Genomic DNA, 144,179 nt, shown 5'->3' with positions numbered 1-144,179 from the left:
CAACGCCTCTACATCAATCAGCCATGTTTCCCCCATCCATGTGTGAGTAATTCCCCCGCTGTAGGCCGAAGGGGATGGTAGGGATTGGATGAGATTGGTCATGTAATAGCATAAGATTGTTAGGGCATAGTGCCTAGTGTCTGTAATTGGTACTTTGATGATATTGTTGCAACTTGTTATGCTTAATGCTTGTCACTAGGGCCCGAGTGCCATGATCTCAGATCTGAACATGTTATTGTTTCATCATGATATTCATTGTTTATTGATCTTACCTGCAAGTTGTATACACATGTCGCTGTCCGGAACCGATGGCCCCGAAGTGACAGAAATCGGGACAACCGGAGGGAATGGTAGCGATGTGAGGATCACATGTGTTCACGGAGTGTTAATGCTTTGCTCCGGTACTCTATTAAAAGGAGTACCTTAATATCCAGTAGTTTCCCTTGAGGCCCGGCTGCCACCGGCTGGTAGGACAAAAGATGTTGTGCAAGTTTCTCATTGCGAGCACGCACGACTATATATGGAACACATGCCTATTGATTGCTTTGTACTTGGACACCATTTTATTATTATCTGCAAATGCCCTGCTATGATTGTTACATGAGTTTCTCTCATCCATGCAACGCCCGTTCATCCGTCCCCGTGCCTACAGTATTTTAATCCTGCTATTTACTATAATCACTACTGCAGTCTGTGTTACTCTGCTGCTGTTATTTCACTACTGCTACTGCTATAAAACTGTTACTACTGATAAACTCTTGCGAGCAAGTCTGTTTCCAGGTGCAGCTGAATTGACAACTCCGCTGTTAAGGCTTCCAAGTGTTCTTTGTCTCCCCTTGTGTCGAATCAATAAATTGGGTTTTACTTCCCTCGAAGACTGTTGCGATCCCCTATACTTGTGGGTCATCAAGGAGGCTGCACGAAAGGAGGCTTCATATACACCTAATGCTAGGTTGAATTTCCTGACCCTAACATGATGCCTTGATTCTCAAGTGTGGTTGACACAACACGCAAGGAGGCTGAACTAAAGGAGGAGGGCAGGTACTGGAATGTATTGTTTGGTCCTTCCTTTGCACATTTAGTATGAGTTCTGTTCTATTTATCCCTTTAACTGACCCAATATTTATAAGGGCTTGTTGGGTACTAGAGTTTTAGTGGTGATTACTAGGGATAATCTGCTCCAAACTTCAAATCCCCACTTATCCCCAATACATGTTTTGGTGCTAGAGTATGAGCGAGTTTAATCCCCACTTTTCCCCAAATTTTAGTGTAATTTTTTCAATCCCCAATACTCTACCCCTACCTAGTGGATTGGGGATGGGGTTTTATGGGGATTGGGTGACAACAGGGATTCACAAATTTGTTAACTTTAGCTTATTTTGTGTTACATGTACATATAGACTGAATTTGTTTACTTTAGCTTATTTTGTGTTACATGTACACATAGACTATACTTCGGTGACATCGCCCGAAAGGCTCAACGCTACAAAAGCCTAAGCTCGAGGGATCCCTTTGCCTAGGATTAATCCTTGGAAGCGGGAAAATAAGCATTTAGAGCTAAATTGGTCTACAAGGCAGCAGCAGTGGAGCTGACCGGGGTGATGGCTCGCCCAGGTCAGCCCGAAACAGTGAAGCAGTAGAGCTAAATTGGACTGTGAAAGTTGGAAAATAGAGTTTATCTTACTGCTGCAGGCAAGTTCCTCTCTCGCTCTTCTCGTTTCTGAATCATCTTAAACTGCAAATCTTTTAAGTTTTTGGTGCTCATGTCATGCTTGCGTCCTTTGTTTAACTTGTCAAATCGAGTTTCTTTCACCATAAATGTTTAGACGATACCTCCTTATTCTTATGTTGTTCGGAACTCAGGTTGTCTGTTGTGATCGTGGTGAACATACAAGTGCCATGGGTAGGCTTGAGTTGGGGTCGGATTTACACCAGAGGATCCCGGGAGGGAAGGATGACACCGCACGGAAGGAGGCTTCACGAAAGGATGACACATAAGAAGGTACTTGCAAATATTGCAGAATGTATTGTTTTTTCTTCCTTTGAGCATTTACTATGAGGTCTAGACTATTTATATAAATTTTATAATATTGATGAATTTCGTTTTACTGTTTTCTGCAGTTGATAGATTGTAGCAGTTTCTGGCACCGAAGCAACTGCCTAGGTGTTGGAAAAATTACCTTGATTCTCCACTCTGGGCCGAAATGGTATGCCTTCGCCTGACCCAATATTTATATGGTTGTGGTGCTTTATGGTTATCTGAAACTGGATTTGTTAACTTTCGCTTATTTTATGTTTACATGTACAAAGAGACTATACTTCGGTGACACCGCATGAAAGGATGCTCTCATACCATGTTGTGAATGAGAAACTAGTATTCACTGTGGGCCAAAGGCCAGTACATGTACAGGTGATACAATATGCAGGGAAGCCCTCATACACTAGAAATATACAGTAAAGGGGTCTATACATCACTAACAGATGACACATAGGCAGGTACTGGCAAATATATCATAATGTATTGTTTTATCCATCTTTGCACATTTACTATGAGTTCTAGAGTATTATATAAATGTTATAATATTGATGAATGTTTTTTCACTGTTTTCTGCAGTTGATAGATTGCAGAAGGTGTTTCTCGCACAGCTTCAACTTCCTAGGTGTTTCTCGCACTGAAGCAATTTCCTTGGTGTTGGAAAAATTCCCTCGATTCTCCACTCTGGGCTGAAATGGTATCCCTTTGCCTGACCCAATATTTATAAGGGTTGTGGGGCTTTGTGGTTATCTGAAACTGGATTTGTTAACTTTAGCTTATTTTGTGTTTACATGTACAAAGAGACTATACTTCGGTGACACCGCACGAAAGGAGGCTGCGCGAGTGGATGACACATAGGCAGGTACTGGCAAATATTGTAGAATGTATTGTTTTTTCTTCCTTTTGTGCATTTACTATGAGTTCTGCAGTATTTATATAAATGTTATAATATTGATGAATGTTTTTTTACTGTTCTGCAGTTGATAGATTGCAGAAGGTGTTTCTGACACCACAGAAATTTCCTAGGTATTGGAAAAATTCCAGCAGTGGGAGGAATGATTTCATTACCATCCATGGTGGCTCCTTCTTCAAGTGAATTCCAGCATGAATTGCAGCTGCTGCTTTTGCTGTATGAGTGTGTTTCAGGACTATACTTCGGTGACACCATACGAAAGACATTCCTTATTTGTGAAGTGGATCTTGTGTTGGACAGTAATGCAGGTCGTATGCTGTCCAACACTCGCCCTCAAGATGGGTGATAGATATCTATCATCCCCATCTTGTCACAAGCTCGATCACAAGCCAACAGCTACTATATTCTATCCAACATCTTGAGATATCTCCGGGGCACTACATATATGACGATTTGTTTTGGTGGTAAAGAGTCAGAGCTGATTTCAGATTCAGATTTGGCAGGAGATATTGATGGCAGAAAGTCCACTTCGGGATATTTGGTTACCCATTCAGGGGGAGCAGTGGCTTGGCAAAGCAGGTTGCAAAACACTGTACCCAGGTTGCTCATAGTGAAGGTTGCATCCACACCTGTTGTTATGCCCTCAAGTTGAGGTGGTTTTCCATGTAAATCCTTTTGTCACTTGAGTAGTATGCTTGTGTTTGTTTTTCCGCTGTATCTATTGGTTGATTCTATCCTCGGAAGTTTATCGTGTATTTCACACAGGCATAGTAGGAGGTGGTTTTGACTCAAATGATGAATTTCCACAATCCCGTTGTGTTGGCGATGCCAATATATGAATTCCTTTTCGCGGCCAGACAAACACTAGAATGATGTACTCAGATTTTACATGAATGCCAGGATGAATAGTTCACAACTGAAATACATGAAAGTTGGCATTTAGTTATATTTGTACTTACTGTATTTATTCAGAGATTTGGTTCCTTTTCATCTTACGCATTGATATCGGATATTAGAGCGATCAAGTTTTCTGGATTCTAGACCTTGCACAACTTGCTCGATGTTATTATGGCACGGACCAGAAAACAAGCTGTACAAGGCCTTAGGAGTACTAGGATCTGATCCACAACATATGTTGCCTAGCTGCGCGTAAATCCTGAATGCATGATAGCGATGTAGAATAACCCGGGCCTGGTATGGGTCGGCCCAGTTAGACAATGTAGCTGTTTCGGTTTCTGTTTCTGTTTCATTTCCTATTTTTTGCTGTTTCTGTTATATTGTTTCTTATTTTGTTTCTGTACGGAATATACTTGAACCCATACGTCTAGTTCGTCTCCTGTAGACCTGCTTGAGAGTCTTTGGGAAGGGCACACAAGGGCAACATAATTGTTCTACCCAACAGATTTCCAAACTTCTGTTTGTAAATCTGTTACCCCGAGATCCACCCGGGGGCAGGCGGCCATCAATCTACATTGTAGGTCACTCGTCGGCCAAACAGTAAGCCAGCAAGGTAATTTCCTCTTTGGGCGCACGATAGTTACCATGTAGTGGCCGTGGCTTCCAGGCCGCTGAGGATAGCCAACTAGAGGACCAGCGCTGTGTGCATGCTAGACAGGGTAGCATACGCCCACAATAATTTCACGAATAAATGACAGTCGCACGTTAGACGGGCCACCATAGGCCGATTAATTTCCTCTGCATGTCTTGTTTCGACCTGAATAAATTGGGCTAGTGCCTTTAGTCAGCAAATCTGGCCCAACGACACCACGACGCGTAGCTGACAGGTGGGACACATAGTGAATCCAGTAGGTCCCACGGCTGCATGTGGGCCCGACGGGGTTGGGAGAAGGGACCCACCAGGCTCTAACAAATGGGCCCCACAAGTTCTGACATGTTGGTTCCTCTCTCTGGAATGTTGGGCCCACCAAGCCGGGCATCCTGGGGCCCACCAGGCTGTGACAAGCGGACCCCACAGATCTCTAGCATGCCAGACTCACAAAAACTATTAAACGTGGGTCCCACCAGGCTCTGACATGCGGCCCCCACACATTTCTGTCATGGCGGTCCCACCAAAACTCTCAAAGATGGGTCCCAGCAGGCTCTGACATGCGCCCCCCACAGATTTCTGTCATGCCGGACCCACCAAAACTCTCAGAGAAGGGTCCCAGCAGGCTCTGACATGCGGCCCCCACAAATCTCTATCGTGCCGGACCCACCAAAATTCTCAGAGAAGGTTCCCAGTAGGCTCTGACATGCGGCCCCCACATGTCTCTGGCATGCCGGACCCACCAAAACTCTCAAAGAAGGGTCCCAGCAGGCTTTGACCTACGGGGCCATGCGTCCAGAATTGACGGCAGGTAGACACTTGTGCTGGCACGTGCGGAATTTTTTTTGGCATGGAAACTGACATGTGGAACCCATGTTGGTGGTACTGATAGTTCTGGTCCACTTCGCATGCTGGGAGGCTGTCGGAACGGGCAGCCCCACGCAGGTGGGTTGTGTCGGCACCTGACATGCGGGCCCGAGTGGTGCAGGCCAGGTACATGTGTGCAGAAAGTGGTTATCTCCCCTTACAAATATGGGTCCTAGTGCTGCAGGCCTTGGACTGTTGTGCGCGCAGACACAAATGTACGTGAACAGGAGCGTGCAGAGTGTGGTTCAGGTGTGTCCACCAGCCCGAAGCCCAGTTGTTGTGACGCCCGCCCACTGCTGACTCAGCAATTCGGGCGGCCAACCAGCCGCGACGCTCATTTCTGCACGATCACTGACGTTTAGACCTCGCCCGTCACTAGTTTTTCGGGCCGAGCGGCCCAAGTTGCCATCCGTGACGCGAAAACGCCCTATCGTCATAGAAAAAGACAATCGCTGACGGATTTCCAAACCGTCAGTATCATACCGTCATTGAAGACCCATATGTTACTAGTGCCCCAGTAGCTAGAAATGTGCAAGTAGGGCGTGGACGAGACAGATTGCACGTACCTAATGCGCTGGTGCAAGATGTGAAACTCATGCGGGGGCGTGCATGAGATCCAGGCCATCAGTTTCTTCATGGCCGGCTGCCGGCCCAACACCATGTTGTGGCACAAGCTGCGCCGCAGCGAGCCCAAAACCATGGCCTCCCTCATGGCCATCGCGGACAAGTACGCATTGGCCGAGGAAGCCGGCAAGGCGCCGGCTGACGCTTCACTGGATGCGCCCAAGCGCGACCACCACAAGCCGACCGAGAGCATGCCGGCTGAAGGGCCCCCCATGGCAGCTGACATGACGGATACCGCGGCAAGAGGCACAGTGACCAGCCGGAACGCCGTTACGGCTCCGCCCATGTGGCAGCCGTGTCGGATCACGCAGCGGCTGGAGGAAGCCGGTGCCAGAAGCAAGACCTGCCCTGGAAGCCAAAGTACACATTTGAGCAGATGCTCGACTCGCCGTGAAAGTACCACAACGGCAAGAACCCATCCAACCACACCACCCGCGACAGCCACTTCACCAAGCGGCTGAACAGCGGTGAGCCGCTACCGCCTCCACCTCCGCCTCTGCCAGCCGGCGGGCCGGGTGCCCCAAGCCGGCGCAGAGAACGCCAACCCCGAGCACCACGAGGCGAACCAGGTCCACCACGGCCAGTACCTGGTGGAGGACGTTGATACGTCTCCGACGTATCGATAATTTCTTATGTTCCATGCAACATTATTGATGATATCTACATGTTTTATGTATACTTTATGTCATATTTATGCATTTTCCGGCACTAACCTATTAACAAGATGCCGAAGAGCCAGTTGCTGTTTTCTGCTGTTTTTGGTTTCAGAAATCCTACAAAGGAAATATTCTCGGAATTGGACGAAATCAACGCCCAGGGGCCTATTTTTACATGAAGCTTCCAGAAGACCGGAGGGGAGACGAAGTGGGGCCACGGGGCGCCGCCACACTAGGGCGGCGCGGCCAGCATAGGGCCCGCGCGGCCCTGTTGTGTGGGGCCCCCGTGACGCCCTTTGACCTGCCCTTCCGCCTACTTAAATCCTCCGTCGCGAAACCCCCAGTACCGAGAGCCACGATACGGAAAACCTTACTGAGGCGCCGCCGCCGCCAATCCCATCTCGGGGGATTCAGGAGATCGCCTCCGGCACCCTGCCGGTGAGGGGAATCATCTCCCGGAGGACTCTTCACCGCCATGGTCGCCTCCGGAGTGATGAGTGAGTAGTTCACCCCTGGACTATGGGTCCATAGCAGTAGCTAGATGGTCGTCTTCTCCTTATGTGCTTCATTGTCGGATCTTGTGAGCTGCCTAACATGATCAAGATCATCTATCTGTAATGCTATATGTTGTGTTTGTCGGGATCCGATGGATAGAGAATACTATGTTATGTTGATTATCAATCTATTACCTATGTGTTGTTTATGATCTTGCATGCTCTCCATTATTAGTAGAGGCTCTGGCCAAGTTTTTTCTCTTAACTCCAAGAGGGAGTATTTATGCTCGATAGTGGGTTCATGCCTCCATTAAATCTGGGACAGTGACAGAAAGTTCTAAGGTTGTGGATGTGCTGTTGCCACTAGGGATAAAACATTGATGCTATGTCCGAGGATGTAGTTATTGATTACATTACGCACCATACTTAATGCAATTGTCTGTTGTTTGCAACTTAATACTGGAAGGGGTTTGGATGATAACCTGAAGGTGGACTTTTTAGGCATAGATGCATGCTGGATAGCGGTCTATGTACTTTGTCGTAATGCCCAATTGAATTTCACTATACTTATCATATCATGTATGTGCATTGTCATGCCCTCTCTATTTGTCAATTGCCCGACTGTAATTTGTTCACCCAACATGCTATTGTTGCCTGCCAAAACCCACCGGCGAGCAGTGGTTAAGCAACACGAAGAGCCGGGAGACTCCCAAGACTGCTAAGTGGGCCCTGGTGCCTCGCGTCATCCCGCAAAGTCCTAGCACACGTCCTGGCGGTTGCAAGGGCGTGCCACCTGACCTATACCTGATCAGGAAGGTGTTGGATTGCTTCAACTAGTCTCCTGCATGGTAGACACGTAAACATTAAATACGAGCCCGATCGGCTCTCAGGTTGCCCTGTGGATCGGCTCAATGAGCCGATCGCCCCATGGTTCACGTTGGATTTACGATGACATGGGGATCCTGCTTGATCAAAACAAAGGTAAACCAATCTACGACAGTTTAGGGTTTTCACCGCATAATCGGAACATCCTACGCGTAGTTGGGCCTAGCAGATACGAAAGATGATGGAAACTATTCCTAAAAGAGGCCTAAAAACCAACATTAAGTCAATTCCCGGAACATCCCTTATAGGAACGGTGAAACAACACCTCACGCACTACCGGATCGTCCAACCCCAGCATAAGGCCTAATCATGCAGATATTAAACTAATCCTTGAAACAAGGAGCAACTATAACAGATCGGATCTACTAAGTAACGAATAAGCAAGGTGCTGCCCTTACACCTGAATAGGTGTAAGGACAGCTAGATATCGAGGGACGGCATAGCTAAGCAAATATGCATAAGAAAAGCATCAATGCAAGCCCCAAAACATCTACGATAAATAGTGCTACTCGCCATCAACAACGCTTCAGCACGAGTAACACAAGGTAACGAATAAACGTATACTGCCTAGATCGCAAGATGCGATCTAGGCAGCATGATGCTTACCCGGAAGAAACCCTCGAAATATGGGGTGGTGATGCGCCTGGTTTGTGTTTGTTGTGAACGTGATTGTCCTCCTTTCTCAATAACCCTAGATACATATTTATAGTTCGTAGACTTTCTAATTCGGGAATAAACCTAACCGTGTACGGGCTAAACTCTATCTCTTTGATTCTAACTAAATCTACCATAATATACAGATACACGGGCCATCTAGCCCAAATTCTCGTACAAGGCCGCTTCAGAGACTCTCCACATGTATATCCTCCAAGCCCATCTCAATTACGGCCCATCTCTTGATTTGGCCAAAATCTGGTGATAACACATGCCCCCCTGGTTTTGGAAATGATAATTCCAAAATCACTCTGCTTTTTCTTCGTCGGGTCATGTCGTGGCAGAGCAAAACCGTCGCAGTATCCTTCATCATGACGCCTTGCCTTCTCAACTTCTCTGCACGATTTGACAGTTCTTTGGCACCACTTCCTCGGAAACTGCTGCAACATTAACTCCCCAATATCCCATTATTTAACCGCGTCGAACAGTTCGCCTCTTCATCCTCTTACTCCGTACTAGCCATCGGCACCAAGAAACCCCAATCTCAGAGCAATGTCTTCCTCCTCTTCCTCCACCACCTCGTCGGATCTCTCCTCACAGTCCTTCTCCTCCTCCTCCTCCTCCTCCCGCGCACCCACGCCAGAGTGGGATCCGATGGCGGCTTAGATGGTGGCGCACAACGAGCGTGCCCAGAGGAGTGGGACCAGGAGGACCACGCCTCCTCCGTCTGGTCCGAGGACGACAAGTCCTTGACCAGCGGAGATGAAGACCTCTAGTTCCTCGCTGATGGGGAACTGGAATCGGAGAGCGAGGACGACTCGTTCTCCTGGGACGATTACACCACCTCCGAGGAAGAGGGGGAGGAAGACGACGACGACGACTCCCTCGAGGATTACCCACCGGCAAAGCGCTTCCGCGCCGGGTCCGACGATGACGACGACGACGATGATGAAGATGAGGAGGCCCCCAATGAGGGCCACTGGAGCAGCGATGAGCAGCCCGCCGGCAGCAGCGCCGACGAGAGCTCCGAGGACAACGACGAGGGCAGCGACGGCCCGTAGACTAGGATCTACTAGTACAGGCCTAGTAGTAGTAGTAGCAGATAGGTTAATAGACCTTTCTTTTGTTCTTCCTCCTTTGAGCAATCGGCTCTTTCTCTGTAAGAATCCTATTATTAATGAAGAAAATATTCCCCTAGTAATTTTGCTTTCTCGTCAATTTTGCCGATTGTCAAACGAAGTCGCTACACAAAGAGCCGATGGCAAGGCATCGGCCTGCACTATAAATACGATTTGAGGTCAAACAGTTGCTTATTCATACGGTTAAACAGATCCAGTCCATGTCCAAACCATCCTCCAACCTCAAACGCGTAGATTCAACTCCTCAGCAAATCCACTGGGAGATTCGTCTCAGATTTCATGATCTCTGGCCTGAAACCGATCTGTTAACCTGCTCAATTGAGCTTGTTCCTCTAGAGTCGATGGCAATGCATCGACTTTGTTTGTTCTCAAGTCGATGTCCGTGCATCGGCTGTTTTATTCTTAAGTCGATGTCCGTGCATCGGCTGTGACTTGTAAATTTTTTTTTTTACTGGCCGATTTCATGAATCGGCCCCCACATTTCACTGTTCGTCATCCCACATGCTTGGGAAATATTTCTTGAGATGTTGACCATTGACAGCTACTGGGAACTTCACGCCATCCAACTGCTCAAGCATGTATGCATTACCCTTCAAAACTTGGTCAACTTTGTACGGGCCATGCCAATTTGGAGACCATTTACCATACACTTTGTCCTTCGTCTCCAATGGCAATACAGCTTCCCATACCAGATCACCAACTTGGAACTCCTTTGGCTTCACCTTTTTATTATATGCGCGAGCCACCTTGGCTTTATTCTCCATGATTTTCTCAAGCGACCATAGTCTAAGTTCCGTTACATCCTCAATACTATCACTCATCAGGGCTGCATATTCTTCAGTAGTCAAATCATTCTGAAACGTAATCCGTCTCGACCCAGCCTTGATTTCCCAAGGTAACACAGCTTCTTGTCCATAGACCAGCTGATATGGCGAGGTTTTTATTGCTCCGTGACACGACATGCGATAAGCCCACAGTGCTTCTGACAATACCTCGTGCCAACGTCTAGGATGCTCGTCGATTTTCCTCTTAATCAGCTTGATCAGACTTTTGTTGGATGCTTCAGCCTGCCCATTTGCTTGCGCATAGTATGGAGACGATCGGATCAGCTTGATTCCCATATCCTCGCAGAATTTTCTAAACTCCTTGGAAACGAAGACCGAACCTCCATCGGTCGTGATAGTCTGGGGAATCCCGAATCTATGAATGACATGTTCCAACACGAAACTGATAACATCTTTCGATGCTACTGACTTCATAGGGACGGCCTCCACCCATTTAGTGAAGTAATCTGTAATGGCCAGAACCCATTCATGGCCTTTGCTCGATGCAGGATGAATTTTGCTGATCATATCCATGCCCCAACCTCGGAATGGCCAAGGTTTGATGATAGGATTCATTGCTGATGCGGGTACCATCTGAATGCTCCCAAACTTCTGACATGCTTGACACCCTTTATAATACTGGAAACAATCTTCAAGCATGGTGGGCCAATAAAATCCCGATCGCCTGATCAGCCACTTCATCTTATGAGCCGATTGGTGAGTTCCACAGGCACCTTCATGCACCTCATGCAAGAGCCGATTGGACTCGGCTGGTCCCAAACATTTGAGAAGTAATCCTTCCAATGTCCTATAGAACATGTCATCGCCAATCAGTACGTACTTCGTGGCCCTATATCTTATCCGTTTAGGTGCCCCCCGAGCCGAATCTTTCAAGTAATTGAAGATATCGGCTCTCCAATCATCTGGTTCCATGAACTGCACCTGAAAATCGGCTCCATCGGCTACGTCCTTGTATCCTGACGCCGTTTGTGCGAGATCGTTCGCCTCGGTATTTTGCGACCTTGGGATCCAATGGAAGTTTATATATCTGAACCGTGTCATCAGCTCACGGCATTGTATCCATAATGGAAAGAGCGACTCGCTCTCACACTTGTACTCTTCCGTGAGTTGAGAAATCACCAATTTGGAGTCTCCAAAGATCTCAACCGCTTCCGCCCCAGCATCCAATAGCAACTCCATTCCCTTGCACATCGCTTCATACTCAGCAACATTGTTGGTGCAAGGGGTAGATATCCTGATGGAGAAGGAAAATGTTGCCCCCCGAAGCGACACGAGTAGCACGCCGATGCTGCAACCATCCTCCCAGACCGATCCATCGAAGAACATGGCAGATGCACGCACAGATAGTGCTGCCATGTCCGTGTTTATTCGTTCAGCAATAAGATCGGCCAATGCTTGTCCCTTAACTGCTTTCGCAGGTTGATACCGGATATCAAATTCCGATAACGCAAACATCCATTTGCCGAGTCGGCCTTTCAGTACAGGAGCCGACAGCATGTGCTTGATGACATCCGATTTGCATATGACGATGATTTCTGCTGACAGCAAGATGTGCTGGATCTTGGTGCAGGTGAAAAATAGACAGAGGCACAACTTCTCAATTTCAGGGTACCTTGTTTCTGCATCCAACATCCTTCTGCTGAGGTAGAAAACCACTTTTTCCAGACCATCATAAACCTGCACCACCACTGATGCGATGGAGGTGTCAGCCACTGATAAGTAAATGTAGAACGGCCTGTCTTGCTGCGGCGGAACTAACACAGGTGGCTTCGTTAGGTACTCCTTAATATCGTCAAATGCCTGTTGTTGCTCTGCCCCCCAGCGAAACTCCTCATCAGACTTGATTTTAACCAATCCCATGAACGGCTCGATTCGTCCTGACAAGTTGGAGATAAACCTTCTGACGAAATTAATTTTGCCGATGAGACATTGGAGCTCCTTCTTCGTGGTGGGTGGCTTCATCGTTCGCACTGCCTCTTGAATTTTCAGGCCGATCTCAATTCCACGTTCATGAACCAAGAAACCCAGGAACTGACCGGCCGTCACATTAAAGGCACAATTCTTTGGATTCATTCTTAGTCCGAACTTCCTAGTTCGGTCCAGGACGTGTCGCAAATCCTCCAAGTGTCCATCCGTCGAAACAGACTTGACCACCACGTCATCGATGTAAATTTCCACCAATTTGCCGATTAAATCATGAAAGATGTAATTCATGGCTCTTTGGTATGTTGCGCCAGCATTCTTCAGTCCGAAAGTCATGACTACATATTCAAACAAGCCCACCGAACCTGGCACTCTGAATGCAGTCTTGTGTATATCTTCTGGAGCCATAAAAATTTGGTTGTAGCCGGCATTGCCATCCATGAAACTTAAAATTTTATGACCAGCAGCTGCATTGATCAATGTCTCCGCTACTGGCATTGGATATTCATCCTTTGGAGTGGCACTGTTGAGGTTCCGAAAATCTATGGCGACGCGCCATCGGCCATCCTTTTTCTCCACAGGTACGACATTGGAAATCCATTCAGCGTACCTGCATGTCCTGATGAACCCGGCGTCCAACATCTTCTGGATCTCCTTCTTGACTTCCACCAAGATTTCGGCCTTCATCTGTCGTGCTCGCTGCTGGAACGGCCGAAATCCTTTTTTCAGGGGGAGCCGATGCTCAATGATGCTCCTGTCTAACCCAGGCATCTCCGTATAATCCCATGCAAAACAATCTGGGTACTCTTTTAACAAGGCTATCATCAGGCCCCTGAGATGTGGATCTAACTTTTTGCTGATAAATGTTGGTTGTGGCTTATCCCCAGGACCAATGTCAATCTCTTCCAGCTCATCAGCTGATGTAAACCCATACCCTAGCTTTCCATCGCCTGCTAGATCAATGCTAAACACAGACAAAGTGCATGTTGAGGATAATTTTGGCCGGTCGCTAGAATCGGCCTCCTTTTTCATTGCAATGCTCAATGAGGGTTTACAACTTCTTGGTGCTTCACTATGGCTACGTGACGCGCTTGAGGTGAGATTACTACTTTTCATTTTTTGGGGCCGATCGCGGGGATCGGCCTTGCCACGTACGTCTACTGATTTGGATCTTGCTACTCTGTCAGGCCGGTGGATAAGACCAGCCTCACCCCGTTTTTTGAAGCTTCGATGCGCTCACAGCCGTCCAAACTGATTCCAGAGAGCGGCTCTTGGTCGTCTGCATCCCAAATATTCATGGCAGCTAGTGAGATCGTGATTGAGTCATCTGCCTGAACAACCTCCACTTCATCTCCATCCCACTGTATGATGCATTGGTGCATTGTGGATGGGATGCAACAGTTGGCGTGAATCCAATCCCTTCCTAGCAGGACAGCGTAATTGCTTTTGCTGTCGACGATGAAGAACGAGGTAGGTATGGTTTTTCGGCCTACGGTCAGATCTACATTCAGAACACCTTTTGCTTCTGATGCTTGGCCGTTGAAATCGCTTAATGTGACGTTGGTCTTGATCAGATCGTCATTGGAGTGTCCTAGACGTCGTAGCATGGAATACGGCATTATGTTGACTGCCGCTCCCGTGTCAACCAACATCTTGCTGACAGGCTGCCCATTGATATAACCTCTCAGGTATAGGGCTTTCAAATGCCTGTAGCTCCTCTCTCGTGGCTTCTCAAAGATCACTGGCCGTGGACCGCAGTCGAATTGAGCCACCGATACTTCCTCGTCGTTTGGGGCACAAAACTCTGACGGGAGTATGAACACCATGTTTGTATCAGCCGATGCCTCTGCATCGGCTTTTGTCTGTTTAGGGCGCCACACTTTCTTTGGCGGGCGCATCTCTGTCTCCAACGTTTGCTGAATTTTCACGGCCAGATCGGGCCGTGCCTTCCTCAACGTGTACAGGTACTGTGCTTCGGCTTCCTCCAGGTTTCGTAGCCGCTGCACCCTACGCTTCTGAGAATGGCTGAGTCCATCAGGGCACCACCTTGGCCGGTGGTACCTATCTTCTTCTTCATCTGACTCCTCAAAGTCTTCATCTTGGGATGACTCAGTTCGTTTGCTCTGAGGTGGGAGAGGCCCTAGACGCTTGAACACTGAAACTTCATTTGTTCCCTTCCTCTGCTGGCTACATTCTGGGCAGTTCTCGATTGTAGGCAATCGGCTCATTCCTGAGTCCCAGCAGTGTTTAAAGAAAGGACAGTTCCAATGCCTATCCATCTCTTCTTGCTCTCTTGACTTCCCTCTAGCGTGACGCTCGTACCCTTCATCGTCTCTATCATATCGACGACACCTCCTGTCATCTGCATCAGACCGACGATATCTTTCGTCATCCACGTCGTAGCGCCGACATCGGTCATACTGCTGCTCATATTTGTTAAGGAGATGCGCGGAGAGTGGTCGTTGATACCGCACGCTTCTCACTTCTTCTTCTGTCAGGTACCGTCTGTTATCATATTGGGGCCGGTCGCGTGGATCGGCCTCCTCTTTCTCCTTGCCACGGGAGTGACTGCTTTCTGCTTTATCCTCGCCATGGCGGTTACCAAACCCTGCCATGTTGACATCAAAAGAGAAACCTGGCTCACATCTTATGGAGTGACCGAGATCCACCATGTTGACGCCAGGAAACGGATGTGTGTCTACTTTCATGGCAAATTGTCCGAAGATTAATCGGCCTGACTCTATCGCCATTTGAATCTGTGCACGCAACACTTTGTAGTCGTTGGTGGCGTGGGTGAACGTGTGATGCCATTTGCAATATGGCCTACCGTTCATCTCTTGTGACGTAGGAATTTTGTGGCCTTCGGGTAACTTCAGCTGTTTCTCCTTCAGCAGCAAATCAAAAATCTGCTCAGTTTTGCTTAAATCAAAGTCAAACCCTTTTGGAGGCCCTGGTTGTTTCACCCATTTGCAGGACACGGGAACTGCCGTCCGAGTCCATTCAGCCACGGCGACTTCCTGATCTTCCGCAGGGTCTTCATCCTCTTCAGCGTCGATCAGGCCTATCGTGCGCTTGAACTTGTCTTGTGTGATGACCCAGCGTACCACTGCATGGTGTAGTACACAAGTCGTTGACATAACACAAGTGAAACACCGTTCCACTCATATTACATCTCTCAGAGTGGTACAACAGAAACATATGCGAGTCCAAGGTATGTCTATAGAAGTACACACGAACTGTTTACATAAGATCCACACAGCCTCCTACTTTACAGTGAGGTAAAACTTCAAATAAAGCTCCAGAAGAACGACTCATAGTCTATCTTATTGCTAACTCAAGTTTAAGAGCTACTTGGCTTGCTATAGAATTCTAGCTACTTAGGTGCTAGGATTAGGGAAAGGTTCCCTTCTATTACTAGTCTAGGTTTCCATTATAGCTGAGGTAGAAGTTGACTCCATTGTCTTCTTTGATTGGATTCTTCATCTTGTTGCAGTTGACTCCTTTGTCTTCGAGTTCCACAGTAGTTTCTCCTTCGGTGCATTGCTCTAAGAAGGGGGTTCAAACGAGATAGAATGAGTACGAGCGTACTCAGCAAGTTCATATTAGGAAATATGTGTATCATGCACTAGCTACAGCCATAGACCAGAAAGTCATAGGCCAATGCAAGTTTTCATAAACATTTCTTCAAAAGGTTTATTTTATTCTGAAAACTATGCCCGTCAGTCTTCACAGGTTGACCAGAACTTCGTGGAGTTCCTTTCCTGCCGCGTTCGCAGTTCCCTTCCCGGAACAGGGAGTGACAGTCACAATTCAGTATCCTCTGCAGAGGTGCGTTACTTTTCCCATAAGAGACCTTATCCTTGATACCTATCCGAGATGCATGCTCGTCCACACTTCCTTGGTGTGGGGCCAGGTGTAAGATCCAAGCCAATCACTGCCTTCTCCGCGACTGCAAACCCACCCTTTTGTCCACCCGCACACCTCCAGTAGACTTCCCCCGATAATACGGCTTTACTCATCGTGTACTTTGGACAATCCTTCATAGATCGTAGAGCCATCATCACTAATGGATGGGGATTTAAAAGGCTATCCCAACCTACGGCGATTGCCTCCAACACCCCGCCGGCTCTACCAACTCCGTTGGCGTGCGAAGGGAAAAGATACAGTGACTTCCCCAGAGCCATTATAGATCTTATGGTCAACGCGATATGTACGGCGCTAGAATCACTGGACGGCATTGGTAATTAATCCTAGGGTGATATAACCCATGCAATGGAACCTCCACCATATCAACACATACCATGGTTCCATTGCCCACCACATAGTCATATTCATAATTGTAAAATAATACTTTGCTTTTCAATGCATGAGTGATAAGTATAGTACTTTGCATATAATTTGATAAAAATATTCAAATGACATGAGCAAGCGATGAACTTGCCTTTCTTGACTGCAAGATTATGCAGGCAAAAGCTTCGATACGTGAGAACTCCAAATGCTGAAATACCATCATCGTCCGGTAAGGACAATGTTTAAAGAACTGGCAAAGATGCTATAATGCATAGTATGAGATGCAATCGTCCCACGCGTAACCTAACCTCGATGATTTAGATTTGATAAGTTGTAAATATTTCTTCAGGGTGTGTTGCACTTTTAGGATGGTTCTCAAACAAGGTTCTTATTAAGGTTGGTGATATTAGCATCATAATCAAGTGATATAAGACATTATAACAATCATACACATAAAGAATAGTGATGGAACAATATGTAAAGAACAGTGGTCAATTTTAAGTTCTACAGGACATGGTTGATGATTATTTATATTATACTTCAAAAGAATAACTTTTGAAGAACATGTTAATTAAGAACTAGCAAGTATTTCAAATAAGAACTATGGCTTCTATGGTTTGATTAACATTTGTACTTCAAAAGAATAACTTTTGAAGAACAGATTAAATAAGAAGATGAACTACTATACATAGGAGCTATGGTTTTCTAGGGTTTACTATTGGATTCATTTAGTTCACTAATAGGAACTAGTTGGGTTCTTTAAGTAGAATGGGTTTATATGTAGCAAGTATTGATAGGGTTATTACCATGGTTTCCCATATACACCATATTAAAGGATGGTTATTAAGATAGTTCTATAGGTTTGCTATTAGTTTTACTATGGCTTCACATTTGCTTTACTAAATAATCTCTAATGGTTTCTAAGCTAAGTGGCTTATCATTTCCTAAGTAGGGTTTAGTGTAATAGGAGCATGTGATGTGAATTGATACACAAGGTTGGTACTAGGGTTTATCTTATGGTTTTACTAGGATTGGATGATTGAGGTTGAACTTAATGGTATGGTAAATAGGAATGGTGATCAATGATGTTAACATGTGGTCTCAAGCTAGGGTTTATATCTAGGTGGCACTAGTGGATCATATAGGTGTTAACCAAGAATAAAGACATGGAATGATGGTCTCATGTGAATTGTACCTAGTTTTATTTTAGTGGATCATGAGTATGCACTTATTGGTTGTTTATTAAGGTCTTACATGTAAAAGTGAAGTGGCTATGATCACATAGGCTAAACCCCTAGGGTTTTAGGATTGGAACTATTTTAGGAATATCACATAAAATGATGGGACCAAAGTTCTTACTTATATTAGAACTAGGTTTCTAATTTGTGTTACAATTCTTAAAAATAAGAATTGGTAATAGATTTGAAATCATTAATAACTTTGGAATAGAAACAGTAATGAGTTTAATATTATTTTACTTTTAAAAGACTTAATAAAATATGATAAATACTATTAGAGTTTAGGATTTTAATTAATAGTTGAAGTATTTATCAATTAGGATTTTCATATGATTAAACATGATCATCAAGAAGTATTTGTTGTTTTATAGAGCATCTTAAGGTGAAGTAATATTTAATATTTTCTTCATGTGAATAATTGAAACAAGAATTTATCTACTTAGTTTTTAGGTTTTAATAGTTTAAGATTTAAAATTTGATCTTCTAAAATTTTAGAGGAAATTCATATTGTTGTTCTTTTAAACTTTAAGTATTTGCTTCTATTTTATTTATAGAAGTCATTTTATGATACTCAATCCTACTTATTGTTTTCTTTTTATTTTCTTAAATGTTTAAAAGATTTCCCTAAAAAAATAACCAACAAAAAATAAGGTTAAAAATAGACCAAGTGGTCTGTTGGGCTGGCCCAATTGATTTGGCCCAAACCTGGCCCGGGTCGGTTGGGCCTAACCCAACCCGACCCCCACTCTCTACCTCACCCCCTCTCTCACTCACGCACACGGTCACGGCCCTCCCTCTCTTCTCTCTCGCGACCACCACGCCCCCGCGGCGGCGCCGCTCGCCCCCGGCTGCTCAGGGCCACCCCCGGCACGGGCGTGATGGGGCTTTTGCTCTCCTCGATGAACGCTACCACCTCCCCTTGGTTGATTTGGCCGCTGTGGTCTCTCGTGGTCGGCCCGACTCCGAAACCCTAGCCGGACCTCAATGGCTAGTCTGGTCGCCACCGGCCCCCTTCAGGCTCCGGCGAGCTGATGCTGCCCTAGCGCCACCTTGTGGTCCTTCTTTTCCAACCCCATCGCCTCCTTGCTGCCTCCCCGTCGCTGGCCTCGATGGACGGCGCCATAGACGCAACCTCGGCGTCGGTGTACTGGTGGTGCTATCGCTGTCCTTATGGCATCCTCGACCTCGACGCCGGCAGGACGGCGTCGCCGACGCAACCCCGGCGTCAACCGCTACGACTACTCCTCTATCACACTGTGAGCTATCCTTCTTCCCTTCTCTATATATGCCCAATTGTTGGTGTGCTCCAATTCTATGATTTGATCATGTGCTGGATATGCTTATGGTCTAGCTGCTAGTGGTTTATGTGCATATTGAATTGGTGAGGTGTGGACTTAAGCTAGTGATGTTCTGGTTCAATGATCATTGCTATATGTTCTGTGTAGTGCCCTTGTTTGGATGGTTTTATTCAACCACACATATTTGCTTTACTGTGATAAATTGGTGCCCCATTTAACTCATGGTTGAATTCAAGCAATGAACTAGAATTACTGTGGCTTGATACTTTATTTGATGGCTTCCTTGTGATAAATGGCTTGGTTCTGTAAATGCAATTTATAATTGCCCAATAATTAGTGGGGTGCCTCTATTTGGATGATCATCTCATCCATGGCTTGCTGATGTCTTAAACTGATGAAACTGAATAGATTGCTGCTTTGCTGGGTAGCTTTCCTAAGGCTGGTCACTGTTGTAGAGTTTAAAAAAAATTACTTGATTGTCCTGGGGTGATTTCCTGGACCTTAAGTGGATTCTTACAGTATGTTTATTAATAACTGGCTGTTCTGTAAGTTGCTACATATTGGTGATGCCCCTGATTCACTTTTGGTTAAATTTAAACAGTGACATAGAAGTACTATTGCTGGATGATTTATTTGTTATATTCTAGTGAGCTTATGGTGTGCTTATTAAGCTCTGATTAGTGGAGATGCTTACTGGATATTTGAGATGATCCATTAATTTTCTGTGATTCATTATGTGTGGAGCAAGGTTAATTATGTAGTCAACCCATGATGGTTAACTACTGCTGCTACTTGGGATTCTACTTGGTTGGCCTGGAACTTGTTTTCTGGACCCCAAGTAATTCCTGGAGATTGTGGATTCGTTAATGAAAGATGTGCTGTGTAAAAATTTATAAGAATAGATGCTGTTGCTTGATTCTTTGGCCCTGCCTGTGATGCAAAGGCTGAGGCTTTAATTAATACTAAGAACAGATACTGCTTGTGCCTTTTTATTTCTCAGTGATGATACTGGCATAGCACTTCTATGCCAGATCTGAGAGAAAAATCCTTCTAATCCTCCTAGATGAAAATTTAGTGGAAGGGTAGATGGATCTGCTTTCTTTGCATATTACCCTTTTATCTTCCCCGAGATGCAAAGGCTAAGAACACATGCTTTTATTAAGTTGATGGATCAACCTGCTGTTTGTGTAGATCTTGACCTTCTGGACTGTGGATTGATCTTCTTCTTGTGGCATGCTTGTTCCTCAGAATCTGATTGAACCTACTTGTTGTAGCCTCCTCCTCCTAGCTTCTTGATCTGCTACATGTTGCTATAGTGGCTGGTGGTGTTCTTGTGGATCAACTGTTTTCTTGATGAGATCTGATGGCTACTCGTTGAGATATGCAGCTGGTGTGTGAGAAATACCACCAGTGCAGCTACTGGTGTTTGGCCTTTATACTGCTATTGAATGGTTGACAGCACATCCTATGCATGTGTGGTGTAAGCTGCTTGGGTGAGTGCTCCTGCCACCTAGTGCATGCTACAAAGTTGATCTTCTCTTCTTCCCTGTGCAAGCAATGTCAGGTTGTCCTTATCCTGTACTGGCCATTTGTTTTTGTTACACCCCAGTGTATAATTCATGTGGGCTTCCCCTGATGGTTTCTAAATAGCTTGGCTTGGTTCATATTGACCATTTCATGTCAATATAGAATCCAAATTTAAATGGAAAAGGTTGTGGCTTAATTTTCTGTAAGGAGCTAGTGCTAATTTGACATTAGTCACTTGATAAATTGTTGCCTTTTGGTCTGCTTAGCTGCCTATCAATTATTTGTCATTGCTGCCTAAAGATATGATGATTAGCTGCCTGAAATGATGATGCCTCGTTGATGCCTTCGATGGAATGGGAATAAATGTTCTCTGATTGTATCCTGTTGCCTTCTAAAGTGTTGCCTACTTACTTAACTTGATGATTCCAGTGAAATTAGGAAATCTGGACTAGTTCCCAGGTTTCCTAAGTACTAGCTCCAACATTAAATTTGCATCTCCTCAGGAGATGCATACATTCTAACCAATCAACAACCCTCTTTTGTTTTTGTCTACTTTTGCAGGAAAAGAAGATGTTGGGGAATTGGAGAAGAGCAAGATTAGTTTAGGGTTTTATTTTTATTATCTTCTTTTAGTTCCATTTTGTATTCTCAAATTTCTTGTGTAACTTGTAATATTTTAATAAGTGTTGTAATAATACTTATGTGAATTGTTATTTGTAATATTTGATTCTCATTTATATTTATATTTACCTTGTATTATATAATTGTTTAGAATTCAAATTCCAATTCAAAATCTTATTTGAATTCTATCATTCATATTTGAATTTGAATTCAATCTATTTCCCTCGAAAACGTAATAAATCAACAAAGGTCATGTCGAAACTTATCTCACTTGTGTTGATGACATACCTCAATTCCATCGACACAAGAGAAACCTCGATCACTTTGTGTTTTAGATGAATGCGCGAAAATCCCCCGGATTTTCTATGCATGAATGCAATGCACACTCTCGTGTTCTCTTTTTTTATTGCCTCTAAACCTGGGATATTACAGCCTCTCCCCCTTAAACTGAACTTCGTCCCGAAGTTCGAACGCTCTCCTGTTTCGGAATCTTGAAATGTCTTGAACAGATCACCATCCATCAACTCCATGGTGATCACATTAGATATAATTGAATATATCCCTAGTCCAGATTCTTCCTGGAGTCTTTTGATGTCTGGCATTGATACTTACTTAAATTCTATGATTTCTTCCCATATTCTAAGCTTATAGGCTTACTCTCCAAAGATTCTTGGATTAGGACATCTTCTTATGCTAATGGACTTAACTAATGGTTGTGGTGACATCTTCTTATTTGGGTACTCAAAGCTTGGTTTTACCAGCTGCGGTAATCTAGCTGCGATGTAATATGGCACTATGGTGTACCAGCTGCGATGCCCAAACCTTAAATCTAAAAGATTCATTTAAGGTAGGGTATTGTTTTCCCTTACTACCATAACGAAAGTAATGGTACTTGGTAAGGTATTTAAAATAGGCATGGTCCTAGTAGTTTAGTCCTACGAATGGATTAGACTCATTTAGTCCATCCAATCATGGCTACTAGTTTGTACTAGTTATCTTCCTTTTGATTTCTTTAGGTTCCATGAAAGGAATCTTTCTAATAGGCTTATGTCTTGGGTATGGTCAAACTCCTTTGGTCTTAAGCCTTCTTAAGCTTTGCATGTCCTTCGACATTTTCTTCATCCAACTTCATTATTTTAGACTTACTTGAGCTCTTTTTTACTTCTGAGTAATTATGAATTACCCACTCAAGTTAGAATCTACTCTTACTTCCTCGAGATATGAACCTCGGCTTCTGGTCTGACAACCTCCTGAAAGTACTTTTATATGGGTAGTTCCCAACAACCTTATAAAAATAAGATCGGATTTCCTCTCAGTTCAGACCTTTTTCTCCGTCTATCATACTCCAAATCATATTTTAATACTTCTCCTTCAGCCTTCCTCTCCCCCTTGGAGTTTACTAATGATCTTCAAACTTCCTTTCTTCTAATCATTGAACTCCAAGGTTAGGTAGTTGGTTTAAGTCTGGTTTAGGTTTATACTTTTCTAGAGTCTCATGAAGAATTCTTTGTGGTATATCCACACAGTTGTGGGTATCCGATGTGAATCCTTCAACTAAATATTTACCAACTACGAGATACCAGCTGTGAAATACTAACTGCGGAATCCCCCTTTCTTTTCGGATAAAGAAATGTTCAGGCTGTGGGCTATCTGGTACCAGCTGCAAACTACCTAGTACCAGATGTGGCTTATTGGATACCAGCTGTGACTATGTTAAGGTTTTAGGTAATATCTACCTACCAGTTGTGGCTACTTTTATAGTTTTAGTTAAGATATACCTCATTTCACATTCTTTCTCTTCATGGTTATCCTATATCAGCTGCGGTCATATGATGCTAGCTGCGACTTCACTTGTCTATTTTCCTCCTTCTAGGGTTTGTTTTGCAAGAAAACCACTTGTTGACACTATGAAAATAGTATTATAAGTGACTTCACTTGTATTCCCTTCTTCCAGAATGTATACAGCTCTACTTCTTCTGCTCCATATTCACTATTTTTCTCACTTCCATGATACTTCCATATTGAAGTACTCCTTGATTAAGGATAGAAGTAAGTTTTATTGGTCCTTCTTGTAGAGTATTGTGGTTGCTTCCCACAACTTTACTTCCTTCATTAAGTGACCCTTCATCTTATCTTCAAAATCTTCAGAATTCGTCACTTCCTCACACGAATACCTTTACCATCTAGACCTATTACATCAAGTAAGAGCTTGATATTGCAACATGCATTTGCATATCAAAGTCAAACTTCATGTATGGATCTAGTCAATCAATGAAAATCCAATAAAATCCAACAAGATTCAGCTTTGTGTTCATAATACACATCCTTATATGCCTGAATATAATAGTTGGGTAAGACATCCCTAAACATCAGGCTCAGATGTGTAGTATATAGCACTACATAAGATAGGTTTAGGTTGTGATACTTAGCACAATACGTGAATTTCTACTATTTGTCTCAACATTTATCTTAATTGCACATTTGCAATAAGACAACTTGAAACAAAATGGCCTGGGATAGTTGAAGTCAACCTAGTTTTCTTTGGAAGTACTAACAAAATAGTATAACATATATATGTGCTATTGAGGACTACTTCCTATAATACAATTAGTTCTAACATGTCTACTCTAAACACATGATTGTTTAGAATATACCACATATAACTCTAGGATTTCTCTATGTGATATGCTCTAAATAAGCCTTCTTTAAATTAAGAACTATGGTTCTAACATTCTTGACACAGTTTCTAGGATTTTAAGGCCTAAGCTTTCGAACTATTCCCTAAATCCTACTCCTTATCATCCTTTTGTTATCGTACTTATGATGTTCTACTCCATCATACCATGATTCTCAAGTGAATCATATATGAGTACCTAGTTTATTATTGAAAGTAGACTCATGTAACTCCTATCACTCTTCCTTACCTCCTATGATTGACTCATCATAGACATATACTACCTTATATAACTTATCTCCCTTACTTAACATCAGTCATTTGACATTTTTAATGACTCTTACTTAACTATAACTTGCATTGGTATACTTCTTCCAATAGGATATCTTCCTTATGGTTGTATCCTCTCTTTGGACTACCATGTATTGTATACCAACTGTGGTCTACTACCACCCATTATCTTAAGTTTCAATGGTTTTCTAGTTATTTGGAAGGGAGCAAGATAACTAACTAACTTTACTTAAGAAAATAGATAAGAAAGATTGACTCAAGTGTGTCAGGATTATTCTCAAGTGAATACCCATCTCAAGTCAAAAGAATATTTGGTTTGGCTAAGACAACTTCCTATAGACACTACCAAACCTATAGGTCTCCTTTAAAGGGTTTTAATCCTAGGGTCAAAGCATTTGCTCTGATACCAGCTGTGATGACCCAGCGTACCACTGCATGGTGTAGTACACAAGTCGTTGACATAACACAAGTGAAACACCGTTCCACTCATATTACATCTCTCAGAGTGGTACAACAGAAACATATGCGAGTCCAAGGTATGTCTATAGAAGTACACACGAACTGTTTACATAAGATCCACACAGCCTCCTACTTTACAGTGAGGTAAAACTTCAAATAAAGCTCCAGAAGAACGACTCGTAGTCTATCTTATTGCTAACTCAAGTTTAAGAGCTACTTGGCTTGCTATAGAATTCTAGCTACTTAGGTGCTAGGATTAGGGAAAGGTTCCCTTCTATTACTAGTCTAGGTTTCCATTATAGCTGAGGTAGAAGTTGACTCCATTGTCTTCTTTGATTGGATTCTTCATCTTGTTGCAGTTGACTCCTTTGTCTTCGAGTTCCACAGTAGTTTCTCCTTCGGTGCATTGCTCTAAGAAGGGGGTTCAAACGAGATAGAATGAGTACGAGCGTACTCAGCAAGTTCATATTAGGAAATATGTGTATCATGCACTAGCTACAGCCATAGACCAGAAAGTCATAGGCCAATGCAAGTTTTCATAAACATTTCTTCAAAAGGTTTATTTTATTCTGAAAACTATGCCCGTCAGTCTTCACAGGTTGACCAGAACTTCGTGGAGTTCCTTTCCTACCGCGTTCGCGATTCCTTCCCGAACGAGGAGTGACGATACAATTCAGTATCCTCTGCAGAGGTGCGTTACTTTTCCCATAAGAGACCTTATCCTTGATACCTATCCGAGATGCATGCTCGTCCACACTTCCTTGGTGTGGGGCCAGGTGTAAGATCCAAGCCAATCACTGCCTTCTCCGCGACTGCAAACCCACCCTTTTGTCCACCCGCACACCTCCAGTAGACTTCCCCCGATAATACGGCTTTACTCATGGTGTACTTTGGACAATCCTTCATAGATCGTAGAGCCATCATCACTAATGGATGGGGATTTAAAAGGCTATCCCAACCTACGGCAGTGCCTCCAACACCCCGCCGGCTCTACCAATCCGTTGGCGTGCAGAAGGGAAAAGATACAGCTGACTTCCCCAGAGCCATTATAGATCTTATGGTCAACGCGATATGTACGGCGCTAGAATCACTGGACGGCATTGGTAATTAATCCTAGGGTGATATAACCCATGCAATGGAACCTCCACCATATCAACACATACCATGGTTCCATTGCCCACCACATAGTCATATTCATAATTGTAAAATAATACTTTGCTTTTCAATGCATGAGTGATAAGTATAGTACTTTGCATATAATTTGATAAAAATATTCAAATGACATGAGCAAGCGATGAACTTGCCTTTCTTGACTGCAAGATTATGCAGGCAAAAGCTTCGATACGTGAGAACTCCAAATGCTGAAATACCATCATCGTCCGGTAAGGACAATGTTTAAAGAACTGGCAAAGATGCTATAATGCATAGTATGAGATGCAATCGTCCCACGCGTAACCTAACCTCGATGATTTAGATTTGATAAGTTGTAAATATTTCTTCAGGGTGTGTTGCACTTTTAGGATGGTTCTCAAACAAGGTTCTTATTAAGGTTGGTGATATTAGCATCATAATCAAGTGATATAAGACATTATAACAATCATACACATAAAGAATAGTGATGGAACAATATGTAAAGAACAGTGGTCAATTTTAAGTTCTACAGGACATGGTTGATGATTATTTATATTATACTTCAAAAGAATAACTTTTGAAGAACATGTTAATTAAGAACTAGCAAGTATTTCAAATAAGAACTATGGCTTCTATGGTTTGATTAACATTTGTACTTCAAAAGAATAACTTTTGAAGAACAGATTAAATAAGAAGATGAACTACTATACATAGGAGCTATGGTTTTCTAGGGTTTACTATTGGATTCATTTAGTTCACTAATAGGAACTAGTTGGGTTCTTTAAGTAGAATGGGTTTATATGTAGCAAGTATTGATAGGGTTATTACCATGGTTTCCCATATACACCATATTAAAGGATGGTTATTAAGATAGTTCTATAGGTTTGCTATTAGTTTTACTATGGCTTCACATTTGCTTTACTAAATAATCTCTAATGGTTTCTAAGCTAAGTGGCTTATCATTTCCTAAGTAGGGTTTAGTGTAATAGGAGCATGTGATGTGAATTGATACACAAGGTTGGTACTAGGGTTTATCTTATGGTTTTACTAGGATTGGATGATTGAGGTTGAACTTAATGGTATGGTAAATAGGAATGGTGATCAATGATGTTAACATGTGGTCTCAAGCTAGGGTTTATATCTAGGTGGCACTAGTGGATCATATAGGTGTTAACCAAGAATAAAGACATGGAATGATGGTCTCATGTGAATTGTACCTAGTTTTATTTTAGTGGATCATGAGTATGCACTTATTGGTTGTTTATTAAGGTCTTACATGTAAAAGTGAAGTGGCTATGATCACATAGGCTAAACCCCTAGGGTTTTAGGATTGGAACTATTTTAGGAATATCACATAAAATGATGGGACCAAAGTTCTTACTTATATTAGAACTAGGTTTCTAATTTGTGTTACAATTCTTAAAAATAAGAATTGGTAATAGATTTGAAATCATTAATAACTTTGGAATAGAAACAGTAATGAGTTTAACATTATTTTACTTTTAAAAGACTTAATAAAATATGATAAATACTATTAGAGTTTAGGATTTTAATTAATAGTTGAAGTATTTATCAATTAGGATTTTCATATGATTAAACATGATCATCAAGAAGTATTTGTTGTTTTATAGAGCATCTTAAGGTGAAGTAATATTTAATATTTTCTTCATGTGAATAATTGAAACAAGAATTTATCTACTTAGTTTTTAGGTTTTAATAGTTCAAGATTTAAAATTTGATCTTCTAAAATTTTAGAGGAAATTCATATTGTTGTTCTTTTAAACTTTAAGTATTTGCTTCTATTTTATTTATAGAAGTCATTTTATGATACTCAATCCTACTTATTGTTTTCTTTTTATTTTCTTAAATGTTTAAAAGATTTCCCTAAAAAAATAACCAACAAAAAATAAGGTTAAAAATAGACCAAGTGGTCTGTTGGGCTGGCCCAATTGATTTGGCCCAAACCTGGCCCGGGTCGGTTGGGTCTAACCCAACCCGACCCCCACTCTCTACCTCACCCCCTCTCTCACTCATGCACACGGTCACGACCCTCCCTCTCTTCTCTCTCGCGACCACCACGCCCCCGCGGCGGCGCCGCTCGCCCCCGGCTGCTCCTGGCCAACCCAGGCACCGGCGTGATGGGGCTTTTGCTCTCCTCGATGAACGCTACCACCTCCCCTTGGTTGATTTGGCCGCTGTGGTCTCTCGTGGTCGGCCCGACTCCGAAACCCTAGCCGAACCTCAATGGCTAGTCTGGTCGCCACCGGCCCCCTTCAGGCTCCGGCGAGCTGATGCTGCCCTAGCGCCACCTTGTGGTCCTTCTTTTCCAACCCCATCGCCTCCTTGCTGCCTCCCCGTCGCTGGCCTCGATGGACGGCGCCATAGACGCAACCTCGGCATCGGTGTACTGGTGGTGCTATCGCTGTCCTTATGGCATCCTCGACCTCGACGCCGGCAGGACGGCGTCGCCGACGCAACCCCGGCGTCAACCGCTACGACTACTCCTCTATCACACTGTGAGCTATCCTTCTTCCCTTCTCTGCATATGCCCAATTGTTGGTGTGCTCCAATTCTATGATTTGATCATGTGCTGGATATGCTTATGGTCTAGCTGCTAGTGGTTTATGTGCATATTGAATTGGTGAGGTGTGGACTTAAGCTAGTGATGTTCTGGTTCAATGATCATTGCTATATGTTCTGTGTAGTGCCCTTGTTTGGATGGTTTTATTCAACCACACATATTTGCTTTACTGTGATAAATTGGTGCCCCATTTAACTCATGGTTGAATTCAAGCAATGAACTAGAATTACTGTGGCTTGATACTTTATTTGATGGCTTCCTTGTGATAAATGGCTTGGTTCTGTAAATGCAATTTATAATTGCCCAATAATTAGTGGGGTGCCTCTATTTGGATGATCATCTCATCCATGGCTTGCTGATGTCTTAAACTGATGAAACTGAATAGATTGCTGCTTTGCTGGGTAGCTTTCCTAAGGCTGGTCACTGTTGTAGAGTTTTAAAAAAATTACTTGATTGGCCTGGGGTGATTTCCTGGACCTTAAGTGGATTCTTACAGTATGTTTATTAATAACTGGCTGTTCTATAAGTTGCTACATATTGGTGATGCCCCTGATTCACTTTTGGTTAAATTTAAACAGTGACATAGAAGTACTATTGCTGGATGATTTATTTGTTATATTCTAGTGAGCTTATGGTGTGCTTATTAAGCTCTGATTAGTGGAGATGCTTACTGGATATTTGAGATGATCCATTAATTTTCTGTGATTCATTATGTGTGGAGCAAGGTTAATTATGTAGTCAACCCATGATGGTTAACTACTGCTGCTACTTGGGATTCTACTTGGTTGGCCTGGAACTTGTTTTCTGGACCCCAAGTAATTCCTGGAGATTGTGGATTCGTTAATGAAAGCTGTGCTGTGTAAAAATTTATAAGAACAGATGCTGTTGCTTGATTCTTTGGCCCTGCCTGTGATGCAAAGGCTGAGGCTTTAATTAATACTAAGAACAGATACTGCTTGTGCCTTTTTATTTCTCAGTGATGATACTGGCATAGCACTTCTATGCCAGATCTGAGAGAAAAATCCTTCTAATCCTCCTAGATGAAAATTTAGTGGAAGGGTAGATGGATCTGCTTTCTTTGCATATTACCCTTTTATCTTCCCCGAGATGCAAAGGCTAAGAACACATGCTTTTATTAAGTTGATGGATCAACCTGCTGTTTGTGTAGATCTTGACCTTCTAGACTGTGGATTGATCTTCTTCTTGTGGCATGCTTGTTCCTCAGAATCTGATTGAACCTACTTGTTGTAGCCTCCTCCTCCTAGCTTCTTGATCTGCTACATGTTGCTATAGTGGCTGGTGGTGTTCTTGTGGATCAACTGTTTTCTTGATGAGATCTGATGGCTACTCGTTGAGATATGCAGCTGGTGTGTGAGAAATACCACCAAAGGTCAGCACGGTGTTTGGCCTTTATACTGCTATTGAATGGTTGACAGCACATCCTATGCATGTGTGGTGTAAGCTGCTTGGGTGAGTGCTCCTGCCACCTAGTGCATGCTACAAAGTTGATCTTCTCTTCTTCCCTGTGCAAGCAATGTCAGGTTGTCCTTATCCTGTACTGGCCATTTGTTTTTGTTACACCCCAGTGTATAATTCATGTGGGCTTCCCCTGATGGTTTCTAAATAGCTTGGCTTGGTTCATATTGACCATTTCATGTCAATATAGAATCCAAATTTAAATGGAAAAGGTTGTGGCTTAATTTTCTGTAAGGAGCTAGTGCTAATTTGACATTAGTCACTTGATAAATTGTTGCCTTTTGGTCTGCTTAGCTGCCTATCAATTATTTGTCATTGCTGCCTAAAGATATGATGATTAGCTGCCTGAAATGATGATGCCTCGTTGATGCCTTCGATGGAATGGGAATAAATGTTCTCTGATTGTATCCTGTTGCCTTCTAAAGTGTTGCCTACTTACTTAACTTGATGATTCCAGTGAAATTAGGAAATCTGGACTAGTTCCCAGGTTTCCTAAGTACTAGCTCCAACATTAAATTTGCATCTCCTCAGGAGATGCATACATTCTAACCAATCAACAACCCTCTTTTGTTTTTGTCTACTTTTGCAGGAAAAGAAGATGTTGGGGAATTGGAGAAGAGCAAGATTAGTTTAGGGTTTTATTTTTATTATCTTCTTTTAGTTCCATTTTGTATTCTCAAATTTCTTGTGTAACTTGTAATATTTTAATAAGTGTTGTAATAATACTTATGTGAATTGTTATTTGTAATATTTGATTCTCATTTATATTTATATTTACCTTGTATTATATAATTGTTTAGAATTCAAATTCCAATTCAAAATCTTATTTGAATTCTATCATTCATATTTGAATTTGAATTCAATCTATTTCCCTCGAAAACGTAATAAATCAACAAAGGTCATGTCGAAACTTATCGCACTTGTGTTGATGACATACCTCAATTCCATCGACACAAGAGAAACCTCGATCACTTTGTGTTTTAGATGAATGCGCGAAAATCCCCCGGATTTTCTATGCATGAATGCAATGCACACTCTCGTGTTCTCTTTTTTTATTGCCTCTAAACCTGGGATATTACATCTTGGTACAATTCTGGGTGGCGCTGCTCATACAATGTCAGTTTCTGTACCATGTGCGCCAACGAATTGTACTCCACTTGGAACGTCAGATCCTTGAGTGGCGCTGCGAGGCCTGCCACGACCAGCTCGACTGCTTCTTTCTCAGATAAATGAACCGAATAACATCGGTTCTTGACAGTTCTGAAACGTTGAATGTACTCAGACACCGTCTCTCCTCGCCTTTGCCGAACCTGCGTCAGATCGGCAATGCCAGCTTCGATAGCTTCTGAATGATATTGTATGTGAAACTGCTCTTCCAGCTGCTTCCATGTCCGAACTGAATCTGGGGGTAACGAGGTGTACCACCCAAAGGCTGGACCCGTGAGAGATTGGGCAAAGAACCTCACACGTAGCGGTTCTGATGCTGAAACCATGCCCAGCTGTGCCAGGTATCGGCTCACGTGCTCGATGGAGCTGGACCCTTCTGATCCATTGAATTTTGTGAAGTCAGGGAGCCGATATTTAGGCGGCAATGGGATCAGGTCATACTCGTTGGGGTACGGCTTGGAATAGTCGATTGTTCTCTTCTTCGGCAGGATGCCGAACTGATCTCTCAAGATTGCGCTGATCTGATCCACTGTAAGAGCTGTAGGGGTTGAGCTTTCATGACTCGTTGCAGTGGCATATTTAGTTAGCCACGCTTGTTTCTCAGCATCTGCTCCAGAACTCCCCGCTGCTCCAGCAATCCCTCCTGCCGTAACAATCGCTCCTGCTCCGGCAATTCCTCCTACGGAAGTTTGGATCACGTGCGTCCAGTTGTTGCAGTCCGGCACGTATGTGCACACGTATCCATGTGGGATCTCCTTGGGCGGCTCATACAAGAATTGGTAGTCGCCAGGATCACCTCCAACCTTGTAGACAACGTATGCCGGTGAACCTTGTTGCTGTGGAGCTGCCATCGCGAATGGCAGTGGTGGCCTGGTGTGGAATGGTATCTCTCCCTGGTGAGTCCCTAAAGCAGGTCCTGACGGAGAATACTGATGTTTCATGATTTCTTGCACCACACGAAGCGCAACTCGCTCAAGCGTATTCACCAGGCTCTCAGAATGCCGATGTAGAGAATGAGCCACAGCATAGTTAATTTTTTGGCGCAGGGCTCTGGTACGTTCCTCCGAAGGGAGAGACAGATCTAATCCCTCGAACGCGCCTTCGGGTGCGAATCCTTTGAACCTGATGCCATGCGAACGGGTCTTCTCAAAAGAGCCGATGAGATCGGCTTCAAAGATGGCCTTCAGCTCATCCTATTTCTTCTTATGCTCTGCAGGTAGATCCTCGTACTTGATCAGTTCGTCCGACATCTTGGCTGCCGATGTTGACGTGGTTGTTGTAGAAAGAGTCCCACCGGGCGTGCCAGAATGTGTTGCCTGCCAAAACCCACCGGCGAGCAGTGGTTAAGCAACACGAAGAGCCGGGAGACTCCCAAGACTGCTAAGTGGGCCCTGGTGCCTTGCGTCGTCCCGCAAAGTCCCAGCACACGTCCTGGCGGTTGCAAGGGCGTGCCACCTGACCTATACCTGATCAGGAAGGTGTTGGATTGCTTCAACTAGTCTCCTGCATGGTAGACACGTAAATATTAAATACGAGCCCGATCGGCTCTCAGGTTGCCCTGTGGATCGGCTCAAGGAGCCGATCGCCCCATGGTTCACGTTGGATTTACGATGACATGGGGATCCTGCTTGATCAAAACAAAGCTAAACCAATCTACGATAGTTTAGGGTTTTCACCGCATAATCGGAACATCCTACGCGTAGTTGGGCCTAGCAGATACGAAAGATGATGGAAACTATTCCTAAAAGAGGCCTAAAAACCAACATTAAGTCAATTCCCGGAACATCCCTTATAGGAACGGTGAAACAACACCTCACGCACTACCGGATCGTCCAACCCCAGCATAAGGCCTAATCATGCAGATATTAAACTAATCCTTGAAACAAGGAGCAACTATAACAGATCGGATCTACTAAGTAACGAACAAGCAAGGTGCTGCCCTTACACCTGAATAGGTGTAAGCACAGCTAGATATCGAGGGACGGCATTGCTAAGCAAATATGCATAAGAAAAGCATCAATGCAAGCCCCAAAACATCTACGATAAATAGTGCTACTCGCCATCAACAATGCTTCAGCACGAGTAACACAAGGTAACGAATAAACGTATACTGCCTAGATCGCAAGATGCGATCTAGGCAGCATGATGCTTACCCGGAAGAAACCCTCGAAATAAGGGGTGGCGATGCGCCTGGTTTGTGTTTGTTGTGAACGTGATTGTCCTCCTTTCTCAATAACCCTAGATACATATTTATAGTCCGTAGACTTTCTAATTCGGGAATAAACCTAACCGTGTACGGGCTAAACTCTATCTCTTTGATTCTAACTAAATCTACCATAATATACAGATACACGGGCCATCTAGCCCAAATTCTCGTACAAGGCTGCTTCAGAGACTCTCCACGTGTATATCCTCCAAGCCCATCTCAATTATGGCCCATCTCTTGATTTGGCCAAAATCTGGTGATAACAGCTATTTATCTTATGGGAGAGACACCTCTAGTGAACTGTGGACCCCGGTCCATTCTTTTACATTAAATACAATCTACTGCAATACTTGTTCTACTGTTTTCTGCAAACAATCATCATCCACTCTATACATCTAATCCTTTGTTACAGCAAGCCGGTGAGATTGACAACCTCACTGTTTCGTTGGGGCAAAGTACTTTGGTTGTGTTGTGCATGTTCCACGTTGGCGCCGGAATCCCTGGTGTTGCGCCGCACTACATCCCGCCGCCATCAACCTTCGACGTGCTTCTTGACTCCTACTAGTTCGATAAACCTTGGTTTCTTACTGAGGGAAACTTGCTGCTGTACGCATCACACCTTCCACTTGGGGTTCCCAACGAGCGTGTGCTTTACGCGTCATCAAGCTAAATTTCTGGCGCCGTTGCCGGGGAACAAAGAAAAGTTACACCACAAAGATTTCTAACTCCCACGTCAACTACACGCCAGCAAGTAAATTTCTGGCGCCGTTGCCGGGGAGATCAAGACACGCTGCAAGGGGAGTCTCCACAATCCAATCTCTTTACTTTGTTTTTGTCTTGCTTTATTTACTACATTGTTTGCTGTACTTAAACAAAACACAAAAAAATTAGTTGCTAGCTTTACTTTATTTACTATCTTGTCTTGTTCTCCATATCAAAAACACAAAAAAATTAGTTACTTGCATTTACTTTATCTAGTTTGCTTTATTTACAACTGTTAAAATGAGTACTCCTGAAAATACTAAGTCGTGTGACTTTACTAGCACAAATAATAATGATTTCTTATGCACACCTATTGCTCCACCTGCTACTACAGCAGAATTCTTTAAAATTAAACCTGCTTTACTGAATCTTGTTATGAGAGAGCAATTTTCTGGTGTTAGTTCTGATGATGCTGCTGCCCATCTTAATAATTTTATTGAATTATGTGAAATGCAAAAGTATAAGGATGTAGATGGTGACGTTATAAAATTAAAATTGTTTCCTTTCTCATTAAGAGTAAGAGCTAAAGATTGGTTGCTATCTTTGCTTAAGAATAGTATTGATTCATGGACTAAATGTAAGGATGCTTTTATTGGTAGATATTATCCTCCCGCTAAAATTATATCTTTGAGAAGTAGCATAATGAATTTTAAACAATTAGATAATGAACATGTTGCTCAAGCATGGGAGAGAATGAAATCTTTGGTAAAGAATTGCCCAACCCATGGACTGACTACTTGGATGATCATCCAAACCTTTTATGCAGGACTGAATTTTTCTTCGCGGAACCTATTGGATTCAGCTGCTGGAGGTACCTTTATGTCCATCACTCTTGGTGAAGCAACAAAGCTTCTTGATAATATGATGATTAATTACTCTGAATGGCACACGGAAAGAGCTCCACAAGGTAAGAAGGTAAATTCTGTCGAAGAAACCTCTTCCTTGAGTGATAAGATTGATGCTATTATGTCTATGCTTGTGAATGATAGGACTAATGCTGATCCTAATAATGTTCCATTAGCTTCATTGGTTGCTCAAGAAGAACATGTTGATGTAAACTTCATTAAAAATAATAATTTCAACAACAATGCTTATCGGAACAATTCTAGTAATAACTATAGGCCATATCCTTATAATAATGGTAACGGTTATGGTAATTCTTATGGGAATTCTTACAACAATAATAGGAACACACCCCCTGGACTTGAAGCTATGCTTAAAGAATTTATTAGTACACAAACTGCTTTTAACAAATCTGTTGAGGAAAAGCTCAATAAAATTGATATTCTTGCTTCTAAGGTTGATAGTCTTGCCTCTGATGTTGATCTTTTAAAATTGAAAGTTATGCCTAATAAGGATATTGAAAATAAAATTGTTACTACAGAAAATGCCATCCAAGTTAGAATTAATGAGAATATAAGATTAATGGCTGAATTGCATGCTAGGTGGGAAAGAGAAGAAAATGAAAAACTTGCTAAAGAGAATAATGTAGCTAAAGTTTGGACTATTAGCACCACTAGTAATGTTAATGCTCCACATGTTGCTGCACCTCCTACTAATAATGGTGAAAGAATTGGTGTTGGCAATGTTTCTACTTCTAATGCAAAGCCTGCAAAACTGCCTTTACTAAAAGCTATGAAATTGCCTGTGATAAAACTGCTGAAATTTTTTCCAACATTGGGGATGATGATCCCATTGCTTTAGATTATAATGGTTTGGATTTTGATGATTGCCACATCTCTGAAGTTATAAAGTTCTTACAAAAACTTGCTAAGAGTCCCAACGCTAGTGCTATAAATTTGGCCTTTACAAAACATATTACAAATGCTCTCATCAAAGCTAGAGAGGAGAAACTAAAACTCGAAACCTCTATTCCTAGAAAGTTAGAAGATGGTTGGGAGGCCATCATTAATATGAAGGTCAATGACTTTGATTGTAATGCTTTATGTGATCTTGGTGCAAGTATTCTGTTATGCCTAAGAAAATTTATGATATGCTTGACTTGCCACCATTGAAAAATTGTTATTTGGATGTTAATCTCACTGATAATGCTAAAAAGAAACCTTTGGGGAGAGTTGATAATGTTCGCATTACCGTTAACAATAACCTTGTCCCCGTTGATTTTGTTGTCTTGGATATTGAATGCAATGCATCTTGTCGCATTATATTGGGAAGACCTTTTCTTCGAACTGTTGGAGCTATCATTGATATGAAGGAAGGTAATTTTAAATATCAATTTCCTCTCAAGAAAGGTATGGAACACTTCCCTAGAAAGAGAATGAAGTTACCTTATGATTCTATTATTAGAACAAATTATGATGTTGATGCTTCAACTCTCGATAACACTTGATACACACTTTTTGCGCCTAGCTGAAAGGCGTTAAAGAAAAGCGCTTATGGGAGACAACCCATGTTTTTACTACAGTACCTTTATTTTATATTTGAGTCTTGGAAGTTGTTTACTACTGTAGCAACCTCTCTTTATCTTAGTTTTGTGCATTGTTGTGCCAAGTAAAGTCATTGATAGTAAGGTTCATACTAGATTTGGATTACTGCGCAGAAACAGATTTCTTTGCTGTCACGAATCTGGGCCTAATTCTCTGTAGGTAACTCAGAAAATTATTTCAATTTACGTGAGTGATCCTCAGATACGTACGCAACTTTCATTCAATTTGGGCATTTCCATTTGAGCAAGTCTGGTGCCACTTTAAAATTCGTCTTTACGAACTGTTCTGTTTTGACAGATTCTGCCTTTTATTTCGCATTGCCTCTTTTGCTATGTTGGATGAATTTCTTTGATCTATTAATGTCCAGTAGCTTTATGCAATGTCCAGAAGTGTTAAGAATGATTATGTCACCTCTGAACATGTAAATTTTTATTGTGCACTAACCCTCTAATGAGTTGTTTTGAGTTTGGTGTGGAGGAAGTTTTCAAGGATCAAGAGAGGGAAATGATGCAATATGATCAAGGAGAGTGAAAGCTCTAAGCTTGGGGATGCCCCGGTGGTTCACCCCTGCATATTTTAAGAAGACTCAAGCGTCTAAGCTTGGGGATGCCCAAGGCATCCCCTTCTTCATCGACAACATTATCAGGTTCCTCCCCTGAAACTATATTTATATTCCGTCACATCTTATGTGCTTTGCTTGGAGCGTCGGTTTGTTCTTGTTTTTGTTTTTGTTTGAATAAAATGGATCCTAGCATTCATTGTGTGGGAGAGAGACACGCTCCGCTGTTGCATATGGACAAATATGTCCTTAGGCTTTACTCATAGTATTCATAGCGAAGGTTGAATCTTCTTCGTTAAATTGTTATATGGTTGGAATCGGGAAATGCTACATGTAGTAATTCTAAAATATCTTGAATAATTTGATACTTGGCAATTGTTGTGCTCATGTTTAAGCTCTTGCATCATGTACTTTGCACCCATTAATGAAGAAATACATAGAGCTTGCTAAAATTTGGTTTGCGTATTCGGTCTCTCTAAAGTCTAGATAATTTCTAGTATTGAGTTTTGAACAACAAGGAAGACGGTGTAGAGTCTTATAATGTTTACAATATGTCTTTTATGTGAGTTTTGCTGCACCGGTTCATCCATGTGTTTGTTTCAAATAACCTTGCTAGCCTAAACCTTGTATCGAGAGGGAATACTTCTCATGCATCCAAAATCCTTGAGCCAACCACTATGCCATTTGTGTCCACCATACCTACCTACTACATGGTATTTCTCCGCCATTCCAAAGTAAATTGCTTGAGTGCTACCTTTAAATTTCCATCATTCGCCTTTGCAATATATAGCTCATGGGACAAAATAGCCTTAAAAACTATTGTGGTATTGAATATGTACTTATGCACTTTATCTCTTAGTAAGTTGCTTGTTGTGCGATAACCATGTTCCTGGGGACGCCATCAACTCTTTGTTGAATATCATGTGAGTTGCTATGCATGTTTGTCTTGTCTGAAGTAAGGGCGGTTTTCACAATCAAATGGTTTGAGTATGCATACTGTTAGAGAAGAACATTGGGCCGCTAACTAAAGCCATGAATCATGGTGGAAGTTTCAGTTTGGACATAAAACCTCAATCTCTTATGAGAATATTAAATGTTGAATGCTTAAGCATTAAAAGAGGAGTCCATTATCTGTTGTCTATGTTGTCCCGGTATGGGTGTCTAAGTTGAAGAATGATCAAAAGCGAGAAATCCAAATGCGAACTTTCTCCTTAGACCCTTGTACAGGCGGCATAGAGGTACCCCTTTGTGACACTTGGTTGAAACATATGTTATGCAATGATAATCCGTGTTAATCCAAGCTAATTAGGACAAGGTGCGGGCACTACTAGTATACTATGCACGAGGCTTGCAACTTGTAAGATATAATTTACATGATACATATGCTTTATTACTACCGTTGACAAAATTGTTCCATGTTTTCAAAATAAAAGCTCTAGCACAAATATAGCAATCGATGCTTTCCTCTTTGAAGGACCTTTCTTTTACTTTTATGTTGAGTCAGTTCACCTATTTCTCTCCATCTCAAGAAGCAAACACTTGTGTGAACTGTGCATTGATTCCTACATACTTGCATATTGCACTTGTTATATTACTTTACATTGACACTATCCATGAGATATACATGTTATAAGTTGAAAGCAACCGCTGAAACTTAATCTTCCTTTGTGTTGCTTCAATACCTTTACTTTAATTTATTGCTTTATGAGTTAACTCTTAAGCAAGACTTATTGATGCTTGTCTTGAAGTACTATTCATGAAAAGTCTTTGCTTTATGATTCAGTTGTTTACTCATGTCATTACCATTGTTTTGATCGCTGCATTCATTACATATGCTTACAATAGTATGATCAAGGTTATGATGGCATGTCACTCCAGAAATTATCTTTGTTATCGTTTACCTGCTCGGGACGAGCAGGAACTAAGCTTGGGGATGCTGATACGTCTCCGACGTATCGATAATTTCTTATGTTCCATGCCACATTATTGATGATATCTACATGTTTTATACACATTATATGTCGTATTTATGCATTTTCCGGCACTAACCTATTAACGAGATGCCGAAGAGCCGATTCTTTGTTTCTGCTGTTTTTGGTTTCAGAAATCCTAGTAAGGAAATATTCTCGGAATTGGACAAAATCAACGCCCAGGGGCCTATTTTTAGACGAAGCTTCCAGAAGACCGAGGGGGAAAGGAAGTGGGGCCACGAGGCGCCGACACAATAGGGCGGCGCGGCCCAAGCCCTGGCCGCGCCGGCCTAGCGTGTGGGGCCCTCGTGTGGCCCCCCGCGTTGCCCTTCCGCCTACTTAAAGCCTCCGTCGCGAAACCCCCAGTACCGAGAGCCACGATACGGAAAACCTTCCAGAGATGCCGCCGCCGCCAATCCCATCTCGGGGGATTCAGGAGATCGCCTCCGGCACCCTGCCGGAGAGGGGAATCATCTCCCGGAGGACTCTTCACCGCCATGGTCGCCTCCGGAGTGATGAGTGAGTAGTTCACCCCTGGACTATGGGTCCATAGCAGTAGCTAGATGGTCGTCTTCTCCTTATGTGCTTCATTGTCGGATCTTGTGAGCTGCCTAACATGATCAAGATCATCTATCTGTAATTCTATATGTTGTGTTTGTCGGGATCCGATGGATAGAGAATACTATGTTATGGTGATTATCAATCTATTACCTATGTGTTGTTTATGATCTTGCATGCTCTCCGTTATTAGTAGAGGCTCTGGCCAAGTTTTTGCTCTTAACTCCAAGAGGGAGTATTTATGCTCGATAGTGGGTTCATGCCTCCATTAAATGCAGGACGATGTGAGAAAGTTCTAAGGTTGTGGATGTGCTGTTGCCACTAGGGATAAAACATTGATGCTATGTCCAAGGATGTAGTTATTGATTACATTACGCACCATACTTAATGCAATTGTCTGTTGTTTGCAACTTAATACTGGAAGGGGTTCGGATGATAACCTGAAGGTGGACTTTTTAGGCATAGATGCATGCTGGATAGCGGTCTTTGTACTTTGTCTTAATGCCCAATTAAATCTCACTATATTTATCATATCATGTATGTGCATTGTCATTCCCTCTCTATTTGTCAATTGCCCGACTGTAATTTGTTCACCCAACATGCTATTTATCTTATGGGAGAGACACCTCTAGTGAACTGTGGACCCCGGTCCTATTCTTTACATCGAATACAATCTACTGCAATTGTTCTTTACTGTTTTCTGCAAACAATCATCTTCCACACAATACGGTTAATCCTTTGTTATGTCAAGCCGGTGAGATTGACAACCTCACTGTTTCGTTGGGGCAAAGTACTTTGGTTGTGTTGTGCAGGTTCCACGTTGGCGCCGGAATCCCTGGTGTTGCGCCGCACTACATCCCGCCGCCATCAACCTTCAACGTGCTTCTTGGCTCCTCCTGGTTCGATAAACCTTGGTTTCTTTCTGAGGGAAAACTTGCTACTGTACGCATCATACCTTCCTCTTGGGATTCCCAACGGACGTGTGCTGTACACGCCATCAAGCATTTTTTCTGGCGCCGTTGCCGGGGAGATCAAGACACGCTGCAAGGGGAGTCTCCACAATCCAATCTCTTTACTTTGTTTTTGTCTTGCTTTATTTTATTTACTACTTTGTTTGCTGCACTTAAACAAAACACACAAAAAATTAATTGCTAGCTTTACTTTATTTACTGTCTTGTTCTCTATATCAAGAACACAAAAAAATTAGTTACTTGCATTTACTTTATCTAGTTTGCTTTATTTACTACTGCTAAAATGAATACTCCTGAAAACACTAAGTTGTGTGACTTCACAACCACAAATAATAATGATTTCCTATGCACACCTATTGCTCCACCTGCTACTACAGCAGAATTCTTTGAAATTAAACCTACTTTACTGAATCTTGTTATGAGAGAGCAATTTTCTGGTGTTAGTTCTGATGATGCTGCTTCCCATCTTAATAATTTTGTTGAACTATGTGAAATGCAAAAGTATAAGGATGTAGATGGTGATATTATGAAATTGAAATTGTTTCCTTTCTCATTAAGAGGAAGAGCTAAAGATTGGTTGCTATCTTTGCCTAAGAATAGTATTGATTCATGGACTAAATGTAAGGATGCTTTTATTAGTAGCTATTATCCTCCTGCTAAAATTATATCTTTGAGAAGTAGCATAATGAATTTTAAACAATTAGATAATGAACATGTTGCTCAAGCATGGGAGAGAATGAAATCTTTGGTAAAGAATTGCCCAACCCATGGACTGACTACTTGGATGATCATCCAAACCTTTTATGCAGGACTGAATTTTTCTTCCCGGAACCTATTGGATTCAGCTGCTGGAGGTACCTTTATGTCCATAACTCTTGGTGAAGCAACAAAGCTTCTTGATAATATGATGATTAATTACTCTGAATGGCACACGGAAAGAGCTCCGCAAGGTAAGAAGGTAAATTCTGTCGAAGAGACCTCCTCCTTGAGTGATAAGATTGATGCTATTATGTCTATGCTTGTGAATGGTAGGACAAATGTTGATCCTAATAATGTTCCGTTAGCTTCATTGGTTGCTCAAAAAGAACATGTTGATGTGAATTTCATTAAAAATAACAATTACAATAATTCTAGGCCATATCCTGCTAACGGTAACTCTTATGGTAGATATGTTTCACTTAATGAGGAAAAGATGTTAGAAATTGAAAGATCCACCAAGAGCTTTATGCAATCACAATATGAGCAAAATAAATTGTTTACTAAAACTATGAATGAATAATCTACCTTGTTGAAGAATATAGGAAATCAACTTGAAAATCTGAATATGGAGATTTCTGGGTTGCAAACTAAACTTGCAAATGCTGAAAACCGAATCTCATACATGTCTGCGTCACAATCTTCTTTAATTAATAAAATGGCTGCTAAACCTGAGGATATTGATAATAAGATTACTACTACAGCAAATGCCATCCAAGTTAGAATTAATGAGAATATAAGATTAATGGCTGAATTGCGTGCTAGGTGGGATAGAGAAGAAAATGAAAAACTAGCTAAAGAGAATAATGTAGCTAAAGTTTGGACTATTACCACCACTAGTAATGTTAATGATTCACATGTTGCTACACCTCCTACTATCAATGGTAAAATAATTGGTGTTGGCAATGTTTCTACTCCTAGTACAAAGCGCGAAAAACTGCCTGAAACTGCTAAAACTGCTGAAATTGCCTGTGATAAAACTGCTGAAATTTTTTCCAACATTGGGGATGATGATCCCATTGCTGTAGCTCATAATGATTTAGATTTTGATGATTGTCACATCTCTGAAGTTATAAAGTTCTTACAAAAACTTGCTAAAAGTCCCAATGCTAGTGCTATAAATTTGGCCTTTACAAAACATATTACAAATGCTCTCATCAAAGCTAGAGAAGAGAAACTAAAACTTGAAACCTCTATTCCTAGGAAGTTAGAAGATGGTTGGGAGCCTATCATTAAGATGAGGGTCAATGATTTTGATTGTAATGCTCTATGTGATCTTGGTGCAAGTATTTCTGTTATGCCTAAGAAAATCTATGATATGATTGACTTGCCACCATTGAAAAATTGTTATTTGGATGTTAATCTTGCTGATAATGCTAAAAAGAAACCTTTGGGGAGAGTTGATAATGTTCGTATTATGGTTAACAATAACCTTGTCCCCGTTGATTTTGTTGTCTTGGATATTGAATGCAATGCATCTTGTCCCATTATATTGGGAAGACCTTTTCTTCGAGCCGTTGGTGCTACTATTGATATGAAGGAAGGTAATATTAAATATCAATTTCCTCTCAAGAAAGGTATGGAACACTTTCCTAGAAAGAGAATGAAGTTACCTTTTGATTCTATTATTAGAACAAATTATGATGTCGATGCTTCATCTCTTGATAACACTTGATATACACTTTCTGCGCCTAGCTGAAAGGCGTTAAAGAAAAGCGCTTATGGGAGACAACCCATGTTTTTACTACAGTACTTTGTTTTATATTTGAGTCTTGGAAGTTGTTTACTACTGTAGCAACCTCTCCTTATCATGTTTTTGTGCCAATTAAAGTCTCTATGGTAAAGTTGAAGCTAGATTTGGATTGCTGCACAGAAACAACATTGCTGTCTGTCACGAATTTGCACAGAAGTCTTTGTAAAAAAATCAAAAAAATCTGCAAATTTACGTGCGTGATCCTCAGATATGTACGCAACTTTCATTAGTTTTGAGTTTTTCCGTTTGAGCAAGTTAAGTGCCCCTTCCAGGTTCGTCTTTACGGACTGTTCTGTTTCTGACAGATTCTGCCTTTTATTTCGCATTGCCTCTTTTGCTATGTTGGATGAATTTCTTTGATCCATTAATGTCCAGTAGCTTTGTGCAATGTCCAGAAGTGTTAAGAATGATTGTGTCACCTCTGAACATGTGAATTTTTGATTGTACACTAACCCTCTAATGAGTTTGCTTGAAGTTTGGTGTGAAGGAAGTTTTCAAGGGTCAAGAGAGGAGTATGATATACTATGATCAAGAGGAGTGAAAGCTCTAAGCTTGGGGATGCCCCGGTGGTTCACCCCTGCATATTTTAAGAAGACTCAAGCGTCTAAGCTTGGGGATGCCCAAGGCATCCCCTTCTTCATCGACAACATCATCAGGTTCCTCCCCTGAAACTATATTTTTATTCAGTCACATCTTATGTGCTTTGCTTGGAGCGTCAGTTTTTTTTGTTTTTGTTTGAATAAAATGGATCCTAGCATTCATTGTGTGGGAGAGAGACACGCTCCGCTGTTGCATATGGACAAATATGTCCTTAGGTTTTACTCATAGTATTCACGGCGAAGGCTGAATCTTCTTCGTTAAATTGTTATATGGTTGGAATCGGGAAATGCTACATGTAGTAGCTCTAAAATGTCTTGAATAATTTGATACTTGGCAATTGTTGTGCTCATGTTTAAGCTCTTGCATCATATACTTTGCACCCATTAATGAAGAAATACATAGAGCTTGCTAAAATTTGGTTTGCATATTTGGTCTCTCTAAAGTCTAGATAATTTCTAGTATTGAGTTTTGAACAACAAGGAAGACGGTGTAGAGTCTTATAATGTTTACAATATGTCTTTTATGTGAGTTTTGCTGCACCGGTTCATCCTTGTGTTTGTTTCAAATAAACCTTGCTAGCCTAAACCTTGCATCGAGAGGGAATACTTCTCATGCATCCAAAATCCTTGAGCCAACCACTATGCCATTTGTGTCCACCATATCTACCTACTACATGGTATTTCTCCGCCATTCCAAAGTAAATTGCTTGAGTGCTACCTTTAAATTTCCATCATTCGCCTTTGCAATATATAGCTCATGGGACAAAATAGCCTTAAAAACTATTGTGGTATTGAATATGTACTTATGCACTTTATCTCTTATTAAGTTGCTTGTTGTGCGATAACCATGTTTTCTGGGGACACCATCAACTCTTTGTTGAATATCATGTGAGTTGCTATGCATGTTCGTCTTGTCTGAAGTAAGGGCGGTTTTCACAATCAAATGGTTTGAGTATGCATACTGTTAGAGAAGAACATTGGGCCGCTAACTAAAGCCATGAATCATGGTGGAAGTTTCAGTTTGGACATAAAACCTCAATCTCTTATGAGAATATTAACTGTTGTTGAATGCTTAAGCATTAAAAGAGGAGTCCATTATCTGTTGTCTATGTTGTCCCGGTATGGGTGTCTAAGTTGAAGAATGATCAAAAGCGAGAAATCCAATGCGAACTTTCTCCTTAGACCCTTGTACAGGCGGCATAGAGGTACCCCTTTGTGACACTTGGTTGAAACATATGTTATGCAATGATGATCAGTGTTAACCCAAGCTAATTAGGACAAGGTGCGGGCACTATTAGTACACTATGCATGAGGCTTGCAACTTGTAAGATATAATTTACATGATACATATGCTTTATTACTACCGTTGACAAAATTGTTTCATGTTTTCAAAACCAAAGCTCTAGCACAAATATAGCAATCGATGCTTTCCTCCTTGAAGGACCTTTCTTTTACTTTTATGTTGAGTCAGTTCACCTATCTCTCTCCACCTCAAGAAGCAAACACTTGTGTGAACTGTGCATTGATTCCTACATACTTGCATATTGCACTTGTTATATTACTTTACATTGACAATATCCATGAGATATACATGTTATAAGTTGAAAGCAACCGCTGAAACTTAATCTTCCTTTGTGTTGCTTCAATACCTTTACTTTGATTTATTGCTTTATGAGTTAACTCTTATGCAAGACTTATTGATGCTTGTCTTGAAGTACTATTCATGAAAAGTCTTTGCTTTATGATTCATTTGTTTACTCATGTCATTACCATTGTTTTGATCGCTGCATTCATTACATATGCTTACAATAGTATGATCAAGGTTATGATGGCATGTCACTCCAAAAATTATCTTTGTTATCGTTTACCTGCTCGGGACGAGCAGGAACTAAGCTTGGGGATGCTGATACGTCTCCGATGTATCGATAATTTCTTATGTTCCATGCCACATTATTGATGATATCTACATGTTTTATACACATTATATGTCGTATTTATGCATTTTCCGGCACTAACCTATTAACGAGATGCCGAAGAGCCGATTCTTTGTTTTTACTGCTGTTTTTGGTTTCAGAAATCCTAGTAAGGAAATATTCTCGGAATTGGACGAAATCAACGCCCAGGGGCCTATTTTTAGACGAAGCTTCTAGAAGACCGAGGGGGAAAGGAAGTGGGGCCACGAGGCGCCGACATAGTAGGGCGGCACGGCCCAAGCCCTGGCCGCACCAGCCTAGCGTGTGGGGCCCTCGTGTGGCCCCCCGCGTTGCCCTTCCGCCTACTTAAAGCCTCCGTCGCGAAACCCCCAGTACCGAGAGCCACGATACGGAAAACCTTCCAGGGACGCCGCCGCCGCCAATCCCATCTCGGGGGATTCAGGAGATTGCCTCCGGCACCCTGCCGGAGAGGGGAATCATCTCCCGGAGGACTCTTCACCGCCATGGTCGCCTCCGGAGTGATGAGTGAGTAGTTCACCCCTGGACTATGGGTCCATAGCAGTAGCTAGATGGTCGTCTTCTCCTTATGTGCTTCATTGTCGGATCTTGTGAGCTGCCTAACATGATCAAGATCATCTATCTGTAATTCTATATGTTGTGTTTGTCGGGATCCGATGGATAGAGAATACTATGTTATGGTGATTATCAATCTATTACCTATGTGTTGTTTATGATCTTGCATGCTCTCCGTTATTAGTAGAGGCTCTGGCCAAGTTTTTGCTCTTAACTCCAAGAGGGAGTATTTATGCTCGATAGTGGGTTCATGCCTCCATTAAATGCAGGACGTGTGAGAAAGTTCTAAGGTTGTGGATGTGCTGTTGCCACTAGGGATAAAACATTGATGCTATGTCCAAGGATGTAGTTATTGATTACATTACGCACCATACTTAATGCAATTGTCTGTTGTTTGCAACTTAATACTGGAAGGGGTTCGGATGATAACCTGAAGGTGGACTTTTTAGGCATAGATGCATGCTAGATAGCGGTCTATGTACTTTGTCGTAATGCCCAATTAAATCTCACTATATTTATCATATCATGTATGTGCATTGTCATGCCCTCTCTATTTGTCAATTGCCCGACTGTAATTTGTTCACCCAACATGCTATTTATCTTATGGGAGAGACACCTCTAGTGAACTGTGGACCCCGGTCCTATTCTTTACATCGAATACAATCTACTGCAATTGTTCTTTACTGTTTTCTGCAAACAATCATCTTCCACACAATACGGTTAATCCTTTGTTACGGCAAGCCGGTGAGATTGACAACCTCACTGTTTCGTTGGGGCAAAGTACTTTGCTTGTGTTGTGCAGGTTCCACGTTGGCGCCGGAATCCCTGGTGTTGCGCCGCACTACATCCCACCGCCATCAACCTTCAACGTGCTTCTTGGCTCCTCCTGGTTCGATAAACCTTGGTTTCTTTCTGAGGGAAAACTTGCTACTGTACGCATCATACCTTCCTCTTGGGGTTCCCAACGGACGTGTGCTGTACACGCCATCAGTACCTCACTACGGGTACCTGAAGATGAAGCTGCCAGGCCCAAAAGGGGTCATCACCATCACCGGCGACTATCGCCGCTCCATGGAGTGCGCCACGCAGAGCTCCAAGATGGCTCAGACGCTGGTCATCGCTGCTGAGAAGCAGCTCATCCACGACGCCATCGCCATGGCCAAAGGAGCGCAAACGGACATGCCGGCTGTAGGCAACCCGGCTGGGACGACTCACTTCCAGCCGGCCAACGACACCAAGAAGATCCTGTTGGACCCGTCGCAGCCGAACAAGTTCGTCACCATCGGTGCCGGCTTGGATAGCAAATAGGAAAGCGAGCTCACCAGCTTCCTCTGTGAGAATCGGGACATCTTTGCATGGTCTCCACAGGACATGCCGGGTGTGCCGAGGGAGTAGGCTGAGAACCACCTCCACGTCAGGCCAGAGCCCAAGCCGGTGAAGCAACCCCTTCGCCGCTTCGCCGAAGAAAGAAGGAAGGCCATCGGTGAAGAAATCGCCTGGCTCCTCGCAGCCGGCTTCATCATGGAAGTGCTGCATCCGGACTGGTTGGCAAACCCAGTCCAGGTTTTGAAGAAGAACAACTCCTGGCGCATGTGTATCGACTACACCATCCTGAACAAGGCGTGCCCGAAGGACCCCTTCCCCTTGCCGCGCATAGATCAAGTCATAGATTCGACTGCTGGCTGTGAACTATTGTCTATCCTAGATGCCTATTCAGGCTACCACCAGATTCCTTTGAATCCGGCTGATCAAATAAAGACTCCGTTCATTACCCCGTATGGGGCTTATTGCTACACGACTATGCTATTCGGCTTGAAAAATGCAGGCGCCACCTACCAAAGGTGCATGCAAAAATGCTTACAAGAGCAAATCGGCAGAAATGTTCACGCATATGTGGATGATGTCGTTGTAAAAACCGAGGAGAGGCGTACCCTCCTTGATGATCTGAGAGAGAGACTCACCAATCTGCGAAGATTCCAGATGAAGCTCAACCCGGCCAAGTGCACTTTCGGCGTGCCAGCCGGCCAACTCCTTGGCTACCTCGTCTCTCAACGAGGAATCGAAGCCATCCCAGAGAAGATCAGTGCCTTGGAAAAGATGGAACTGCCGCAGTGCCTCAAGGGCGTCCAAAATTTCACCAGTTGCCTGGCCTCCTTGAGCCGCTTTGTCAGCCGGCTGGGGGAGAAGGCACTACCCCTATATCAGTTTGTCAAGAAATCGGACACTTTCGTCTGGTCATGTCAACACCTGGTTTTTTAAGTCCAGATGCCTATTATGCCATACATCGCAATCCCAGGAATATTGATTTTGCGAGACATAATAGATCGATATCACAGAACATCATTCATTACAAACCATAATTGTCTTACATCAAAGGATCACATGATCCAGTCTTAATACAACATAGTGGATCTAAAGATCCAATTACAAAACACATAGCGGAAGCGAGGTAGTGGTTGCGGTCCATCTGTTCCACAGGCAACCTTTGACGTCAGGAGTAGTCCTAGTTATCATAGACGTCCTGCTATCCACCATCTTGGTTCTGGTACTCCTCTTCATAGTCTGGCCATTTGAATAGCCAGGGACAAAGCCATGAGTACTTTAAAGTACTCGCAAACTAATACTAATGTAAGTACTACCAACTATGGTAAGGGGTGCTAAGCTCTAGGTTCATTTGCATAAAGGAAATTTTATTTCATAAGCACTTTAGTAATAAAAGACTCTTCATTTGCCTAACTTACTAAAGTGGGAACATTAGTGTCATTCCCACAACTCTGTTGTGATCCATTCAAATTCACCCTTCAAGTTCAAGTCACAAGTCACCCTTCACATGTAACATTTTTGAAATTGGTCTGATGATGGAACAATATGGCCTTTCCAACCGTCCATAACCGCGGACACGGCTATTCGAATAGTTTTACACTTTGCAGAGGTCGCACACTTTTGCCACAACATTTGCAATAATCCGTTAGGGTTAACTGGCCCTGATTTATCACACTCCGTGTGCGGACTACCAACCATAACCTTTCACTTACATACCCTAGTACAGGCACCTCTCCCCATGAGCTTGGCCTCCCAGTGAACACAAACCGCTAGCCTGGGGACTGCACAGGGCTTGGGCCGGACATTCACCTCATTTCACGTCATTTCACATCATTTCACATTTCAATGGAGGTAGCCTCGGCATATCCCCTATGACTATTGTTTAGAGGAAACTCATACTAAAGCACATATATTTCCAGTTAAGCCCTACCCATGATCAGGTATTGTGGGGGTACTTTAAAATTGGAATGGTATCGCATCCGAACCCAACCATCAATTTTTGTAAAGTTCACCATGTCATTCACAAGTCATATTCACCTTCAAAATCTTTCAATAGAATGACTCATCATTCCAAGGTTTTCAAAGTCATTGGATTCACATGTTTCCCATCTAGAGTAGTAAATTTTAGTTTTTAGCACTAGCCACTAATCATGAGGGGTGCTAACTAGCTTATAGCTTTCTAGGCTAAGTGTGATGCTCTTGTACTAGTCTTTATTTAGACCAAAGTGAATCATAAATAAAAAATAAACTTTGATAAACCAAAGTCAAAAACTTGGGTTGGGATCATTAAGCACAAAGTAACATGTAATGGTGCCTTGCTCTATTAGAGCTTTGCACAAGGTAGCTTACAAGAGTATAGCTTGCCTTGGTTGGTGTAGTGATCAAAGTTTTCTTCTTCTTCCTCGAAGTAGACCTCCTCCTCCTGATAGTCTTCGGTACTAGCGTCTATAAACGGATACGAGGTATACAATCACCAAGAAAATTTTAAGGGCTAGATTAAACACACAAATGGTTCACACAAGCTATTCTAGCATCACAACATTATTCACATGTTGGTTGACTTTGTTTTCTTTTGAAGAAAAATAATTTTCTCTCATTGAAATTAGTATTAGGGTTGCTATTTATGTTCTTTGAGAAATAAATTCCTCTCACTGAATCTTATTAGGATTTAATTTCCTCAAATAATAAGGTATGAAGACATGTTTACCAAGGTCAACACTTCACAATTGTCATTTGAGAAAAATGATTTAAATGAGGTATTACACCTCATGCAATTTAACACTAACATAGTAATAATTTAATATCACCAAGTAATTAAATATGAGTTTATATAGACCAAGGTCATCACCTCATGTTGAGTTACTTGAGACAAAGATTAAAATGAGAGGATACCTCTCATACTATTTAATAAATAATTTTGGGATAATTTAAATGGACTAGAAATAGCCACATAGCCATTATTTATTCTAGCCCATGATCATATGAAGCCACCATGTCATATTTTTACATATTCAGATAGACAATATGAAATGTGATTTTTGAGAGTTGGAATCAACTCAAAATCATTTATGGTTAATTTTTAATAAATGTTTGAAATTTGAAAAGGCCCTTCCTTGTCATTTTTACTACATAAATTCTACATTGAATCTAGAGTTGAGGCCAGTGTAGTTATGTAGAGAATTTCATAAGCTTTCCAACAATATCAAGTTCATAAAATTTGGCCCAGTAGATTGTGTGCTATTCAAATTTGAAATTTGAACCAGTATTGAAATTAAACTAAACTGCTAAATTCAAATTCAAACTGCTGGGCCAATGCGGGAAAACTAGTTGGGCCAAGAGGAGAAAAGCAAACGGGCCAGCCCACTTCGCGTCCAGCATGAGCAGGCCACCTGACAGCGGGGTCCATGCGTCAGCGACGTATAACCACCGAATCGGTATGGATCAATCTGGTGCGTAGGATTAGAAGGGGATCGTGTGGCTGGCATGCGTCGTCGTCGGCAACGAGCGCAGCTCACCGGCGCGGCGAGGGAAGGGGGTCGGAGGCTCACCAGAGCTCCGGCGATCGTCGGCGAGGGTGCGCAGCGACGTTGTGGACGACGACGATCCTCCTGGTACAAGCGGAGGCTCCAGGGGTGGCGCCAATCTTCTCCTCCTTCTGCGGCGGCTCCACGGTGCTCCGGCGTGCAATTGGCGAGCTACGGTGGCTAATGTGGAACGGGATGTGGTCGAGGAGAGGTTCTGACAGGAGAGAATGCGAGTGGTGTTAAGAATTTGGGAGGGGAAGGCCTCCTTTTATAGCGGCTGGGCGAGGCCGAGGCGCAGGGATGATGTCGACCACGGCGACGCGGCTATAGGGGCGCAGGGAGTAGGGCGATGACGCAGGCGTGTTGGCGACGTCAGTGCGGTCACAACGGGCTTGACGGCGGTGAAAACGAGGCAGTGACGAGGGCTGGAGCTTGACAGAAGCTTGCAGTATCGCGGCGGACGTCGGGGATGATGGCATCGTCTACAGCGGTCGCACGGGCAGGTGAGTGCGTTTGGGAGCTAGCTGGTGTCGTGGCGGAGCTGTTGGCGCGAGGAGAGGTCAAGGGGAGGACAAGGGTGACGAGGCGCGTCGACGCTCTGGCGCGTCCAGGGATGTCAGCGTGCGCGCTGTGGCGCGTCCTGGGCGTACTGGGCGCATCGTGGCTGGCTGATACTGGCGTCTGCTCGAGCTTTGGCTGTGTCCAACGGGTCCAGGGGAGTGAGAGGGGGGTTGCTGACATGGTGGTGCACGGTGGATGGGAGAGGAGAGGTGAATGGCATGGTGAGGGCATGACATGCCATGGCTTTGTCAAAATGGTGATGATATCATGCTCCAAACCGTGTCTGTGGTGCTTGGCATGATGCAAGAGGTACAGGAGAGGACTCATGGTGACATATGGTCGATGGTTTAGGCAAAAATCCACTGGATAATAGCATGTGTTGAGTTGGCAGCATTGTGCACACCAAGTGCTCGACCAAATGGCCGCAAGAGATGAACTTTGGAATTTTGCAATGATTTTTGGTGGATTTGATTCATATATTATTTGGCACACAATGGTGGTGGTGGTGTGCAAAATTGAATTGATTTGCAAAACTCCAAATATGGCCTAATCTAGAATCTATTTGAATGTTGCTACTTTGCTTGATGATATTTTGAAATCTAGAAAGAATTTGCAGGGGTGTTATTTACAAAAGTTGTTCACCTTGATGAGGCCTTGTATGAGGTGCAAAGAGTTGGGATTGTTTGGTTTAAAAATCTCTTAATACATAAGCTCAAAGTAGGTGTCATGATATAAATGGCAGTTTTGACCATTATCATATGTGAGCTAGTTTTGAATTCTATTTTGATTTGATTTGAGTTTCTTTGATTCAAAAGGTGTTCTTAAGTGATTAATAACATTACCCAACCATTGGCACAAGTCAAATTGGCCTAGGTTAAGGTTTGGCAAAAATGGCCATAAGCACATGTGTGGATCTCATGTTTTTATTTTCCTTTCTTTTTCTTTGACCAAAGGTCACCAATTTGGGTTCATTGAGGGTTAGGTTAAGCTTACTAATGGTTTCCAACCATTTTGGCAAAGTAAATATGGCCTAGTTCATTAATTGCAAAAATGGCTATTTGCTCTCATATGCATTTGCTTTTATTTTGTTTTGTTTTTTTTTTGATTTCTTGTTGACTTCAAAGAGCAAGGTTTAGGGTTTTAGTTACATGTCCATCACTTCAACAAACAATCATGGCCAAGATCACATCCTACAAGCTTGAATACTATGCATATCAAGTGATACAATAAAAGTTTTTGTTGGCTCCAATTTTTGGTAATAGGAAATTCATTTTCTTCTTTGTTGAAAAATTTGGGATGTTACAGGTCACCACAGGCGGATGAAGCTTTCCATGACTTGAAGCGCGTGCTGTCAACCGCACCCGTCCTAGCATCACCGACTTCAAAAGAGCTGATGCTTCTATACATCACAGCCACCAATCGAGTGGTTAGCGTTGTCCTGGTGGTGAAACGCAAGGAACAGGACAAGGAGCAGCCGGTCCAGCGCCAGTTTATTACCTCAGCGAGGTGCTCTCCCAGTCCAAGCAAAACTACCCCCACTACCAGAAGGTCACTTATGGCGTGTACATGGCGGCCAAGAAGCTCAAGCAATGTTTCCAAGAGCATCCCATCAAGGTGGTGTGCACCGCGCCCTTAGCGGAAATCATTGGCAGCAAGGACGCCAATGGCCGGGTTGCCAAGTGGGCCCTTGAGCTGGCGGCCCATTCCATCCTCTACGAGGCAAGAACCGCCATCAAGTCGGAGATCCTAGCCGACTTCTTCATCGACTGGGCCGAGATGCAGTACCTGCCACCTGTGCCCGACTCCACGCACTGGAGGATGCACTTTGACGGCTCCAAGATGTGCTCCGGCTTGGGAGCCGGTGTCAAGGGCACTCCTCGGCAATGCCCTCCGTAAGGGGCATAGGGTAGATGGAATCATGTAGGCTGACACGAGACATCGGTTATCAAACAAGCGGGGAGAGCGATTTACCCAAGTTCGGGGACCTCGATGAGGTAAAACCCTTACGTCCTGCCTGTCTGATCTTGATTATGAAAATATCAGGTTACAATGGGGTGCCAAAGGTTTCGGCTGTGATCTCGTCGAGAGAGTAAGTTCTGCAGGGACCTAGCTTTAGACTTGCAGTGGCTATGATTGCTAAGATTGCATGTGTCCTTGGCAGCCTCTCTCCTGGCCCTTATATTGGGAGCCAGGTCTCAAGAGATCTGTCCGGGCACGACAAGGTTACAAAGGATCCTAGTCCTAAGCTTTCCTTGTATTCTTCGTCTCCTTGTCTTGTTCTTCTTGGATTCTTCTTCAGCACCGACATAGTGGCCCACCTTGCCATCGAGTGCCCTCATGGGCCCCTGGTTGGGCCGCAAGAGGTAGTGCAATATTAGTTACCCGCAGGGTAATGCCCACATCAGTAGCCCCCGAGTGCTTGGCCGAAGATACTTCGGGCAGGGACTAAAGCATGCCTTCTGTCGAATATTCACCTTAGTCGATAGGTCTTGTCCTCCTTGTAACAGTAGTGTCTTCTTTTATCGGGTGCGCGTCCAGCGCTCCCGATGGGAGTAGCCCCCGAGTCTAGGTACGATGCTTGCAACCTTGCGTAGACTCAAGTTGTACTACTCGAATGGTTCCCTTCTGCCGAAGTTTTCTTCAATTCATTACGATCATCCCATATTTCTCCTTTTATCGGGTCTTCATTTCTTTCAAGCAGGATTTAGTACGTAAGGGATACTGAGTAACGTGCCCGGTTTTTACCGGTTAACTGCCGATGGAAAAACAACATCACTCTATGCAGAATCAAGTCTCCGGGCATGATTCTGGGCCTCGCAAAAAACCTGCGAGTTCATAACTTTTATCGGGTAGCCCCCGAGTCTGGGCGCGGATGCTTGCAACCGAGTTCAGATTTTAGCCCAGATCTCTTGAACCTTTTTTCAGATACTTCTGATGTAATCTTTCTTATAACGATCTTCGAGTCCAAATTATATCGGGTGCGCGTCCAGCGCTCCCGATGGGAGTAGCCCCCGAGTCTAGGTGCTGATGCTTGCATACGTGTGTAGACTCAAGTTGAACCACTCGATAGTTTTAATTTCCTTCGGATGCTCCAAGTGTAATCGATACTTCTAATGACACCATTGGTGACGTAGCAATTGCTGCGGTCTGATTGATAGGACGTGACCTGACGGGTCCACCCTACTTCTGGACGGTCAGTTTAGGAAATGACCAGTACTTGTGCGGTTATCAAGGCGTCTCCTTGATTTTCGCGCACAATGATGAAAATAGATCCTTTAATAAATTGAAGGCAGCAACACCTGGCTACCCAATCTGAAACTCTCCTTAGTTTATAATATTCAGAGGGCAGATTTTACCCTTTCCATGCTTTCTCCTTGCATTCTTTCTTCTTCTTCATCCATCCTTCTTGCTTACAACTGCTGCGCCGCCGCCGCTTTTTAGACCTTCTTCAGATCTCACAATGGTGAAGAAGAAGAATCTCACTCTCGCCGCCAGCGCCACGACCAGCGGCGCCGCCACCAAGGTTCCTCCGAGCTCATCGAGGAGAGGCGCATCGGATGCTCCTCCCCCAGCTCCAGCACCGCCTGCGCCGGAAAGCTCCACGGCTGGGCCCGCGCCCGGCGATTGGCCGGTCTCCACTATCACGAACCGCGACAAGAAGAGGGCTCGAAGCCTAGGCATAATCTCCACCGTCGAGGGGAACGTCATTCTCCCAGGTGCGGCTTCGCGGCCCAATCCCCCTGCCGGTTTTACTGTGATGTTCTTATACTTCCTGTATCGAGATCTTTTGCTTCCTGCTCATGAATTCCTTCATCGCCTCCTTCGTGTGTATGAGATCCAACTATGGCAGTTGACCCCCAATTCAATCCTTCATCTTGCTATCTTTATCACCCTATGTGAAGCCTTCCTGGGCATTGAGCCCCATTTTGGTTTGTGGAAGAAAATTTTCTTCGTGAAGAGATATAACTGCAGTGGCGGGTCCTTCGTCATCGGCGGAGTTGGGTTCGTTGTCTGCAAAGAGGTGAACTATTTCAACTTTCCAATGAGGGAATCTGTCCAAGGATGGAGGTTGAAGTGGTTCTATATCAAAGATTCGTCAGCACCCGACACCCAGCTTCCCCAATTCACTGATGTCCTGGAGGTTGTGCCTAAGAAGTCTTGGAAGAATATTCTTTCACCCGATGAAAAGCCAATAGTCGATAGATTGTTTGAGAGATTTCTTCCGATGGCCAAGCCATGATAGGTACCGAGGTGGCCGCCGTGTTCTTGAAACGTCGAGTCCAGCCAATCTTGTCTAGGGCCCACCGATGTGGTTATATCCGGGCCCCAAGGACAAGACTAGAGTAAACGTTGCTGAATTTTCCGAGAAGGAGCTGCTCGATGAAGTTAGGCGCCTTACTCTCTTTAGCCAAGAAGACTCGATCCCACTCATATCCCTTCAGCCGCCTTTCGATGCTGATCATCCACCAACTGAGGTAATTTTCCCTTTGAGTTTGTATTAACCTTGCTATTTCCATATTCATAGTTTCTGCTATCCTAACTTGATTTTCTTTCGACAGATCCTTATAGTTCCCGAACGTTTGCAAGATTTTTCGAATGACGCTTCTGAAGAAAAAGACTCTTCAGTCCATGTAGAATCTCATATTGAAGGAAATATAAACCCAGAAGATGAACATGATGATCCGATGAATCCTGAAGCTTTTTCCATCGATCCTCAATGCCTTGCTGACGATATAAGTGATACGGTGGGGTCGATCCATGATGACGACGCTGACCGCACTGCCTTTGTTGATGCAGCTGCGGAGAAGGCCGACGTGCTGCCCTCAAAGAGATCGTCCAGCGGCTTTGCCGATGAAGACGACCTTTTCGATATGTAAGTCCTCACTCCTTACTCCAAAGTTAGATTCTGAAGAAGTTCATATGTATTCATTTCTCGTTTTGTCTTATTCATATTCTGGCAGCGATGAGGGCTTCATCGAACCTCCTTCCAAGAAGGCCAAGATGAGCACCAGCAAGCTAGTTCCGGCAGCCTCGAAGGCTTCGGCTCCTGCTACAGCCCCAACGGCTCAAGTTCCAACAGCTTCTTCCCTCTCCAAAGGGAAGGAGATTCCTTCGGCTGCTGTAGTCACAGCTTCTCCTCCAGAGAAACCTGTAAGCCTTTTCTGTTTTAATAATATGTCCATCTCTGGTAGCTCCCGAATGGGTCTTTTCTGAAAGTGTTATCGCCAGAATTTGACCGCATTGGAGTTGGGCCGAGATGAAGATGGGCTTGGAAGATTTATATCTAAGAGGAGTTTCTGAATCGGCCTTGGGGCTAGAATTTGGGCCAGCATGCCCGTTTATCTGTAAATAATAGTAGTGTACGTGTCGGTTAGGATTAAGAAACAGAGTCTAGCTCGTACACGGTTGGGTTTATGCCCACGTTAAACAGTCTACGGACTATAAATATGTATCTAGGGTTTCTGAAATAGAGGACAATCACGTTCACAACAAACACAAACCAGGCGCATCGCCACCCCTTATTTCGAGGGTTTCTTCCGGGTAAGCATCATGCTGCCTAGATCGCATCTTGCGATCTAGGCAGTATACGTTTATTCGTTACCTTGTGTTACTCGTGCTGAAGCGTTGTTGATGGCGAGTAGCACTATTTATCGTAGATGTTTTGGGGCTTGCGTTGATGCTTTTCTTATGCATATTTGCTTAGCAGTGCCGTCCCTCGATATCTAGCTGTCCTCAGGTGTAAGGGCAGCACCTTGCTTGTTCGTTACTTAGTAGATCCGATCTGTTATAGTTGCTCCTTGTTTCAAGGATTAGTTTAATATCTGCATGATTAGGCCTTATGCTGGGGTTGGATGATCCGGTAGTGCGTGAGGTGTTGTTTTACCGTTCCTATAAGGGATGTTCCGGGAATTGACTTAACGTTGGTTTTTAGGCCTCTTTTAGGAATAGTTTCCATCATCTTTCGTATCTGCTAGGCCCAACTACGCGTAGGATGTTCCGATTATGCGGTGAAAACCCTAAACTGTCGTAGATTGGTTTAGCTTTGTTTTGATCAAGCAGGATCCCCATGTCATCGTAAATCCAACGTCAACCATGGGGCGATCGGCTCTTTGAGCCGATCCACAGGGCAACCTGAGAGCCGATCCGGCTCGTATTTAATGTTTACGTGTCTACCATGCAGGAGACTAGTTGAAGAAATCCAACACCTTCCTGATCAGGTATAGGTCAGGTGGCACGCCCTTGCAACCGCCAGGACGTGTGCTGGGATTTTGCGGGACGACGCGAGGCACCAGGGCCCACTTAGCAGTCTTGGGAGTCTCCCGCTCTTCGTGTTGCTTAACCACTGCTCGTCGGTGGGTTTTGGCAGGCAACACATTCTGGCACGCCCAGTGGGACACTTTCTACAACAACCACGTCAACATCGGCAGCCAAGATGTCGGACGAACTGATCAAGTACGAGGATCTACCTGCAGAGCATAAGAAGAAATACGATGAGCTGAAGGCCATCTTTGAAGCCGATCTCATCGGCTCTTTTGAGAAGACCCGTTCGCACGACATCAGGTTCAAAGGATTCACACCCGAAGGCGCGTTTGAGGGATTAGATCTATCTCTCCCTTCGGAGGAACGTACCAGAGCCCTGCGCCAAGAAATTAACTATGCTGTGGCTCATTCTCTACATCGGCATTCTGAGAGCCTGGTGAATACGCTTGAGCGAGTTGCGCTTCGTGTGGTGCAAGAAATCATGAAACATCTGTATTCTCCGTCAGGACCTGCTTTAGGGACTTATCAGGGAGAGATACCATTCCACACCAGGCCACCACTGCCATTCGCGATGGCAGCTCCACAGCAACAAGGTTCACCGGCATACGTTGTCTACAAGGTTGGAGGTGATCCTGGCGACTACCAATTCTTGTATGAGCCGCCCAAGGAGATCCCACATGGATACGTGTGCACATACGTGCCGGACTGCAACAACTGGACGCGCGCGATCCAACCTTCGGCAGGAGGAATTGCCGGAGCAGGAGCGATTGTTACGACAGGAGGGATTGCTGGAGCAGCGGGGAGTTCTGGAGCAGATGTTGAGAAACAGGCGTGGCTAACTAAATATGCCACTACAACGAGTCCGGACAGCTCAACCTCTACAGCTCCTACTGTGGATCAGATCAGCGCAATCCTGAGAGATCAGTTCGGTATCCTGCCGAAGAAGAAAACAATCGGCTATTCCAAGCCGTATCCCAATGAGTATGACCTGATCCCGCTGCCTCCTAAATATTGGCTCCCTGACTTCACAAAATTCAGTGGATCAGAAGGATCTAGCTCCATCGAGCACGTGAGCCGATACTTGGCACAGTTGGGCATGGTTTCAGCATCAGAACCGCTACGTGTGAGGTTCTTTGCCCAATCTCTCACGGGTCCAGCTTTTGGGTGGTACACCTCACTACCCCCAGATTCAGTTCGGACATGGAAGCAACTGGAAGAGCAGTTTCACATACAATATCATTCAGAAGCTACCGAAGCGGGCATTGCCGATCTGACGCAGGTTCGGCAAAGGCGAGGAGAGACGGTGTCTGAATACATTCAACATTTCAGAACTGTCAAGAACCGATGTTATTCGGTTCATTTATCTGAGAAAGAAGCAGTCGAGCTGGCCGTGGCAGGCCTCGCAGCGCCACTCAAGGATCTGACGTTCCAAGTGGAGTACAATTCGTTGGCGCACATGGTCCAGAGACTAACTTCGTATGAACAGCGCCACCCAGAATTGTACCAAGACAAGTTCAAGCGCACGATAGGCCTGGTCGACGCTGAGGAGGATGAAGACCTTGCGGAAGATCAGGAAGTCGCCGTGGCTGAATGGACTCGGACGGCAGTTCCCGTGTCCTGCAAATGGGTGAAACAACCAGGGCCTCCAAAAGGGTTTGACTTTAATTTAAGCAAAACTGAGCAGATTTTGATTTGCTGCTGAAGGAGAAACAGCTGAAGTTACCCGAAGGCCACAAAATTCCTTCGTCACAAGAGATGAACGGTAGGCCATACTGCAAATGGCATCACACGTTCACCCACGCCACCAACGACTGCAAAGTGTTGCGCGCACAGATTCAAATGGCGATAGAGTCAGGCCGATTAATCTTCGGACAATTTGCCATGAAAGTAGACACACATCCGTTTCCTGGCGTCAACATGGTGGATCTCAGTCACTCCCTAAGATGCGAGCCAGGTTTCTCTTTTGGTGTCAACATGGCAGGGCTTGGGACCCGCCATGGCAAAGATAAAGCAGAAAGCAGTCACTCCCGTGGCAAGGATAAAGAGGAGGCCGATCCACGCGACCGGCCCCAACATGATAACAGACGGTACCTGACAGAAGAAGAAGTGAGAAGCGTGCGGTATCAACGACACTCTCCGCGCATCTCCTTAACAAATATGAGCAGCAGTATGACCGACGTCGGTGCTACGACGTGGATGACGAAAGATATCGTCGGTCTGATGCAGATGACAGGAGGTATCGTCGATATAATAGAGACGATGAAGGGTACGAGCGTCACGCTAGAGGGAAGTCAAGAGAGCAAGAAGACTTGGATAGGCATTGGAACTGTCCTTTCTTTAAACACTGCTGGGACTCAGGAATGAGCCGATTGCCTACAATCGAGAACTGCCCAGAATGTAGACCGCAGAGGAAGGGAACAAATGAAGTTTCAGTGTTCAAGCGTCTCGGGCCTCTCCCACCTCAGGACAAACGAGCTGAGTCGTCTCAAGATGAAGACTTCGAGGAGTCAGATGAAGAAGTGGATAGGTACCACCGGCCAAGGTGGTGCCCTGATGGACTCAGCCATTCGCAGAAGCGTAGGGTGCAGCGGCTACGAAACCTGGAGGAAGCCGAAGCACAGTACCTGTACACATTGAGGAAGGCACGGCCCGATCTGGCCGTGAAAATTCAGCAAACGTTGGAGTCAGAGATGCGCCCGCCAAAGAAAGTGTGGCGCCCTAAACACACAAAAGCCGATGCAGAGGCATCGGCTGATACAAACATGGTGTTTATTCTCCCGTCAGAGTTTTGTGCCCCAAAAGACGAGGAAGTATCGGTGGCTCAATTCGACTGCGGTCCACGGCCAGTGATCTTTGAGAAGCCACGAGAGAAGAGCTACAGGCATTTGAAAGCCCTATACCTGAGAGGTTATATCAATGGGCAGACTGTCAGCAAGATGTTGGTTGATGATACGTCTCCGACGTATCGATAATTTCTTATGTTCCATGCCACATTATTGATGTTATCTACATGTTTTATGCACACATTATGTCATATTCGTGCATTTTCTGGAACTAACCTATTAACAAGATGCCGAAGTGCCAGTTGCTGTTTTCTGCTGTTTTTGGTTTCAGAAATCCTAGTAAGGAAATATTCTCGGAATTGGACGAAATCAACGCCCAGGGGCCTATTTTGCCACGAAGCTTCCAGAAGTCCGAAGAAGAAACGAAGTAGGGCCACGGGGTGCCCAAACCCTAGGGCGGCGCGGCCCCCCCTTGGCCGCGCCGGCCTGTGGTGTGGGGCCCCCGTGCCCCCTCCTGACTTGCCCTTCCGCCTACTTAAAGCCTCCGTGACGAAACCCCCGATGCACGAGAGCCACGATACGGAAAACCTTCCAGAGACGCCGCCAACGCCGATCCCATCTCGGGGGATCCAGGAGATCGCCTCCGGCACCCTGCCGGAGAGGGGAATCATCTCCCGGAGGACTCTACGCCACCATGGTCGCCTCCGGTGTGATGTGTGAGTAGTCTACCCCTGGACTATGGGTCCATAGCAGTAGCTAGATGGTTGTCTTCTCCCCATTGTGCTATCATTGTCGGATCTTGTGAGCTGCCTAACATGATCAAGATCATCTATCTGTAATTCTATATGTTGCGTTTGTTGGGATCCGATGAATAGAGAATACTTGTTATGTTGATTATCAAAGTTATATCTATGTGTTGTTTATGATCTTGCATGCTCTCCGTTACTAGTAGATGCTCTGGCCAAGTAGATGCTTGTGACTCCAAGAGGGAGTATTTATGCTCGATAGTGGGTTCATGCCTGCATTGACACAGGACGATGTGACGAAAGTTTTAAGGTTGTGTTGTGCTGTTGCCACTAGGGATAAAACATTGATGCTATGTCTAAGGATGTAGTTGTTGATTGCATTACGCACCATACTTAATGCAATTGTCTGTTGCTTTGCAACTTAATACTGGAGGGGGTTCGGATGATAACCTGAAGGTGGACTTTTTAGGCATAGATGCAGTTGGATGGCGGTCTATGTACTTTGTCGTAATGCCCAATTAAATCTCACTATACTCATCATGATATGTATGTGCATGGTCATGCCCTCTTTATTTGTCAATTGCCCAACTGTAATTTGTTCACCCAACATGCTGTTTGTCTTATGGGAGAGACACCTCTAGTGAACTGTGGACCCGGTCCAATTCTCTTTCTTGAAATACAATCTCATTGTAATCTTGTTCTCTTGTTTTCTGCAAACAATCATCTTCCACACAATACGGTTAATCCTTTGTTACAGCAAGCCGGTGAGATTGACAACCTCACTGTTTCGTTGGGGCAAAGTACTTTGGTTGTGTTGTGCAGGTTCCACGTTGGCGCCGGAATCCCTGGTGTTGCGCCGCACTACATCCCGCCGCCATCAACCTTCAACGTGCTTCTTGGCTCCTCCTGGTTCGATAAACCTTGGTTTCTTTCTGAGGGAAAACTTGCTGCTGTGCGCATCATACCTTCCTCTTGGGGTTCCCAACGAACATGTGAGTTACACGCCATCAAGCTAAATTTCTGGCGCCGTTGCCGGGGAGATCAAGACACGCTGCAAGGGGAGTCTCCACTTCTCAATCTCTTTACTTTGTTTTTGTCTTGCTTAGTTTTATTTACTACTTTGTTTGCTGCACTAAATCAAAATACAAAAAAATTAGTTGCTAGTTTTACTTTATTTGCTATCTTGTTTGCTATATCAAAAACACAAAAAAATTAGTTACTTGCATTTACTTTACTTGATTCATCATGTTTCCTTTTAATTTTACCACGAAAGACATACCGGTAGGACGTGGGTCTATAATTGGGAGAAATAATATAGAAGAATTCTTCAACCATGTTAGTACCGTTGACGATTTTGAGGATAGACACTTGGTAGACCTTGCCCCTACCTATGAAATTGCTGCTGCTGCTTTAGTTCGCATGTTGGAAACTAAATTCGTTAATCTCAATCCTATAATCCAACACATGTTTCTCACACTTGGTGATATGGAAGAAGGGGAAAAGAAAGATTTTGTTTTAGAAACCCTTCTTAGAGAATTTGGTGGCATAGCGAGAGAGGCTAGAAAGGTCTTTGCTAAATTTAATATGCTTGGTTCTTATACCAATTTTGTTAGTCTCCTTGAAAAGATGGATATGGATAGAATAAGATACACTAATAATATTGATGATGGTGGGGAGATCAAAGCACCAATACCATGTAAACTCTTAGCTATGAATGATGCACTAGAAAATAACTATGCTTGGCTTGTTCCTGAAAATTTGTTTGATGAGAGTAGCACGCCTAAGACTAATGAAAAAGGAGATGCTAAAACTTATGTATCTAATATATTATGCCTGGTTGAGAAAACTCCGCACCCCGCTGAGGATGCACCACCCTTTGATAATACTTGATATACACTTTCTGCGCCTAGCTGAAAGGCGTTAAAGAAAAGCGCTTATGGGAGACAACCCATGTTTTTACCTACAGTACTTTGTTTTTATTTTGTGTCTTGGAAGTTGTTTACTACTGTAGCAACCTCTCCTTATCTTAGTTTTTTGTTTTGTTGTGCCAAGTTAAGCCGTTGATAGAAAAGTAAGTACTAGATTTGGATTACTGCGCAGTTCCAGATTTCTTTGCTGTCACGAATCTGGGTCTACCTCCCCGTAGGTAACTCAGAAAATTATGCCAATTTACGTGAGTAATCCTCAGGTATGTACGCAACTTTCATTCAATTTGAGCATTTTCATTTGAGCAAGTCTGGTGCCATTTTAAAATTCGTCAATACGAACTGTTCTGTTTTGACAGATTCTGCCTTTTATTTCGCATTGCCTCTTTTGCTATGTTGGATGAATTTCTTTGATCCACTAATGTCCAGTAGCATTATGCAATGTCCAGAAGTGTTAAGAATGATTGTGTCACCTCTGAATATGTTAATTTTTATTGTGCACTAACCCTCTAATAAGTTGTTTCGAGTTTGGTGTGGAGGAAGTTTTCAAGGATCAAGAGAGGAGTATGATGCAACATGATCAAGGAGAGTGAAAGCTCTAAGCTTGGGGATGCCCCGGTGGTTCACCCCTGCATATTCTAAGAAGACTCAAGCGTCTAAGCTTGGGGATGCCCAAGGCATCCCCTTCTTCATCGACAACATTATCAGGTTCCTCCCCTGAAACTATATTTTTATTCCATCACATCTTATGTGCTTTGCTTGAAGCGTCGGTTTGTTTTTGTTTTTGTTTTGTTTGAATAAAATGGATCCTAGCATTCACTTTATGGGAGAGAGACACGCTCCGCTGTAGCATATGGACAAGTATGTCCTTGGTTTCTACTCATAGTATTCTTGGCGAAGTTTCTCCTTCGTTAAATTGTTATATGGTTGGAATTGGAAAATGATACATGTAGTAATTGTTATAAATGTCTTGGGTAATGTGATACTTGGCAATTGTTGTGCTCATGATTAAGCTCTTGCATCATATACTTTGCACCCTTTAATGAAGAAATACATAGAGCATGCTAAAATTTGGTTTGCATATTTTGTTTCTCTAAGGTCTAGATAATTTCTAGTATTGAGTTTGAACAACAAGGAAGACGGTGTAGAGTCTTATAATGTTTTCAATATGTCTTTTATGTGAGTTTTGCTGCACCAGTTCATCCTTGTGTTTGTTTCAAATAAGCCTTGCTAGCCTAAACCTTGTATCGAGAGGGAATACTTCTCATGCATCCAAAATACTTGAGCCAACCACTATGCCATTTGTGTCCACTATACCTACCTACTACATGGTATTTTCCGCCATTCCAAAGTAAATTGCTTGAGTGCTACCTTTAAAATTCCATCATTCACCTTTGCAATATATAGCTCATGGGACAAATAGCTTAAAAACTATTGTAGTATTGAATATGTAATTATGCACTTTATCTCTTAATAAGTTGCTTGTTGTGCGATAACCATGTTCACTGGGGACGCCATCAACTATTCATTGTTGAATTTCATGTGAGTTGCTATGCATGTCCGTCTTGTCTGAAGTAAGAGAGATCTACCACCTTATGGTTAAGCATGCATATTGTTAGAGAAGAGCATTGGGCCGCTAACTAAAGCCATGATCCATGGTGGAAGTTTCAGTTTTGGACATATATCCTCAATCTCAAATGAGAAAATTATTAATTGTTGTTACATGCTTATGCATAAAAGAGGAGTCCATTATCTGTTGTCTATGTTGTCCCGGTATGGATGTCTAAGTTGAGAATAATCAATAGCGAGAAATCCAAATGCGAGCTTTCTCCTTAGACCTTTGTACAGGCGGCATAGAGGTACCCCTTTGTGACACTTGGTCAAAACATGTGCATTGTGATGATCCGGTAGTCCAAGCTAATTAGGACAAGGTGCGGGCACTATTAGTACACTATGCATGAGGCTTGCAACTTATAAGATATAATTTACATGATACATATGCTTTATTACTACCGTTGACAAAATTGTTTCATGTTTTCAAAATCAAAGCTCTAGCACAAATATAGCAATCGATGCTTTTCCTCTATGGAGGACCATTCTTTTACTTTCAATGTTGAGTCAGTTCACCTATTTCTCTCCACCTCAAGAAGCAAACACTTGTGTGAACTGTGCATTGATTCCTACATATTTGCTTATTGCACTTGTTATATTACTCTATGTTGACAATATCCATGAGATATACATGTTACAAGTTGAAAGCAACCGCTGAAACTTAATCTTCTTTTGTGTTGCTTCAATGCCTTTACTTTGAATTATTGCTTTATGAGTTAACTCTTATGCAAGACCTAATTGATGCTTGTCTTGAAGTGCTATTCATGAAAAGTCTTTGCTATATGATTCACTTGTTTACTCATGTCATATACATTGTTTTGATCGCTGCATTCACTACATATGCTTTACAAATAGTATGATCAAGATTATGATGGCGTGTCACTCCAGAAATTATCTGTGTTATCGTTTTACCTGCTCGGGACGAGCAGAACTAAGCTTGGGGATGCTGATACGTATCGATAATTTCTTATGTTCCATGCCACATTATTGATGTTATCTACATGTTTTATGCACACTTTATGTCATATTCGTGCATTTTCTGGAACTAACCTATTAACAAGATGCCGAAGTGCCAGTTGCTGTTTTCTACTGTTTTTGGTTTCAGAAATCCTAGTAAGGAAATATTCTCGGAATTGGACGAAATCAACGCCCAGGGGCCTATTTTGCCACGAAGCTTCCAGAAGTCCGAAGAAGAAACGAAGTAGGGCCACGGGGTGCCCAAACCCTAGGGCGGCGCGGCCCCCCCCTTGGCCGCGCCGGCCTGTGGTGTGGGGCCCCCGTGCCCCCTCCTGACTTGCCCTTCCGCCTACTTAAAGCCTCCGTGACGAAACCCCCAGTACCGAGAGCCACGATACGGAAAACCTTCCAGAGACGCCGCCAACGCCGATCCCATCTCGGGGGATCCAGGAGATCGCCTCCGGCACCCTGCCGGAGAGGGGAATCATCTCCCGGAGGACTCTACGCCACCATGGTCGCCTCCGGTGTGATGTGTGAGTAGTCTACCCCTGGACTATGGGTCCATAGCAGTAGCTAGATGGTTGTCTTCTCCCCATTGTGCTATCATTGTCGGATCTTGTGAGCTGCCTAACATGATCAAGATCATCTATCTGTAATTCTATATGTTGCGTTTGTTGGGATCCGATGAATAGAGAATACTTGTTATGTTGATTATCAAAGTTATATCTATGTGTTGTTTATGATCTTGCATGCTCTCCGTTACTAGTAGATGCTCTGGCCAAGTAGATGCTTGTGACTCCAAGAGGGAGTATTTATGCTCGATAGTGGGTTCATGCCTGCATTGACACAGGACGGTGTGAAAGTTCTAAGGTTGTGTTGTGATGTTGCCACTAGGGATAAAACATTGATGCTATGTCTAAGGATGTAGTTGTTGATTACATTACGCACCATACTTAATGCAATTGTCTATTGCTTTGCAACTTAATACTGGAGGGGGTTCGGATGATAACCTGAAGGTGGACTTTCTAGGCATAGATGCAGTTGGATGGCGGTCTATGTACTTTGTCGTAATGCCCAATTAAATCTCACTATACTCATCATGATATGTATGTGCATGGTCATGCCCTCTTTATTTGTCAATTGCCCAACTGTAATTTGTTCACCCAACATGATGTTTGTCTTATGGGAGAGACACCTCTAGTGAACTGTGGACCCCGGTCCAATTCTCTTTACTGAAATACAATCTCTTGCAATCTTGTTCTCTTGTTTCTGCAAACAATCATCTTCCACACAATACGGTTAATCCTTTGTTACAGCAAGCCGGTGAGATTGACAACCTCACTGTTTCGTTGGGGCAAAGTACTTTGGTTGTGTTGTGCAGGTTCCACGTTGGCGCCGGAATCCCTGGTGTTGCGCCGCACTACATCCCGCCGCCATCAACCTTCAACGTGCTTCTTGGCTCCTCCTGGTTCGATAAACCTTGGTTTCTTTCTGAGGGAAAACTTGCTGCTGTGCGCATCATACCTTCCTCTTGGGGCTCCCAACGAACGTGTGAGTTACACGCCATCAGTTGACACGGGAGCGGCAGTCAACATAATGCCGTATTCCATGCTACGATGTTTGGGACACTCCAATGACAATCTGATCAAGACCAACGTCACGTTAAGCGATTTCAACGGCCAAGCATCAGAAGCAAAAGGTGTTCTGAATGTAGATCTGACCGTAGGCCGAAAAACCATACCTACCTCGTTCTTCATCGTCGACAGCAAAAGCAATTACGCTGTCCTGTTAGGAAGGGATTGGATTCACGCTAACTGTTGCATCCCATCCACAATGCACCAATGCATCATACAGTGGGATGGAGATGAAGTGGAGGTTGTTCAGGCAGATGACTCAATCGAGATCTCACTAGCTGCCATGAATATTTGGGATGCAAACGACCAAGAGCCGCTCTCTGGAATCAGTTTGGACGGCTGTGAACGCATCGAAGCTTCAAAAAACGGGGTGAGGCTGGTCTTATCCACCGGCCTGACAGAGTAGCAAGATCTAAATCAGTAGATGTACGTGGTAAGGCCGATCCCTGCGATCGGCCCCAAAAAATGAAAAGTAGTAATCTTATCTCAAGCGCGTCACGTAGCCATAGTGAAGCACCAAGAAGTTGTAAACCCTCATTGAGCATTGCAATGAAAAAGGAGGCCGATTCTAGCAATCGGCCAAAATTATCCTCAACATGCATTTTGCCTTTGTTCAGCATTGATCTAAGAAAGGATGCCTGAAGAGCCGATATCTTCAATCCCTTTGAAAAATCGGCTCGGGGGGCACTTAAACGGATAAGATACGAGGTTACGAAGTGTGAAGTGGCTGTCAATGGCCAGCAGCTCAAGATATATTCCTCGAAGATGATGGACATTGGAATACCGGGGCCGATGCATAAGTAGATCGGCCGGAAAAAATATAAATTTTTTAAGCACAGCCGATCTACAGCCATCGACTCTAGAATAGAAAGCCGATGCACAGCCATCGACTCTAGAATTACAAGCACAAACTGCCACATGCGCAGGACCTACTGAAGGAAAGTTTCTAAGGCGCGGAGTGCACCAGCACGGACGTGATCCACCTCTGCGATCTCGGCCTTGTCGTCATCATCCTTGCCTGTCACCAGTTGCTTGTTCAAGGCACGTATCTCTGCCAAGTCAGTTTTCAGTTCAGCCTTGAGGCCTTCTGCTTCCCGTTGGGAGCGAGCAATGGAAGCTTCCTTGTCACAGATGAGCTCTTTGGTGACCCGCACCTTTTCTTCGAGATCCTTCAGCTCCTTTCGCAAGATCTCAAGCTCAGCAGTGCTGACAGAGGTGTCAGTATTGGCATCCAAAGCTGCCTTTTTCTCGTTAAGCCATTGACATTTGTCTGCAATATCGGCTTTCAGCGGGAGTTGGGTGTGGCGTAAGTCGATTCTCTGACGAGCCAACTGCACCCTTGACCTGAAGGCAGACAACGTCACGACTGGCCAGAGCTTCAACTGCAGCGTCACTGGGACGTGAGGCTGGATTTCTTCAAGAATGTTCTTCACCTCCTCAGAGTTTTCGACTAATGTCTCAATGGGTGAAGAAAGCAGAGCTTTGAGGCGTTGGAGTTGGTTAGCGATGACGCTGGGGCTCGGTTCATCACGTGCTGTGGAGTGGGCCGGCTCGATAGATTCAGGGTCGAACGACAGCAAGCCTGAGAGATCACAGCCCTGACAAACAACAAAAAGCAGCATAAGTCTGCAGATCAGGGTAAGGGCAAGCCCAACAAAGGGAGCATACCTCTCCTATGACCATGGGAACAGCCGATGACGAAGTAATCGGCTGTGGCGTCTCTGCCTGGGGTTTGGCCAAGGTGGCAACTTGGTCGATGTCACCTTTAGAGGTTGTTACCTCCAGAGTTGTGGAGGGCATCAGAACTTCCTCGACATCCCCACTGGAAGTTTCATCAGTCTGCAAAAAAGATGGTGAGCCGATCTGGGCAGCAAAGCACAAGAACTAAGCTAGGAGGAGTTGGAGAGCCGTTACATTTGAAGCTTCTTGGTTCGAGGAAGGGGTTTGCTGATCCTTCCGAGCCCTCTTGGTGCATTGACTCTTTGTGCGTAAGCTTCCTTGCCCTGTTTTGATGGGAGCTTGAAGGGCAGCAGGTTCAGGGGCTGACCTTTTCTTGGAAGCCGATGGTGGCACATCTGGCTGTTTTTGCGTGGTGGTGTCCTCAGAGGTGCCCGAGCTTGAGCCTCGTCGGCTGGACTGCATCTCCTCGCTGGTATTGTCTTAAGTAGAGGTCTGCAAGAGCAGGATTAATGGACACTGACATGCTATAAAAGCCTAGAAGGATGAATGGAACAAGATGGGGTATAGAACAGCTTACATATAAGCTTTCTGGAGTTGGCGCAGGGTTTTTGCCCTTCAAAGTTTTCCTGGCAGCTACTTTTCTCACTGCTGTTCTCGCCCTGACTGAGGCTCGGGGGGCAGCTGGCCCTGAAGAGTCTTTACTCTTGGGAGCCGATTTTATTGGAATCGGCTGGCTCTGCATCACAACCTTTTTAAAAGGTGGTGAGTTCTTGCAGAAGAGGACCACTGGAGCTGGTGGGAGGAATTTGAAGGGGGATCCATCATCATTGACAGGCTCTGGGCCATCTTGTTGCTGCAAAGAAACAGAGCAGGGTTATAAAGCATCACTGGAAACTATCGCAAGGAAATTTGCGAGCAAGTGGTACCTGTTCTGCAGAAGTATCAGCTTCAGCGTCAAGTTGTTTCAGCAACGGTCCTAGGGCTCTCCTGAAGGCATGGGTCTTCCACATTGTCCACTAGATCTCAAAGTCATCAGTCGAAGAGATGAAGGATAGATTGTGAGGGATTGGGATGACTAGAGCATCAAAAAAGGAGTAACATCTTTGACTGGTGATAACATCAGGCAAGTCAGCCCTGCTCTCAGTTAGATGGTGGAGAAAGAGGTGAGGAGACACCTGCCCAAGACCGAATTGCCGGCCTACTACGACCGGCTGGTAAGATTCATAACCAGGTTTTATGATCCTGTTTGAGGTGCTCATGCCAACTGGGAGGAAGCAGGGACGGATCATGATGGAATATAACTGCCGAGTGCTGTCGTCATCGGCAAAGCTGTCTAACCTGAAGGAGACTGGGTTTTCAAAATTTTCAGACTCCTGATAAGGAAAGAAGAGAGGGTCATCCAGGCCCTGGTAAAAACTTCTGAACCATCCTGATGCTTCCTTGGGGTTCAGTTTGCTGCCTGGAAGACTGTACAAGGATTGGCCGTAGCTGGTACAGCGGATTGGCTTCCCGTTGGTGTTTGGAAAAGTGCAGGTAGCCAAAGGTGGAAAGTTAGGGATGTGGTTCTGGAAGTACAGTTGAGCCCATAATTGAATAAACCACCAGGGGCCTCCCATTTTAACTGTCTTTTGGGAGAATAGTTTGACAGACATCAGTTGGAGGTATCGATAGACTTCTCCCAGAAACAGCTTGCCAATGCCAAGTTGGGTGCCTTTGGCAAGTTCATAGGCCAAAGAGAGATAGTTCTTGGTGGGAGCGAGGGAAGGACCACAGAATATGAAATGCTCCAACCAGAAGTTCAAGAAGGGAATCCTATTGGCCTCGTAGGAAATCAAATTGGATGGATTTTCGGTGGAACGGGGACCAAGGAAAAGGGAATTTGGAAGAGAAGGATGCGGCAGAAGAATGTCTGAAACCTAAAATTAATGATGAGACCAGGCATTAATTCAGGAGTTTTGCCGTTAAATCTAACATTACGCTCAGGTGACTTGGGGCGGTTAAGGATTACCTTCAGGCCAGAGACCGTGGCGTTGGCGCTGGATGATTCCGCCATTGGGTTCGCTGCGGAGTTTGGATTTGTGTGTCCAAGATCTAGGGTTCGTGCGACTGCGGTCTGGACCTGTTCGATTAGAAATTTGGGGATCTGAATTTGAGCAAGGTTTGCAGGTTACCGTTTGAGGGGGTGACTAAATTGACCTATCTCGTAATTTATCGTGAGGGACCGATGCGTTGCCATCGGCTCATTGAGCATTGACCAAGTTGACAATCGACAAAGTCAGTATGAGGGGAAATCAGCTAAATTAGCATAAAGGAAATCGGCAAAATCAAATTAAAGGAAATTCTTCATTGATAACGGGATTCCTTACATAAAGAGCTGATTGCTCTCAAAAGGAAGTACCAGGGGATACATTGCCCCATCTACTACTACTGATCCTATGCTAAGGGTCCTATCTATGGGCCGTCGCTGCCCTCGTCGTCGCCGTCGTCGCCGCTGTCTGCGCTACTCCCGGCTGGCTCGTCGTCGCTGCTTCCGCGGCCGCCGGCAGGGCCCTCATTGTCCTCGTCCTCCTCGTCAGCGTCGTCATCGCTGTCGAAGTCGCTGAGGTTCCCCGACCAGGGGCAGAAGCGCTTGGCCGGCGGCTCATCGGAGGAGGTGTCGTCCTCCTCCTCCTCCTCCTCCTCGAAGGAGGTGAAGTCGTCCCAGGAGAAGCGATCGTCATTGCTCTCCTCCTCCGTTTCCCCGTCGGCAAGGAAGCGGAGGTCACTTTCCCCGCCGGTCGAAGACTTGTCGTCCTCAGACCAGACGGAGAAGTCGTGACTGGACTCGTCCCCGTCTTCTATGGCGCGGCGAATGTAGGCCTCGTGGGCCTCCTCCGGGTCCCACTCCGGTGTCGGCTCGCGGGAGGGGGAGGACTGGGAGGAAAGACCCGACGAGGCAGAGGAGGAAGAAGACATGGTGGCAGAGGAGGGCTTTTGGAGTGCTAATGCGAAGGGGATGGAGAAGTGAACTGCAGGATGCGGTTAAAATAGAGGCGATATAGTGGAGATGATTCAATGCTGCAGCGGTTCCCGAGGATGTGGTGCGAAAACCGTCAAATCATGCGGAGAAGTTGAGAAGGCAAGGTATCATGATGAAGGGATACCGTGGCGGTTCTGTTCTGCCCCGATTTGACACGACGAAGAAAGGGAAAAACAGAGTGGTTTTGGAATTACTATTGCCAAAACCAGGGGGGCATGTGTTATCGCCAGAATTTCACCGCATTGGAGTTGGGCCGAGATGAAGATGGTCTTGGAAGATTTATATCTAAGAGGAGTTTCTGAATCGGCCTTGGGGCTAGAATTTGGGCCAGCGTGCCCGTGTATCTGTAAATAATAGTAGTGTACGTGTCGGTTAGGATTAAGAAACAGAGTCTAGCTCGTACACGGTTGGGTTTATGCCCACGTTAAACAGTCTACGGACTATAAATATGTATCTAGGGTTTCTGAAATAGAGGACAATCACGTTCACAACAAACACAAACCAGGCGCATCGCCACCCCTTATTTCGAGGGTTTCTTGCGATCTAGGCAGTATACATTTATTCGTTACCTTGTGTTACTCGTGCTGAAGCGTTGTTGATGGCGAGTAGCACTATTTATCGTAGATGTTTTGGGGCTTGCGTTGATGCTTTTCTTATGCATATTTGCTTAGCAATGCCATCCCTCGATATCTAGCTGTCCTTACACCTATTCAGGTGTAAGGGCAGCACCTTGCTTGTTCGTTACTTAGTAGATCCGATCTGTTATAGTTGCTCCTTGTTTCAAGGATTAGTTTAATATCTGCATGATTAGGCCTTATGCTGGGGTTGGATGATCCGGTAGTGCGTGAGGTGTTGTTTTACCGTTCCTATAAGGGATGTTCCGGGAATTGACTTAACGTTGGTTTTTAGGCCTCTTTTAGGAATAGTTTCCATCATCTTTCGTATCTGCTAGGCCCAACTACGTGTAGGATGTTCCGATTATGCGGTGAAAACCCTAAACTGTCGTAGATTGGTTTAGCTTTGTTTTGATCAAGCAGGATCCCCATGTCATCGTAAATCCAACGTGAACCATGGGGCGATCGGCTCTTTGAGCCGATCCACAGGGCAACCTGAGAGCCGATCGGGCTCATATTTAATGTTTACGTGTCTACCATGCAGGAGACTAGTTGAAGCAATCCAACACCTTCCTGATCAGGTATAGGTCAGGTGGCACGCCCTTGCAACCGCCAGGACATGTGCTGGGATTTTGCGGGACGACGCAAGGCACCAGGGCCCACTTAGCAGTCTTGGGAGTCTCCCGGCTCTTCGTGTTGCTTAACCACTGCTCGCCGGTGGGTTTTGGCAGGCAACAGAAAGTTAGTTCTCTGGTTGATAATAGCCATCTTTTCTTATTTTCCTAGGATCTTCGAGCTGTTATTTCTTCTCTGGAGGCCTTCGCCTCTCAATATTCTTCTCTTGAAACTGATAAAGTTCGACTACAAAAAGAGGTCGAGTCTTATTCTTCAAAGCTGGAATGCGCAATTAAAATTGCTGTCGAGGCTCGCCAGAATGCCGATTCCTTGAAGGATGAACTTGAGAGGCTGAAGAGGAAGCTGAAGGACGAAGAAACTTCAAGGCTTGCTGCCAAAGCTCAAATAAATGAAAAGGATGATCTTCTTCGCCAATCTGTTTTGGCCTTGCTCAGTAATTCTCGTTTGGCTTTCTTCTCGATTCTCCCTTTATTGATTCTATTTATAGTTAACAAATTCTTCCTTTTCGTTCATTGCAGAAGCTGCCGGAGGCTTTGGACAAGCTCCCGAATAATTCTCCTACAAATGCTTTGTCGCTGACTCTTGAGTCTCACAAGCTTGTTCAAGCCCTTCTTCAGAAGAATAAAGGAGTCATGGTGAGTCACGAAGGTCGACCAGAACAGAACTCTAGAACAACTAACTGATGCTTTTGTTGTTGACACGAAGGAAGTTATCGAGGTATTCAAATGTACTTCGCACACCTACGGCACCCTCCTAGCTTTTCAGCTTATGATGGGTCGTGGTTTCATGGCCGATATTGATTAAATGTCCAAGGAACTGCCGAAGGAACAAGATGGGCGACTTGTTGATTTGGGTGACTTTAAAATCCCAACACTTAAGTGTGCTCGTCACCTTCTTGAGTGGGTCTCGGCAAAGAAATCATCCACTGGCCCAAGCTTGTCAAACCAGACCCAAGCTCCTTGACTTCATTTTTGTAATCTTGCTTGTTTAAAACAATTTCCTGTCATAAGACCTTGTGATTGTAACGAATTTCGTATTGGCAATGTTGCTAGTACCTCCTATTATAATACTTTTATTTGCATGCTCCCGATGGGAGTGAATTCCAATGATGAACCCATATAATCCATCGTGCTCTTAATAACTTTGCAGGTGTTTCTTGTACCCTCCTTTACCGATGATTCTTCGGGTGCTTCTTCTGAGAATGATTGACTCCAACGCATGAAAGCTCGGATCGCCCAGATGGAGAAAGATATGCGTGGTATTTATGCTTTGGCCTCTATTATCAAGAAAAAAGGTGAACTAGCCACTGACGCAGAGCGATACGCTCTTGCTGAGTTGCATAAGGCCACAGAAAGTTTAAACTGTAAGTACCCTAACTTCCTGCTCCTGAATTCCCGAAACAAGAACGGTATCCTCTTGTCTTTACTTCCTTCATTGCTTCTTGTAGTCATAGCTTTGAACCCAGCTAAGGAGAACAAGCGTATTCATGAACGCGTGAATGTGTTGAGTCAGCTAGCATCTGCAGATGAAGTTTTCTGGAGGAGTCAATCAAAAGCTTCGACTGTCGCCAAGTTTCAAGATCGGGTACAATAGGTCCACCATTTCTTTGACAAGAGCTATAGGAGTTTAAGGATAATCTGGAAGACAATGTTCCCTTTGAATGAGGTCCCTCCTACGCTGCTGACTTTCATGTCAGAATTCAGCAATACCAAAAAGATCCGAAGCTTGATTCGAGCACAACTTATTGCAGGAGCTAAAGCTGTTTTTGCCATTGTTCTTGCACGGTATCCTTCCGCGGACTTGATGACAATTTCTAATGCCGATGGTGACTTAGGACCTCTCTTTCCGAAGGTGGAGGTTCCCGCTACCATCGTTATCGAGAGGCTTGAATATTCTTCCACAGCAGTCGAAGAAAAGGCGGTTCCGCAAGAATAGTCCCGAGCTGTGCTCCTGTTGTAAAGAAATTACTTCAATACTTGTTGCATCCGAATGTTCGGATGCTTAAACTGATTCATTGGCAGGCGTATATATGTACCTCCTATACGTTTAAATGCCGTTGGCAAGTTTTTAGGAGTAAATCTTAATTACTCGTTTTACATCTGTATTATGATGTATATGTATGTTTGTCGGCAGCAAATTTCTTTGAGTGATCAGCTCATGTTGCGAGTTTGTAAAACCCGATGTAAGTGCAACTTTGCTTTCAACCGACGATGTATGTTTTGGCGGCAGCCCCCGAGCGAATCGATGGACCTAAGCCTGCCAGTGACTCTGTCGCTCTTAAGTACTTCTGTAGTTTAAAGTACCGGCCATGGGTCTTTTCGTAAATGTATGTTCATTTCCCTTGCTACCCACAGCGCTCGTATATTTTTGAGGCTTTTCTAGCAAGGGGTGAAAGTCCCATAAGTATTGCCTCGTAGCACTCTGTTCGGGTGACCCATAACTTAGGTGAATTTTCAAGTAAACCAATGTTCGCTGTAGTATATGAAAAAGGTTCTCAAGAACTTTGTTCGGGTGACCCGAATCTCTGCAATACTTCAGATAAACAAAACTTAAGTCTTTATTAATAACGTAAGCAAAAAATGAAGTGGCTTGAAAAGCCTTATTGAAAAGGAAAAATAATAACGCGTGGCGCTGCCCGTCTTTTTTAACCAAGAGGAGGGTTCTTCATGTCTTCGATCTTGTCTAGGGGGCTGGTGGCTTTGTTGACGCCGGTGATTCCATCAGAAGTGCTTGCGGCGAGCGCGAGGTCGTCGACAAAGGCCTTGCTATCAGCTGCCGAAGGTCCAACTTCCGAGAGTTTGAGTACAGGATCATCCGGTTTTCTTTTTGATTTCCTGACGCGCTCATCCGCCTTAACGTTGGGTGCCAACGACTTGGAGGGGAAGTCGACAGGTTCTTGCTTTACTCCGAATTTTGCAGCATTCCTCTGAAACTCGGGATCACAGTTATCTGAGCGTGAGAAACTTCCATAGACTGTGATATTTGTTCCATTGTTTCCTGGCATCTTGAGCTTGAGATACGTGTAATGTGGCACATCCATGAACATGGCATAGGCTGGTCTCCCGAGTATAGCATGGTACTGTGATTCCCAATCTACTACCTCGAACTCTATCTTTTCCTTCCTGAAATTTTCAGGCTTCCCAAAGACAACATTCAAGAAAACCCTGCCAAGAGAGTACGCTGGTGCGGTGGGGAGGATGCCGTGAAAACATGTGTCAGATTCTTCCAATATCCTGAGTGTAATTCCCATGTTCCTGACTGTGTTTGCGAAGATCAGATTTAAGCCGCTTCCACCATCCATGAATACTTTGTTCATATTGTATCCTCCTACTTGCGCCTCCACTACCAAGGCAGCGTGTCCTGGTTTTGGGATTGTCATCGGGTGATCCGCTCTACTGAACAGGATACTCTGAGACGACCAATCGACATACTCTGGAACGTTTGCCAGGGTACTTTCTGCTAGGTTGATTTCTTGAGTCAACTTCTTCATCTCTCTTCTCGAAACACCAGTTTTGTGAATCATGCCCATTTGTCCACGTGGAGGAGGAAAAGACTCATTAGGGTTACGAGGCTGTACTTCCTGAACTTGGTGCTGAGGTGGTGAAGGTGGCGGTGGTTGGCTCTGTTGCTGCTGCTGAATAAACTTCTGCATCTCGATGAACTGCTAACAATCCCTGAGTAGGTGAATTGACTTCGTCTGGTTGTCTTTAGAGTCGACATAAGCGTGCAGGTAACAGGGAGCGTTCAACTGCTCGACAAAAGGGAGTTCTGGGACCCTTGAGGGTCGCGATTTGTAATTGCTGTGGTTCCCGCGATTGCTGTCCTGCCGATCGTCTCGCCTGTCGTCGTATCGATCATCTCGTCGATCAGAATATCCTGCATCTACCATGTTGGTATTATCGTATCCACGCTCTTTTCTCTTCTTACGATGGTCTCTTCGACTACCTGAATCGTGCCTCGGCTGATCGTCGTCTTCATCGTCACTGCGCGGTCGAGGCTTTCGTACATTATCTTCACCATCATCCCAACTGTTGGCGACCTCCATTAATTTGGTTATGGTCTTTGGATTTTTGCGTCCAAGCTCCTCGATGTAAGATTCACGTCGGATGCCGTCACTAAAAGCGTCGATTCTCTATCAATGGAGACGTCTTCGGCAGTGTTCAGGAGCTTGGTAAACCTCCCAATGTATGCGCGCATCGACTCCTTCGGCTTCTGCTAGCAATGACGTAATTCCTCAATTCCGACTGGCCTTTTATAGGTAGCCTGGAATTTTTTTACGAAAGCATCCACCAGCTCGTCCCATGATTTGATGGATCCTTTCGGCAGACCTCTTAACCATGCTCGTGCTGAATCCTTCAAGTAGAGCTGCAGGCACTGCATTGCCACTATTTGATTCCCCTTATGTAAGATTACGGTCTGCAGATAATCATCTATCCAGGACCTCGGCTCCTGCTATCCATCATACTTGGCAGTGTCAGTAGGAGTCGGCTTAAACCTTTTGGGCAGCATTTTCTCGCGGATCTTGTAACTTAAACAATTGGCTCCTCTCATCTCTCCGTCGTATTCCTGGCTTTCTTCAGAATCATCACTGTCATATTCTTCCCTTGCTGTTCGTCGTCGTCTAGCTCTGTCGAACCTGCTCTGAGTGATTTCATCTCGAGCGTCCCTCGAACAATGCCTCGAGCCGCTGGCTTGGAGCGCGGATTTTTCCTTTCGTGGAACTAGGTTGATGAGGACATCCCTACCTCACTACTACCTCCGTCTTTGCCAGTTGAAGATGATCCTGTTGTGAAGCTCAAGTCCAATGAAGTCAAGATTGGACCTATTACAAAGGCTCGTGCAAAGCTACTTAAACAACAGGTGAACTTATTCCTAAACGATACTTTGATTGATGAGAACTTTATACTGCCTAAGTGTTATTACTTATGTATGATCAGGTATGAAGAGGGAGCAAGCATCGCACGAGGAGGAGAGGAGCAGCTGGACATGAAGATGAACTTGAAGCTGGACAAGGAGTTGGACATGAAGATATTCCATGGGCGCGCGAGGGAGGAGCGGGAGGCATGCGCGAGAGAGGAGGAAGAAGTCCAGGCCGGCCTAGCATCCAGTCAGACCGGCCGCCACGCCGGCGTGCCCGGTCGCTGGCCCGGTCCAACCGGACCACACGCCGGATCCAACCCGGCGCCAACCGGACGACACGCTGATGGCAACCAGACGGGGTACTGCAGAGCACGTCCCGCGCCCGGTCAGCACCCGGCGTCAGGACCGGTTTGAACCGGACTGGCCCGGTCCCAGGCCTGGTCGACCGGCCGCCAGACCGGCCGTGTCCGAGTCTGTGTCGACCAGATCTATTCTGGGTCGGTTATTTTTGTATCTTTTCGACCTGAGGTCGTCCTGAACCCCTATATAAGTGCCTAGGACATCCCTAAAGTAGCTTTAGACCACGTTTAAGATAAACCCTAGTTCTTAGTTTTTTGCTATACAAAACTATTGAATCCCTACACCATATTGCTTGATTTGGTGTAGATCTGAAAGTCTTGTGTGATCTTCTGTTCCATTGGGAATTGGGAGGTTGCAACTTACCGCTTCGTGGTCGGCGGATACGTGCGCAAGTGTGTGGAGTTGCGAATATCTTGCAGGGTTGAGAGCTGTTGTATTGGCGACAGGGACCAATTGAGAGATCTCGTTGCGTCATACAAGTTATCATCCACTACATCGTCGTGTTCATCCGCTGTGTTCATCCCGTGATCATCATCCCCACTGTTGCTTACTGAGAAGATCGGGCCACCCCTTATCATCTTGGTATCATAGGTTATTTCCAAGGATTGCAAGGCTTTCCAAGGAACCCCGATGAGCTTCAGCCATGGGGCCTTCGGGTGTCGGTCGCTGGTTAATTAAATACGGCGCGAGGTTCGCGGTTGCTCCTTCGACGGTTTTTGGCTTCAGCATACCCGCAATGCCCGTGGTCACAAAAGATTTGGATAAATTTGACGTTATTTCTCTCGCATCATTTTCCGAGAGCCTGGACAACCTTGAACGATGCCTCCCTACGCCATGACTGCTTCGAGAGGCGCTTCTGTGCGAGCCCCTGCGGCGCTCGCTAGACTGATTTGCTGCGAGTATGTGACGATTGAGAGTAGCCTGCTCATTTGACAATCGCTCCCGATTCTTTTCCAGGATCCTTCGGTACGCATTGAGAGTGCCAACCGAAGTTCCGGTGGGAAGTGGCGTGTTGCTTGTTATGGCATCCCGAGCCGCTGCCCACTCTTCCTCCGCGATGGTGTAATCGCTATCGTCGTTGCTGGCACTATTTTCAGAGTTACGCCGTCTGCTGGAGTGGGGGGTGCGATCTCCTTCTTCTCCTCCGTTCCCCGCGTTTCCTGCATTGAGTGTAGCATAGAATTGGTGACGTGCTATCCTCCAGGCAGTCATCCTGACGGTGTTGTCGATACATTCATCTCCCGATGAATATCTGGCGTTGCAGATGAACAGTGTGTCGCTTGACCCCAATCCGTGCCTGGTATCGCAGTTTAAGCAGTAATACGAGGTCATATCGGATGACATGGAGTTATCGGATCCAACCGACATCAAGGACACGTACTGTGGGGGCGATGGTGGAAACGAATTCGTCGAGTCTGTTAAACCGGCCGACGGATCGATTGATGATGACGCGTTCGATCCTGCAACCGATGGTTTCCTTGCTGATATGGGGACAAACAGCTCGATCAATCGAAGGATCCCTTCTGTGTTAACCTTGCAATGAATGCTCCCGAACGTCATGCCCAAGTTCCCTTGCAGATCTGAAAAGGTCGAACGGGACGAATCGCTGTGCAGGGTGATCTCGAAGGAGCCAAATCGAATCGAACTCCCCGAGCTTGGTGAAGAAGGTGCCGGCGGTGATGCAGCCGGTGTCGATGAAGCTGCCGATGACATGGCCGAATCTGCCGATGACGGATCTTGTGCCAAAAGGGTTCCCACAGACGGCGCCAATTGTTGAGGGTACTCCTCGGCAATGCCCTCCGTAAGGGGCTTAGGGTAGATGGAATCCTGTAGGTTGACACGAGACATCGGTTATCAAACAAGCGGGGAGAGCGATTTACCCAGGTTCGGGGCCCTCGATGAGGTAAAACCCTTACGTCCTGCCTGTTTGATCTTGATTATGAAAATATCAGGTTACAATGGGGTGCTGAAGGTTTCGGCTGTGATCTCGTTGAGAGACTAAGTTCTGCAGGGACCTAGCTCTAGACTTGCGGTGGCTATGATTGCTAAGATTGTGTGTGTCCTCGGCAGCCTCTCTCCTGGCCCTTATATTGGGAGCCAGGTCTCAAGAGATCTGTCCGGGCACGACTAGGTTACAAAGGATCCTAGTCCTAAGCTTTCCTGGTATTCTTCGTCTCCTTGTCTTGTTCTTCAATGATTCTTCTTCGGCACCGACGTAGTGCCCTACCTTGCCATCGAGTGCCCTCATGGGCCCCTGGTTGGGCCGCAAGAGGTAGTGCAATATTAGTTACCCGCAGGGTAATGCCCACATCAGCCGGCATCGTCATCACCTCTCCAAAAGGAGACCGGCTGGACTATGTCCTGCAGATTCACTTCGCGACATCCAACAATGTGGCGGAGTACGAACCGCTCATCCATGGGCTCAAGATGGCTAAGGAGATTGGCGTGCATCGCATCCTTTGCTTCGGCGACTCCGACTTGGTTATACAGCAATCATCCGGCGAGTGGGACGCAAGGGACGCCAACATGGCCTCATACCGCTTCCATGTCCAGCAGCTATCTGGCTTCTTCGACGGCTGCGAGTTTCACCATGTGCCACGAGCAAACATTGAGGCGGCTGACGCCCTATTCAAGATAGGCTCAACCCGGCAAGAAATTCCACCAGGTGTTGCCCTGCAGCATTTGCGGAAGCCGTCCATCACGCCATCACCGGATTCGGATTCCATATTCGTACCGGCAAACCCGGGGCTTCTCAGCCGAACTCGCCGGTTCCACAGCCGAACCCGGGGGCTTCTCAGCCTAACTGGGGGGCTCCACAGCCGAACCCGGGGGCTTCTGAGCCTAACTCGGGGGCTTCTCAGCCAAACTCAGGGTCTTCTCAGCCGAACCCGCCGGCTTTACATCCGAACCCGGCGACCATGCAGTCAAACCCGGAAGCTCCCACGCAGGAGACCTTGTTGGTCAGCGTATTCGAGATAAGATGCGTACCATCATGGGCACAAGAATTCCTCTCCTACCTAACAGATGGTGTGCTGCCCGAAGATAGGGTCCATGCTAGCAGATTGAGAGAAGGGCCAAGGCCTATACAATCATCAACCACTAGCTGTACAAACGCAGCGTAAGTGGGGTGTTCTAGCGGTGCGTCGAGTCGGCTGAAGGGATTGAACTCCTCAAGGAGATACATCAAGGAGAATGTGGACATCACGCCTCCTCTTGAGCCATAGTGGGCAAAGCCTTTCGGCACGTCTTCTATTGGCCCACTGTGCTAAAGGACGCAGAAGAAATGGTGAAAACATGCAATGGCTGTCAGCGCTTTGCCAAGAAAAGGCACGCGCCGGCTTCCGCCTTGAAGACCATCCCCATCACTTGGACATTCGCTGTATGGGGCCTTGACATGGTTGGCCCATTTAGAACCGCCCGACGCGGCATGACACATCTCTTGGTGATGATTGATAAATTCACTAAGTGGATCGAGGCCAAGCCGATCAAGAAGATGGATGGCTCCACAGTCGTCACCTTCCTCAAGGACATCATCATCCGGTATGGCTACCCCCACAGCATCATCACTGATAATGGCACCAACTTTACCCAAGGCGTCTTCTCCCGCTTCTGCGAGGAAAAAGGGATTCAGATGGACCTAGCGTCCGTGGCATACCTCGAGTCCAATGGGCAGGTGGATAAAGCCAACGGCTTGATTCTAGCCGGCATTTGGCCCCGGCTGGTGGATCTGTTAGAGCGAGCTGCCGGCTGCTGGATTGAAGAGCTGCCCTCCGTACTCTAGAGCTTGTGCACCATGCCAAACCGCTATGTCGGCTTCACGCCATTCTTCCTCGTATACAGGGCCGAAGCCGTCCTGCCGACTGATATCGAGCACGACGCACCAAGGATCAAGCTATACACTGAAGCCGAAGCCAAATAAGCTTGCGAAGATTGAGTCGATTTGGTCGAAGAGGCCCGGCTGCTGTCCGTGTCCAGATCCACCATATACCAGCAAAGCCTCCGATGCTATCACAGCCGGAAGGTCCAGCCCTTAGCATTCCGAGAAGGAGACCTAGTTCTCCAGCTGATCCAACGGACAGCTGGACAACATAAACTATCATCCCCATGGGAGGTTCCCTTCATCGTGAGCAAGGCGGTAGGCAATGATTCCTACTATCTCATAGATGCCCAAGAGGCAAAGAAAAACAAGCCGGAGAAGGCTGACGAGGAGACTAAACATCCCTGGAATGTCAATTTCCTCCGCCCATTTTACACTTGAGGAGAGGAATGTATGTATACCTTGTACCCCTTTTGTAACCTATGCTAATGAAAAAGCTTGCGCCAAGAGCGCCTGGTACCAACGGTTTTTTTGCGTACTTCACTGCTTTCGCCGATTGGCTTGAACCCTCTCACGCGGCTGGATTAGTACCGTGATCCGGCTTCCAGACAGCCAGCTCCCGAACTAGCTACAGACCGCAACCCGGCTGTCCGACTGGCAGGAGTAGATGCTTAAGGAGCCGGCACGCGAAAAAAAAACAAGAGAAAGAGCAAAAGCGAATCGACCCTTGTCCAAAGTTTTCATATAAGCACCGGCACGTTCAACTCCGCTCAATTGACTGAATTATTATCGGCCTCACTCAGCGGCCCGCTCTTTACCCGGCTACAGACCGCAATGCGGCTAGATGGCCGGCAAGAGCAACACCAAAGGGTGGGGCGGATGAGAAAAAGCAAAAGGGCAAAGGGAAAACGAGCCGGAGCACAAATGATTAACAAACACGCTAAAAAGTGCGACTTCATAAAAGGATAATAATATTGTCTTACAGCTACACCCGGCATACCGGGGATTTAACGATTGTCTTGTCAAAAGCAAAGTTGCAAACATGCAAATTTAAGCGATGGTTGGAGATGGACCAGCCGGGGGCACATCGGAGCCGGGAGCCGGACTCGCCTCTGGCACGCCCTCCTCCGCATCCGCCATGTCCACATCCTCGGCCACCTCCTCGTCCTCGTCCGCCCCCTCCTCCTCCTCAGGTGGATTCGGGTCCTCGACGAAGGTGTTCTTGTTGAGGAAGTCGGCGATGGCGCAGGCCCGGGCAAGCCGGTAGCTCTTGGTCTCTGTGCTAAGTGCATCCTCCACGCCGGCCTGCCGAGACGTCAGCTGGTCCAAGTCGTCCTCCTCGTACCAGGACAGCATGAAGGAGAGAGCCATCTCGGCCCTAGAGCGCGCGGCCGACTCCTTCCAGTCGAGCAAGCGGTCGGGCGCGTTCTCGAGCCACTTTATCAAGTTGGCGAGGTCGCCCGGCAGCGTCTCTGTCGGCCACAGCTGTCTCCTCCGCCGCCTTCCGGAGCTCATAGCCCAACATGGTGATCGGCTGAACCCGGGCGGCCATGGAGGCCAGGTGATCATTCATGGAGAAGTTCTCAGAGCTCTCCTCGCCGGTCGAAAGCCGTCGGGCCTCCCGCTCCTTACCAGCCGCCTCCAACGCCGCCTGCTGGGCCTCGGGAAAAGCAGCTGAAAAATGTGAAGTTTGTTAGAAGCCTGAAAATCCGGCTGACAGCAGCCGGCAGGTCCCTACCAGCAGCATCAGCCGCAAGCCGGGGAAAGAACACAAAAAAGCAAAAATTTCGAAGTAAAAGTAAGCCTGGCAGCAGCCGGCAAACAAGAGCCGCCTGCCCCCAGCCTGAAGATGGAGGACATCGAAGTTAAAAGCAAGCCTGGCGGCAGCCGGCAAGAAAGCGTCGCCTGCCGCCAGCCTGAAGATGGAGGACATCGAAGTTAAAAGCAAGCCTGGCGGCAGCCTGCAAGAAAGCGCCGCCTGCCCCCAGCCTGGAAATGGAGGATATCGAAGTAAAAACCAGCCTCGCAGCAGCCGGCGAAAGACCGCCGCCTGCCACCAGCTGGGATCCGGAGATATTTGAAGTTTTCCGGCGGCCGACACCAACAGAATTCATGTCAAAAGCCACCAGCCGGAAGCCGGCAGGAGATAGAAGAAAGATAATAACAAAGACTTACCCACCAGACCGCGGTCAAGCGCGCTGATCTCCTCCACCCAGCGCTTGGCCGTAGCCGTCAGCTTCTGGGACTTGGTGGTCATCTCCTCACGGAGCTTCCGACACTGCCCGCCCACCTCATCCAGCCGCTGGTTGAGGTTGTCCAGTTTCTCTTGCTCAACCCGTTTGACGGAGTGAAGCTCAGTGATGTGGTTAGCCTCAAGCCGGCGCAGGCGCGCCAGCTCCCCCTCGGTCTCCTTCGCCTTGATGGCGGCAGCCTTGAACGCCTCCTCGCGCTCGGAGCATTGCGCGCACGCGGCTCGAAGATCCTCCTCCAGTTGAGGGACCCGGGCAGCAGCAGCTGCAAGCCGGCAAAATCGAAGACGTCAGTCGGCTAAACCAAGAAAGCAAAATGCAGATAAACACAACCTTGGCAGCCTCCAGCTCGTGGGCCATGGTGGCACGCTCAACCTTGGCCTTGTGGTAGCTGGCCACAAGCCGGTTGTACAAGATGGTCCGCTTGTCAGTGACCGACTACGGAAAAGCAAGTCGAAATTCAGTACATAAACGAAGCCAAGCCGGCTCCACAGCAGCCGGCCAGCGCCTCGGGGGGCTACCAGGACAATACCAAATTAGAAAAAATAGACAAGAAGAGATTTACCTTGTTAACCTTCTCAACCCACTTCAGGCGGTTGTTAGCTTCAGCGGCGCTAGCCTTGGCGAAAGCACGAAAGTCAGAGAAGAACATCTCCATGGAGGCCATCCCCATGTTCCCTTCCCGGCTCATCACCTCGTGCACATCGGCATCACGCCACTCCTTCTCCATGGTGACGGCAGAGCCCAGGCTGGAGTCGGGGCCGGATACAACGTTTAGCAACGAGGCAGCCGGGGACTCGTGGACGCTCACCAGCGGCTGTTGAGGCCCCTGAGGCTCCTGCGCCGGGCCCTTGGCCTTGACCAACGCCCTGGCGTCTGCATCGGCCGGACGAGCCGACTCCTCCCTAGATGGCTCCGAAGCCGGAGGCGGCTCAACTCGCCTGGCCGGGAGAGACAATAGGCTCCGGTGGCGACGGTACATCCCTTGGGCTCACGTCGAGAACGACAACCTCAGGCGTGGCCCCACCGCCTCTGGCTGCCGGTCCTTCAGGCCGGCGGCGCTGGAGAAGATCGCCAATAGTTGGCTGGCTGGTGCGGCAAGCCGGCTCGCCCTGAGAGCTGGAGCCGGGAGCGCTTGGCAGCGGTGTAGAAGAAGACCCCATCCCCGTAGCAGGCGACGGGAAGACAGGCGGCGTACGCGCCCGAGGCGGAGGCTGCGGAGTCGACTCCCTCCTCTGCCGCTGCGGAGGCGGCGGTGAGACAACGCCGGAAGCCGGACCAGCCCCGACTCCCTTGGAGAACTTGATGGCGGCTCTAGATCAACCAAGCAAGAAACAACAAGATAAGAAGGAAGGAAAGAAAAGGAATCAATCAAGCTGGTGAAAAGAAACTCACCCGGCTGCTTCCGGAACCTGCTTTGACGCCATCCGGCGCTGCTTCTTCAGCACAGCCTCGACCTGGGCGGTGGTCCTCTTCCGCCCCCTGGGCGCAGATGATGAATGCGGCAGGCCCCCTGGACGCGGACGCGGACGCGGAAGCCGCAGGCGGCCTCACGAATAAGGGGACCACGCGCAGTGGCACTGTAGCATCCGACACCTCTTCCTCTTCCGGCTGGGGAGACGGTGGCGGATCGGCATGCCCCGCCGCGGCCTGCTCGGCAGCCTCCGGGCTCTCGTCGTCGCCGGCTGCGAGGTCAGCCCGGTCGGCGTGGTCAGGCGTCCACACTTTCTCCGCCAGGTCCCCATCCTCGGCCACCTGCCGCGCGAATTTCTGCAGACGGCACAGGAAACAAAAGCTATCACAGGAGAACAAGCCGGCAAAAGGCAAGCCGGCTCAACACGAAGGAAACTTACCAGAGGCGGCAGATCATCCCAGCAGTACGGCTCCATCCCCCACTGCCAGTCGTCCGACAGCTTGACCTGGGAGACCAAGTTCACCCTCCTGGCCACCCCCGCAGGAGAAAGCTCCAGCTTGGAAGTCCGGGTTGGATCAAACCAGCCACTCATGTGGCAGATCTTGTGGGCCTGCGCCTGCAACGGCAGTACCCGCCGGCTGGCGTAGCAGCAGAGGAGGTCCGCCGCCGTCAGCCGCTCCTCCGTGACCAAGGTCCTGAGGTGCCCCCACAGCAGGTTGAATTCGGCTTCGGGATCAGCCGGCTTGTAGCAGTGCCCCCAGTTCAACTTGGTGAGCGGCGCCAGCGAGAACTCCAGAATGTTGCTCCAGTCGAACACCGGTTTGCCACTTCTTCACCGAGTCCAGAGTCGGGACCTTCGGGAAAGGCATCTGCGGTCGCGAGTAGAGCAAAGCCGCCTCGCAGGCTCGCAGCTAGCCGTCGGTGGTCTGGGCCTTGATGTAGAAGAGCCGGCTCCAGAAGTCCACGTCGGGCCACAAGCCGGCGTAGCCCTCACAGAAGGCCACGTAGCAGGAGCGCGTGACGAAGGAGTTCGCCGGAAGGTGATGCGGCTGCAAGCTGAAATAGTCAAGGAAGGCGCGGAAGAAGGCGCTCGCCGGCAGCCCGAACCCCGCTCGAAGTGGGCGGTGAAGACAACTGATACGTCCCAAACGTATCTATAATTTCTTATGTTCCATGCTACTTTTATGATGATACTCACATGTTTTATACACATTATATGTCATTATTATGCATTTTCCGACACTAACCTTTTGACAAGATGCCGAAGAGCCAGTTGCTGTTTTCTGCTGTTTTTGGTTTCAGAAATCCTAGTAAGGAAATATTCTCGGAATTGGACGAAATCAACGCTCAGGGTCCTATTTTTCCACGAAGCTTCCAGAAGTCCGAAGAGGAAACGAAGTGGGGCCACGAGGCGCCCACACGCTAGGGCGGCGCGGCCTGGGCCTTGGCCACGCCGGCCTATTGTGTGGGGCCCTCGTGACGCCTCTTGACCTACCCTTCCGCCTACTTAAAGCCTCTGTCGCGAAACCCCCAGTACCGAGAGCCACGATACGGAAAACCTTCCAGAGATGCAGCCGCCGCCAATCCCATCTCGGGGGATTCAGGAGATCGCCTCCGGCACCCTGCCGGAGAGGGGAATCATCTCCCGGAGGACTCTTCATCGCCATGATCACCTCCGGATTGATGTGTGAGTAGTTCACCCCTGGACCATGGGTCCATAGCAGTAGCTAGATGGTCGTCTTCTCCTAATTGTGCTATCATGCTCGATCTTGTGAGCTGCCTATCATGATCAAGAACGTTTCTTTGTAATCCTACATGTTGTGTTTGTTGGGATCCGATGGATATTGAATACTATGTCAAGTTGATTATCAATCTATCATATATGTTATTTATGTTCTTGCATGCTCTCCGTTGCTAGTAGAGGCTCTGGCCAAGTTGATACTTGTGACTCCAAGAGGGAGTATTTATGCTCGATAGTGGGTTCATGCCTCCATTAAATGCGGGACGTGTGACAGAAAGTTCTAAGGTTGTGGATGTGCTGTTGCCACTAGGGATAAAACATCGATGCTTTGTCTAAGGATATTTGTGTTGATTACATTACGCACCATACTTAATGCAATTGTCTGTTGCTTGCAACTTAATACCGGAAGGGGTTCGGATGATAACCTGAAAGTGGACTTTTTAGGCATAGATGCATGCTGGATGGCGGTCTATGTACTTTTTCGTAATGCCCTGATTAAATCTCATAGTACTCATCATGATATATGTATGTGCATTGTTATGCCTTCTTTATTTGTCAAGTGCCCAACTGTAATTTGTTCACCCAACATGCTATTTATCTTATGGGAGAGACACCTCTAGTGAACTGTGGACCCCGGTCTATTCTTTACATCTGAAATATAATCTACTGCAATACTTGTTCTTTACTGTTCTTCGCAAACAATCATCTTCCACACAATACGGTTAATCCTTTGATCACAGCAAGCCGGTGAGATTGACAACCTCACTGTTACGTTGGGGCAAAGTACTTTGGTTGTGTTGTGCAGGTTCTACGTTGGCGCCGGAATCCCTGGTGTTGCGCCGCACTATACTTCGCCGCCATCAACCTTCAACGTGCTTCTTGGATCCTACTGGTTCGATAAACCTTGGTTTCTTACTGAGGGAAACTTGCTTCTATACGCATCATACCTTCCACTTGGGGTTCCCAACGGACGTGTGCTTTACGCGTATTAAGCTAAATTTCTGGCGCCGTTGCCGGGGAACTGAAGAAAAGCTACACCACAAAGATTTCTAACTCCCACGTCAACTACACCTGCAAGTAAATTTCTAGCGCCGTTGCCGAGGAGATCAAGACACGCTGCAAGGAGAGTCTTCACTTCCAATCTCTTTACTTTGTTTTCGTCTTGCTTTATTTTATTTACTACTTTGTTTGCTGCACTTAAACAAAACACATAAAAATTAGTTGCTAGCTTTACTTTATTTATTGTCTTGCTCTCTATATTAAAAACACAAAAAAATTAGTTACTTGCATTTAGTTTATTTGTTATCATGTCTAGCTTTGAACCTATTACTTCTTCACCTCATGAATTAATCTTTACTTTTAAACAAGGGGATGAGGAGAGTTTTAAAGATACTTGGTCTAGAATTTTTTATTCTTATCGTAAAGCTGAACCGCAAATGACTCTAAGCCTGCTCCTTAGTAATTTTTATTTTGGGCTTATGATTCGCTATAGATATGCATTAGATGCTGTAGTGGGAGGAGATTTCCTTCATTGCAATGGGGATCAAGCTTTTAATGCCATAAAGAAATTGGTTGCATCACATAGTTCAGCTAATAATTTTGATTCAGCTCTTATTAGCATTTATAATAGATTAAACACTCTTGAGATAAGTGCATCTCGCTTGAAAGAAAATTATAGTTATGTTCGTAACCGTCTTGATCAAGTTTTAGTGAACTTTGAACCTTCAATGTGGGACCCTACTATTAAAGAATTATTATTAGTGGTGAAACTTTTCATGCCTATTGTGATATTATGTCTGAATTTTGCCTTATGTCTAAGAGTATTTATGAATCTTTGACACTCTGGGGACTTGTTGAAGGAGGAGAAGGAATAACCCTTGTTGATAACTCTGTTATAATCCCTAAGGGAATAGCCGAGGGTGTGCATACAACCATTCTTGGAAGAACGGTATCCACTGATTATCTTGTTATTGAATGTGTAGGAGCAGGATAAATCACGCTTGGAAGATCTCTGCTGAAACTATTGGGAGCAATCATAGATGTGGGAGAAGGCACCCTAAAATTCACCTCTACACCGGGAGGTAGACATGTATTCCCTAAACCAAAGAGTAAGAAAAAGAGTAAGAAGGGTAGGCGTAAAGCCCGAGGTAATGTCGATGCTTCATCTCTCAATAACACTTGATAAACACTTTCTGCGCCTAGCTGAAAGGCGTTAAAGAAAAGCGCTTATGGGAGACAACCCATGTTTTTACTACAGTACTTTTGTTTTATATTTGAGTCTTGGAAGTTGTTACTACTGTAGCAACCTCTCCTTATCTTTATTTATTGCATTGTTGTGCCAAGTAAAGTCTTTGATAGTAAAGTCAATACTAGATTTGGATTACTGCGCAGAAACATATTTCTTGCTGTCACGAATCTGGGCAGAATTCTCTGTAGGTAACTCAGAAAAATCTGCAAATTTACGTGCGTGATCCTCAGATATGTACGCAACTTTCATTCAATTTGAGCATTTTCATCTGAGCAAGTTAAGTGCCCCTGTAAAATTCATCTTTACGGACTGTTCTGTTTTGACAGATTCTGCCTTTTATTTCGCATTGCCTGTTTTGCTATGTTCGATGGATTTCTTTGTTCCATTAACTTTCAGTAGCTTTGTGCAATGTCTAGAAGTATTAAGAATGATTATGTCACCTCTGAATATATGAATTATGCACTAACCCTCTAATGAGTTTGTTTCGAGTTTGGTGTGGAGGAAGTTTTCAAGGGTCAAGAGAGGAGCATGATACAATATGATCAAGAAGAGTGAAAAGTCTAAGCTTGGGGATGCCCCCGTGGTTCATCCCTGCATATTTCAAGAAGACTCAAGCATCTAAGCTTGGGGATGCCCAAGGCATCCCCTTCTTCATCGACAACATTATCAGGTTCCTCTAATGAAACTATATTTTTATTCAGTCACATCTTATGTGCTTTGCTTGGAGCGTCTGTTTGCTTTAGTTTTTGTTTTGTTTGAATAAAGTCGGATCCCACAATCCTTTATATTGGAGATATTACGCGCCATTGTTTCGTATGAACACATGTGTTCTTAGCTTTATCTTTAATGTTCATTGCGGAAGTTGAACTACCTCATTCATTGATATATGGTTGGAAACGGAAAATGCCGCATGTGGTAAATGGGTTAATGTCTTGAATAATGTGATACTTGGAAATTGTTGTGCTCATATAGATCATGTTTAAGCTCTTGCATCATGTACTTTGCACCTATTAATGAATAACTACATAGAGCTTGTTAAAATTTGGTTTGCATGATTGTTCTCTCTAAGTCTAGATATTTTCTGGTTGAGGTGTTTGAACAACAAGGAGACGATGTAAAGTCTTGTAATGCTTACAATATGTTTATATGTGAGTCTTGCTGCACCGTTTTATACTTGAGTTTGCTTCAAACAACCTTGCTAGCCTAGCCTTGTATTGAGAGGGATTCTTCTCGTGCATCCAAATCCTTGAGCCAAAATCCATGCCATTTGTGTCCACCATACCTACCTACCACATGGTATTTCTCCACCATTCCAAAGTACATTACTTGAGTGCTACCTTTAAAAATCCATTCTTTACCTTTACAATATATAGCTCATGCGACAAAATAGCTTTAAAACTATTGTGGTGAAGAATATGTACTTATGTGTCTTATTTCTTAGTAAGTTGCTTGTTGAGCGGCAACCATGTTTTCTGGGGACGCCATCAACTTTTTACCTTTGTTGAATATCATGTGAGTTGCTATGCATGTTCGTCTTGTCTGAAGTAAGGGCGGTTTTCACAATCAAATGGTTTGAGTATGCATATTGTTAGAGAAGAACATTGGGCCGCTAACTAAAGCCATGAATCATGGTGGAAGTTTCAGTTTGGACATAAAACCTCAATCTCTTATGAGAATATTAACTGTTTTTGAATGCTTAAGCATTAAAAGAGGAGTCCATTATCTGTTGTCTATGTTGTCCCGGTATGGGTGTCTAAGTTGAGAATGATCAAAAGCGAGAAATCCAATGCGAACCTTCTCCTTAGACCCTTGTACAGGCGGCATAGAGGTACCCCTTTGTGACACTTGGTTGAAACATATGTTATGCAATGATAATCCGTGTTAACCCAAGCTAATTAGGACAAGGTGCGAGCACTATTAGTATACTATGCATGAGGCTTGCAACTTATAAGATGTCTTATACATAACTCATATGCTTTATTACTACCGTTGACAAAATTGTTTCTTGTTTTCAAAAATAAAAGCTCTAGCACAAAAATAGTAATCAATGCTTCCCTCTGCGAAGGGCCTATCTTTTACTTTATTGTTGAGTCAGTTTACCTATTCTTTCTATCTTAGAAGCAAACACTTGTGTAAACTGTGTGCATTGATTCTTACATGTTTACCTATTGCACTTGTTATATTACTTTGTGTTGACAATTATCCATGAGATATACATGTTAAAGTTGAAAGCAACCGCTGAAACTTATATCTTCCTTTGTATTGTTTCAAAGCTTTCTACTAAGAATTTATTGCTTATGAGTTAACTCTTATGCAAGACTTATTGATGCTTGTATTGAAAGTATTATTCATGAAAAGCCTTTGCTATATGATTCATTTGTTTACTCATTATCTTCATCATTGCTTCGCATCGCTGCATTCATCTCATGTGCTTTACAATAGTATTGATCAAGATTATGATAGCATGTCACTTCAGAAATTATCTTTGTTATCGTTTACCTACTCGAGGGCGAGTAGGAACTAAGCTTGGGGATGCTTGATACGTCCCAAACGTATCTATAATTTCTTATGTTCCATGCTACTTTTATGATGATACTCACATGTTTTATACACATTATATGTCATTATTATGCATTTTCTGGCACTAACCTATTGACAAGATGCCGAAGAGCCAGTTGCTATTTTCTGCTGTTTTTGGTTTCAGAAATCCTAGTAAGGAAATATTCTCGGAATTGGACGAAATCAACGCCCAGGGTCCTATTTTTCCACGAAGCTTCCAGAAGTCCGAAGAGGAAACGAAGTGGGGCCACGAGGCGCCCACACGCTAGGGCGGCGCGGCCTGGGCCTTGGCCGCGCCGGCCTGTTGTGTGGGGCCCTCGTGACGCCTCTTGACCTACCCTTCCGCCTACTTAAAGCCTCCGTCGTGAAACCCCCAGTACCGAGAGCCACGATACGGAAAACCTTCCAGAGACGCAGCCGCCACCAATCCCATCTCGGGGGATTCAGGAGATCGCCTCCGGCACCCTGCCGGAGAGGGGAATCATCTCCCGGAAGACTCTTCATCGCCATGATCGCCTCCGGATTGATGTGTGAGTAGTTCACCCCAGGACCATGGGTCCATAGCAGTAGCTAGATGGTCGTCTTCTCCTAATTGTGCTATCATGCTCGATCTTGTGAGCTTCCTATCATGATCAAGATCGTTTCTTTGTAATCCTACATGTTGTGTTTGTTGGGATCCGATGGATATTGAATACTATGTCAAGTTGATTATCAATCTATCATATATGTTATTTATGTTCTTGCATGCTCTCCATTGCTAGTAGAGGCTCTGGCCAAGTTGATACTTGAGACTCCAAGAGGGAGTATTTATGCTCGATAGTGGGTTCAGGCCTCCATTAAATGCAGGACGATGTGATGAAAGTTCTAAGATTGTGGATGTGCTGTTGCCACTAGGGATAAAACATCGATGCTTTGTCTAAGGATATTTGTGTTGATTACATTACGCACCATACTTAATGCAATTGTCTGTTGCTTGCAACTTAATACCGGAAGGGGTTCGGATGATAACCTGAAAGTGGACTTTTTAGGCATAGATGCATGCTGGATGGCGGTCTATGTACTTTGTCGTAATGCCCTGATTAAATCTCATAGTACTCATCATGATATATGTATGTGCATTGTTATGCCTTCTTTATTTGTCAATTGCCCAACAGTAATTTGTTCACCCAACATGCTATTTATCTTATGGGAGAGACACCTCTAGTGAACTGTGGACCCCGGTCTATTCTTTACGTCTGAAATACAATCTACTGCAATACTTGTTCTTTACTGTTCTTCGCAAACAATCATCTTCCACACAATACGGTTAATCCTTTGTTCACAGCAAGCCGGTGAGATTGACAACCTCACTGTTACGTTGGGGCAAAGTACTTTGATTGTGTTGTGCAGGTTCCACGTTGGCGTCGGAATCCCTGGTGTTGCGCCGCACTATACTTCGCCGCCATCAACCTTCAACGTGCTTCTTGGCTCCTACTGGTTCGATAAACCTTGGTTTCTTACTGAGGGAAACTTGCTTCTATACGCACCATACCTTCCACTTGGGGTTCCCAACGGACGTGTGCTTTACGCGTATCAACGACCCGCTCACCGAGCTCCGACTGTGGCACCGTTTCCCCCCTCGAGACGCGGGCTGTCACCCCCGCCGGGATGCAGCGGATCTGGTGGAGACACTCCAGATCCTCCTCGGTCACGACGGACCCCTCCCACGATCCGCTCGGGTGCGCCAAGTCCACCATGGCTGACGAAGAGGGCGGGGCGAGAACGATGGCGAAGCAGTGCTCGGCGAAGAGCAGCGCGGTGCGGACGAATGGCCCCCCGTGGCGCCGGAGCAGCTGTGCGACGGTGGCGGATTGAAGGAGCGGCTCGACTGCGTCCGGGTGCGAAGAATCACCAAAGATCGCCGGTGGATTCGTGCGGTGCACGGAGAAGCGAAGGAGCAGAGAGCGGAGAGCAGCGCGCAGAGAAGAGGAAGAAGAAGATGTGAGCGGAGGGCCTCCTCGGTACCTCCCACGCCCTATTTAAAGAGGAGGAGCAAGTGGGCGACGTGGGGGACGTGGGCGGCGGCGTGGGATTAACTGCGCCCACGATCCCCACGATCTCAGCAGTTACTGGTAACCGTCCAGGTGCCACGTCGGCCACGACCACAAAGGATCCGGAGGGGACAACTATGTGACCAGACGAAGCGTCAGAGGCAGAGATTCCCGTCAGAGCCGGTCAAATCGTGGCCCGCGCCTCAAGGCGGCGGAGACTTCAGCGCATCTTCGCTGAAGCCGGACATGTTTCCTGAAATCGACTGTCACCTCACCAACAAGGCGGAGACATCTCCAACACTTAAGAAAACCAAATCAGCAAAACCGAAGCGGCGTCCGGCTCGAGAGCAGCCGGACGAAGCAAGCCGAAGGAAGGCATAGACGGCTGGAGGTAATTCCCGGCCGGTCTCTCAAGCGCTTTTCAAACAAGATATATGGGATCAACGACTAACAGCCAGGAGAAACCTGCCCAGGTCCTTCTCTACGGAGGACCTCGCCAGCTTCAGGGGCTAATGTCGGGGGGGAGACCCCGGGTATGGCAACAGACTGGGAACAGTTGGCTCGAGGCCGGCTGGCCTGCAGCAAAGGCCGGCTGAGAAGCAGCTGGCTGGAGCCGTGGCCGGCTGCCTTGCGAGCCTGCTAACCCCAGATCTACGCTGGTCTAGTCACGACCATCTGCGCTCTCGCTGGGCCGGCTTCTACGTTCCATGTCAGGCTGGGTTTCGTTCTCCCCTGACCGGCTCGAGGCTGGTGAGCCTAGCAGGAGAAGGAACCGGAAGGGTTATCCAGGTGCAAAAGTCCATGCTGATGTCATCTCCCGTAAAGGGGCACTGTGGAGCAACAGGGCCCCACGTCGGACAGGCCATCATGGCCTAGCTGCGTCATGCGCCGCATGCTACGGCGCAGACAGCGGACGCCTCCCCCACGTCGCTTGGCACGTCCTGTCGCCGCTGACCTCGGCAGGAAGGACGGACATGTCCCAACAGCCGGTGACGCCAGAACCTCGAGAAGGAGCGATAAACCGGAGCCGGCTAGTAGGTCATAGTGACTTCATTGTAAAGTTGCAGCATCTATATAAGCTACGCTACCCCTCCTGTGCGAGGGGAAGATCAATCACTTCTCATTTTCCATACTTAGAGCTGCTCGGGAGAGAGACCTTCGTCTACCTCTAGCCCTCCCCTCGCAGCTGGATACAGCTCAAGGAGCACCATTGTACTGTCATATATCACATACACTCTAGAGCAGGAGTAGGGGTGTTACCTCCATACGAGGGCCCCAAACCTGGGTACATCGTTGTGTCGCTTGTGCTCATACCCGCATCCGGATACCGCCGCAGACCATAGCAGGAACCACCTATCTTTAGCCATCCTATGGAATATACCGTGACGATATCACGACACCCTTGCCATGATATTGCCATGTTATGCCATGATAATCAACACTTAACTTTGACGGTAGGAAATGCAACTCCAACCTAATTTGTTTGTCCGGGTTCCGATCCCGCTGAATAGGTTAAGTTGCATCGCACCATGTCTTCCATGCCATGCATATCATAGCTTCATCATGCTAGTTTTTCTTCCGTAGTTGTAAGATTTGCATCCATTGTGTGTTGTAGCATTTGCTTCTTCCCGTATAGAATTGTGAAGTGGTGCTGTGAGATACGACAAGTCCTCCGGTTGTTCCTCGGCAATCTTTAACAGGCAAGCATTTCCACACTTCTGTCTCTGCAGAAGTCTCTTACCTATTTTATTTTGCCTTCTCTCTTATGCTATCCTTGAGTTGCCTTCTTGTCACGTATCTTATCCACTTGTTACTCAAGCAGCCCATATTGCCTCCACCACCCTCCTATAGCTATTGTTTGGTTATCGGGTATGCCTTGCGAGTCGTAGGCATGCTTTGTACCGTCAATATCATGTTTTGTTATCGGGTCTGCCTCCTACAACTATTGTTTGGTTATCTCTATCGTTATCTGGTTATCAGTTGGGGATCATGACACATGCTACATGGTTATATCTGTTGGAGAGTATCATGGTTACTTTAATTGTTAATAGTTGTTAGCGGAGGCATCAGTGGGTCAGTTGCTCGTTTTATGACGGCTCACTTGTGTTTCCTAAATATCTTAGGACCCCGAGTTCTTGTTATCTGTTCCAAGACTGAGCGCTCTAACCACACGTGGGTATGTTTATTGGGGGTCCCCTCTACCACTGCCCGAATCTACAGCTTTGTCCAGTGGCCACAACTACTTCGTAATGTTTTACCATATGTTGTTGCGTGCATGCCAGCTTGTTACTTGTTTACTTTGGGAAGCCCCTAGGTGCCTTGTATCCCTTGTTTCTGGTATGGATATATAGGATGTGGTACATTTGTTCATCGATGCTTAAGAGGGTCGTTCACCCCAGTGTGTGTTTTGACCCTCGGAAGCCATCGGCGCAAACAGCTAGGTCCGTCTCGGAGATTCCGCCGGACTTCGATTCGGGTTTAACTTTGTTAGGTGGCTTCCTAGACATTGTTGTGGTGCAGGTTGTGTGAGTCATGATATACTTCCCTTGCTCGGTTGGGTTGATCGTGCGTGTGGGCACATTTGGGCACCCATGCAGAGTAAATATTTTCGAAAAGCCGTGTCCGCGGTTATTGACAACTTGGAGCTATATAACTCGACCATAGACACCTTACACCTGCTATCTCAAATACTATAACTTGCGTAATAAGTTAGCACAACTTTAATAACAACTGGTTAAAACTTGTCAACCGTGTGAGTGCCCTTGCAAGTACTTTCTTTGCGAAGGAGGGAACGCATCGGCTGGGTTATGTTTGCAGAGTATTAGATATGCGCTCTCTTATCTATTTTGGCACATGTAAGTTGAGAGTGTCTCTATAGGTTTTTAGTGCTTGCAAGCTGCCGCGTAACTCCACCATATTTCCTATGGCATCCTCTTGCGTCCTTTGAGTCCCCTACGTGCCTCAAGTACAAATGATGACTGGTTAACTAATGCTTATACGCATTTAAATCTTGTTAAGTACTAACCCGTACTTATTGCTGCTTTGGGACATAACCGGGGAGGTACGAAGATCGGTACGATGAAGAATGACGCCATCAAGGTTACCCTTCCGGCTTGGCCTGGGTAAGGTTATGGACGCCACTTGGTTATCTTCAGGACTCTTAGTCCCATTTGTATTCTTACCCGTACTCGGATGTATTTGGATTTATGTATGTTTTGGATCTTTGTATTGTATCTATTTGTATTCTTGACTCGTTGGAGTCGTTGTTGTAATATATATATTTCTTGTGGGCTCTATTGTAATCCTGTTGTAATGTTACCGCTCGTGTTAATTCCTCATGCATCACGTGTGTGATTCGTCGCGCACGTCATGTCGGAGGGCGTCTCAGAATTGATATTGTGCGGATTTTGGCGGGAGCACTGAAATCCTCATGGTACCGGTTTTGGGGCATCACAATTAGCATGACATTCTTCAATGAGGTCATCATCAAGTTCAATATAAGATTCATCAAGATCATAACTAGGATCCCCCTAGCTTCAGGTGAACTAACATGTGTAATAGTATTTTCAGCATTTTCAATTTGTTTAGCTCTAGCAATTGTAGTATCTAGGAAATGACCTAACGAACCACTCTTATCAAGTATAGTAGAAGCATGATCAAAATCACCCGGAGCATTATCAGATTCAGCAGAAGTAGGAGCATGTGGTGGAGTAAGAAGCTTATTCATAACAGATGGCGAATCAAGAGCAATAGAGGTGTTCAGAGTTGTACCTCTTCTTGTAGTGGATGGCAATATAGGGAACTTCGATTCACGATCTTTTCTCATAATAAATAAATTGCAGTGAACAATATCACCTTCAAATGGGCTTGTAATAAAACTATGCACCCGGTAGCGGCGCCAGAAAATAGTCTTGATGACCCACAAGTATAGGGGATCACAACAGTCTTCGAGGGAAGTAAAACCCAAATTTATTGATTCGACACAAGGGGAGCCAAAGAATATTTATAAGCTTTAACAGATGAGTTGTCAATTCACCTACACCTGGAAATAGACTTGCTCGCAATAGTTTATCAGTAGTAACAGTTTTATAGCAGTGGTAGTAGTGAAGTAACAACAATAATAAAATAAAAACAGTTGTAGCGATGATTGCAGTAGACAGCAGGATTAAAATAATGTAGGCATAGGGGTGGATGAATGGGTGCTACATGAATGAGATAGTTCATATAATAGCAAGACGTGGGCATTTGCAAATAACAATGATAAAAGCACCCTAATATAAAGTAACCATAGGTGAGTGTTCCTATTTATTCGTTCGTGCTCACAATGAGAAACTTGCACGACATCTTTTGTCCTACCAGCCCGTTGCAGCGGGGCCTCAAGGAAACAACTGGTAATTAAGGTATTCCTTTTAATAGTGTACCGGATCAAAGCATTAAAAATTCGTGAACACACGTGATCCTCACATAATAGCCATCCTCTACGGTTATCCCAATTATTGTCACTTTGGGGCCTCGGGTTTCAGACAACAATATGTGTATACAACTTGCAGGTATGATAAAAAACAATAAGTATGCTCATGAATCAATAAAATGTTTAGATCTGAGATCATGGCACTCATGCCCAAAGTGACAAGCATTAAGCATAGCAAGTTGCAACAATGTCAAAAATACTAACAACGGATACTAGGCACTATGCCCATAACAATCTTATAGCTATTACATGACCAATCTCATCCAATACCTACGATCCTGTGGGGACCCCGGACTAGCTGTCCGAAATACCCTATTATGCATTCAACTCACGATCCCATGATCAGTGTACCGTGAGCACATAACCGAACTGAATATCCAGATTACATCATCCATTACAGTACCGAATAAGTCTTACAACATCGGGGTCACATGACCCAGTCTTACATAAATGCCACTCGGGCAAGTTCACAAACATAGCAGCGGATACACGTCAACATCGTCGGGCCCAAGTCATGCCTTAGACCTACATGCAGCTGACTTGGAGATCGTCCTAGGTCGCATAGTCGTCCTGGTACCCTCCATCATCTTCGTAGTCCTCCTCATAGTCTGGCCAAGTTAATAGCTAGGGACAAAGCCGTGAGTACATTTGGATTTGTACTCGCAAACCATCAAGAAGATACTTAACAAGTTCTAACTAGAGAGGCAAGCGAGGATGAACAGTTTCTCTCGTGGATATAGCATGCATAAGAGAATTAGTTTCTCTTGTTGATATAGCATGCATAAGAGAATCAGTTTCTCTTGTTGATATAGCATGCCGGCATCTCAAGTGATGCGGACACTATGGTGCTCCTATGACATCTCTATATCTTTGTTAAAGAAGATACTTCAAAATATAGACTACGACATCTCTATATCTTTAAAGAAGAGTTAGCGTTCCGGCATCTCAATCGATGCGGGCGCTAGGGAAGTCCTATGACATCTCTATATCTTTGTTAAAGAAGAGTTAGCATACCACCATCTCATTTGATGGGAATGCTAGGGAAGTCATATGACATCTCTATATCTTTGTTAAAGAAGAGTTCCTCTACATGAAACACTAGGAAAGAGTTCCCCACTTGGTCTTAGTTTTCCACGACCATCTCCATATGGTCGACACACGCCCTTTTTCCGTACCTTTCCGGTACATCCAACACAATACTTTCTTTGCAAAGCATTTATCAAACAAAACTCAAGCCCAGGTTAAGTATGGCCATTTCAACCTGTCCATGACCGCGGACGCGGCTATTCGAATAGATTTGACTCTGCAGAGTTTGCGCACTTTCCCCACAAGAACTGATAAATCCGTCGGGATCATCCCCGGGTCGTCATACGAAAGTATGCGAGTCTCGGATAACCAGTCATAGTCTTTCGCCCGTCTCCCTTGACATGAGTCTTTCCCCGAGGGCTTACCCCTTCCCGGCACCCCGGCAGCATACCTCCTTTTGAGCGTATCTCCTGCGCCATGACGGAAGACCCTCAGTAATCGTCCGGCTATAGACAACTACAGTGTATTGCCAATAGTGGAGTATCACCACTAGGGAGTACCCCACTTGCAATCACACATAGATGACATAAATAGAGAGAATAACACACATAGAATTAAGGTGCTTTGGACATCAACAAATGACATCCAACTAGACACCAAGTCAGAGATCAAAAGATGGCTTGCCTTGGTTGGCTTGTCCTTGGTCTTCCTCAAATCCTTCTCCAAAGTCCTCCCCTTCAACTTCACCCTCGTTCGTGTCTAGCGTCGTAAAAGTAAACGATGCATACAATCAACATACAACTCAAGAATCAAGGGTAAATAAATGAAAGATGAAAATATGCAGGGGATTTGTTTGGCAGTAACAAATTATGGTTTGGCCGATTTTAGAATAAAAAGGTGACAAGGTTTAAATAAAACAAACAAATGTAAACCCTATCATTGCATGTGACACACATACTTTCATAACCAGAGACAAACTTTCATGAACATAGAGTAGTGATATATTTCCTAGGTGCACCGTAACAAAATAAGATTAACACAATTGGATTCATTCAAAAATATTTATTTTTCAATTTTAGGAATTAGGAATACTAACTAGAATACAGTGATCATGTTTTATTTATTAAAAATCGTACAAAAATCCTAAAAATATGAGGCCAGTGTCATCTGTTAGATATTTTCATCCTGGTTCTACTGCAATTTGAAACACCTTGTTTAGATCTACCAAACTCAAGTTATTTGCAAAACAGTACACTGGTAGATTTCAATTTTTATTTTCTGTTTTGTCAAATTTTAAACAAATATTTGGGCGGGAATGCTCTGGGCCGTGCAGGTGTTGCCTTGATGGGACGGCCCAGTGGGGCTCTCCGGTGGTTGGGGAAAAAAGGAAAAAAGAAAAAAGAAAAGGCCGGGGCCCGTGGCGGGCCAGGCCGTGCATGGCCAGCGTGACTGCATGGGCCATGCAGCCGCTGGACCTGGATCCGACGGCCTGGAGCCGTCGTGTCCACGACGTGCGCGAGGCGCTCGCCGGCGCAGAGGAAAAAGGTGTTGGCCAGGGCTTACCGGCGGCCTGCGGCGGCGTGGCTTGGCGTAGGCGGCTTGGTGGCGTGGGTGTCCTGCTCGTGGGTGTCCTGGTGGTGCTCGGACACGTCAGCGTCTCCTTGCTTGGCGACGTCTGCGTCACGGGCGTCGCCGGTGCGTCGCCGTCGTCGTCGCCTCGCTGTATATCTGCGCGGCATAAGGCAACAGAGGGGGTTAGGCGAGGCAGTAGGTGGTGCCGGCGATGAAGGAGAGAGGGGAGCGGCAGGGGAGTGGCGTCGTCGACGGCTCCTCCTCGTCACGTTCACGGTGACCACGGTGGCGATGGTGTCGGGTGGCAGCAGCAGCGGCTCGAGCAGCAGCTCGAGCGGCCAGGCAGTGGGTGATGCAGCCTAATGGCGTGCGAGTGGGGGAGCTGAAGGGGGAGCGGTGGTGCTGGGGGGTTTTATAGGCGGAGAGGGGCGCGGTAGTGGCGTGGGCGGTGGCTTCGGCCAACGGGCGTGCGAGGGCAGACGTCAGCGGCTGGGCCCGCGGTGACGTCGAGCGGGTGTCGTCAGCAAGGGGGAGAAACGAGGGGGCGCGCGGGCAGTCGAGGCAGATGGCGCGTCGCACGAGGCATTGCCATCATGTCTCCTCCAGGCGTGCTCGCGGGCTGGCGCTAGGGTTTGGCGGGGGAGGTGTACTGGTGGCGTTTGGGCCAAGAGAGAGGGGTGGAAGGGGGCCAGGGTTGGGCCAGGGCAAGGGAGGGAGAGGTGGTGTCGACCACGGCCCAAACCAGGGAAGAAATGAGAGAGAGAGGGGAGAAGAGAAAAGAGAGGGGGAGGTTTACCCTCCTCTTTCCCTCTCGGCCAAACTCCAAGAGAGAAAAGGAGGAAAAAGGAAAAGGGGCAGGGATAATAGAGAGGGGGCCATGCCATGTGCATGTGCCAAAACTTGTTAAAAATAGCTTGAGCACAAGTGTTGAAGAAAAATAAGGATAATGAAGTGGTGGTGGTGTTGGTGGTGTAACCCAGGGTGATGAGGTGTCATCAACAAAAGAAGAGAGGGGAGTGTTCCCTCTTATCATGGTGGTGGTGATCATCAAGTAGAACTAGGGTTTTTAGAGGTGAAGTGAATAATTAAGGATGTTGTCATCTATCTATTATATAATTACTAGCACAGTGCCCGTGCTTCGCTACGGAACCACACTGATAATACTACAAAACTAATATGTTTTGACCTTTTGAAAATATTACAAGAATTTCATACGAGCACACATGGTCTAGTAGAAATGCCTGCGAATGTATGATATCTTATTATAATTATAATGTGATCACAAACAGATAAGAATGAAGTCATTTTTTCCAAATCACCGGCACTTTTTGTTTCATAAGTAGATGTAACTTTTCTGCCATATAGTCTAAATCGTAGACCAATTATAATGTACCTTTTATTTGTAGATATTTTTTTTGCTTGGGTGAGATCTGAAACACGAGGCAAGGAGATATGAACAAATATGTACAAATGACTCAGCAATGTTACATAAATCAGTACTGACAGCAGTCGAATGTCCTAGATAATGGAGAATTTGTTGGTACTCATTGTAGCAAGATTGTTCCGCTGGTTTCACTAAACTGAGTCAATTCAACATGTTTGGTCAGCTGGCATGCAGAAGAACTACACAACTTTGCATGCCACATCTACCGGTCCCTGATCAATTGCTTATTAGTTTTGATCAGTTTTGTACAGATTTGCAATACAGTCGTCTCCACGCGACAACGCCCATGCCATGCGCATGTACACTGCAATGAACAACGTGCTCTGCTTCAGGTTTGAAGCTCCAGAAAAATTCAGATTAGTGCATTTAAACTGCAATCAGCAACGTGGTCTGCTTCAGATTTGATGGCTCGTCCTAGGCATGCGTGGCGGCAGCGATGGGCGCCGAGCAGCGCCTCCTTCTGGGCCGAAGCTTGGAACCCAACCTCCGCACCTATCGCTCCTCCTCACTCTGTGTTGCCGCTCTGAACACCCGACTCTCTCTCCTTCCCTAGCAGGCCTAGCTCGCTCCTCTCATCTCTCGTCTCACCTCTCTCGCAGGAGCTCGCTGGCCGCCGGCCCTCCTTTGCCAAACGACCTCCTGTAACTCTGCTCGTCACGGCCCCCTCCTCCCGAGCTACTATGCGCGCGCGTGAGCGCCTCCTCTGCACAAGCGACCGGTTTTTCTTCACGCACGTAGAAGAAAAGCGCGGACGATCTCCGATCCGCACGAAACGTTTTCTGATCGTATGACATCTACGATGATGGATATGTATCTACTATTTGCCGTCAACCTTCCTGATTACTACTTTGCAACGGAAATTGCCGACGAACATACGGACCCGCGGCCACATCAGGCTTGTTGATGATCAGGAAGCTGCTTTGGGGCGCGGACTCCATGGTCGGTGGCGCCTGCGACCTTATCGCTAATGCTGCGAAGCTCGCATCCATCGTTTGGGTTACTCTCCTGGACGGCGAATTCAGAGACGGCGGCGAGTAATCGAGCAAAGGGGTCCCTTGTGATGGAGGGATTGGCGGCCAGGCGGTAGGAGGCTTTAGGTCTGCTTCGGTGTCGGTGCGATTTTTATTGAAGCATCGAGGACGGGAAGGACTTCGTAATGGATTCAGCTTCCTGACATACCACGGATGGCAAGAGCAGATCGTGTTTCGATCGGAAACTGTTGGTACCAGGCTTGCTTTGGAAGGAGGAAGGCGTGGGCGTTGCGCTGATTGTTTTCCTTCTGGTTTTCTGGCCGGTTTTTTTGACGGACGAAAATTTATACCGGTTTTTTTACCTACCAACACCACTGATCCGTAACTTATTAGTAGAGTTGTCATCTATCTATTATATAATTAAAACAACAAACAATCTACGGTCAAGATTAAGCAAGAGAATTGAACGACTGAGATTAAAAAAACAACAAGCGCCTCATCTTGAACCGGCAGGTACAACCGCGATATTTTATCCCAGATTTATCAAGGACCCTTGGCATCGTACGACATCCACTTTGTTTAAACAACCGCGATATTCGGGTTAGTTATCCCAGATTCATCTACAATCTACGGTCAAAATTACGCAAGAGAATTGAACGACTCAGATTAAAAAAACGACAAGCGCCTCATCTTGAACCGGGAGGAACAGCCTCGATATTTTATCCCAGATTTATCAAGAACCCTTGGCATCGTGCACCATCCACTTTGTTTAAACAACCGGGATATTCGGGTTAGTTATCCCAGATTCATCAACGTTTGGCATCTTACGCCCCATTACCCCATATATCAGCCTTGCAGACTGTCAAGGACTCCCGTGCCTTCTCCTAGAAAGTTTCCTATAAATTAAACTTCCGATTAGATCGACGACCATGGCGAGACTTTTGACGTACGTTCTCGCGACCAAAGTGCGAAACACATAAAGCCCCAACCTGCGGCATCTCCAGGAACAGCAGAAGCACTCCCGGAGGTGGCTGTTGGCCATCCAGCGGACATGGTGAACGAAGTATCTCCGACAAGATCGACGACGATGGCGAGACCTTTGACGGCCGTCCAGCTGACATGGACATCGAAGCATCTCCGACGAGGTCGACGAAGATGACGAGACCTTTGACGATCCCGCGACGGCAAAGAGTGGAACACATAATGCTTCGACATATGTGGCATCTGCAGCCTCCAGCAACATCAGAATCATGCCTTGGAGTCGGAAGTGGTAGTGGCCGTCAGATCGAAGCTTCATGTCTTCTCCTACAAAGGACCCGCCCAGCTACCCTAAAGTTTATGTTGTAGGTGATGTCGAGTCGGAGCGGACTCAAATTTTGGGCTCATCCAGTCCGATCAATTGGCAGGGTATGTCATCGACTCATCGTAATTGAGATGTGCTTGCATCAAAGAGGTGTTTATTTCGAATCAAGATACCTATGGATGAATTTGATGATTGCAATGCGTCATGATCATCGCAGGTAGTACTAATTTAACATACGAGTCTTGCAGGTGAGGGGGGATTTCTTTCGGGCGTGCCGGATGTTCTACCTCGGCAACAATGAAATAGTATCTTCTACGACTTCGAGTCAGGCCGAGGCAGGAGGGGGCGACCAAGCCGAAGCCGGTGTCCACGTTTTATGTCGCTGGGCTGAACGGCGTTCGTCCGCTCCAATGTGCTCGGCACTGGGACGACACGCACCTGATGTTCCTCGCTGACCTGGGCACGCGCCTTAATCCGCCCGTCAGTGAGGCTTACCTCGGCAACTTTTCCAACAGGGCTTCCACCCCTTTCCATTGCAAGAAACGGAAAGAACAAGTTCAGTTATGTTACAACAGAGAGGGGGTAGGGAGAAGGGAAGCGAGCTGGGGCAGTGCCAGGAAACCCACTGTGGGTACTCGACATCGAGATGCCCACTATGGGGCAAAAACCTGACACCACCAAAACTAGCACTAGACTAACAAGTTCACATCACACCCATAAGGGGACAGCAGAAACCAAAACAACACAGGAAACAGCAGTTTTTCAACAGCAAAAGCCTGAGATCATCATCTTCACTTTCTCATCAAACTCGGCCAATAAGAGCGACTCCTTAGGCTCCCTTGATCAGCAGCATCTGCGTCTGGTTTGGCAAAGTTGTTGCACACCTTGAGTAGATTGCTGCCGCCGCCTGAGCCATCTTCTTCGCACCTTCGCTCAAGTAGCTCTTGTCCTCCGGTTTTTGTAAACCTGTCCAGTAAACAATCAAAGCCACCGCAAAGTATGAAATCTCACTTGGCGATCTCAGAATATGTTTATCAAAAGTGATTTTATTCCTCACATTCCAGATTGCCCAACATATAGCAGCAATGATGATGGTATAGAATCTCTCAAAGCCAGGGAAATAAGCGTGAAGCCAAGCCATGGCTTGCCAAAAAGAATTAGGGACGCATCTCACCCCCATAGCCGATGCCAAGACCCCCCAAACCACTCTCGAAGTGTTACAGGTAAAGAAGATGTGATCATTCGACTCGACTTGCCTACAAAAGGAGCAAGTTGGAGATCCAGGCCATTTCCTTTTTTTCATATTCTCTCGAGTAAGGACAGCATCTTGGCAAAGTTGCCACATGAAAATTTTAATTTTCAGAGGCATTTTGGCTTTCCAAATCCACTTGTTGTTACTTCCAGCCAGGGGTTTTTCCAAAAGAGTGTACACAGATCTGGTAGAGAAAACAGTATTCTTGTTTAAAGACCAAGCAATTTTATCATCATCTTCACAAGGGGGAACCGAGAGCAAAATGTTTAGGATATATTGCCAATGGTCCATTAACTCACCTCTCAAACGTCTGCGAAAAGGAATTACAAAGTTTGCCTCCCTGCAATTTTTGATGGTACAATCCTGTACCTGACATAGGTGAAACAAAGCAGGAAATTGATCACAGAAAGGATGCTCGCCCATGATAGAGTCTTTCCAAAGCCTGGTAATGTTTCCATTTTTCAGCATTACCATTCTCCCAGCCAAATAAGTATCCTTCACTTTCAAAATAGATTTCCAACATGGGGAATCATTGAACCTAGAAGTGACCGTAGCCACAGTTTTGTTCCTCAAATATTTTGCCTTAACAATTTTCTGCCATAAACCATCAAGGGTGTCTAATTTCCGCCACCATTTGCATAAAAGGCTTATGTTTTGCTTTCTTAGGTCTTTAATACCTAAGCCACCTTTCTTTTTAGAACGACAAACTCTGGTCCATTTGACCATGTAATATCCCTTCCTCTGTTTTTTTCCATGCCAAAAAAACCGTCGTCTATGTTTATCCAACTTCTCTATAAAGGTTTTATTCAACAAGAACATGGACATGATATAAGAGGGGAGATTGGATAAACATGCATCAACTAAGGCCAACCTCCCTCCTGAGGAAGATGCTCCACCAATCCAAGCATCGAGCTTTTTGATGAATTTGCTTTCCACAAAATCTAGATCAGAATTTTTTAAGCATCGAAAGGAAACCGGAACTCCCAAATATTTCATGGGTAAGTTCCCAATTTGGCATCCAAACATGTCAGCATAGAAACTCGCAATATCATTATCTCCTCCAATAAGGAAAATCTCGCTTTTCTGATAGTTTATCTTCAAACCCGACATTAACTCGAAAAGGTAAAGCAGGAGTTTCAGGTTAATGGCCTTGTCCTTGTCATGAGCGAGACAAAGAACTGTGTCGTCAGCATATTGCATAATAGCTACACCTTTATCAACCAGGTCAGGAGCTAAACCAGTAAGGAGGCCATTTTCCTGAGCCTCCAGGACCATTTTGGTAAGACATTGCGCTGCGGAGTTAAAAAGGAAGGGGGATAGGGGATCGCCTTGACGAACCCCTTTCGAGCTTTGAAAGTGAGGGCCAGTTATATTATTGATCTTAACCGAGACCGTGCCATTCTGCAGGATTTTTTCAACTTTGTTACACCAAAAATCCCCAAAACCCATGGCTCTTTGGCTGTCTAGGAGGAAATTCCAATTTACCTTGTCGAAGGCCTTTTCAAAATCAAGTTTAAGGATAACTCCAACATGTTTTTTGACATGTGTATGATGCATGAGCTCATGAAGAGACATAATCCCATCAACAATCGTTCTGTTTTTCATAAAAGCATTTTGATCAGAACTAATAATCTTTGGAAGGAAAGGTTCCACTCTAATGGTAAGAACTTTAGTAAGCAACTTATAAATGCATCTAAGGAGGCAAATAGGCCTGTATTGACTTATTTTGTTAGCATCCGACATTTTCGGCAAAAGCGTGATGATGCCATAATTAAGGCGTTGTACATCCAGGGAACCATCATGAAAAGCATAGAAGAGGTTCATTATATCATTCTTGACAATATGCCAACAGTGTTGGTAAAATTCAATAGGTATATTATCAGGGCCAGGAGCTTTGTTTTTCTTCATTGAGAAAAGTGCATCTCTCACTTCCTCAACAGAGAAAGGCCTACTGATAATCTCATTATCAACATCGTCCATCTTCTCATGCGGCTTCCACATAGAATGGTTAAGAGGAAAAAGGTTCCCAGGAGCCGGCCCAAACAGGGATTTATAATAAGAGGTAGCATGACTCAAGAGATTGTCTGTTCCTTCAATAAGAACACCATTATCATCAAGGGATAACATAGTATTTTTTCTTTTGCGACCATTGGCCACTCGATGAAAGTAACTTGTATTCAAATCACCCTCAAGGAGCCATCTCTCATGTGCTTTTTGATACCACAGCAATTCTTCATTTTTATATATCTCCATGAGTTCGACCATGATCATTGTTTTTTTTCAAATTCAGATCACTCGAAAGCTCACAGGTTTCCTCTAACTCTTCAATATATGTTAATTCCTCTTTTAAATCCATTTTCTTTTTTTTAGTGTGCCCATATAAATTTGATCCCCAACCTTTGAAGAATTTTTTGAAGCGTTTCAGCTTGATATTTAAAATGTCAATGGGATCCTCGCTATAAACTCGCTTATTCCAAATATCAGTAACAATAGGCAAGAAATCAGCATGCTTGAACCAGGAAATGTCAAATCTGAAATCCCTCGATTTATTTGCAATAGGCGATTTAGTACCAGTGTCAAGGAGTAAAGCATTGTGATCAGAGATGTCTCTAACCAGCTTTCTAACCGAGACAAGAGGAAACATGTCCTCCCAATCAGGCGACATAAGGAAACGATCTAATTTTTCTACAGTAGGGGAAGCTTGCTTGTTAGACCAAGTAAAACAACCTCCATGCATGAAAATCTCACGAAGCCCTAAGGTGTGAATAACAGAATTGAACATATCAATAGAATGTGAATGCACATAATTTTTATTCTTCTCACCACTATGTCTTATGATATTAAAATCACCTCCAACGATATAAGGCATAAGAAGATTGTGACAGAAAGCAGCTAGCTCGGTAAGGGATTCTAGCTTCTGCTCCTCATGAGGAGCACCATATACAATAACAAGAGCCCAATTTGTTTTATGAATTTTGTCCCACAGAACAAATTGAAGGATGTATTTGCCTAGCTTAACAGCATTAACTTCCAACGATTCGCTTCTAACCCCACAAAGAATACCACCAGATTTACCAACGGAAGGGACCCATTTCCAAAAGAAAGCATTACCCGGGACCAACTTGCGGAAAAAGCTTAGATTATAATCTTGTTTCATGGTTTCTTGGATGCCAACAAAATCTAGGGAATAATCAGAAATCATATCTTTAATGCATGAGACCACTCCTTTCTTTCCCACACTCCTACTGTTCCAAATGAGGCCTTTCATTTAAAACGATTTGGTTTAACATGATTTCTAGTGACTCTACCAGGAATCTGGGTAGTTTTGTCACCAGATGGGGAACCATTCTTGGCTTGACTTCTCGTGTTAGGTCTAGATACAAGCACAACAGGTTTTTTCCGCGCCGATTTTTTCCCTCTTTTTTCAACTATAGTGAAGGGTTCATCATTGTCAGAGGAAGGTATCCAATCCATGGATAAAGGGGTCGAGTTACCAGTGTTGTTTTCAATGTAAAGATTATCAGCATGCAATTGGGTGGACACGTTTTTGTTGGCCAAATCATTTCTAGAAGTTTCCAAGTCTCTAAGGATGTCAATGGCGGTAAAATCATTATCAGGAATGTGAACTCCCATTTTTAAAGCTCTACACATCAATTCAGTGTTCGAAAGCGCAGCGAAGGAATTAGAATCAGAGATAGGCACAGCTATATTACCTTCCAAGTTCCTCTTCTTGGCCACTTTCTCCACTTTATCCATGATGTTCATGTTTGCATCTGCTGGGTCCCTGCGGCTTGGGGCCGCCGGCTCCTCTTGATTGTCATCCTCCTTGTCTTCTGTAGGGAGCTCAGGAGACTGGACCATGTAATCTGAGGAAGTGTTTGTAGGGGAATTAACCAAGTCAGTGACATCCGTTATCACAGGAAGCGGAGGCCAGTTTTCATCCGATAGATTGTGAGAGGAAGGTAACAGCAAGGATGAAATGGGAGTAGCAGCAGGGTTCAGAGGATTGACATTAAGAATGGGGCAGGGAATAATCCACTTATTAGGAGTCATACCAGGTTGAAGAAGGGCATCTTTATGTTCTCTTGCTATCGTTTCAATAAGAAGTTCACCACCAGTGCTATCATCTTCCGATTCCTGAGTATCCACTTCCTCTGTCACATCTGTGATGATAACATTTTCATGCTGGCGACCCTGATGGACAGATTCCGTCTGACTGCTCATGAGCTGTGTATCAGAATTCTCCTCAGTAACATTGTTACTCTGCTCGAATCTTGGTCTCTTCGGGGAAGGAGCACCCGAATTACCAACAGCCACATTAGAATTGTCTTTAGGGTTTCCTCCGACCACAATTTTGTCTACTTCATAATAAAAGTCATAGAAATTGTCACCAAGGCAACCTTCAGCACTAGCAGGAATCCTCTCAATGTCTCTACAACCAATCAAAACTTTGACATTTTCAGGTTTGTGTAGAGTGGCAGCCTCCAGGTCAAGAGACACACCAACGAGACCACCAGCATAGAAAACATTAGCTTCACATCTCTTGTCTAGGGGAATATTGCTAATTTTCACCCAAGCTTTCTGAAGCTGTGCTTTAGCTCCAACCGAAGCCGTCCATGGTGAGAGACTGACCGTCGCATCGGCAGTCTTGAGTTTCATGGATGCCCCGTAGCACACCGCCCTTTCTACCTCACGAGGAGTAGGGAACCGCATGGTATACTGATTAGGACCAATAGCCCTTGCAGTGCATCTCCAACTATCCCCAAAAATGAGGTTGAAGGATTGTTCAATCTCTCTGCCAGTGGCATTCCCCTCAATGATAGTAATCACCACACTGGTGGCCCTTTCCTTGATTAATTTGGAGGAACTCAGATCAGGCATATAGAAAAAACCACGACCAGGAGCTTGGAATCCACACATAGAAGGAGTACATTCCCAAGGAAGGATAGTTTGGCAAATCTGAGTAATATGTCCAAGTTTTTTGCAGCGATCGCAGCGAATAGTGGGGCACCGCGCGGTATAATGACCAGCAAGGTTGCAATTGAGACAGGGGGTTGGGTCGCCGGCAGCCATCAGGGAACTGGCCCCGGCCCCTTGAGCAGTACCGGTGTTACCTCCAGCCTTCGAGGACGCCTCCTGGCGGCGCTTCTCCGACTCCCACGCCGCCGCCTCCCAGCGATCATTTGATTGCTGAGAGTGAGAGTTGGAGCCGCGCAGGTTGGTGGAAGAGGTCTGCGCCGCGTCGTCTCGCTGCCAGACGTTGCGGCCGCGCCCCCGGCTTGGATGGTTGCGTCCCCTTCCGCCGCCAAACCGTCCCCCGCCATCGCCCATCGTCGGAGGAGAGGCGGCGACCTGCGCGAAGGAGCGCGGATCTCCGGCCACCTTGCCGCGCCACCAGCCGAAAGTGTCAGGAGCTTGTGGAGGAGGGTGAGCAGGAACTCTGGATTTGTCCCAGTAATGGCTGAGAATGCGATCTAGGTCAAAACCGGCGGCGGTGTCTCCGTCGGGGGATATATAGGTGTTAGGGTTTCCTGGGCCCTTCTGTCGGAGACCGCCATTAACGATGGATGGTGGATGTTTGGGCATAGGACACGTGTGGCGATCTCCATCCATGGCCGCCATGGATGTGGTAGCATCTGGGCTCAAGCCCAATCCAGCCGAAGCAACTGGGCCATCCGCCATGATAGCACCCGGAGAGGCCCCCAGCAGGCCCTGCGGTCTCCATCTTCCGGGGTCGATGATATGTCCACCGCGCGGTCGCAGCGGCTCCGGTGAGCTCAGGCGGAGCGGATCTCTGGCCGGTGCAGTAGAGTAGAAGAGCTCCTCGATCGAAGCGGGGAAGGGAGCCGACCTGATCGCGGCCGAAGTGCGTGTCGGAAACGCTCCCCCGCCCGCTTGCCGGCGTCCATGCGGCGCCTCCGCGCCGAAGAGGGAGCTCGGAGGCAGGGGCCTTGGTGGAACGCGGACGTCATGGCGAGGGAGATCAACAGGGCCGCCAAATCCAATTGATTCCCTCTCTCCAAGTCTTCGCGAATCAACCACGAATTCCGAGCGATCGAGAAGGAGAAGGCGCCCCTTGGCGTGGTGGATGATGAGAACTCCGTCAAGGAAGGCGTGATTCCGGCCGCCGCCGGCGAACGGCCGGAGAGCGTACGTGACACGCCAACTCGAGACGGACGACGACGACTCCATCGTGTGGCAGTGTGAGCCCTTACCTCGGCAACTGCATGCAACGTGTGCATGGTGAGCTGCGCCGGCGCGTCCGAGCTCCTCGGCGAGGCTCTGGCATCCTCCGCACGGCACGGGCCATGCAGTCGGCGGTGGCTGCCATGGAGGCGGAGCCCTCTGGTCGGCAACCCGGGATGGACAAGGGATGGATGGATCCACACGTTGATGCGGCTGCCGGCTGCCATTCCACCGGATGATGAACGAACGTGGCGGCATGAGCTAGGAATTTGAAGAGCTCTTATGCTGAAAGTCTTTTGAGAAAGGATGACGACATGGCCAAGATGGACAAGCGGTGGAACCAGACGCAGATGCAAAATGAAATAGGAAGCATTTTTGCAATGTCTTTTGATTAATTTTCTTTGGAGGTGCATGCATTCATACAAAATGGGAACCTGAAGGCGCTGGATGTCTCCGACCAGGATTCCTCGACTGACAGCCGTGCCCCAGATCCCATGTGTGAAGAAACTCAAAGGTAATGCTCCACTTTCCATCATTAAGCTCATTGCGGGTGGATATGGATTTCAATTCCATGAAGTAAATGTATAGACTGACTGCCCAATGTTTCAAGTTGACTCAAACAGGTTCTATCATCTTCTTGAGCTAACATGCGGTGCATGCACTGAACCTGGAAGGTAACGAACATAGGTCGGGCGGCCGGGGAAATCTTATCATTTTTTTCGGGCGATCAAGACCACGGCCGATGTTCTCTGGTCGGAGAATATTGTGTTGTCCTACTAATGGATTTCGACCCTGCCGTATGTGTCCGGATTTTTATCCAACGAATGTATAAAATATATCAAAGAAAACTCTTTAATTTATTTTACTGTAGCTACAGCCGGGTCATTCCGTATCGCCCATCTCAAGAAAAAAAAATTACTCAACGCCCCGTCGATTGCATCACCGCTCACGTCGCTAGGCCGCAGGCGCACCTCCCTTCCCCAGCTTCGCCGCAACGAGCAGGCCTTCATCACCACGCATCCCCACCCTCGAGCGCTGCCGCCATTGTGGCAACTCTGTAGACCGTCAAGTTTCATTAGTGAAGCTGGGGCTAATCCCCTTTTCATAAAAAATGTAAAAAATCGTTCAAGCAATCGATCTTAGGCTTGAAAAAAGAAAAACAATATTGTCTCAGCAACTATAATGGTATGAAGCAACAAGTCATATACCTTAAGGCATCTTGGATTCATTTGAAAAATAGAGAAAAAATATAGGAAGATAAGTTTTTCTATGATGACACCTTCCTTTCATTAGATTAAAATGATTGCATCATATCAAACTTCAAAACAAAGTAATTCTACAGTCCACATAACACCTAAAGTTAAAGAGGAGTAATTTCCTATAAGAAAATAACTACCAAACAAAATGATGCCAAATCTAGGCGCGCAAATGCGCGGGCCACTCAGCTAGTTTGCATAAAAGGGAAAACCCTAATGATTCTATGTGAGGTATTTAATTATCAGTCAATGTTAATTCCAAAATTAATCTCCTAGTGTATTTGTAGAACTAGGCTATGCATGAATTAAATCTAAGCACACTCTCAAGCATAAGGTAAAGTTTTTGTTGGTTCAAAAAAATTCAGTTAGAGGGAAATATGCAGGTTCTGAAAAATGGGGTGTTACAGATCCCCTACATCCTACAACGGAGAATTACTCACACATGGATGGGGGAATCATGGATGGTTGATAGAGAGGCGTCGATGGTGGCGATGATCTTCTCCAATACCCCGTCCCGGCAGGGTTTTGGAACGGAGTTTCTGGTCCCGAATTGGGGTTTCTGGTGGCGGTGGAGCAGCTGAACACCTTCTGGAAAAACGTCGAACCCCCCCAGTATTTTCACGTCAGGGGCTTTATATAGTGCGAAGGAGAGATCGAGGGGGTGGCCGAGGCGGCCAGACCACCCCTAGGCGTGATCAAGCCTGGCCCACGCCTAGGGCAGGTGTGGGCCCCTCGTGGCCCCCCTCCGTCTTTTATTCTGGCTCAGTGAGTCTTCAGGTGAAATATGAATTTTGTGATATTTTTCGGGAATTTTCCTGAAAGTTGGATTTCCGCACAAAAACGAGACATGAGAGCAGTTCTGCTGAAAACAGCGTCAGTTCCTATCTATCTATTATATAATTAAAGTACAAGACAAATGACGGTGAAGATTAAACAACGCAAAACCGATGGATTAGATTAAATTAGCTACGCATGGAAAATAAAAGAATAGGTATCGCAACTATGATCGCTTAAAAAAACCGAATACATATCCGCACCCGCACGTCCAATCAAAAGTTGTGCAATGCCACGCACGAAAAAAAGAGGCGTATGGAGCTAGAAATCTACGCGCATATATACCTAGTATTGGCGCTAAAATTTAGGTATGGCGGCCGCCATACCTTGCCATATATCTGGCTCCGCCCCTGGCGGCAGAGATTCGGGGTTTTATATTATTCATTCAATTCTGCAATGCATACATCATTCAAGAAACCACAAACATCATTATGAATATATAGATATCGTCATGAAATACAGTACACGTAATGTATGTTTACAATATAAAGTTGACCTCTTTACTATATCTATCTCATATATGCCTAACGACAATGTCGATCAAGATCTATGAACTTCCGATAGTTTTCTCTAGTTGGGGCAAGGGCCTCGTTAAGAAAGAATCCTGCGAGTTCCTCTTGAATTGCTCGTATGCGATCCTTCGTTATGAGAGTGTCCCGCCGGCGTATCATCTATATTACAAAAGAAGATCAATATATATGAATGGAACTCAATACAATTAATGGTAATAAAATAAGATTAATTGTGAAAAATTGTTCACGTACACGAGTGGCGTGTATAGCATCCTCGGCATCCCTGTGATAGGCCATCTGACGAATGAACTCGCACGTATTATCCACATAAGTTATTCCCGGGTTCCTGCTTCAAAAACTTTACGAAAAAATAGTTCGATCAAACTAATTAATAATCAAGCATCGTATTGAAAGAAAATATATTTAGTACTACTTACTGGGTAATATTTAAATGTAAGCTCCGGTTTCCATTTACCCAGAACAGTATTGATGAACCGTTTCCAAGCCCTGCCCGGCAAAGAAAAAATGAGTAAATGAGTTATTGATTTGTTGATGATATCGTCGAATGAAAACAGATGAAGATGCTGATACAAAATTGATTGAAGTTACCTCTCGAGCATGGCATCCATGTTCGCTCATTCCGCATATTCTTTATGTTTTGAGTCCATGATAAGTACGACTCCTTTCTTAAGCTCAATGATTAGGAGAATAAAGTGGAAGGTGCACAAGCATAGCTCAATGATTAAGAGAATAAAAGTGGAAGCTGCACAAGAATAATGTATGTTATAACACTCACTTGAAGTTGTAAGGAAATAATATATCCTCTTTATTTCCTTGCTTCTGTAAAAACATTAGCATGTTCTCCTCTGTGTCCTTGGCGTACTGTTGAACCGTAACTTCATGAACGTTGTTTGGGTCAATGATCCCGATGTCATAGAGCTTGCCTCTTTTGGATTCGAGCTTCTTCATTCTGCATAATATATAGCGTACAAAAAGAATATAGTTAGGATAATTGTTATTGCAAATGAATGAGTTGAGCTACAGACTTAATCACATAAATAAATCACTTACATGCATTAGCAACTAATGATAGATTTGTCGAGGGCGTCTTGATTGAATAACTGAAATAGTTCTTCTAACTCAAGGTTTATCTCCTCCTTCCCCCGGAAGTAATGCTCATCTCTAAGATACACCGTGAGGTAGCGATCACCCCTTCGACATGCTTGCAAGTACCATTCATGCAACCTTCGCATCTGAGTCCCTAGACGCGCGAGCTGGCCGGGTTTGACGAGATCATGTCCGTATCTATACTTGTTACCGACGACTTCAGCCGTAGGAAAGTAATCTTCATACTGAACATCTGCTCCATGACCTCTAGCTTCCAGTTCGATCATCGATGCCGTCTCTGGATCATCATAGGAATGCACGACGAAGTGGGGTACCGACTGATTATCATGTTCCCAAGCTGCGCAATTTTTCTCTCTTTTCTCGCTCTAGAGGACTATCCAAGAGAGCGGTCGTAATCACTTGACAACTCAGCTTTCTTTAGTCTCGTCTCGGCAAAGTGCTTCACTGTATGCGGTGGGATAAACAGCTTCGGAGGCTTCTTCGGCGCAAGAAACGCCTTTTGCTCATCAGTCTGCTCATATGGTAACAACTCTGGAGTCTGTGACCTCTTCGGAGCTCATGATCTCTTCGGAGCTGTAGGAGGTGCCGCGGTTAGCTTCGTCTTTTGCTTATGTGGAGGCGGCGGAGTCTCCTGACGAGGAGGAGGAGGCGGCGGAGTATTCTCACGCGGAGGAGACGGCGAAGCCTGAGGAGACTGCTCATGCACAGGAGAATCATCATCGCACAGAGGAGAATGATCACGCGGAGGAGACTACGCAGGCGGCGAAGGTGGCGGAGGAGGCGGAGAACGAGATGGAGGTGGCCTGCTTGGTGGCTTCTCACCTGGAAACACAATGTTCTCCTTTCGCCATTGAACGGTGGTTCTACGGGCTTCTCCCAGTTCTTTGATTTCCCCATCTTCACCTGCAGGTTGCTCAAGGACCAACTGCTCATAATCTCTCATCACTTCATCCACCATCACAACAGCAAAGTCATCTTGGACCGGACATCAATGGTAAGTCCTTGTAGGTAAGAGAATGCTGACCGCTGCCTTGAAGGATAGGTTGAAACATTTAACAAACAGCTCACGAGGACAACTCTCAGTGAGATCATCCACGGGGGGCGGGGTAGCGAGGAGGCTCGACCACCTGGTCATCATCATCCTGCTGAGTGGAAGCCACGCTGCTTTTCCGGTGTTGAGATTGCAGCGGGACGATAGCATCGAGCAATGCAGGATCTACATGTTGCCCCTGAGACATCTGGGATGTAAGTACTTGGGTTATTAGGGCAACGTGGGCTTTCATGGCGCTCATAGAATCCTCTAAGGACGCTATGCGGTCCCTTGCCTTTCTCCTCTCATTGCTTTTATCAGGAAATCTCTTCCTTTCCGCAGGAAAGCCATACTTCCACGGAACGGAGCCTTCTGTGCCCCGTGTTCGCCCGTCGTGTTCTTTGTTCCCGAAGGGCGCGTGTCAGCTCATGGTTCTCTCTTTCGGGCTGGAACCTCCCCTCCTCCACGTCCTTATGTGCTCGTTCCAGGGCTTCAATGGGGTGCTTCAGATGATCTTTTTTATAGATACACTTCCCTGTTTCTGGGTCCAACTTTCCCCCAATCCCGTAGAACCACTACTTCGACCGTTCGGTCCAACCGTGTGTCCCTAATCTGATCCCTCTCCTGATCAGTTCCGCCTCAGCTGCCTGCCACTTAGGACGGTTAGCCCTATATCCACTTGGACCCATAACTTGGTGATATTTCTTCAACGCTGCATTTGCCTTATTTGTTGCCGACCTTTTCTTAAATTCTTCTGACTCCGTGTTGTACTTCATGAATTCGCCCCAGTGATTTTTTACCTTCTCACTATCCGGAGTCTTCTTTTTCTTGATAAGGCTGCGCAATCTTTTCTTGTGGTGCTTGAATAGTTCGGCCATCTTCTTCAAAGCAAAGTCATGGACTGCCTTCTCCATCTTTGTCTTTTCATCGGCATCCTCCTCTGTAGGTACTATGTTTAAATGTGCCATGAGCTTGGTCAGAATGCTGCTTTTGGCTACATCATAGATATAAAGACCTTGAGCTACTTCCTCTGCAGATAGCTCTAGTCCCTTCGGCTTGTGCCATTCTCGAACGGTGATTAGGATGCAGTCCCTAACAAGCACTCCACATTGATTTATAAATAACTTTGCATGCTTCTCGGGAGCAATCGGTTTACCACTCTTATCGATCTGGGTGATGTCGCGCCTAACACCGTCGGCCAACTTTTTGGTCGGGCCTCACTTCTTCGACTTTACAGAAGAAGTGCTCGATCCGGAGGGCTAAAAAAGAAATAATTCATCGTTAGTACAAATTAATTAGTTAATGCATCTAGTCAGCACCGGCTTAATTTATATACCTCGGTGATAACTACGGTTCCATCACCAGAGGCAATATGATCTTCTTCCTCACCGGAGCCATTATGATCTTCTTCCTCGTCGGAGCCATCTTCTCTTTGATCAATATTCGCCGCTCCCTCACCGGAGTCATTCAAAAAAGTAACGGTGACATCGTCACCGCCATCATCCGGAATACCGTCGTCGCCATCATCCAGAGTACCGTTGGCTATGAGGTTAGCCATGAATTCTTCTTGGGCTTCGTCTCTGTGTCCCTCCATGCTTTCTACAACGACTTGCAAGTTATATATAGGAACCATCATGTGATCAAGTTAAGGATAATGCAGAAAACTGAAATTGGAGTTACATATATAGTTATTAATTAAGGATCGATAATGTAGTGCTGAAAGCAAATAGTGCAGTTACATGCATACATAGATCGGGTCCATATTTATTTAACCCTAATACATCAATCACTACTAGAACCTCTCAACGGCGCCGATCGGGTGCTGAACCGCGCCGGCGGAACACCCAAAGCCACGGAACAGTAACAGGATCATAGCTAATGTGAGATCCCTGCATAACTGACCATCCGGTCCTATACATGGTGTCTAACGCATACATGTAACGACGAACGTGCTCGTCCTCCTCTCTAATGTGCTGAGCTACCACCTCCTACGGGGCCGGCTCCCTCTGAAACGACTGTGGCCCACGCGACCTCCAACAGAGAATATCCGGGTCGACGACGGGACCCAGATTCCGCACCAAGGTGCGCGCCCCGGAAGATAACACCTCCCAGTGCCACCCCGGCGGAGCCCAGTCCCGGACCTCTCCCATCAAGAACATCTGCTCCAGAATGGACCCTCCACGACGCGGCGGCTGGCGCGGCATCGTAGCTACGAAACTAAATCATATATGTACTAACATAAATAAAACAACATGATATTGTGCTAAATAAAATAACTTCACTACTTTTTTACTAACAGATATTTCTAACATATAATTTCACTGCTTTTTTACTAACAAATATTTCTAACTAATAAAATTTATCTAACAAATATTACTTTATATTCTAACATGCAAATATTTCTAACTAATATAATTTCACTAACATATATATTTTTCACAACTTTATAAATTTCACAAATATTTAAATTTCTAACTATTTTGCACTACACTAACACTAACTATTTTTCTAACACTAACACTAACTAACTAATTTTTCACTAACACTAACTAACTATTTTGCACTACACTAACACTAACTATTTTTCTAACACTAACACTAACTAACTAATTTTTCACTAACACTAACTAACTATTTTTTCACTAAATTTCTAACTATTTTTTCACTAACACTATAACATGCACTATTTTTTCACTAACACAAACTATTCTAACTATTTTGCACCACTAATTAATCTAATGAACTAAACTAATTAATATTTGTGTCGGGAGGAAAGCTGAGACTCTTTCAACACAAATACAGTGCAACATTGCCTCCATGCCATTCCCATATCTTGGTATTCCCATGGACACAAACTATTCTAACTATTTTGCACCACTAATTAATCTAATGAACTAAACTAATTAATATTTATGTCGGGAGGAAAGCTGAGACTCTTTCAACACAAATACAGTGCAACATTGGCTCCATGCCATTCCCATATCTTGGTATTCCCATGGGCACAACTAGGCCAACAATAAGAGATCTTTCCCCACTCACTGATAGAATTGAAAGGAGGCTTACTGCTTCTCACTAGTAGGAAAAGCCTCATCAGTGGCGCACCAAAAATTGATTCTGTGGCGCATGGTCGGTGCGCCACAGAATTCTCGCCACAAAAATAAGGTTTCTGTGGCGCACCTGCCCATGCGCCACAGAAAGTCTTATTTCTGTGGCGCACCAGGCGGCGGTGCGCCACAGAAACAGAAAGTCTTATTTCTGTGGCGCACCACCGCCGGTGCGCCACAAATTTTTTTTTAAAATTTCAAAAAAAGTGGCGGCCAGATCTAGATCTAGATCTAGATCTGGGGCCGCCGATTTTTTTTTTAATTTTTCTGGAAGGTTGCCGGAGGTGGGTGGTTGGTTGCGTGGGTGGTGTGGGTTTGTGGGTGGAGGATGAGGCCGGCCGAAGGAGGTGGTAGTGGTAGTGGTGGAATAGGAGGAGGTGGAGGTGGAGGTGGAGGTGGAGGTGGTGGTGGAATAGGAGGAGGTGGAGGTGGAGGTGGAGGTGGAGGTGGTGGTGGTGGTGGTGGTAGAGGAGGAGGCGGCGGTGGTGGTGGTTGTCGCCGGAGGAGGAGGAGAAGGTGGTTGTTGTGGAGGAGGTGGTCGCCGGAGGAGGTGTTGGTCGTGGTCGCCGGGGTTGGTCGCCGGAGTTGGTCGCCGGTGGAGGTCGCCGGAGTTGGTCGCCGGAGTTGGTCGCCGGTGGAGGAGAGGAGAGAGGAGAAGTGGAGAAGTGGAGGAGAGGAGAGAGGAGAGAGGAGGAGTGGAGGAGAAAAGGAGAAGTGGAGAAGTGGAGGGAGAGAAGAGGAAGAGAGGAGGAGAGGAGGAGAAGAGGAGAAGTGGAGAAGGGGAGAAGGGGAGAAGTGGAGAAGGGGAGAAATGGAGGAGAAGGAGAAGTGGGCGCCAGAAATTTCAAATTTGGACGTTAATTCTGTGGCGCACGGGCACTTGGTGCGCCACAGAATTTTTTTTCTTTTTTTCTATTTTGCAGCAAAAAATCTTTAACTGCCCGTAACTTTTTACTCTTTTCGAATTTTGAGATTCTAAAAATTCGGATGTAGATTTCTCGTGGGAACATTTTGATATATTATGCGTTTTTTTTCGAGTTCGTATGCAACCAGAAATCCAGTTTGATGATTTTCCCACGCAATTTTGCAAAAAAAGTCGAAATTATTGTTTGTTATTTCTCAGTGGTAAAAGATGACATAATACATGGGCATCTTGAAGGAATTTATTTTTTGAAATTTTTATCTATTTTTTTTATTTTTTACAGAGGTAAAAAAGGCGATCCACCGGGGGGGGGGGTGGAGTTGCGTGGGGAGCCAAAAAAAGTTCTGTGGCGCATGGAACTCATGTGCGCCACAGAAATGTGTAGTTTCTGTGGCGCACCATCCCACGTGCGCCACAGAAAGTTTTATTTCAGTGGCGCACCAGGACCAGTGCGCCATATAATGTCTTATTTCTGTGGCGCACTGGTCCTGTGCGCCACAGAAATAGTGAAATCAATGATTGGGGCTGGCCCCACCAAACTTCTGTGGCGCATGGATCCCTGGTGAGCCACAAAATTTGTAGGAAAACGTTGCATAGAAAACAAAAATTTTCCTACCGCGAACACGCAATCCAAGCCAAGATGCAATCTAGAAGACGGTAGCAACGAGGGGGTATCGAGTCTCACCCTTGAAGAGATTCCAAAGCCTACAAGAGGAGGCTCTTGTTGCTGCGGTAGACGATCACTTGCCGCTTGCAAAAGCGCGTAGAAGATCTTGATCACGATCGGTTCCGGCGCCACGAACGGGCAGCACCTCCATACTCGGTCACACGTTCGGTTGTTGATGAAGACGACGTCCACCTCCCGTTCCAGCGGGCAGCGGAAGTAGTAGCTCCTCTTGAATCCAACAGCACGACGGCGTGGTGTCGGTAGCGGTGGAGAAGTCCGGCGGAGCTTCGCTAAGCTACGCGGGCTATATGGAGGAGAGGGGGGCGGCTAGGGTTTGGGAGGGGGTGGCCGGCCACTTCAAGGGGGGCGGCCAGCTTGTGGTCTTGGGGTGGCCGGCCCCCTCCCTTGTCCCCTCATTATATAGGTGGATCCCCAAGTGTTGGTGTCCAAGTCTTCGAATAAGACCCGAACCAAAAACCTTCCATAAGAGGGGAAACCTAGCCCAACTAGGACTCCCACCAAAAGGTGGGATTTCCACCTCCCATGTGGGGGGTGGCCGGCCCCCTAAGGGGGAGTCCACTTGGGACTCCTCCCCACCTAGGGCTGGCCGGCCATGGAGGTGGAGTCCCATGTGGACTCCACCTTCCTTGGTGGTTTCTTCCGGACTTTTCTAGAACCTTCTAGAACCTTCCATAGAACCTTCCGCGACATTTTATTTCACATAAAATGACATCCTATATATGAATCTTATTCTCCGGACCATTCCGGAACTCCTCGTGATGTCCGGGATCTCATCCGGGACTCCGAACAAATATTCGAACTCCATTCCATATTCAAGTACTACCATTTCAACATCCAACTTTAAGTGTGTCACCCTACGGTTCGTGAACTATGCGGACATGGTTGAGTACTCACTCCGACCAATAACCAATAGCGGGATCTGGAGATCCATAATGGCTCCCACATATTCAACGATGACTTTAGTGATCGAATGAACCATTTACATATAATACCAATTCCCTTTGTCTCGCGATATTTTACTTGTCCGAGGTTTGATCTTCGGTATCACTCTATACCTTGTTCAACCTCGTCTCCTGACAAGTACTCTTTACTCGTACCGTGGTATGTGGTCTCTTATGAACTCATTCATATGCTTGCAAGACATTAGACGATATTCCACCGAGAGGGCCCCGAGTATATCTATCCGTCATCGGGATGGACAAATCCCACTGTTGATCCATATGCCTCAACTCATACTTTCCGGATACTTAATCCCACCTTTATAGCCACCCATTTACGCAGTGGTGTTTGGTGTAATCAAAGTACCTTTCCGGTATAAGTGATTTATATGATCTCATGGTCATAAGGACTAGGTAACTATGTATCGAAAGCTTATAGCAAATAACTTAATGACGAGATCTTATGCTACGCTTAATTGGGTGTGTCCATTACATCATTCATATAATGATATAACCTTGTTATTAATAACATCCAATGTTCATGATTATGAAACTAATCATCCATTAATCAACAAGCTAGTTTAAGAGGCATACTAGGGACTTCTTGTTTGTTTACATATCACACATGTACTAATGTTTCGGTTAATACAATTCTAGCATGATATATAAACATTTATCATAAACATAAAGATATAAATAATAACCACTTTATTATTGCCTCTAGGGCATATCTCCTTCAGTCTCCCACTTGCACTAGAGTCAATAATCTAGATTACATTGTAATATACCTAACACCCATGGCATTCTGGTGTTGGTCATGCTTTGCCCTAGGGAGAGCTTTAGTCAACGGATCTGCTACATTCAGATCAGTGTGTACTTTGCAAATCTTTACTTCTCCATCTTCGATGTACTCGCGAATCGAGTGGTAACGCAGCTTGATATGCTTCAGCCTCTTGTGTGACCTTGGCTCTTGTGCATTGGCGATGGCACCCATGTTATCACAAGAATGATTAATGGGTCCAATGCACTAGGAACCACACCGAGCTCTACAATGAACCTCTTCACCCATACCGCTTCGATGAAGCCTCTGAAGCTGCTATGTACTACGATTCTGTTGAAGACTTCGCCACCGTGCACCGCTTCGAGCTTGCCCAGCTTACGCAGCACCATTCAATATAAACACGTACCCAGATTGTGACTTAGAGTCATCAGATCGGTGTTCCAACTAGCATCGGTGTAACCGTTTACAACGAGCTCTTGGTCACCTCCATAATAAAGAAACATATCCTTAGTTCTTTTCAAGTACTTCAGGATATTCTTGACCGCTGTCCAGTGTTCCATTCCTGGATCACTTTGATATCTGCTAGTCAAACTAACAGCATGTGCTATATCCGGTCTAGTACATAGCATGGCATACATGATAGATCCTACTGCCGAGGCATAGGGGATTTTACTCATCCTTTCTCTTTCTTCTGCCGTAGCCGGTCCTTGAGTCTTACTCAATACCTTGCACAGTAACATAGGTAAGAACCCTTTCTTACTTTCGTCCATTCTAAACTTCTTTAGAATCTTGTCCAGATATGTACTCTGTGATAGCCCTATTAGGCGTCTTGATCTATCTCTATAAATCTTGATGCCTAATATATACGATGCTTCACCAAGGTCTTTCATTGAAAAACTATTATTCAAATAATCTTTAACACTGCTTAATAGTTCTATATCATTCCCGATCAATAATATGTCATCTACATATAATATCAGGAATGCTACAGAGCTCCCACTCACTTTCTTGTAAATACAGGCCTCTCCATGACACTGTATAAACCTGAAGTCTTTGATCACCTTATCAAAGCGTCGGTTCCAACTTCTTGATGCTTGCTTCAGTCCATAGATTGAACGCTGAAGTTTGCATACTTTGTCAGCATTTTTAGGATCAACAAAACCTTTGGGTTGTACCATATACAACTCTTCCTCAATGTCTCCATTAAGGAACGCCGTTTTGACATCCATCTGCCAAATCTCATAATCGAAAAATGCAGCTATTGCTAACAAAATCCTCACAGATTTTAGCTTCGCTACAGGTGAGAATGTCTCATCGTAGTCAACTCCTTGAATTTGTCGGAAACCCTTTGCGACAAGTCGAGCTTTATAGACAGTAATATTACCATCAACATCTGTTTTTCTCTTGAAGATCCATTTATTTTCGACAGCCTTTCGGCTATCAGGTAAGTCTACCAAAGTCCATACTTTGTTATCATACATGGATCCCATTTCGGATTTCATGGCTTCTTGCCATTTGTTGGAATCTGGGCTCATCATTGCTTCTTCATACGTCACAGGGTCCTCATCATTGTTATCCACAATCATGACATTTAGACAAGGATCATACCAATCAGGAGTGGCACGTTCCCTTGTCGATCTGCGAGGTTCAGTAGTTTCCTCGTTCGAAGTTTCATGATCATTATCATTAGCTTCCTCTCGTTGCCGGTGTAGGCGGTACAGTACAACTTCCGATCTTGCGCTACTCTGATCAACGAGTATAGATTCATCAATCTCATCGAGTTCTACTTTTCTTCCAGTCACTTCTTTAGTGAGAAATTCTTTCTCAAGAAAGGTTCCGTTCTTAGCAACAAAGATTTTGCCTTCGGATCTGTGATAGAAAGTGTACCCTATAGTTTCCTTAGGGTATCCTATGAAGACGCATTTCTCCGCTTTGGGTTCTAGCTTGTCCGGTTGTAACTTCTTTACATAGGCTTCGCAACCCCAAACTTTCAGGAACGACAGCTTAGGTTTCTTATTAAACCATAATTCATACGGTGTCGTTTCTACGGATTTTGATGGTGCTCTATTTAAAGTGAATGCGGCTGTCTCTAATGCATAACTCCAAAATGATAACGGCAAATCAGTAAGAGACATCATACTACGAACCATATCTAAGAGAGTTCGATTACGACATTCGGACACACCGTTACGTTGAGGTGTTCCCGGCGGTGTCAATTGTGAAAGTATTCTGTATTTCTTTAAATGCATGCCAAACTCATAACTCAGATATTCACCTCCACGATCAGATCGTAGAAATTTAATCTTCTTGTTACGTTGATTTTCTACTTCACTATGAAATTCCTTAAACTTCTCGAAAGTTTCGGATTTATGTTTCATGAAATAGATATACCCATATCTACTTAGATCATCTGTGAAGGTTAGAACATAACGATAACCACCGCGCGATGCTACGCTCATTGGTCCACATACATCGGTATGTATGATTTCCAATAAGTCAGTAGCTCGCTCCATCATACCAGAAAATGGAGTCTTTGTCATTTTACCCATTAGACATGCTTCGCATCTATCAAGTGACTCAAAGTCAAGTGATTCAAGTAATCCATCAGTATGGAGTTTCTTCATGCGTTTCACTCCAATATGACCAAGACGATAGTGCCACATATAAGTAGAATTATCATTCAATTTAATTCGCTTAGCATCAATGTTATGTATATGCGTATCACTACTATCGAGATCTAACAGAAATAAGCCATTCTTTTGTGGTGCTCGACCATAAAAGATATTATTCATAAAAATAGAACAACCATTATTCTCAGACTTGAATGAATAACCGTCTTGCATTAAACAAGATCCAGATATAATGTTCATGCTCAACGCAGGTACATAATAGCAATTATTTAGGCTTAAAACTAATCCCGAAGGTAGATGTAGAGGAAGTGTGCCGACTGCGATCACATTGACCTTGGATCCGTTTCCAACGCGCATCGTCACTTCATCTTTCAGCAGTTGTCGTTTATTCTTTAGTTCCTGTTTCGAGTTACAAATATGAGCAACCGAACCAGTATCAAATACCCAGGTACTAGAACGAGAACCAGTGAAATGAACATCTATAACATGTATATCAGATATACCTTCTTTCTTCTTCTTGACAAGGCCGCTCTTCGTATCAGCCGGATACTTGGAGCAATTACGCTTCCAGTGTCCCTTCTCCTTGCAAGAATAGCACTCAGCATCGTGCTTAGGGCCGTTCTTAGGTTTCATAGGAGGCGTGGCAGCTTTCTTGCCACCCTTCTTGAATTTTCCCTTAGACTTGCCCTGTTTCTTGAAACTGGTGGTCTTGTTGACCATCAACACTTGGTGCTCTTTCTTGATCTCAATCTCAGCAGCTTTTAGCATGCCAAAGAGTTCAGGTAACTCCTTGTTCATGTTCTGCATATTGTAGTTCATCACAAAGTTCTTGTAACTTGGTGGCAGTGATTGAAGGACACGATTAATCCCCAGTCTGTTAGGAATCACTATTCCCAAGTCACTGAGTTTCTTCGCATGCCCGGTCATAGCGAGCATGTGCTCACTAACGGAGCTGCCTTCTTCCATCATGCAGCTAAAGAAATGTTTCGATGCTTCATAGCATTCCACGGCCGCATGAGTCTCGAATATAGCTTTCAGCTCATTCATCAACTCATGAGGATCGTGGTGCTCAAAACGTTTTTGAAGATCGGATTCTAGACTGCACAGGATGGCACACTGAACTTGAGAGTACCGAGTTTTCCGAGTCGCGTAAACAGCTTTTACTTCATCGGTTTCATCTTCTGCAGGAGGGTCACCTAGCGGTGCATCAAGCACAAATTGCAGATTTCCGCCAGAGAGGAAAATCCTCACATGACGGAACCAGTCGGTGAAGTTGCTACCGTTGCTCTTAAGTTTCTCTTTCTCTAGGAACTGATTAAAATTGATTGGGGACGCCATCTCTACAACATATATTTGCAATAGTTTAGACTAAGTTTATGACAAATTGAGTTCAAATTTTAATTCAACATAATTAAAAATCTAGGTGAACTCCCACTCAAAACAATATCCCTCGCATTGTCTTAGTGATCACACGAACCAAATCCACCGCACCTAAACCTGATCATCACGAGAAAAGGTGTGACTTCAATGGTGAACACTCAAAGTGTTCATCATATCAACCATATGATTCATGCTCTACCTTTCGGTATCACGTGTTCCGAGACCATGTCTGTACATGCTAGGCTCATCAAGGCCACCTTAGTATCCGCATGTGCAAAACTGTCTTGCACCCGTTGTATGTACTTATTGAATCTATCACACCCGATCATCACGAGATGCTTCGAAACGACAAGACTTGGTAACGGTGCTACTAAGGATGAACACTTTATTATCTTGAGATTTTAGTGAGGGATCATCTTATAATGCTACCGTCGCGATCTAAGCAAAATAAGATGCATAAAAGGATTAACATCACATGCAGTTCATATGTGATATGATATGGCCCTTTTGTCTTTGCGCCTTTGATCTTCATCTCCAAAGCACGGACATGATCTCCATCATCTTCGAGCATGATCTCCATCATCGTTGGCGTAGCGTCAAGGTCAATGACGCCGTCTTCATGATTGTCCTCCATGTAGCAACTATTACAACTACTTTGAAATACTACTCAACATGAAATTTAAAGACAACCATAAGGCTCCTGCCGGTTGCCACAATACAATAATGATCATCTCATACATATTCATCATCACATTATGGCCATATCACATCACCAAACCCTGCAAAAACAAGTTAGACGTCTCTAATTTGGTTTGCATATTTTACGTGGTTTAGGGTTTTCGAGAGAGATCTAATCTACCTACGAACATGAACCACAACGTTGATACTAATGTTTTCAATAGAAGAGTAAATTGAATCTTCACTATAGTAGGAGAGACAGACACCCGCAAAGCCTCTTATGCAATACAAGTTGCATGTCGAACGAGGAACAATCTCATGAACGCGGTCATGTAAAATTAGTCCGAGCCGCTTCATCCCACTATGCCACAAAGATGCAAAGTACTCAAACTAAAGATAACAAGAGCATCAACGCCCACAAACCATTGTGTTCTACTCGTGCAACCATCTATGCATAGACACGGCTCTGATACCACTGTAGGAAAACGTTGCATAGAAAACAAAAATTTTCCTACCGCGAACACGCAATCCAAGCCAAGATACAATCTAGAAGACGGTAGCAACGAGGGGGTATCGAGTCTCACCCTTGAAGAGATTCCAAAGCCTACAAGAGGAGGCTCTTGTTGCTGCGGTAGACGATCACTTGCCGCTTGCAAAAGCGCGTAGAAGATCTTGATCACGATCGGTTCCGGCGCCACGAACGGGCAGCACCTCCGTACTCGGTCACACGTTCGGTTGTTGATGAAGACGACGTCCACCTCCCGTTCCAGCGGGCAGCGGAAGTAGTAGCTCCTCTTGAATCCAACAGCACGACGGCGTGGTGTCGGTAGCGGTGGAGAAGTCCGGCGGAGCTTCGCTAAGCTACGCGGGCTATATGGAGGAGAGGGGGGCGGCTAGGGTTTGGGAGGGGGTGGCCGGCCACTTCAAAGGGGGCGGCCAGCTTGTGGTCTTGGGGTGGCCGGCCCCCTCCCTTGGCCCCTCATTATATAGGTGGATCCCCAAGTGTTGGTGTCCAAGTCTTCGAATAAGACCCGAACCAAAAACCTTCCATAAGAGGGGAAACCTAGCCCAACTAGGACTCCCACCAAAAGGTGGGATTTCCACCTCCCATGTGGGGGGTGGCCGGCCCCCTAAGGGGGAGTCCACTTGGGACTCCTCCCCACCTAGGGCTGGCCGGCCATGGAGGTGGAGTCCCATGTGGACTCCACCTTCCTTGGTGGTTTCTTCCGGACTTTTCTAGAACCTTCTAGAACCTTCCATAGAACCTTCCGTGACATTTTATTTCACATAAAATGACATCCTATATATGAATCTTATTCTCCGGACCATTCCGGAACTCCTCGTGATGTCCGGGATCTCATCCGGGACTCCGAACAAATATTCGAACTCCATTCCATATTCAAGTACTACCATTTCAACATCCAACTTTAAGTGTGTCACCCTACGGTTCGTGAACTATGCGGACATGGTTGAGTACTCACTCCGACCAATAACCAATAGCGGGATCTGGAGATCCATAATGGCTCCCACATATTCAACGATGACTTTAGTGATCGAATGAACCATTTACATATAATACCAATTCCCTTTGTCTCGCGATATTTTACTTGTCCGAGGTTTGATCTTCGGTATCACTCTATACCTTGTTCAACCTCGTCTCCTGACAAGTACTCTTTACTCGTACCGTGGTATGTGGTCTCTTATGAACTCATTCATATGCTTGCAAGACATTAGACGATATTCCACCGAGAGGGCCCAGAGTATATCTATCCGTCATCGGGATGGACAAATCCCACTGTTGATCCATATGCCTCAACTCATACTTTCCGGATACTTAATCCCACCTTTATAGCCACCCATTTACGCAGTGGTGTTTGGTGTAATCAAATACCTTTCCGGTATAAGTGATTTATATGATCTCATGGTCATAAGGACTAGGTAACTATGTATCGAAAGCTTATAGCAAATAACTTAATGACGAGATCTTATGCTACGCTTAATTGGGTGTGTCCATTACATCATTCATATAATGATATAACCTTGTTATTAATAACATCCAATGTTCATGATTATGAAACTAATCATCCATTAATCAACAAGCTAGTTTAAGAGGCATACTAGGGACTTCTTGTTTGTTTACATATCACACATGTACTAATGTTTCGGTTAATACAATTCTAGCATGATATATAAACATTTATCATAAACATAAAGATATAAATAATAACCACTTTATTATTGCCTCTAGGGCATATCTCCTTCAAAATTAAGCTATTTTGTGGCGTACCGTGCCTGGTGCGCCACAAAATTAAGCTATTTCTGTGGCGCACCGTGCTCGGTGCGCCACAAAATAACTTTCTGTGGCGCATTTTTGGTGGTGCGCCACAGAAATAAGCTTCGCCTATAAGCGTTTTCCTACTAGTGTCTGCTTCTTTTTTATCTTATGGTGACAGATTAATATTGGACAATTCAGTTTTGTCCTCGATATCTATCCATTATCTTAGTACACTGGACATACCAGATGGAGTGGTTGATGTAATTGATAAAGCCAGAAGGAATTTTTTGTGGAGGAAAAGGAAAGATGATGATAAAGTGCATTCTTTAGCTTCTTGGGATACGATATGTAAGCCAAAGAATAAGGGAGGCTTAGGTATCATCAATCTGAAGATTCAAAATAAGTGTCTTATGATGAAGCAGTTACATAAATTTTATAATAATGTGGATCTTCCTTGGGTCAAATTAATTAGGAATTCATATTACTATAAGGAAGTGCCACATGCAGTCACTGTTTGTGGATCCTTTTGGTGGAGGAACATTATGAAACTTTTTGATATATACAGACAAGTGGCACATTGTAAGCTTGGGAATGGGGAGACAATTCTCTTTTGGTCAGATAATTGGAATGATTGGATTATTCATGAAAGATTTCCAAGACTTTTTTTCTTTTGCAAAGGACAAATTCATTTCAGTCAAACAGGCCTTACAAATTACTGATCCCGCACAAGCTTTTCATCTTCCTATTTCAACTGAAGCTGCTGTTGAGCTAAGAACACTTCAAGATATGTTAACAGGAGTTGTCACATTGAACAATAATGATCAGTGGCTTATCACAAGTAATAAATCTGGAGCTTTTGTCCCCAGCCAGGTGTATAGACTGAGTTTTCAGCATTTAACTTCTCATTTTCCTTCGCAATGGATCTGGAAGAGTAAGTGTACCTCCAAACACAATTTTTTTGCATGGCTCATCTTGCATGATAGAATCAACACGAAGGATATGCTAAGGAGAAGGCACTGGCAAGTAACCTCGGATCATACTTATGTTCTTTGTTGTACTGATGCTGTGGAAGACTGGTCCCACTTATTCTTTGAGTGTACCTTTAGTGTCAAAGTGTCGATATACTTGCAATGTCATTGCGTTGCCGACGAGAAGCCGCAGCGATGCAGAAGAACTGCGCGGAAGCGTCTCCGTCAGAGAGACCAGCCACCCGAGCACGTTGTCGAGCTATCGTACGATGCAAGGAAGCGAGGCCAAGAACCTTCAGCTTCAAGCTTCTCCGCAGCCAGCTCTCGGAGGAAGAGAGGGAGCGGCGTTCTTGAGCCACGTCAAGACGCAAAATCAGCTCATTAGCCACGAGAATGAGATCACGGACAGATCCCACTTACCGCTGGCTCCAGCTTTGAAGCCCACGGCTTGTGCGACGAAGTTTGATCTCGAGGTGGCGCAAGGGGTTCTCAGGCGAAGCGCCATCATCCCATCTGGCCTTGACCTCATCGTAAAACCCATCAAGCTGTTGGGAAGCCTCCAACTACAGATTCTCCAACTCACCGGAACGGTGCACCACAAAATAACTTTCTGTGGCGCATTTTTGGTGGTGCACCACAGAAATAAGCTTCGCCTATAAGCGTTTTCCTACTAGTGTCTGCTTCTTTTTTATCTTATGGTGACAGATTAATATTGGACAATTCAGTTTTGTCCTCGATATCTATCCATTATCTTAGTACACTGGACATACCAGATGGAGTGGTTGATGTAATTGATAAAGCCAGAAGGAATTGTTTGTGGAGGAAAAGGAAAGATGATGATAAAGTGCATTCTTTAGCTTCTTGGGATATGATATGTAAGCCAAAGAATAAGGGAGGATTAGGTATCATCAATCTGAAGATTCAAAATAAGTGTCTTATGATGAAGCAGTTACATAAATTTTATAATAATGTGGATCTTCCTTGGGTCAAATTAATTAGGAATTCATATTACTATAAGGAAGTGCCACATGCAGTCACTGTTTGTCGATCCTTTTGGTGGAGGAACATTATGAAACTTTTTGATATATACAGACAAGTGGCACATTGTAAGCTTGGGAATGGGGAGACAATTCTCTTTTGGTCAGATAATTGGAATGATTGGATTATTCATGAAAGATTTCCAAGACTTTTTTTCTTTTGCAAAGGACAAATTCATTTCAGTCAAAGAGGCCTTACAAATTACCGATCCCGCACAAGCTTTTCATCTTCCTATTTCAACTGAAGCTGCTGTTGAGCTAAGAACACTTCAAGATATGTTAACAGGAGTTGTCACATTGAACAATAATGATCAGTGGCTTATCACAAGTAATAAATCTGGAGCTTTTGTCCCCAGCCAGGTGTATAGACTGAGTTTTCAGCATTTAACTTCTCATTTTCCTTCGCAATGGATCTGGAAGAGTAAGTGTACCTCCAAACACAATTTTTTTGCATGGCTCATCTTGCATGATAGAATCAACACGAAGGATATGCTAAGGAGAAGGCACTGGCAAGTAACCTCGGATCATACTTATGTTCTTTGTTGTACCGATCTTTGTGGAAGACTGGTCCCACTTATTCTTTGAGTGTACCTTTAGTGTCAGAGTGTCGATATACTTGCAATGTCATTGCGTTGCCGACGAGAAGCCGCAGCGATGCAGAAGAACTGCGCGGAAGCGTCTCCGTCAGAGAGACCAGCCACCCGAGCACGCTGTCGAGCTATCGTACGATGCAAGGAAGCGAGGCCAAGAACCTTCAGCTTCAAGCTTCTCCGCAGCCAGCTCTCGGAGGAAGAGAGGGAGCGGCGTTCTTGAGCCACGTCAAGACGCAAAATCAGCTCATTAGCCACGAGAATGAGATCACGGACAGATCCCACTTACCGCTGGCTCCAGCTTTGAAGCCCACGGCTTGTGCGACGAAGTTTGATCTCGAGGTGGCGCAAGGGGTTCTCAGGCGAAGCGCCATCATCCCATCTGGCCTTGACCTCATCGTAAAACCCATCAAGCTGTTGGGAAGCCTCCAACTACAGATTCTCCAACTCACCGGAACGGTGCACCACAAAATAACTTTCTGTGGCGCATTTTTGGTGGTGCACCACAGAAATAAGCTTCGCCTATAAGCGTTTTCCTACTAGTGTCTGCTTCTTTTTTATCTTATGGTGACAGATTAATATTGGACAATTCAGTTTTGTCCTCGATATCTATCCATTATCTTAGTACACTGGACATACCAGATGGAGTGGTTGATGTAATTGATAAAGCCAGAAGGAATTGTTTGTGGAGGAAAAGGAAAGATGATGATAAAGTGCATTCTTTAGCTTCTTGGGATATGATATGTAAGCCAAAGAATAAGGGAGGATTAGGTATCATCAATCTGAAGATTCAAAATAAGTGTCTTATGATGAAGCAGTTACATAAATTTTATAATAATGTGGATCTTCCTTGGGTCAAATTAATTAGGAATTCATATTACTATAAGGAAGTGCCACATGCAGTCACTGTTTGTCGATCCTTTTGGTGGAGGAACATTATGAAACTTTTTGATATATACAGACAAGTGGCACATTGTAAGCTTGGGAATGGGGAGACAATTCTCTTTTGGTCAGATAATTGGAATGATTGGATTATTCATGAAAGATTTCCAAGACTTTTTTTCTTTTGCAAAGGACAAATTCATTTCAGTCAAAGAGGCCTTACAAATTACCGATCCCGCACAAGCTTTTCATCTTCCTATTTCAACTGAAGCTGCTGTTGAGCTAAGAACACTTCAAGATATGTTAACAGGAGTTGTCACATTGAACAATAATGATCAGTGGCTTATCACAAGTAATAAATCTGGAGCTTTTGTCCCCAGCCAGGTGTATAGACTGAGTTTTCAGCATTTAACTTCTCATTTTCCTTCGCAATGGATCTGGAAGAGTAAGTGTACCTCCAAACACAATTTTTTTGCATGGCTCATCTTGCATGATAGAATCAACACGAAGGATATGCTAAGGAGAAGGCACTGGCAAGTAACCTCGGATCATACTTATGTTCTTTGTTGTACTGATGCTGTGGAAGACTGGTCCCACTTATTCTTTGAGTGTACCTTTAGTGTCAGAGTGTCGATATACTTGCAATGTCATTGCGTTGCCGACGAGAAGCCGCAGCGATGCAGAAGAACTGCGCGGAAGCGTCTCCGTCAGAGAGACCAGCCACCCGAGCACGCTGTCGAGCTATCGTACGATGCAAGGAAGCGAGGCCAAGAACCTTCAGCTTCAAGCTTCTCCGCAACCAGCTCTCGGAGGAAGAGAGGGAGCGGCGTTCTTGAGCCACGTCAAGACGCAAAATCAGCTCATTAGCCACGAGAATGAGATCACGGACAGATCCCACTTACCGCTGGCTCCAGCTTTGAAGCCCACGGCTTGTGCGACGAAGTTTGATCTCGAGGCGGCGCAAGGGGTTCTCAGGCGAAGCGCCATCATCCCATCTGGCCTTGACCTCATCGTAAAACCCATCAAGCTGTTGGGAAGCCTCCAACTACAGATTCTCCAACTCACCGGAAGAAGTCGGGGCAGTGTTTTCGTTCACCACGGGGCTAGGAGGAGGAGTATGGGGTCTGGGAGGGCACGTGTGGGGATCAATATCTATAATATCTATAAAACTAGCTGAGTGGCCCGCGCATTTGCGCGCCTAGATTTGGCATCATTTTGTTTGGTAGTTATTTTCTTATAGGAAATTACTCCTCTTTAACTTTAGGTGTTATGTGGACTGTAGAATTACTTTGTTTTGAAGTTTGATATGATGCAATCATTTTAATCTAATGAAAGGAAGGTGTCATCATAGAAAAACTTATCTTCCTATATTTTTTCTCTATTTTTCAAATGAATCCAAGATGCCTTAAGGTATATGACTTGTTGCTTCATACCATTATAGTTGCTGAGACAATATTGTTTTTCTTTTTTCAAGCCTAAGATCGATTGCTTGAACGATTTTTTACATTTTTTATGAAAAGGGGATTAGCCCCAGCTTCACTAATGAAACTTGACGGTCTACAGAGTTGCCACAATGGCGGCAGCGCTCGAGGGTGGGGATGCGTGGTGATGAAGGCCTGCTCGTTGCGGCGAAGCTGGGGAAGGGAGGTGCGCCTGCGGCCTAGCGACGTGAGCGGTGATGCAATCGACAGGGCGTTGAGTAATTTTTTTTTCTTGAGATGGGCGATACGGAATGACCCGGCTGTAGCTACAGTAAAATAAATTAAAGAGTTTTCTTTGATATATTTTATACATTCGTTGGATAAAAATCCGGACACATACGGCAGGGTCGAAATCCATTAGTAGGACAACACAATATTCTCCGACCAGAGAACATCGGCCGTGGTCTTGATCGCCCGAAAAAAATGATAAGATTTCCCCGGCCGCCCGACCTATGTTCGTTACCTTCCAGGTTCAGTGCATGCACCGCATGTTAGCTCAAGAAGATGATAGAACCTGTTTGAGTCAACTTGAAACATTGGGCAGTCAGTCTATACATTTACTTCATGGAATTGAAATCCATATCCACCCGCAATGAGCTTAATGATGGAAAGTGGAGCATTACCTTTGAGTTTCTTCACACATGGGATCTGGGGCACGGCTGTCAGTCGAGGAATCCTGGTCGGAGACATCCAGCGCCTTCAGGTTCCCATTTTGTATGAATGCATGCACCTCCAAAGAAAATTAATCAAAAGACATTGCAAAAATGCTTCCTATTTCATTTTGCATCTGCGTCTGGTTCCACCGCTTGTCCATCTTGGCCATGTCGTCATCCTTTCTCAAAAGACTTTCAGCATAAAAGCTCTTCAAATTCCTAGCTCATGCCGCCACGTTCGTTCATCATCCGGTGGAATGGCAGCCGGCAGCCGCATCAACGTGTGGATCCATCCATCCCTTGTCCATCCCGGGTTGCCGACCAGAGGGCTCCGCCTCCATGGCAGCCACCGCCGACTGCATGGCCCGTGCCGTGCGGAGGATGCCAGAGCCTCGCCGAGGAGCTCGGACGCGCCGGCGCAGCTCACCATGCACACGTTGCATGCAGTTGCCGAGGTAAGCCTCACTGACGGGCGGATTAAGGCGCGTGCCCAGGTCAGCGAGGAACATCAGGTGCGTGTCGTCCCAGTGCCGAGCACATTGGAGCGGACGAACGCCGTTCAGCCCAGCGACATAAAACGTGGACACCGGCTTCGGCTTGGTCGCCCCCTCCTGCCTCGGCCTGACTCGAAGTCGTAGAAGAGACTATTTCATTGTTGCCGAGGTAGAACATCCGGCGCGCCCGAAAGAAATCCCCCCTCACCTGCAAGACTCGTATGTTAAATTAGTACTACCTGCGATGATCATGACGCATTGCAATCATCAAATTCATCCATAGGTATCTTGATTCGAAATAAACACCTCTTTGATGCAAGCACATCTCAATTACGATGAGTCGATGACATACCCTGCCAATTGATCGGACTGGATGAGCCCAAAATTTGAGTCCGCTCCGACTCGACATCACCTACAACATAAACTTTAGGGTAGCTGGGCGGGTCCTTTGTAGGAGAAGACATGAAGCTTCGATCTGACGGCCACTACCACTTCCGACTCCAAGGCATGATTCTGATGTTGCTGGAGGCTACAGATGCCACATATGTCGAAGCATTATGTGTTCCACTCTTTGCCGTCGCGGGATCGTCAAAGGTCTCGTCATCTTCGTCGACCTCGTCGGAGATGCTTCGATGTCCATGTCAGCTGGACGGCCGTCAAAGGTCTCGCCATCGTCGTCGATCTTGTCGGAGATACTTCGTTCACCATGTCCGCTGGACGGCCAACTGCCACCTCCGGGAGTGCTTCTGCTGTTCCTGGAGATGCCGCAGGTTGGGGCTTTATGTGTTTCGCACTTTGGTCGCGAGAACGTACGTCAAAAGTCTCGCCATGGTCGTCGATCTAATCGGAAGTTTAATTTATAGGAAACTTTCTAGGAGAAGGCACGGGAGTCCTTGACAGTCTGCAAGGCTGATATATGGGGTAATGGGGCGTAAGATGCCAAACGTTGATGAATCTGGGATAACTAACCCGAATATCCCGGTTGTTTAAACAAAGTGGATGGTGCACGATGCCAAGGGTTCTTGATAAATCTGGGATAAAATATCGAGGCTGTTCCTCCCGGTTCAAGATGAGGCGCTTGTTGTTTTTTTAATCTGAGTCGTTCAATTCTCTTGCGTAATTTTGACCGTAGATTGTAGATGAATCTGGGATAACTAACCCGAATATCGCGGTTGTTTAAATAAAGTGGATGTCGTACGATGCCAAGGGTCCTTGATAAATCTGGGATAAAATATCGCGGTTGTACCTGCCGGTTCAAGATGAGGCGCTTGTTGTTTTTTTAAACTCAGTCGTTCAATTCTCTTGCTTAATCTTGACCGTAGATTGTTTGTTGTTTTAATTATATAATAGATAGAAGATTCATCCCCACTAAAATGCATTTAATGTTTGCAAGCTGAAATCTAGTGTAACCACATCACCTCAATTATTCCTACCCCTTTGATTTCAGATCTATGGTCATTAGTTATCACATGTAGCCCACTTCTACATCTTGACATGCATGTCACCTCAACGCATGTTTCAAGTGATGGTAGGCATACCAGGAGACAAAAGCCATCAGTTTTATTACAGATTGAGCAAGTCCCTTCTCCTTCTCGCAGTTCTTATCTCCACCATCGATCTGCTCCATGTCCTCGTCTTCACAGTGATGGCTTATCATTTGCGTCACACGTCAGCTACCTAAGTCATCCTCTCGGGCGGTCCCAAATTGGGATTTGCGAATGTCTTGAGGCGTTCTTGCTTGCAGGTAGCCATGGGCTTGACGCATACAAGGAGCGACATCGATTTCGTGCTGGCAAACTCAGCGTCAAGACGGTATGCTCCAACTATTAACTTCTATAAGAGATCGGCCCATTGAAATTAAATTCCGTGGTTCCCTTTCGTCTATTGGGCAGAAACGTGCCTTCCTCCTTTCCTGCGATCTGTTGCGATTAGATTTGATTCTTATCGAACATCTGCTATGGTACCTTGCTTCTGGACTGTATACGTCCATGGTTAACCTCGCATGCATCTCAAATTCTTGCATCTAGAAGACAGCGTTCTATTCCGACGATCCGATTGTGGCTAGCGACTCAATATGGTCCAGTCAGATCTCTCATGTATATGCAGTGTAGATATTTTTTCTATTTTTTCGATAAAGGTAATATATTAATATCAAGAGATACCAATTACACCCAGCCTCTGCAACAACGCACCACCCTAATGGCACTACGGATGCACACAACCAAAAAAAGGAAAATAAAACTAAGAAACAAAAGTCCCGCTACAGTATCTCGGGCCTAACAGCAGCAATACATCCACCGCCATGACAACACCTGAATTACAAACTCTCTATAAAAAATGACGCCTCCAAGAAGGGAACAGTGCTCAAACACCATCGTCGCCCGATCAAAGATCTTAGGTTTTCACCCTGAAGATAGTCCCCGCTCTCAAAACAATGCTTCCACCAAGTTCATTGCCAGGCACAACCAGTTAAGGCCAGACCTTGGGTTTTCACCCTGAAAGGTAGGACTCTGCACTTCACCTGTGTTGTCGCCCCCACTTTCATACCGCTGGTGTGAAGCCCGGAACACCAAGCAAGCCCCTCAACAGCGCGGAGACTTGAACCTCCCTTAGCTAGTCCTCCCCTCCGGCCTTCATGAAATTCTCTTCTTCCGACTTTCATCATGGATCCATAGTCACTTGATGTCAACACAGAAAAAGAGCTTCGCGCCGCTCCCTCCAGAACCAAACGGTCGGAATAAACGCATGGGTGCGCACGATCGAATACCTCTGATCCAGCAAACTCCAGGCAAAGCACTGTTACATTCGCCGGCGGAGCCTTCCGGAACTCAACCCACCGGCCAGATCACGAGTCCAGGCCTCCGGTAGGTCCTCCTCTTCACGCAAGAGAGGCCCTAGGACCGCCGCCTTTATTCAGGTCGGACCCCCACGTCGGTGACCATCCCGGGCTGGCCAAACCAACCCTCCACCGGCGACACCATCGCCGGCTTCCATGCTCCTCCATCTCACCACCGGATCGTGGTGATAGATCAAAGATCCACCACCACCAACCGCAGGCCGGACCTCTCCGGCGAAGAAGGGGCCACCTCCTCCGTCGAACCCAAGGATGCTGCCCCGGGCGCCCTCGTGTCGCGGAAGAAGCCCGAGATCGCCTCCATGCACCGATGAGGCGGGGGTGGATGACATGGCGCAGACCGAGGGCCTGGCCGCCGCCCACCACCAGCCCTGGCCGGAGTGCTGCGGAGAGCCGACGGGAGGAGAGAGACCACAATGCCGCCCATCCCAACCGCGCCGGCCGGTCCGCCAGGGGACAGCCGACGGGAGGAGGACCGCCGCCGTCTTTGCCCATCCCAACCGCGCGCCTGCTCCGCCATGCATCGAGGAGGTGGGATCCGGCTGTTGTTCCCCACGTAGCGACAGGGAAGGGGCCCCGCCGCCGCCACGCCCCGAGGGACTTTGCCCCGGCGGCGCTACCGGCGGCGGCGGCGAAAGGAGGGGTGCGGGAGGGTTAGGGTTGGGGTGGGGTTGGGGTGGGGTGGGGTGGGGTTGGGGTGGGGTGAATCACTTGTCAGATATTATTTCTAATTTGGTGTGTTTCCTTTCTCCAATTTTTTTGTTTCTGCTGATATGCTATAACTTTCTCCAGAGTTGTGTCTATTGCAAAGATGTAATGAGGATATGAGCTAAATATTTTACGATGCGTCAAATACTTTTGTAAGATGGAGATTCTGAATGGCAAGGAAGTGTTGGCATCAGGACTCACTCACTTGCAGACCCAATGCTCCATCAAGATTGTGTCAGCATTCAGCAAACGTCTTCCACAGAAATTACTCTTGCCTGCAGCCCTGCAGGTCAGTCATCCAAGCAGATTTGCCCATGGAAATTACTCCCAAGATGAGTTAAGTATTTATGCATTTGTTTTAAAAATAATACCCTGTTATGTTTCGATATTGAAATCTAGCTTGGCCCTTTTTTTATCACTAATGCATGCAGAATGACTGTTAGACAAAAAAGATACCCTCTAACCTAGCCGCCGCCTCCTCCTCTCCCGCCCCCCTCCCGGGCGGCGGCGGAGGATCTACCCGCCCCGCTCCGAGCAGCCGCCCCCGGATCGCTGCACCTCAGCCGCCGCTGCTGCCGGCCTCGGCCCCGGCCCCGGCCTTGGCCTTGGCCCCGGCCCGGCCACAGCCCCGGCCCCGGTCTCGGCCATGGCGGCGGTGGCGGCGCCCCTTCCGTCGAACGACGAGGGGGAGGAGAGGGTTTCCACGGTGGCGTTCCATGGGAGGTGATGAAGCGCTTGAAGGAGATATGCCCTAGAGGCAATAATAAAGTGGTTATTATTTATATCTTTATGTTTATGATAAATGTTTATATATCATGCTATAATTGTATTAACCGAAACATTAGTACATGTGTGATATGTAAACAACAAAGAGTCCCTAGTATGCCTCTTAACTAGCTTGTTGATTAATGGATGATTAGTTTCATAATCATGAACATTGGATGTTATTAATAACAAGGTTATATCATTATATGAATGATGTAATGGACACACCCAATTAAGCGTAGCATAAGATCTCGTCATTAAGTTATTTGCTATAAGCTTTCGGTACATAGTTACCTAGTCCTTATGACCATGAGATCATATAAATCACTTATACCGGAAAGGTACTTTGATTACACCAAACGCCACTGCGTAAATGGGTGGTTATAAAGGTGGGATTAAGTATCCGGAAAGTATGAGTTGAGGCATATGGATCAACAGTGGGATTTGTCCATCCCGATGACGGATAGATATACTCTGGGCCCTCTCGGTGGAATGTCGTCTAATGTCTTGCAAGCATATGAATAAGTTCATAAGAGACCACATACCACGGTACGAGTAAAGAGTACTTGTCAGGAGACGAGGTTGAACAAGGTATAGAGTGATACCGATGATCAAACCTCGGACAAGTAAAATATCGCGTGACAAAGGGAATTGGTATCGTATGTGAATGGTTCATTCGATCACTAAAGTCATCGTTGAATATGTGGGAGCCATTATGGATCTCCAGATCCCGCTATCGGTTATTGGTCGGAGTGAGTACTCAACCATGTCCGCATAGTTCACGAACCGTAGGGTGACACACTTAAAGTTGGATGTTGAAATGGTAGAACTTGAATATGGAATGGAGTTCGAATATTTGTTCGGAGTCCCGGATGAGATCCCGGACATCACGAGGAGTTCCGGAATGGTCCTGAGAATAAGATTCATATATAGGAAGTCATATTCCAAGTTTGGAAATGATCCGGTGCATTTATGGCAGGTTCTAGAAGGTTCTAGAAAAGTCCGGAAGAAACGCACTATGGAAGGTGGAGTCCCGGAAGGACTCCACAAGCTTGGCCAGCCAAACCCTAAAGGAGGAGTCCCAGGTGGGCTCCACCTAGAGGTGGCCGGCCACCCCACCTCAAGGAAAGGTGGGAATCCCACCTTGAGTGGGACTCCCTCCTTGAGTAGGTTTCCCACATATGGGAGGTTTTAGTGTTGGGGTCTTATTCGAAGACTTGGACTAGAACTCTTGGGGCTTCCACCTATATAATGAGGAGGAGAGGGAGGGGGGCAGCCACTCTTGGGCTCAGCCTTGGCCGCACCCCTTAGAGGGCCGGCGCCCAACCCCCCTCTCTCCCCAAACCCTAGCGGTCTCTCTCCTCCACCACATCCCGCACGCTTAAGCGAAGCTCCGCCGGATTTCTCCACCACCACCGACACCACGCCATCGTGCTGTCGGATTCAAGAGGAGCTACTACTTCCGCTGCCCGCTGGAACGGGGAGGTGGACGTCGTCTTCATCAACAACCGGACGTGTGACCGAGTACGGAGGTGCTGCCCGTTCGTGGCGCCGGAAGCGATCGTGATCAAGATCTTCTACGCGCTTTTGCAAGCGGCAAGTGAACGTCTACCGCAGCAACAAGAGCCTACTCTTGTAGGCTTTGGAATCTCTTCAAGGGTGAGACTCGATAAACCCCTCGTTGCTACCGTCTTCTAGATTGCATCTTGGCTTGGATTGCGTGTTCGCGGTAGGAAATTTTTTGTTTTCTATGCAACGTTATCCTTCAGTGGTATCAGAGCCGTGTCTATGCATAGATGGTTGCACGAGTAGAACACAATGGTTTTGTGGGCGTTGATGCTCTTGTTATCTTTAGTTTGAGTACTTTGCATCTTTGTGGCATAGTGGGATGAAGCGGCTCGGACTAACTTTACATGACCGCGTTCATGAGACTTGTTCCTCGTTCGACATGCAACTTGTATTGCATAAGAGGCTTTGCGGGTGTCTGTCTCTCCTACTATAGTGAAGATTCAATTTACTCTTCTATTGACAACACTAGTATCACCGTTGTGGTTCATGTTCGTAGGTAGATTAGATCTCTCTCGAAAACCCTAAACCACGTAAAATATGCAAACCAAATTAGAGACGTCTAACTTGTTTTTGCAGGGTTTGGTGATGTGATATGGCCATAATGTGATGATGAATATGTATGAGATGATCATTATTGTATTGTGGCAACCGGCAGGAGCCTTATGGTTGTCTTTAAATTTCATGTTGAGTAGTATTTCAAAGTAGTTGTAATAGTTGCTACATGAGGTGAACAACCATGAAGACGGCGCCATGAACTTTGACGCTACGCCGACAATGATGGAGATCATGCCCGTTGATGATGGAGATCATGTCCGTGCTTTGG

The sequence above is a fragment of the Lolium perenne genome, chromosome 3 (assembly GCF_019359855.2).
Source record: "Lolium perenne isolate Kyuss_39 chromosome 3, Kyuss_2.0, whole genome shotgun sequence".
Taxonomy (NCBI): Eukaryota; Viridiplantae; Streptophyta; class Magnoliopsida; order Poales; family Poaceae; genus Lolium; species Lolium perenne.
This window is presented reverse-complemented; position numbering follows the sequence as displayed.